Here is a 144,179-nt window from a genome sequence, read left to right as displayed (position 1 = left end):
ACATAAGTAGAAATCAGCACAGGTGACCAAAAGCTTTTGTCAAAGAGGTATATCTTAAAGAGCGTCTTGAAGGAGGAAAAAGAGATAGAGAGGCAGAGAGGTTGAGGCAGGGAGTTCCAGAGCTTGGGGCCGAGGCAACAGAAGGCACCACCATCAATGGTTGAGCGATTACGATCAGTGATGTTCAAGATGGCAGAATTAGAGGAGCGCAGACATCTCGGGGGGTTGTGAGGCTGGAAGAGATTACAGAGATAGGGAAGGGCGAGGCCATGGATGGTTCTGAAAATAAAGATGAGAATTTTAAAATTGAGGCATTGCTTAACCAGAAGCCAATGTAGGTCAGCGAGCACAGGGGTGATGGGAGAGCGGGACTTGGTGAGAGTTAGGACACGGACAGCCGAGTTTTGGGTCACCTCTAGTTTATGTAGGGTAGAATGTGCAAGGCTAGCCAGGAGTGCATTGGAATAGTCAAGTCTAGAGTTAACAAAGGCGCTTCAGCAGCGGATGAGCTGAGGCAAGGGCAGAGATGGGCGATGTTACAGAGATGGAAATAGGCGGTCTTAGTTATGCTGCGGAAATGTGGTCAAAAGCTCATTTCAGGGTCAAATATTATACCAAGATTGCGAACAGTCTGGTTCAGCCTCAGACAGAGGTTGGGGAGAGGGATGGAATCAATGGCTAGGGAACAGAGTTTGTGGCGGGGACCGAAAACAATGGCTTCGGTCTACCCAATATTCAATTGGAGAAAATTTCTGCTCAGCCAGAACTGGATGTTGGACAAGCAGTCTGACAATTTAGAGACCGTGGAGGGATCCAGAAAAGTAGTAGTGAGGTAGAGCTGCGTGTCATCAGCGTACATGTGGAAACTGATGCTGTGTTTTCTGATGATGTCATCAAGGGGCAACATGTAGATGAGAAATTAGAGGGCAGAAGGCATAACATAGAAACATAGAAAATAGGTGCAGGAGCAGGCCATTCGGCCTTCGAGCCTGCACAACCATTCAATATGATCATGGCTGATCATGCAACTTCAGTACCCCACTCCTGCTTTCTCCCCATACCCGCTGATCCCTTTAGCCATAAGGGCCACACCTAACTCCCTTTTGAGTATATGCAACAAACTGGACTCAACAACTTTCTGTGGTAGAGAATTCCATAATTTCACAAATCTCTGGGTGAAAAAGTTTCTCCTTATCTTGGTCCTAAATGGCTTACCCCTTATTCATAGACTGTGACCCCTGGTTCTGGACTTCCCCAACATCGGGAATATTCTTCCTGCATCTAACCTGTCCAATCCTGTCAGAATTTTATATATTTCTTTGAGATCCCCTCTCATTTTTCTAAATTCCAATGAATATAAGCCTAGTCGATCCAGTCTTTCATCATATGTCAGTCCTGCCATCCCGGGAATCAGTCTGGTGAACCTTCGCTGAACTCCCTCAATAGCAAGAATTTCCTTCCTTAGATTAGGAGATGAAAACTGCACACAATATTCAAGGTGTGGTCTCACCAAGACCCTGTACAACTGCAGTAAGACCTCCCTGCTCTTCTACTCAAATCCCCTCGCTATGAAGGCCAACATGCCATTTGCTTTCTTTACTGCCTGCTGTACCTGCAAGCCAACTTTCAATGACTAATGCACCATGACACCCAGGTCTTGTTGTACCTCCCCTTTTACTAATCTGTCACCATTCAGATAATAATCTGCCTTCCTGTTTTTGCCACCAAAGTGGTGCCAAGAAGTTCTTTAAAACCTACCTCTTTGACCAAGCTTTTTGTCACCTGCCCAAATGTGGCCAGAGGTCATATCTTGTTTGATAATCATTCCTGTGAAGCACCTCGGGATGTTTTACTATGTTAAAGGCGCTATAGAAATAAAAGTTGTTGGATGCCATAAACTTCAAATTTGAAAAAATTACGGCTACCTAAAATCTAGCATTCAGTGTTGGAGGAACAGAAATTATTGAAGACAGAATTGAAAACTCTAAACATTTTATTGTAATAAGGGCAATTATAAAGGTGATTATAATTAAGAATTGTATTAACGCTCCTAATTAATTTAGTTTCACATAAACAAAGCCAAATCATGAGAGAATGATTCTCAACCACATGCTTGTGTTAACAATGTAAATTCAGAAGATATTTGGATTGTTGAGATTTTGGAGAGTGATGTTCTGGAGGATATATTCTAAAGACTCATGAAATAAGAGGTCTGACCTAATAAAATATGAGTGATGACGTCAGTTTTATAATATGTGCAAAAACAATGATAAAAAGCATTTTAGTTGTAATTATTTTACTAGATATGTTCAATGGTCCATTATATTCCTTGTGGGTTGCAGATTTGTTCCAGAGACGTGTTGATCTGTCACTCTGATTTAGAATGTAAATGCGTTGAACATTCTTTTGCATCATTGTGTTTATGAACTTTAGAAAAGTTACAAGTATAAAAACATAATAAATAAGAGGAGTATGCCATATGGCCACTCGAGCCTGGTCTGCCATTCAACATGACCTTGGCTGATCTTCTACCTCAACTCCACTATCTGGCCCATCCGCACATCCCTTGCTTTCTTTAGGCCTACAAATTTACCTCATTTGCGCCTCCTGTTGGTGCCTCCGGGGAGGGGGGGGGGCGATATGGGGGCACTACCAGCTCTGCGAACGGGCACGGTAAGTGTACTGATGCCCACAAAATTCCCATTGAGGTGGTAACCCTCAGCACCAGGATCTCGTCCGCCAGGAGATCGTGATGTCTTCATGCTGCCTATTGCACCGGTAGTGCCCCGGACCCGAATTTCGGTTCCGCCCCCTACGGCCTCGCCGGACGACAACACTGACAGTTGCAGGAGGCATTGTCAGGGAAGCCGGCTGCTTAGGGAGCCGTATTTAAAGGTGATAATGGTTGCGTAAAAAAATAAATTCCTAATGCCTTACGTCCCTTTTTAAGCATTTTCTTCGCCCACGATCGATCAGATTTGCACTCTGCTAGAGTGCCGAGGACTGATCATCGCAGATTGTGGCTGCTGTCGGCGATGAGGAGCCTCGATTCAATGCAGAACCTACAGTGATTGCCCTTCCCTTTCAGTGAGGGAAGGAGCCTCTGTTCCCTGCAGTGCTGCCCGCGACATTAGGCAGCGCTGCACTGCTACCGCCCCTCCTGCCAGCCTTGGCGCTCTAAGGGAAGTGGTAGTGTCTGATTTAGTGCTCCACTTCCTTCCTAGAGTACTAAATCAGGAATTTCGCATCAGAGTCCCTCGCGCAGCACCCAGCGAAACTTTTGCATTGCTGGCAGCTGACAGTGCGGTGCCGCAGGGCTCAGTGCTGGGCACCCAGCTATTTACAATATACATTAATGATTTAGATGAAGGAATTGAATGTAATACCTCCAAGTTCGCAGATGACACTAAGCTGGGTGGCGGTGTGAGTTGTGAGGAGGATGCTAAGAGGCTGCAGGGTGACTTGGACAGGTTAGGTGAGTGGCCAAACGCATGGCAGATGCAGTATAATGTAGATAGATGTGAGATTATCCACTTTGTTGGCAAAAACAGGAAGGCAGAATATTATCTGAATGGTGGCAGACTAGGAAAAGGGGAGGTGCAACGAGACCGGATCGGTCCAAGTCAGCATGGATTTGTGAAAGGGAAATCATGCTTGACAAATCTTCTAGAATTTTTTGAGGATGTAATGAGTAGAGTGGACAAGGGAGAACCAGTTGATGTGGTGTATTTGGAATTTCAAAAGGCCTTTGACAAGGTCCCACATAAGGGATTAATGTGCAAAATCAAAGCACATGGTATTGGGGGTAATGTACTGACGTGGATAGAGAATTGGTTGGCAGACAGAAAGCAGAGAGTCGGGATAAACGGGTCCTTTTCGGAATGGGAGGCAGTGACTAGTGGAGTGCCGCAGGGCTCTGTGCTGGGTCCCCAACTCTTTACAATATACATTAACGATTTGGATAAAGGAATTGCGTGTAATATCTCCAAGTTTGCAGATGACACTAAACTGGGTGGCGATGTGAGCTGTGAGGAGGATGCTAAGAGGCTGCAGGGTGATTTGGACAGGTTAGGTGAGTGGGCAAATGCATGGCAGATGCAGTATAATGTGGATAAATGTGAAGTTATCCACTTTGGGGGCAAAAACACGAAGGCAGAATATTATCTGAATGGTGGCAGATTAGGAAAAGGGGAGGTGCAACGAGACCTGGGTGTGATGGTTCATCAGTCATTGAAAGTTGGCATGCAGGTACAGCAGGCGGTGCAGAAGGCAAATGGCATGTTGGCCTTCATAGCTAGGGGATTTGAGTATAGGAGCAGGGAGGTCTTACTGCAATTGTACAGGGCCTTGGTGAGGCCTCACCTGAAATATTGTGTTCAGTTTTGGTCTCCTAATCTGAGGAAGGACATTCTTGCTATTTAGGGAGTGCAGCGAAGGTTCACCAGACTGATTCCAGGGATGGCTGGACTGACATATGAGAGGAGACTGGATCAACTGGGCTTTTATACACTGGAGTTTAGAAGGATGAGAGGGGATCTCATAAAAACGTATAAGATTCTGACGGGACGGGACAGGTTAGATGCGGGAAGAATGTTCCCGATGTTGGGGAAGTCTAGAACCAGGGGACACAGTCTTAGGATAGGACTGAGATGAGGAGAAACTTCTTCACTCAGAGAGTTGTTAACCTGTGGAATTCCCTGCCGCAGAGAGTCGTTGTTGCCAGTTCATTGGTGATCTTCAAGAGGGAGTTAGATATGGCCCTTACGGCCAAAGAGATCAAGGGGTATGGAGAGAGAGCGGGAAAGGAGTACTGAGGTGAATGATCAGCCATGATCATGTTGAATGGTGGTGCAGGCTCGAAGGGCCGAATGGCCTACTCCTGCACCTATTTTCTGTGTTTCTATGACCTGGGTGTCATGGTACATCAGTCATTGAAAGTTGGCATGCAGGTACAGCAGGCGGTGAAGAAGGCAGATAGTATGTTGGCCTTCATAGCTAGGGGATTTGAGTATAGGAGCATGGAGGTCTTACTGCAGTTGTACAGGGCCTTCATGAGGCCTCACCTGGAATATTGTGTTGAGTTTTGGTCTCCTAATCTGAGAAAGGATGTTCTTGATATTGAGGGAATGCAGCGAAGGTTCACCAGACTGATTCCCGGGATGGTAGGACTAACATATGAGGAGAGACTGGATCGACTGGGCCTGTATTCACTGGAGTTTAGAAGGATGAACGGGGATCTCATAGAAACATATAAAATTCTGACGGGACTGGACAGCTTAGATGCAGGAAGAATGTACCCGATGTTGGGGAAGTCCAGAACCAGGGGACATAGTCTAAGGATAAGGGGTAAGCCATTTAGGACTGAGATGAGGAGAAACCTCTTCACTCAGAGAATTGTTAACCTGTGGAATTCCCTACCACAGAGAGTTGTTGATGCCAGTTCATTGGATATATTCAAGAGAGGGTTAGATATGGCCCTTATGGCTAAAGGGATAAAGGGGTATGGAGAGAAACCAGGAAATGGGTACTGAGGGAATGATCAGCCTTGATCTTATTGAATGGTTTTGCAGGCTCGAAAGGCCGAATGGCCTACTCCTGCACCTATATTTCTATGTTTCTATATTTCTGAACGGGGTGCGAGGCAATTTCTCCCGTTAGTGTTCAAAAATCTATGAATCTCATTTTTGAATATACTCAGTGACTGAGCATTCATAGCCATCTGGGATAGAGAATTCCAAATAACCACAACCCTTTGAGTGAACAAATTTCTCCTTATCTCAGTCCTAAATGGGCTGACCCCTTATTCTGAGACTGTGACCCCTAGTTCTCGACTTTCCAACCAAGCTAAATAGCCTCTCAACATGTACCCTGCCAAGCCCTCTAAGAATTTTACATGTTGCAATGAGATCAGCTCATATTCTTCTAAACTCCAGAGAATAAAGGTCCATTCTTCTCAATTTCTCTTCATATGAAAATCTTCTCATCTCAGGAATCAATCTCGTGAACCTTCATTGCACCACCTGCAAGGCAAGTTTATCCTTCTTTAAATAAGGAGACCAAAACAGTGCACAGTACTCCAGATGTGGTCTCACCAAGGCCCTGTACACTTGTAGCAAGACTTCCTTACTCTTATACTCCAACCCTCTTGCAATAAAGGACAACATGCCATTTGCCTTTCTTGTTGCTTGCTGTATCTGCATACTGCATATATTCAAAAAGGAGTTAGATGTAGTCGTTACTACTAGGGGGATCAAGGGGTATGGCGAGAAAGCAGGAATGGGGTACTGAAGTTGTATGTTCAGCCATGAACTCATTGAATGGCGGTGCAGGCTCGAAGGGCCGAATGGCCTACTCCTGCACCTATTTTCTATGTTTCTATGCTAGCTTTCTGTGTTTCTTGCACATGGACACCCAAATCTCACTGAACACCAACATTTAAAAGTTTGTTACCATTTAAAAAATATTTTGTTTTTCTATTTATCCTATCAAAGTGAATAACCTCACATTTCCCTGCATTATACTTCATCTGCCATCTTACTGCCCACTCACTTAGTCTATCTATAATATCCCTCTGCAGATGCTTTGTGTTGTCCTCACAGCTTACTGTCCCACTTAGCTTTGTATCGTCAGCAAACTTATGTACTTCTACACTTGGTCTCATCATCTAGGTCATTAATATAGATGGTAAATAGCTGAGGCCCCAGCACTGATCCTTGCGGCACCCCACTAGTTGCAGCCTGCCAACATGAAAAAGACCCGTTTATCCCTACTCTCTGTTTTCTGTCCATTAACCAATCCTCTATCCATACTAATACATTACCTCCAATTCCATGAGCCCTTATCTTATGTAATAACCTTTTATGTGGCATCTTATCGAATGTCTTTTGTAAATTCAAATATACTACATCCATTGGTTCCCCTTTATCTACCCTGCTGGTTACATCCTCAAAAAACTCTAATAATTTTCAAACATGATTTCCCTTTCATAAAACCATGTTGACTCTGCCTAATCATGTTATGATTTTCTAAGTGCCCTAAGTGCTCGCTTCATTAACAATAGATTTCAGCACTTTCCCAACGACTGATGTCAGGCTAACTGGCCTGTAGTTCCCTGTTTTCTCTCTCTCTTCTTTCTTGAATAGCGATGTTACATTTGCTACCCTCCAATCTAATGGGATTGTTCTAGAATCGAGCGAATTTTGAAAGATCAAAACCAAAGCATCCACCATCTCTGCAACCACCTCTTTTTGAACTCTAGGATAAAGGCCTTCAGGTCCAGGAGATTTGTTGGCTTTTAGTCCGATTAGTTTCTCTAGTACATTTTCTCTATTTATATGAATTACATTAAGTTTCTCACCTACATTAGACCCTTGGTTCCCCATTTTAGGTATGCTATTTTCATCTTCTATTGTGAAGACAGATACAAGATATTTGTTTAACGTTTCTGCCATTTCCTTATTCCCAATAATAATTTCACCTGCCTCAGCCTCTAAGTGACCAATGTATACTTTTGCTACTCTTTTCCTTTTTACATATTTGTCGAAGCTCTTACAATCTGTTTTTATATTTCTTTCTAATTTTCTCTCATAGTCTATTTTTTCCCTTTTCATCAATTTCTTGGTCATCCTTTGCTGATTTCTGAAACTCTCCCAATCCTCAGGCTTACTACTATGCTTCACAACATTATAAGCTTCCTATTTCAATCTAATATGATCCTTAATTTCTTTAGTTAGCCACGGATGGATCACTTTTCCAGTGTAGTTTTTGTTTCTGAATGGAATGTATTTTTGTTGAGAATTATGAAATATTTCTTTAAATGCTAGCCCTACCTTTTAATCTATTTTTCCAATTCACCTTGGCCAACTCGCCGTTCATACCTATGTAATTGGCTTTATTTAAGTTTATGACTCTAGTTTCGGACTTAGGCAAGTCACTCTCAAACTTAACGTGAAATTCTATAGTATTATGATCACTCTGCCCCAAAGGATCCTTCAGTTTGAGATTGCTAATTAACCCTGTCTCATTACACAATACAAGATCTAAAATAACCTTTTCCCTGGTTGGTTCCGTGATTTATTGTTCTATGAACTCGTCCTCCAGACGACCTTTGTCAATTTGATTTGTCCAGTCTATATGAAGATTAAAGTCCCCCACGATTATTGCATTACCTTTGTTACAAGCTCCTATTTCTTCATTAATATTCTGTTCAATGCTATAGCTCCTGTTAGGGGGCCTATATATTACTCCCACTAGTGTTTTCTGCCCCTTGTTATTCCTTATCTCCACCCATACCGATTCTACTTCCTGATCTTCCGAGCCATGATCCTTTCTCTCTAATGTACTCATGTCTTCCTTTATTATCAGGGCTACTACCCGTCCTTTTCTATTCTGCCTATCTTTTCAAAACATCAAGTACGCTGGAACATTTAGTTCCCAACCTTGGTCACCTTGCAACTACGACTCTGTAATGGCATTTATCTCTATTTGTGCCATTAGTTCATCTATCTTGTTACGAATACTCCATGCAATCAAATAAAGAGCCTTTAGTTTAATTATTTTTTACCATTTTTCTCTGCTTTGACATTATTCTTTGCTGGACTGCTACCATTATACTGTCTGTCCCTTCCTGTCACACTCTGCTTATTTTTACCAAAATTGCTACACTGCTTTATTGCATTGACCTTTCTCTTTAGATATCTAAGTTTCCCCTCACCTGGCCCCTCCTCCTCCCCCTGTTGCCATTTCCTTTTTTCACCTGCAGGATTCTGCAGGCAGGAGCTCGTGTATTTATGGAAATCTTAGGTACATTTACATCAATAGTTCCCCTGACCTTCTGAGTGTTTCCAGCATTTCTGTTTTTGCTTCCGATTCTGGTATCCCGTTGGAGGATAAGCCACACCCCGAATTTCCTCTGGACTGTGTAACTGGAACTGCCCAGCCCAAGTTCTGAGTGAATTTCCAATTTGTAATTCAATCCATTTTGACTTCAGAAGCCACAGAGGATGGATCTCCCCAAAAGCCACCAAGTTCCAGCTGAAGACCATTACCCCAGCGTAAGTGCATCCCTCCACCAGCTGAAGACTCTTACCCCAGCACATGTGCTGCCTCCTACAGCTGAAGTGCATTACCCCAACATAAGTGCATCTCTCCCATAGCCAAAGTCTATTACCCCAACGTAAGTGCATCCCTCCACCAACTGAAGACCCTTTCCCCAGCAATCCCTCCGCCAGCTGAAGTCCCTTACTCAAATGCAAGACCTTACCCGCCACCCCCCCGCCACCCCCACCACCATAGATGGGGCATTGTGTGCAGCTTGTTCACATCTTTATTGGGTATGAAGTGACTAATTACAGCGTCGTGACATCTGGATTTCATCCACCCCAACGATGTCCCTTTTAACACACACACTGAGCTTGTACGCACCAGGTTTAGGAAGAACGTGATCTGTCTTTTCTGAGTTCCCTCTCTCCTCTCCGATCCCCTCCCAAGGCTTTCTCTCTCTCTCTCTCCCTCGTCCAAACTCGCTCGTTCTCTCCCCCCCAAGGGTTAGTAGGATTTGCACTGGGGGGTGGGGGGGGGGCAGAGTTGGTGATATTTGTCCTAACTCTTGCTTCTGCGCATGTGTCAGGAGACACATGCGCAGAAGGGAGACTTAGTACAAATAGTTACTCCATTTCTTTTACACAGTGCGTTGTTACGATCTGGAATGCACTGTCTGAAAGGGTGTTGGAAGCAGATTCAGTAGTAACTTTCAAAAGAGAATTGTATATATAAATAAAAAGGAAAAAAATGCAGGGTTATATAGAAAGCGCAGGGGGAAGTAGGACTAATTGGAGAGCTCTTTCAAAGAGCCGGCACAGGCACATGGGACCAAATGGTCTCCTTTATGATTTTGCTGTATGGTTCTGTACTTGAGGTTGCTCTTTAAGGTCTTGAAATAAATTTCCCATAGATGCCAATGTGCTTAAAGTACCTGGAAATCATTTTAAAACCTGTTTCTGAGCAATGTGTATAGATCATTATGCCTGTCACTTGCACACTACACACCATGCAAATGCTGACACAGCTATGTGTGTCGTCTGAGTGTCATATGGGAGCTGTACTCAATTTGTACTGGTGATATACATCGTTTGTCCAGGAGCTATTTCCATTGACACATCTGCTGTGCCTATCACAAATGTCAGATAAATGAATACGGGCTTGTCTGTTTGCAAATCCGTTCATCCTCTCCTTAAGCATTGGCCGCTGTGTTATGGTGGGCATACAGTTTTATCAGTCTGCAGCGACCATGCACAGGAGTCACGTACAAGCCATATGGTGGCAGACATAAATAAAGTGCCAATGCCTAGAGTACTGAACTGGAAAAAAAAATCAAAATTCTGCTCATGTCATAGCTTCTGCAGAACAGGACTTAACCTTTAATAAATTAAGGGTGACCGAGTAGATTCTGCCCCTTCCAATGCTGAGATGCAACAGTCATGAGGCGACCTCCTTGTTTGTGCTATGCAATGGATGAACAGCATGACAAAACAGCAGCCAGACTTAGTGCTGCTAATCTTGTACTGTGGAAATATGTCACATCAGTGCAGTTGAATAGGCTAACATGCTTTCAATTTGACTTTGGCTTGCCTTATGACCCATATGCACCTAAATAATAAGAGATGGCATTGGTCAGTTAGCATATCAGAGACTATGTTAGTCGCTAATTCTATTGTCTGTTGCAGACTAATCCGCCAATGTCAATTAAATTAGAATTACTACATGTCAAAAATGGTAGTAAAATATGTAGAGGGCTAATACCAGCACCAACAGCTGCTACAATAAACCCCCAAGGAAAAACAGCAAAATATATTATGAAAAGGTACAAGGGAGTGATCTAATCTCAGGATTCAGATTCTGGTCATAAACTACGTAGGTATTACTCCCTCTGATTATATTACTATCCTATCATCACTCCCAGCTATTTGTTAGTTTCTATTTAACTCCGTGCGTGCTGAAGCAGAAATTCAACATGAAAGAAAGAAGAACTTGCATTTCTATACAGCGCCTTTCACGACCACTGGAAATCCCAAAGCGTTTTACAGCCAATTATGTACATTTGACGTGTAGTCACTGTGGTAATCATCATCATAGGCAGTCCCTCGGAATCGAGGAAGACTTGTTTCCACTCCTGAAGTGAGTTCTTTGGTGGCTGAACAGTCCAATACGAGAGCCACAGACTCTGTCACAGTGGGACAGATAGTCGTTGAGGGAAGGGATGGGTGGGACTGGTTTGTCACATGCTGTTTCCACTGCCTGCGCTTGATTTCTGCGTGCTCTAGGCTTTGTGAGTCGAGGTGTTCAGTGCCCTCCCGGATGCACTTCCTCCAAATGGGAATATGGAAAACGCAGCAGCCAATATACACACAGCAAGCTCCCACTAACAGCAATGTGATAATGACCAGAGCATGTTTTTGTTATGTTGATTGAGAGATAAATATTGGCCCAGGATACCAGGGATAACTCCCCTGCTCTTCTTTCAAATAGTGCCATGGGATCTTTTACATCCACCTAAGAGAGCAGGGCTTTGGTTTAACGTCTCATCTGAAAGGTGGCACCTCCGACAGTGCAGCATTCCCTCAGCATTGCACTGGAGTGTCAGCCTGGATTTTGAAGACTCTGAAGTGGACTTGACCCCAAAACCTGTTAACTCAGAGGCAAGGGTGCTACCCACTGAGCTACTGGCTGTCAATGAATGGCAAATTACAATTGTAGTTAATTCATAGAACATTGTGACAGAGAATGGGACCAACCACTGGAATGCAAAACTTTTGTTGGCATGATTTTTGTTCCAAGAATCATAATACAGAGAAGATTGGCACAGAAGAAGCCCATTAGGCCCATCATGCCTGTGCTGACTCTCTGAATGAGCCACCAAAATCAGTCCCAACTCCTGCTCTTTTCCTATAGCCCTGCAATTTTTTTTCCTTTTTAAGTGGATATCCAATTCCCTTTTGAAAGTTACTATTGAATTTGCTTCCACCATCCTTTCAGACAGTGCGTTCCAGTTCATAACAGCTTGCTGAGTAAAAACATATCTCCTTATCTCCCCCTGGCTTTTTTGACAATTATTTTAAAGCTGAGTCCTCTGTTTGCCGATCCTTCTGCCAGTGGAAACAGTTTCTCCCTATTTACTCTCGCAAAACCCCTCATAATTTTGAACACCTCTATTGAATCTCCTTTTAACCTTCTTTGCTCTAAGGAGAAAAAGTCCAGCTTCTCTACTCCCTCCAGATAATTGAAGCCCCTCATCTCTGCTACCATTCTTGTAAATCTGTTATGGACTATGTTCTCGAACAAAGAAGTAAATGGGATTTTATTTTGGTGGTGTAGGGAGTTACAGCAAATTAATTTCTGTATTCACTCAGGTTAAATTATAGAAGCCTTGGGATAGTTCATTACTGTTATCAAGAAACCAGCATTGAAAGGTAGCAAAAGGAAAGACTACGGGCCGGATTATTGAGAGTTTTGCGACCGGGTTTTTGCTGCGATTTGACCCTCCAAGGTGAAAACACGGTCGCAAAGCCTGGGCGGGATTCTCGGGTACCTGTTTGTGGCGGCGCTTCAAAGTACCACCGAGGAGAGATGCGCCGACATGCAACGACTCGGATTGTGTTTGCGTCCACGTTTCGGCTCTCTCCCGAACCGAATGCCGTGCCCAGAATAGCGATAGGTCAAACCGGTCGGTGCAGCCCTGACAGCAGCGGTAAGTATGAAAACCTGCAAAAAAGGTAAGTTAAAGTTTTTTATTTTGCAGCAATTAGATAGTCAAGAGGCTTGTAAATATTCTTTGGAATGTTTTTTGGAATTTCTTTTTCCCACCTGCCAAGGCCTCTCTCGCAGTGTCTTGGACCCTGGACTAAAGTTGCCGATATTCACGTTTTGCTTGTGCAACGGCCCCCTTACCAATGCGCCTCTGGTGCAGACATAAAGGCCGAAAGTTCAGCCTGAAGACGGTAGCACAGCGAAAATGGTAAGTTTTATGTATTGCTACCGTTTTCACCGAAAAACCCCGAAAGCTGAAAATCCGAAAGCTTGGGCTAGAAATTTGGTGGGATACCACCCCTTGCAAGGGTCGGAACAGGGACGCTAAAGGGTTTTCAGCTGCGAGCGCTAGCATTCGCACTGCTCGGCAAATTCACTGTTCCGGTACTGGCGGCGCAGAGGAGTATTGCCTGGGAGCATCGCGCCCAGTGTACAATGGCCCCAGTTTCGATTCTCAATCAAAATTTGTTTTGCGCTGCACCCGTAGCGCCCTGTAGTGACCCCGCTAGAGAAAGCTGGCGTGCAGAGCTATCCTGGCGATGGTAAGTGCATGAGGTAAGTGTGATTGATTTTATTTCTCATTTTTTTACAGTTTACCTTTATCTGGGGTGAGTTATGTATGGGCAATGTTTTTTGTGCCTTTTGTTCTGATTAATTTTTTTCCAGGGAGGCCTCTCTTAGGGCGCTATGGAGCCGACTCTTTAGCTTCAGATTTTCAGTTGCTCACCTGCCCTAGCGCCCTATGATAAGCGTGAAATGCGTCACTTCGTGCTCCACTCAACCACTGAATTTGTTGGCGGCCGACACAAACCATTTCCCGGCACTAAATTTATCCACCGCCCAAGATTACGCCTTGAGAAACCTTCAACATAATTTCCAGCCCAAAAGGTGATGTGCTTGGAAACTCGTCGCTGAGGTGGAGGGGATGAGGGGAGGAGGGCTGTGAGGAAATGCTATCTACTGCAGCACTCTAATGCTGGCAATGGCCTAAAGGAGCAGGAACAATATGGAGCCTCCGGAAGAATCTTGGAGGAATAAAGGTGTCACTGTGGATGAGTGGCCTCTGTGGGCATTTCAATTTCCACCTCTCTTAGCAACATTGGACACCTGTTGAATGTTGCTGTTCCTAATGTCCAGCATTAATATCCAAGGTGATAATGCCAAATTATTTCCTTATTTAAATTGGTCTTCCCATATTTGGGCAAGTATTTCTGGCATCCAGCAGAACTGACACTGGAAAATTTGACGCATGCCAAAATGGATGGGGATTTGACTTAATGGATCCCTGGCCAATTTCCCACTGTCAATCTGACACAGTCGCACTAAAATACAGAGGAACCTCCAGCTGTACGGAAATCCTGGTGAAAATACAGTACGCATGAGGTAAAGAGGCAAAATGGACAAGAGTACACGGCTAAAGAAGAAGTCAGAAGATTCAGTACTGAGAAAAAGATGGTGTAAGGGAAGGATAACGAAGGAGAGAAAGGGGTGCGGAAAGTGAGTGCATTAGATAGAAATCAGGGAGAGAGAGGTTTGGGAGGATGAGGGACATAGGGAGGAGAGTAGAGGAAGGGTGACAGGTAGTGAAATGGCAAAGGAGGATGTGGTGATGAGAGATCAGATAGAGAATGTAGAAAAAAAACAGAGTCAGGAAAGAGAATAGAAAGGAGACAGAAAACAATGGGAGACAATGGCCAGCATGGACTGGTTGGGCTGATTGGCCTGTTTCTGTGTCATATATCCTATGTAATTTTGGGAAATGCACAGATAATAATAGTTGGAAAGAAAGAGTCAGAGGGAGGGATTGGAGAAGGGTGGATGATGATGAGGGTCACGCAAAAATTCAATAGAGACACAGATTAAAATACATTGAATGAGGGATGAATATAAAGAAAATGAATTGCTAAAATGTAATTAAATTCAATAATTGTTAATCCAATTCTGACTGGAAATGAATGTACTGAACTGGAAATGTTAAAAATAAAAGTACCTGTTGCATTTCAATTGATTAATCATGTTACTTGGAACACACTTACACTCATTGCATTACGGCAGCCAAATATATACGAGAAGCAGAAAATATTCCTGTAGATGATATATGATAATATTCCTGCAAAACTTTGATGGTTGAATTTGCTATAATTTATTGCAGACAGCCAAAAATATAAAAGACAATAAATTCTCTTCTCCCTTACAAGATGAGAAGAAAGCTATTTCACTTTAATTCCTGTATTTTTTATGTCTTCGTCTCTGGGTTTATCGTGAGGCAAAATGCAGCCGTGGCTTCGTTAATATTTTGCTGGTTGCTTCAAACATTTGTATTTTACCTTCAATGGCAGGCAGTGCTCCTTTATATTTTGTTTCATGTTGATTCCCTTAATTACCCCTCTGAATGGAGATTTCACTGTTTTTCTCTAATTTCATATATGTTGATAGTTAACATCTTTACTGTTTTCCTTTAGTCGTATTACTTTATTTTTTAATAACATTCCAAGTTAGTGTAGTTCTTAAGAAATTTGGGTTGTTTGCGCTTCCCATTAGCGCCACCGGGCGTCGGTAGCGGGACCTCCATCAAATTCTGCGGGAGGTAGCGGCGGCGCGAACCGGTAGTGCCCGCTCCTGCTGGTAGCGCTCTGATGATGATGTCATCACCGTGTGCAGCAACCTATTGTCGCCCCGGAGCAAACATTCTGCGATGACCGCGCCAGCTTCACCGGACACAAACTAGGCCTCAGTCCGCTCATGGGGACGAAAATTAAAGGGGAGGTGCGGCGCTGACATTTTTTTTAAATGGCCGACTTACCGGTCGAGGCCTTGCCATCTTCAAATCACAGGGTCCGTGCCGCAATGTCGCAGCCCGGCACTCCGCTTCTGTGCCAGGCTGCTGCCATGGACCCGAGCTCCCCAGTGGTGTCGTGGAAGCCCCTTCTCCCAGTGCAGAGCCTGCAGCGTGCCCGCTCCTTTAACAGAAGGGGAGGTCCCTGTGCTCCCACCAGCGCTACTCACCTCTGCACCAAACGCTGAACAATTCCTGCGGTTAGCGCCCCAGTCCCGTCACCGAGAGGAAGTGGAGTGCGCGATAGTCCTCTTGGCGGCAGTAAACCCAATTTAGCTGCTGGGGCGGGACTGCTGCTCCTCGCAACTGATATCACCTCCGAATGGGACGGTACTAAATTTTGCCCCCCCCCCCACCCCCAACCTTGTCTTTTGGGATAGTCCTGTAACCAGTGGGTTCTTTTTCTGTTTCCCCCTTTCCTTATTCTTTTTCGATCTTTAGATAACATTTAATTATATACCAGTGAAGTACTGTTTTATATCTCCCTTCCTGATAACATGTAATAATCTGTTAGGGAATAAGAACAATTATATCAAGAACCCTTCACCATGTCTTTGTTACCTCTAAACTCGATTGTTCCAGTGCTCTGCTGGCCGATCTCCCATCTTGCATCCTCTGTAAACTTGGGCTCATCCTAAACTCTGCTGCTCGTATCCTAATTCGCATCAAGTCCCCTTCAGCTATCACCCCTTTGTCAGCTGTGTCAGCTGTGGCTCAGTGCAGAAGTTTGTGGGTTCAAATCCTTCTCCAGAGACTTGGGCATATAAATCCATGCTGACACTCCAGTGCAGTGCTGATGGAGTGACGCACTGTCGGAGGCGCCATCTTTCGAACGAGACGTTAAACCGAGGCCCGGTCTGCTCTCTCAGATGGATATAAAAGATCCATGGCACTGTTTCAAAGAAGAGCAAGAGAATTACCCCGGTGTCCTGGCCAATATTTATCCCTCAATCAACATAAAAACAGATTATCTGGTCATTATCACATTGCTGTTTGTGGGAGCTTGGTGTGCGCAAATTGGCTGCCGTGTTTCCCACACGACAATAGCGGCTACACTTCTAAAAGTACTCCATTGGCTGTAAAGCAATTTGCGATGTTTGGTGGCTGTGAAATAGAAGTCTTTCTTTCATATCCTTCTTCTATAGATATGGCCCTGACAGCTAAAGGGATCAAGAGCGATGGAGAAAAAGCAGGAAAGGGGTACGGAGGTGAATGATCAGCCATGATCTTATTGAATGGTGGTGCAGGCTCGAAGGGCCGAATGGCCTACTCCTGCACCTATTTTCTATCTTTTCTATGTATTCTCCTTTCTCCCTCAGGCACCTATCTGGCTTTCCCTTAAATGCATCAATGCTATGCACCCCAACTACTACATGTGATAGCAAGTATCATATTCTCACCCCTCTCTGGGCAAAGAAGATTCTCCTAAATTCCTTGTGGGACTTACGAGTGAATGTTTGGTTAAAGTCCGGAATTTTAAACCAGTCTGTGACTTAGAACCAGTGAAAAGACCAATTTCCCCATTTTGACTGTTAGAATAGATATGATGAAGGATTAAAGATAATGGAGTAGAGTTTCCGCTTTGGGTGCAATCCAGAATCCAGGCGCAAATTGCGGCTGGTTTGAGAAGTGTTTTTTTTTTCTTGAGTTTCGGCTCAAACTAATTTGCATATTGCCATATACAAAATTTTCCGTGATCCAGTACAATCAGGCAGCTTTTTAAAACTTTAAAAAAGATTCCTTGATATACTTAAGAGTGGTAACTTGGGTGTGGTTTGATTAATACAGCTGAAAATGGGTTTATCCCCAAAAATAAGCACTTTTAATCACAGTGCCAATCCACCGCCTGTGAGTAACCCGATTTTACTGAAAATGACTTTTAAAACAATACTGTATATTGAGGTACAGTAGTCAGTTTCTTAGTAAGATAAAATAATACATTCCAAAGTTTGTAAATCATGCCTATTTGTGACTTGCGCCTAAAAGAACCAACTCAATTTTTAAAGCCTCCTCAAAGGCCCGCAAACGAGCGCAATTAGCAGAAACTCCCAATGGTGATTAATTCGAGCTTGGGGCGTGGTCAGTTTTGTGGGCGGGGTCGGCTTCGAGCGCGATGTTTTTTAAGCTAGCAGAAAAGATCGCGGAAACTCGATTTGCGCTAAATGGAAAACGCGTTTAAAATTCTGTGATCTTTAGCGTGGGTTTTGCCGAAAAAAATCAAAGCAACCGAGCAGGAAATTCTCCGCCAATATAATTATAAACCTTGGTCAGAGGCGTATTGGGAGATTTCACAATGTGTGGTGTGTTAAAAGAGATGCGGAAGGGAAAGTGCCAACAGGACTACAAAGGTCGGAAGACTAGCTATGGTGTCAGCAGTGGCTCAGTGATAGCACTTGCACTTCAGAACTTAGTGGGTTCATAGTCCCATTCCAGGGATTATAAACACATAATCCAAGCAGTATAGAGCAAGTGCCACATTGTCAAAGGTGCCATCTTTCGTATGAGACGTGAAGCCGAGGCTAATCTGCCCCCTTCGGTGGGCGCAAAAGGTCCCATGTCACTATTTGAAGAAGAGAAGGGGAATTGGCCTCGGTGTCCTGGCCAACATTAATCCCTCAACCAACATCGCTAAAACAGTTATCTGTTCTTTTATCTCATTAATGCTCGTGGGAGCTTGCTGTGCACAAATTGGCTGCTGCATTGGCTACATTACAACAGTATCTACACTTCAGAAAGTACTTCATTAGCTGTAAAGTGCTTATGGACATCCTGAGATCATGAAAGGTGCTATATAAAGTTCTTTCCTTCAGCAATCAAAAATAAATAGAGAACAAGTCAGACTGAAAAAGAAACATTAGGGGTGGGCGTAGAAATAATGCTAGAGTGGTTGTGTGACTAAAAGAAACCAATAGTGGGAGTGGAATTTAAAAGTAAACAGCAGGGATGTAATTAAATAGAGAAACACAGGAGTGATACTTAAAATGCACAGAATGTACTGGGAGAGAAACATCAGGACTTGCAAAAAAGCAGCAGGAGTGAGAGGAAAAGTGGTTACATGGCAAGGTGTGGTAGGTTTGAACTGTGTCGCAAACAAGATTTGGGGTTGTGGGAGGGATTTGAGCACATCTTGGGGGAGGCTATTGGCAGAACATAGGAAGCAATATAGAAACAGGAAAGGCCATTCAGCCTCTCAAGGTGGTTCTGACATTCGCTTAGATCATGGCTGATCTGTATCTTCACTCCATTTACCCGCCTTTGTTCCCTATCCCTTGATACTCTTGTTGGACATCGTGAATCGTTAAAGGATTAACAGTCGTACATCTTTGTATCATGGAGCAATAGACTTTCCAATATAAACAGATGGCTTTGAAGTATTGTGAGAGGAAAGCGTAGTTTGCCTTCTGATAGGTTAAATGCTTGTGCAAACAAATACAGGACACTACATCATCCACAAATGATTAAAGTGTAACTTCAGGGGCTAGGGTAATAAACATAGGTAACGATACCTATTAGGTATAGTATACCAAGATATCTGTTGATAAAGCATGTTCCTCAAAGATTTTGGAGACAGTTAGGTCAAGAAGTCTTGTTTAAGGGAAGTAGCTTTGCAGTAAACAACTACAACTGTTTACATGAATAGACTGTCTCCAAAGGATTTGGTACAAGATACATCATGAGGTCTTATCTGTGACATGTACCTTTGATGAAGGCAGAATATGGTCCATGGAGGAGCATGGTTTTCAATAGTAATTCAGAGAGCTCAAAAGATAGAATTGAAGCCCTCTTTTGTCTGGTTAAGCTGATCATTCAAGCCAGTCATGACTAAAGTCTTTTCCGTACACTACACTACAAAGTGCCTTGTGCTTACTCACAGCATGTTGTTCCGAACTATAGAAGGAAGGAGGTTGAATGCTAACAAATCTTACCTAACAAAAATCTGTCAGTCTCAGAAAGCTTTGGCTACAGTGCAGGTAGGTTGCCAGAATATGTCCTTGACTGCTTTAAACAACCTTTTAAAAATAGTGTATCCAAACTGGCTTTTATAGCTGTATTGTGCTTGTTCGACAGACTATGTCACATTATGCTTTTATTTCTGTGTGTCACACTCCCTCGTCTTCTGTTTCCTCCTGCTTTACTACTCTTACATCACCTCGTTTATTGCCACCCACTCCCTCCCCTTTCTAGTTTATCCTCGCTGCCATTGTGTTCCCTTTGCATTTCATCTGATTACTTCTTCCACAATCCTATCATTCCACTTAAGTCACATGGAATTATTTTAACCTAAAGAAATGGGCGGGTTTGGAGCGTGGGGGTAGTTAAATTGTTAAATTAGGATTCCCGATCTGATCCCACCACTTCCGATTTTAATGGAGACGGGAAGGGGACGGGGCAGGGGCGACCAATGCACTCCCAGGTGGCAGAACGTCAATTTAAATATTATAATAAGTCTGGAACCCTCATTTTTAACCTACATTTTATTTTTAACTGTGGACGGGTTTCACACAATTCATGAAATCCGGCAGTTAAACCAAAGCGAGGACTGCTGGATCCAGGAGGTAAGTGGCTTTATCCCTAACTCCTGGATCCAGGGTCCCGACCAAACCCAGCCCCCATGGTTGGCGACCCCATCATGAGGCTTCCAATCACCTCCCTAGGCCTCCCCACCCCACAGACCTCCATCCCCTAATGAGGCTGGCCATGATCCTCCGGTTACCGGCCCCGATCATCTCTTCACCCAGTCCGATCAACCGGCCCCAATCTTTGTCCAATTACCCCCTGCCCCATTCATTTTAATGGCATGGCCCGACACCCAATTGCTGGCCGACCCCTCCATAATCTTTTCCTCGGCCTGATGCCTGACCTTCTCTTCCCTCTCCAACTGACTGTCTTCCTGGCCCAATCCCCTCTCCGCTCCTCCTCTCCATCGTCTGCTCAGCCAGCCCCCGATCCGATCCATTCTTCCCCTGCCAATTGTCTGCCCAGCCCCCGATCCCCGGTTGTCTAACCGCCCCCGATCTTCTGCGGCCCCCGATCCTCTCTCCCCCTGCTAATCATCTGCCTGGCCCCCGATCCCCAGTCATTTACTCCGCCCGCCCAATTGTCTGCCTGGTCCCTGATCCACTCTCCCTCCAACACCCCAATCCATTTAATGGCCCGGCCCTCATACGAACTATCCCTTCCTCCTCTCAATCTGGCTGGGTGCGGGAGGGAAAGCGAGGCCTCGCATGCAAATCAGGCCCTGCCATTAAAGTCGACAGGGCCTGCGGGAAACCCAGCCTCCAGGGGTTTCCCAACCACCTAGGAGGCCCCCCTCCACACCCCAATCCACCTTCCTCCACAAAATTCCAGCCTAGTCATGGCTCAGACGGTAGCGCTCTCGCTTCTAAGTTTTGGGTTCAAGTCCCACTCCAGGTACTTAAGCACAAAGATCTAGACAGACACTCCAGTGCAGTGCCGAGGGAGTGCTGCACCGTCAGAGGTGCCGTCTTTCGGATGAGACTTTAAACCATCTGCTCTCTCAAGTGGACGTAAAAGATCCTGTCGCACTATTTCTAAGAAGTGCAGGAAAGTTATCCCCGGTGTCCTGGCCAATATTGATCCCTCAATCAACATCACTAAATAACTGATTATCTGGTCATTGCTGTTCATGGGAGCTTGCTGTGCGCATTTAGTCAACAGTGACTATACTTCAAAATTGCTTTATTTGCTGTAATGTACCTTGGCAAATCCTGAGGTTGTTAAAGGCGCTATATAAAGAGCAAGTCTTTCTTTCTTGCCCCATAGTCCGGCTGTCTACATGATGCTTTTTCACTGCTGTATCTTCTATATCCATTCTCTCCGATTGAACCCTCTATCTGCTGATCTCTGGCTGCCCTTGAACGCCCCAGTCTGGCTGAGCTGCCTATGTTCCCTTCTTTGCTACACCCACATATCCTCCCCTGTGAACCTCTGGAACAGGCTGGATCTGTTTCTGGCTGGGCTGGAGATCACGTCATGCAGCAGGTAGGTAGTGCAAGAAGTTATCAGGGCCTGAGTGATCTCAGGCACTACTTTCAATTGCCAAAGGGGATCAAAGAGGAATTTCCTAGATTCTTTGTCCCTAGAATGTTTTTTAAGCTGATTTTTCGCCTCTCCTGGGAGATCACATGGTCTCGCTTGGGCTGGAGTGTATATATATTGTGATGCAAAATGTATCACAAATTGTGTGGGACAGGCTGGTTGCACCAGAGGGTCCTTTCCTGCTGCCTTTGTTCGCAAGTTGAGCTGAATGTGTCTTTTCAATGAATCACTGTCCCACCCACTCTCTGCTTCAGCTCCTTTCTCCCAGGAGGTTAATCTCAAAGTGTTTAATTCGTTCCTTGAAGTATTTAGTATGGTACAAGGCCATATTCTTTAGTGGCCAGATCTCAGCTCCAGAATTCAGAAAGCTTCTTTCGCAAGTCTGGTCCTCGTTGCTGGTTTCACGATATTTTCAAGAGCGAGGGCATCCTGGCAGTAACCAGCAACTGAAATCTCCACTATGCGTACCATGCACATTCAATTGAAAGAAAGGGCCAAATCGTGGCGGCTGACTCGTTTTAGGAACACACAGGGGCTGGTTTTCAGTGAGCAATGTGCAGTCGGCGGGCATAAAGCGACTATGACCCGCCCATTGGAGCTAGCCGTGAGGCCCAAGCCATTTTGAGGCCTGGGCCTCAATTACAAACAAGCTCCAGATTGGTGCTCCGGGGCAGCGCCCTGGATGGGGAGGGTGAGAAATTGACCTGTTCTTACGTAGGGTGGGAGATGGGAGGCGGGGGAGGAAGAGAAGATCCCAGGGGCGGGTGGCTGCAGACCGTTGCTGGTCATTGCCTGGAGTATTTTAAAAGCCGATGGTTAGGCTGCTCAATACTGGTACAAATGGGTCGAGTTGCACAGTGCACACACTGCCCATTTATACATCAAAATTGTAATTGTTCAAGATAAGCACTGATTTTCATTTTAAAGGTGGACTCCCGCCTGAATCAAGAGGCGCCTCTGCCATCCCAGCACCTTTCAGGACCCAACCCAAATGTCACTGACTGGATGGCCAGCGAAAATGGACAGATGCCATTTTGGCAAGCCAATACTGCCTCATTGTGTCAGCTGTGGCTCAATGGGTAGCAGTCTCACCTCTGAGTCAAAATGTTGTGGGTTCAAGTACCACTCCAGGGACTTGAGCACAAAAAAAATCGAGGCTGATGGTCCAGTGCAGGACTGAGGGAGTGCTGCACTGTCGTAGGTGCAATCTTACAGATGAGACATTAAACCTCGCCTGCTCTCAAGTGGATGAAAATTAACCCATGGCACTATTTTGAAGAAGGGCATGGGAGTTATCCCCGGTGCCCTGGCCAATATTTATCCCTCGATCAACATAACAAAAAAAACAGATTATCTGGTCATTATCACATTGCTGATTGTGGGAGCTTGCTGTGCACAAATTGGCTGCCTCGTTTCCTACATTACTACAGTGACTACACTCCAAAAGAACTTCATTGCTATAAACGTTTTGAGTCGTCCGATGGTCATGAAAGGCGCAATATAAATCCAAGTCTTTCTTTTCTTTCTTTCATTTATGCCAGGCAGAGGTAGTTAAAATTAACTGCGTAATCCCTGCACTGAAAGATGGGGAGAAGCATCAGGAAAAGCTCCACAAACAGATAGTAAGAAAGAAGCGGAGATTGACAGAGGGGTCAGGATAGCCTGAGGCCCAATGATAATGAAAACCAGAAGCAAGATGGCAATAATAGTAAATGGTGAGGTCCGAAGACCCCTGGACATTGGGCCTGGGACATGGTAACAAAGTAGAGGGCGGTGCAGACGATTCTGGTCAAATAAGTGCTTGAAGTTTGCAACTGATGGGTTTGGGTTGGCTTGGTGGACTTGGGGTGATCGGGGGAGGGATCAGGGGGCTCAGAGATGGATGCATCAGGGGCCATGATGGGAGAGATATGGGGGCCGAAATTGCCCTCCACCTGAAACGGGTCGCACCTACCATGTTCCAAGTGCTCCGTCCGCCCCAATACATGGGGCGAACAATCCGGAGAAATTCAGCTCTTTGGCTTTTGTTTCCGGTCGGAGTGGTGTTGGTGAGGGGACAGGGTCGGAAGTGGGGTCGGGTCGGAGTAGCCGCCACCAGTGGGGGGCGGAGGTGGGGCGGGTCGACAATAAAAAATAAAATGGAGTTGCTGACAGGGCCACCTCCCCATACCATGGCCGCGCTGCCCACAGAGAAAGCTGTCGGGGGCAACAACCGGCGACAGCGTCGCTCCCGCAGGACAATTTCCGAAAGGGCAATTTCCCCCGGGGTAATTCCGGAAATGGGTCACCGCCGGTCGGGAAGGGGTCAGCGCGTGCACACCACAGTGGGAAAGTGGTCGGGGCGGTCCCCGACATTGCTCCAAAACTAAAAGAGGGCAATATCCTAAATGGCTGCCCTTTCACGGCGACTCTGCAGCCAGTCCACACCGACCCGTTGCCGTCACTTTCAGGCCGCCTCGGGCCTTATAGAAAGGGACAAGTTCGGCCCCCTGGTGTCGGGCTGGGATCAGGGGGCAGATCCACATTGGTGATCGTGGGTAGGGAGATCAGAGGTTGGGGTGCCTGTAGGTCGAGTCAGGGTGCGGTGGGGCGTCACATGCCAGAGCCAGGGCCTGAAGATCAGAGGCCTAGGACCGGCAACTTTTACAGTCCCTTGTGGTACTTGTTTACCTTTTTTTTAATTATGCAATGTTTAGGGTCGGTTTTCCCCGGGCTGGTTGCCTTGGGGCAAACCAATGTTGAAGTGGGGATCTGAGTCAGGGATTAGACCTCTTATTTGCATATGCAAATGTATTAACACCTGTTTCAGGTGTGAGTAAAGGGCTCCTCTTGTTTCTCCTTTCCCAATATGGAGGGTGGTTTACTTTTGGTCAGAAATGTGTGCTCGCTTCCTGACCGTCATTTTGAAGCTTTAGAAGGATGCATAGTGCCTGAAAAATGGGCCATTGTAGCCCACATTATGTTGTAATGAGAACCTCCCACTAGTGGTGACGCATTAGTTTCCATTATAAATATGGATTTAGAAACTTACAATGGGGAAAGTGCATGCGGATGTAAGAATTTTGCTGTATATATATTATAGAATCTTGTTTGGAAGAGGAGATTTTCTTTTTGCTATTCCTACAGAAATATAAAAGAATGTAAAGTAAATTGTTTCCGTGATTTTTCGAAGAGTGGCGATCAGAAGCTATTTTTTTATGACATTAATAGACATCAACCAGAGCAAATCTTCTCCCATGGTTTCCAATTGTTGGGCTGGAATGTGTAGTGGGATAGTGGGTAACAACAGCGAGTGTAACCGCAACTTCAGGATGGAGTATATTTCCACCTCCCCCGCCGCCCCCTGCCCCCATAGCCGTCAATCAGTGAAATCAGTGAAAGTGGCGAAAATGTGAGCTTTTCTGAGGTAATATCGCTGTTAAATTGCTCAGTAAAAGTTAAGCCTTGTTGGATTAATTGCAGTTTAGCAGTGTATTGACTGCGAAACAAATGTCATGGCCCTGAAAAATAATTTTAAATGTCTGGAGTGTCAAATTAATCCATTATAATTAAAATTAAAAATTTTAAGAAGATTTAAAAACATTTTAAAATATTTTTTTAAAGTTTGTTCATGTTTATTTCAGGTTTACCTTTTCCCCATGTGAGAACCCCAATCTTTGTTTTACTCTGTGCAACATTTTTTAAAAGTCTGCTTCCCTGGCTGTGAGAAATTCTGCATTTTGGTTGGCTGCTTAGACAGCTTGTTGACATCATAGCAGCTATGGGATTCCCACTACACTACATGGATCTCAATTGCAGGCCAACCTCTCGCCATTTCTCGCCACAAAAATCGCAAGATCTTTATGGGCAGCTTGGTGCAAGGGTCAAGGATGTCTCGGAGCGGGTGCAGGACATTCTGAAAAGGGAGGGTGAACAGCCAGTTGTCGTGGTGCACATTGGTACCAACAATATAGATAAAAAAAAGGGATGAGGTCCTACGAGACGAAATTAAGAAGCTCGGAGCTAAATTAAAAAGTAGGACCTCAAAAGTAGTAATCTCGGGATTGCTACCAATGCCATGTGTTAGTCAGAGAAGGAATCGCAGGATAGCTCAGATGAATACGTGGCTTGAGCAGTGGTGCAGCAGGGAGGGATTCAAATTCCTGGGGCATTGGAACCGGTTCTGGGGGAGGTGGGACCAGTACAAACCGGACGGTCTGCACCTAGGCAGGACTGGAACCAATGTCCGAGGAGGAGTGTTTGCTGGTGCTGTTGGGGAGGAGTTAAACTAATATGGCAGGGGGATGGGTACCAATGCAGGGAGACAGAGAGAGACAAAATGGAGACAGAAGCAATAGACAGAAAGGAGATGAGTAAAAGTGGAGGGCAGAGAAACCCAAGGCAAAAAACAAAAAGGGCCACTGTACTGCAAAATTCTAAAGGGTCAAAGTGTAATAAAAAGGCAAGCCTGAAAGCTCGGTGCCTCAATGCGAGGAGTATTCGGAACCCAGGAGAGAGCTCTGAGCTAGTTAGAGTGCGTGAGAGCTCAGATGAACAGGACCCCAAGAAAGAATGCAAAAGGCAGGAGGCAACAGAGCAGAGTAGCACTGGGGTAAGTGTAAACCACAAGGTGATAGGAAGGGACAATATGTATGAATATAAAGGGGCTGCAGGAGGGGTCAAAACGAAAAATCATGGTTTAAAAACTAGTATTAAAACACTCTACCTAAACGCACGCAGCATTCAAAATAAAGTAAATGAGTTGACGGCACAAATCATTACAAAAGGGTATGATTTGGTGGCCAATACAGAAACATGGTTGCAGGGTGGCCAAGACTGGGAATTAAACATACAGGGGTGTCTGACAATTCGGAAAGATAGACAAGATGGGAAAGGAGGTGGGGTAGCTCTGTTAATAAAGGATGATATCAGGGCAGTTGTGAGAGACGATATTGGCTCTAATCAACAAAATGTTGAATCATTGTGGGTGGAGATTAGAGATAGTAAGGGGAAAAAGTCACTTGTGGGCGTAGTTTATAGGCCCCCAAATAATAACTTCATGGTGGGGTGGACAATAATCAAGGGAATAATGGAGGCATGTGAAAAAGGAATGGCAATAATCATGGGGGATTTTAACCTACATATCGATTGGTCAAATCAAATCGCACGGGGTAGCATTGAGGAGGAATTCATAGAATGCATACGGGATTGTTTCTTAGAACAGTATGTAACAGAACCTATAAGAGAGCAAGCTATCTTAGATCTGGTCCTGTGTAATGAGACAGGAATAATAAACGATCTCCTAGTTAAAGATCCTCTCGGAATGAGTGATCACAGTATGGTTGAATTTGTAATACAGATTGAGGGTGAGGAAGTAGTGTCTCAAACGAGCGTACTATGTTTAAACAAAGGGGACTGCAGCAGGATGAGAGCAGAGTTGGCTAAAGTAGACTGGGAACACAGACTAAATGGTGGCACAATTGAGGAACAGTGGAGGACTTTTAAGGAGCTCTTTCATGGTGCTCAACAAAAATATATTCCAGTGAAAAAGAAGGGCGGTAAGAGAAGGGATAACCAGCCGTGGATAACCAAGAAATAAAGGAGAGTATCAAATTAAAAACCAATGCGTATAAGGTGGCCAAGGTTAGTGGGACACTAGAAGATTGGGAAAATTTTAAACGACAGCAAAGAATGACTAAGAAAGCAATAAAGAAAGGAAAGATAGATTATGAAAGTAAACTTGCGCAAAACGTAAAAACAGATAGTAAAAGCTTTTACCGATATATAAAACGGAAAAGAGTGACTAAAGTAAATGTTGGTCCCTTAGAAGATGAGAAGGGGGATTTAATAATGGGAAATGTGGAAATGGCTGAGACCTTAAACAACACAGTGGAAGACACAAAAACCATGCCAAAAATTGCTGGTGACGGGAATGTGGGAAGGGAGGACCTTGAGATAATCACTATCACTTGGGGGGTAGTGCTGGACAGGCTAATGGGACTGAAGGTAGACAAGTCCTCTGGCTCTGATGAAATGCATCCCAGGGTATTAAAAGAGATGGCGGAAGTTATAGATGATGCATTCGTTATAATCTAGCAAAATTCTCTGGACTCTGGGGAGGTGCCATCGGATTGGAAAGCAGCTAATGTAATGCCTTTGTTTAAAAAAGGGGGCGGGCAAAAGGCAGGTAACTATAGGCCAGTTAGTTTAACATCTGTAGTGGGGAAAATGCTTGAAGCTATCATTAAGGAAGAAATAGCGGGACATCTAGATAGGAATAGTGCAATCAAGCAGACGCTACATGGAGTCATGAAAGGGAAATCATGTTTAACTAATTTACTGGAATTCTTTGAGGATATAACGAGCAAGGTGGATAGAGGTGTACTGATGGATGTGGTGTATTTAGATTTCCAAAAGGCATTCGATAAGGTGCCACACAAAAGGTTACTGCAGAAGATAAAGGTACGCGGAGTCAGAGGAAATGTATTAGCATGGATCAAGAATTGGCTGGCGAACAGAAAGCAGAGAGTCGGGATAAATGGGCCCTTTTCGGGTTGGAAATCGGTGGTTAGTGGTGTGCCACAGGGATCGGTGCAGGGACCACAACTGTTTACAATATACATAGATGACCTGGAAGAGGGGACAGAGCGTAGTGTAACAAAATTTGCAGATGACACAAAGATTAGTGGGAAAGCGGGTTGTGTAGAGGATACAGAGAGGCTGCAAAGAGATTTAGATAGGTTAAGCGAATGGGCTAAGATTTGGCAGATGGAATACAATGTCGGAAAATGTGAGGTCATCTACCATGGGGAAAAAAAACAGCAAAAGGGAATATTATTTGAATGGGGAGAAATTACAACATGCTGCGGTGCAGAGGGACCTGAGGGTCCTTGTGCACGAATCCCAAAAAGTTAGTTTGCAGGTGCAGCAGGTAATCAGGAAGGCGAATGGAATGTTGGCCTTCATTGCGTGAGGGATGGAGTACAAAAGTAGGGAGGTCCTGCTGCAACTGTACAGGGTATTGGTGAGGCCGCACCTGGAGTACTGCGTGCAGTTTTGGTCACCTTACTTAAGGAAGGATATACTGGCTTTGGAGGGGGTACAGAGACGATTCACTCAGCTGATACCGGAGATGAGGGGGTTACCTTATGATGATAGATTGAGTAGGCTGGGTCTTTACTCGTTGGAATTCAGAAGGATGAGGGGTGATCTTATCGAAACATTTAAAATAATGAAAGGGATCGACAAGATAGAGGCAGAGAAGTTGTTTCCACTGGTTGGGGAGACTAGAACTAGGGGCACAGCCTCAAAATACGGGGGAGCCAATTTAAAACCGACTTGAGAAGGAATTTCTTCTCCCAGAGGGTTGTGAATCTGTGGAATTCTCTGTCCAAGGAAGCAGTTGAGGCTAGCTCATTGAATGTATTCAAATCACAGGTAAATAGATTTTTAATCAATAAGGGAATTAAGGGTTATGGGGAACGGGTGGGTAAGTGGAACTGAGTCCACGGCCAGATCAGTCATGATCTTGTTGAATGGCGGAGCAGGCTCGGGGGGCTAGATGGCCTACTCCTGTTCCTAATTCTTATGTTCTTATGTTCTTTCTTTGGGGCCAACGGCAAACGTCTTTGCTTCGCCGCTGACCATAAGTTACAGGCAATTATTTGCGTAAATAGAACCTGTTTCAGATGGCCGATGGATACAATATTTACCCAATAAAGTCATATTGTACTCATGCCTTTGCTGCTTATTTGTCTTCAAATAATATATTCAGTCGGTAACCAACATGCATCCTCAAGTATCACAGAAACGTTGCAGCCAGCTAATAGTTAGTGTCATGCCATAATCTATAATTTTTTGCACTTAGTGGAAGTGCTCAGGTTTTTTTCTTGCAGTCTGTGCGCGTTCAGGTGATAAGATAGTCAAACAGTAGCTGGCATTAGGGTTTGCCAGATGATTCTGATCCTAACTGTATAGCAGGTGGGTAATAAACACAATTAATGTTGCTCACTGCCGCATAAAGCAAATATTAAGTGACAGAAATTAAAACTGAACACCATTCGGAATAGTTGCAATGGTGACATAAGAACATAAAAACGTAAGAATTCGGAACAGGAGTAGGCCATTCGGCCCCTCGAACCTGCTCCGCCATTCCATAAGATCATAGCTGATCTTCTACCTCAACTCCACTTTCATGTACTATCCCCACATCCCATGATCCTTTAATATTCAAAAGTCTATGGATCTCTGTCTTGTATATAGAAAATCGAAACATAGAAACATAGAAAATAGGTGCAGGAGTAGGCCATTCAGCCCTTCGAGCCCGCACCGCCATTCAACGAGTTCATGGCTGAAAATGCAACTTCAGTACCCCATTCCTGCTTTCTCGCCATACCCCTTGATCCCCCTAGTAGTAAGGACTACATCTAACTCCTTTTTGAATATATTTAGTGAATTGGCCTCAACAACTTTCTGTGGTAGAGAATTCCACAGGTTCATCACTCTCTGGGTGAAGAAGTTTCTCCTCATCTCGGTCCTAAATGGCTTACCCCTTATCCTCAGACTGCAACCCCTGGTTCTGGACTTCCCCAACATTGGGAACATTCTTCCTGCATCTAATCTGTCTAAACCCATCAGAATTTTAAACGTTTCTATGAGATCCCCTCTCATTCTTCTGAACTCCAGTGAATACAAGCCCAGCTGATCCAATCTTTCTTGATATGTCAGTCCCACCATCCCGGGAATCAGTCTGGTGAACCTTCGCTGCACTCCCTCAATAGCAAGAATGTCCTTCCTCAAGTTCGGAGACTAAAACTGTACACAATACTCCAGGTGTGGCCTCACCAAGGCTCTGTACAACTGTAGTAACACCTCCCTGCCCCTGTACTGAAATCCCCTTGCTATGAAGGCCAACATGCCATTTTATTTCTTAGCCGCCTGCTCTACCTGCATGCCAACCTTCAATGACTGATGTACCATGACATCCAGGTAACGTTGCACCTCCCCTTTTCCTAATCTGTCACCATTCAGATAGTAGCCTGTCTCTCTCTTTTTAACCCTAAAGTGGATAACCTCACATTTATCCACATTTTACTTCATCTGCCATGCATTTGGCCACTCACCTAACCTATCCAAGTCACTCTGCAGCCTCATAGCATCCTCCTCGCAGCTCACACTGCCACCCAACTTAGTGACATCTGCAAATTAGGAGATACTACATTTAATGCCCTCGTCTAAATCATTAATGTACAGTGTAAACAGCTGGGGCCCCAGCACAGAACCTTGCGGTACCCCACTAGTCACTGTCATCCATTCTGAAAAGTACCCATTTACTCCTACTCTTTGCTTCCTGTCTGCCAACCAGTTTTCAATCCATGTCAGCACACTACCCCCAATCCCATGTGCTTTAACTTTGCACATTAATCTTTTGTGTGGGACCTTGTCGAAAGCCTTCTGAAAGTCCAAATACACCACATCAACTGGTTCTCCCTTGTCCACTTTACTGGAAACATCCTCAAAAAATTCCAGAAGATTTGTCAAGCATGATTTCCCTTTCACAAATCCATGTTGACTTGGACCTATCATGTCACCTCTTTCCAAATGCGCTGCTATGACATCCTTAATAATTGATTCCATCATTTTACCCACTACCGATGTCAGGCTGACCGGTGTATAATTCCTTGTTTTCTCTCTCCCTCCTTTTTTAAAAAGTGGGGTTATATTGGCTACCCTCCACTCCATAGGAACGTTATGACTTCCCCTGATTCTGACTGCAGGGGACCTACGTTTATCATTACTAACCTTTTTCTCTTTACATATCTATAGAAGCTTTTGCAGTCCGTCTTAATGTTCCCTGCAAGCCTGCTCTCGTACTCTATTTTCCCTGCCCGAATCAAACCTTTTATCCTCCTCTGCTGAGTTCTAAATTTCTCCCAGTCCCCGGGTTCACTGCTATTTCTGGCCAATTTGTATGCCACTCCTTGGCTTTAATACTATCCCTGATTTCCCTTGATAGCCATGGTTGAGCCACCTTCCCTTTTTTATTTTTACACCAGACAGGGATGTACAATTCTTGTAGTTCATCCATGCGGTCTCTAAATGTCTGCCATTGCTCATCCACTGTCAACCCCTTAAGTATCATTCGCCAATCTATCCTAGCCAATTCATGCCTCATAACTACAAAGTTAACCTTCTTTAAGTTCTGGACCATGGTCTCTGAATTAACTGTTTCATTCTCCATCCTAATGTCGACTTCCACCATATTATGGTCACTCTTCCCCAATACTCAATGACTGAGTCTCCACAGCCCTCTGGGGTAGAGAATTCCAAAGAGTCACCACCCTCAGAGTGAAGAACTTTCTCCTCAACTCAGTCCTAAATGACCGATCCCTTATTCTGAGACTGTGAACCCTAGTTCGAAACACCCTTACCAGAGGAATCATCCTCCCCACATCTATCCTGTCAAGCCCTGTAAGAATTATGTATGTTTCATAGAAACATAGAAACATAGAAAATAGGTGCAGGAGTAGGCCATTCAGCCCATCGAGCCTGCACTGCCATTCAATGAGTTCATGGCTGAACATGCAACTTCAGTACCCCATTCATGCTTTCTCACCATACCCCTTGATCCCCCTAGTAGTAAGGACTACATCTAACTCCTTTTTGAATATATTCAGTGAATTGGCCTCAACAACATTCTGTGGTAGAGAATTCCACAGGTTCACCACTCTCTGGGTGAAGAGGTTTCTCCTCATCTCGGTCCTAAATGGCTTACCCCTTATCCTTAGACTGTGACCCCTGGTTCTGGACTTCCCCAACATTAATAAGAACATAAGAACATAAGAATTAGGAACAGGAGTAGGCCATCTAGCCCCTCGAGCCTGCTCCGCCACCAAACAAGATCACGGCTGATCTGGCCGTGGACTCACCTCCACTTATCCGCCCGCTCCCCATAACCCTTAATTCCCTTATTGGTTAAAAATCTAGCTATCTGTGATTTGAATACATTCAATGAGCTAGCCTCAACTGCTTCCTTGGGCAGAGAATTCCACTGATTCACAACCCTCTGGGAGAAGAAATTCCTTCTCAAGTTGGTTTTAAATTGGCTCCCCCGTATTTTGAGGCTGTGCCACCTAGTTCTAGTCTCCCCGACCAGTGAAAACAACCTCTCTGCCTCTATCCTGTCTATCCCCTTCATTATTTTAAATGTTTCTACAAGATCACCCCTCATCCTTCTGAACTCCAATGAGTAAAGACCCAGTCTACTCAATCTATCATCATAAGGTAACCCCCTCATCTCCGGAATCAGCCTAGTGAATCATCTCTGTACCCCTTCCAAAGCTAGTATATCCTTCCTGAAGGAAGGTGACCAAAACTGCAAGCAGTACTCCAGGTTCGTCCTCACCAATACAGTTGCATCAGGACCTCCCTGCTTTTGTACTCCATCCCTCTCGCAATGAAGGCCAACATTCCATTTGCTTTGCTGATTACCTGCTGCACCTGCAAACTAACTTTTTGGGATTCATACACAAGGACCCCCAGGTCCCTCTGCACCACAACATGTTGTAATTTCTCCCCATTCAAATAATATTCCCTTTTACTGTTTCTTTTTTCCCAAGGTGGATGACCTCACATTTGCCGAAATTGTATCCCATCTGTCAAACCTTAGCTCATTCGCTTAACCTATCTAAATCTCTTTGCAGCCTCTCTGTGTCCTCTACACAACCTGCTTTCCCACTAATCTTTGTGTCATCTGCAAATTTTTTACACTACACTCTGTCCCCTCTTCCAGGTCATCTATGTATATTGTAAACAGTTGTGGTCCCTGCACCGATCCCTGTGGCACACCACTAACCACCGATTTCCAACCGGAAAAGGGCCCATTTATCCCGACTCTCTGCTTTCTGTTCGCCAGCCAATTCTCGATCCATGCTAATACATTTCCTCTGACTCCGCGTACCTTTATCTTCTGCAGTAACCTTTTGTGTGGCACCTTATCGAATGCCTTTTGGAAATCTAAATACACCACATCCATCGGTACACCTCTAACAACCATGCTCGTTATATCCTCAAAGAATTCCAGTAAATTAGTTACACATGATTTCCCCTTCATGAATCCATGTTGCGTCTGCTTGATTGCACTATTCCTATCTAGATGTCCCGCTATTTCTTCTTTAATGATAGCTTCAAGCATTTTCCCCACTACAGATGTTAAACTAACCGGCCTATGGTTACCTGCCTTTTGTCTGCCCCCTTTTTTAAACAGAGGCGTTACATTAGCTGCTTTCCAATCCGATGGCATCTCCCCAGAGTCCAGAGAATGTTGGTAGATTATAACGAATGCATCATCTATAACTTCCGCCATCTCATTTAATACCCTGGGATTCATTTCATTAGGACCAGGGGACTTGTCTACCTTGAGTCCCATTAGCCAGTCCAGCACTAGCCCCCTAGTGATCGTGATTGTCTCAAGGTCCTCCCTTCCCACATTCCTGTGACCAGTAATTTTTGGCATGGTTTTTGTGTCTTCCACTGTGAAGACCAAAGCAAAATAATTGTTTAAGGTCTCAGCCATTTCCACATTTCCCATTGTTAAATCCCCTTTCTCGTCTTCTAAGGGACCAACATTTACTTTAGTCACTCTTTTCCATTTTATATATCGGTAAAAGCCTTTACTATCTGTTTTTGTATTTTGCGCAAGTTTACATTCGTAATTTATCTTCCCCTTCTTTATTACTTTCTCAGTCATTCTTTGCTGTCGTTTAAAATTTTCCCAATCTTCTAGTTTCCCACTAACCTTGGCCACCTTATACGCATTGGTTTTTAATTTGATACTCTCCTTTATTTCCTTGGTTATCCACAGCTGGTCATCCCTTCTCTTACCGCCCTTCTTTTTCACTGGAATATATTTTTGTTGAGCACCATGAAAGAGCTCCTTAAAAGTCCTCCACTGTTCTTCAATTGTGCCACCATTCAGTCTGTATTCCCAGTCTACTTTAGCCAACTCTGCCCTCATCCCACTGTAGTACCCTTTGTTTAAGCATTGTACACTCGTTTGAGACACTACTTCCTCACCCTCAATCTGTATTACAAATTTAACCATACTGTGACCACTCATTCCGAGAGGATCTTTTACTAGGAGATTGTTTATTATTCCTGTCTCATTACACAGGACCAGATCTAAGATAGCTTGCTCCCTTGTAGGTTCTGTTACATACTGTTTTAAGAAACAATCCCGTATGCATTTATGAATTCCTCTTCAAGGCTACCCCGTGCGATTTGATTTGAGAAATCGATATGTAGGTTAAAATCCCCCCTGTTTGCTGCCATTCCTTTTTCACATGCCTCCATTATTCCCTTGATTATTGTCCGCTCCACCGTAAAGCTCCTCCTACAGCCCCTTTATATTTATACATATTGTCCCTTCCTACTACCTTGTGGTTTACACTTACCCCAGTGCTACTCTGCTCTGTTGCCTCCTGCCTTTTGCATTCTTTCTTGGGGTTCTGTTCATCTGAGCTCTGACCCACTCTAACTAGCTCAGAGCCCTCTCCTGGGTTCCCATCCCTCTGCCAAGCTAGTTTAAAGCCCTCCCAACCGTATTATCAAAACCACCCGCGAGAACATTGGTCCCGTCTCTGTTGAGGTGTAATCTGTTCGACTTGTACAGGTCCCACCTTCCCCAGAAGTGGTCCCAATTGTTCAGGAAACTAAAGCCCTCCCTCCTACACCAACGGGAGAATGGAGAGCACCAGTTCCAACTGTCACAGGACGGGAGAGTGGAGAGCACCAGTTCCAACTGTCGCAGGACGGGAGAGTGGAGAGCACCAGTTCCAACTGTCCCAGGACGGGAGAGTGGAGAGCACCAGTTCCAACTGTCACAGGACAGAGAGTGGAGAGCACCAGCTCCAACTGTCACAGGACGGGAGAGTGGAGAGCACCAGCTCCAACTGTCACAGGACAGGCAGTGGAGAGCACCAGTTCCAACTGTCACAGGACGGGAGAGTGGAGAGCACCATTTCCAACTGTCTTAGGAGAGAGAGTGGAGAGCACCAGCTCCAACTGTCACAGGACGGGAGAGTGGAGAGCACCAGTTCCAAAAGTCACAGGACGGGAGAGTGGAGAGCACCAGTTCCAACTGTCTTAGGAGAGAGAGTGGAGAGCACCAGTTCCAACTGTCACAGGACGGGAGAGTGGAGAGCACCAGCTCCAACTGTCACAGGACAGAGAGTGGAGAGCACCAGTTCAAACTGTCACAGGACGGGAGAGTGGAGAGCACCAGCTCCAACTGTCACAGGACGGGAGAGTGGAGAGCACCAGCTCCAACTGTCACAGGACGGGAGAGTGGAGAGCACCAGTTCCAACTGTCACAGGACGGGAGAGTGGAGAGCACCAGCTCCAACTGTCACAGGACGAGAGAGTGGAGAGCACCAGTTCCAACTGTCACAGGACGGGAGAGTGGAGAGCACCAGCTCCAACTGTCACAGGACGGGAGAGTGGAGAGCACCAGTTCCCACTGTCACAGGACGGGAGAGTGGAGAGCACCAGCTCCAACTGTCACAGGACGGGAGAGTGGAGAGCACCAGTTCCAACTGTCTTAGGAGAGAGAGTGGAGAGCACCAGCTCCAACTGTCACAGGACGAGAGAGTGGAGAGCACCAGTTCCCACTGTCACAGGACAGAGAGTGGAGAGCACCAGTTCCAACTGTCACAGGATGGGAGAGTGGCGAGCACCAGTTCCAACTGTCTTAGGAGAGAGAGTGGAGAGCACCAGTTCCAACTGTCACAGGACAGAGTGGAGAGCACCAGTTCCAACTGTCGCAGGACGGGAGAATGGAGAGCACCAGCTCCAACTGTCACAGGACAGAGAGTGGAGAGCACCAGCTCCAACTGTCACAGGACGGGAGAGTGGAGAGCACCAGTTCCCACTGTCACAGGACGGGAGAGTGGAGAGCACCAGCTCCAACTGTCACAGGACGGGAGAGTGGAGAGCACCAGTTCCAACTGTCTTAGGAGAGAGAGTGGAGAGCACCAGCTCCAACTGTCACAGGACGGGAGAGTGGAGAGCACCAGTTCCAACTGTCTTAGGAGAGAGAGTGGAGAGCACCAGCTCCAACTGTCACAGGACGAGAGAGTGGAGAGCACCAGTTCCCACTGTCACAGGACAGAGAGTGGAGAGCACCAGTTCCAACTGTCACAGGATGGGAGAGTGGCGAGCACCAGTTCCAACTGTCTTAGGAGAGAGAGTGGAGAGCACCAGTTCCAACTGTCACAGGACAGAGTGGAGAGCACCAGTTCCAACTGTCGCAGGACGGGAGAATGGAGAGCACCAGCTCCAACTGTCACAGGACGGGAGAGTGGAGAGCACCAGCTCCAACTGTCGCAGGAGAGAGAGTGGAGAGCACCAGTTCCCACTGTCACAGGAAGGCAGTGGAGAGCACCAGTTCCAACTGTCGCAGGACAGAGAGTGGAGAGCACCAGCTCCAACTGTCGCAGGACGGGAGAGTGGAGAGCACCAGTTCCAACTGTCTTAGGAGAGAGAGTGGAGAGCACCAGTTCCAACTGTCACAGGACAGGCAGTGGAGAGCACCAGTTCCAACTGTCGCAGGACGGGAGAGTGGAGAGCACCAGTTCCAACTGTCACAGGACGGGAGAGTGGAGAGCACCAGCTCCAACTGTCACAGGAGAGAGAGTGGAGAGCACCAGTTCCAACTGTCACAGGACGGGAGAGTGGAGAGCACCAGTTCCAACTGTCACAGGACGGGAGAGTGGAGAGCACCAGCTCCAACTGTCACCGGACGGGAGAGTGGAGAGCACCAGCTCCAACTGTCACAGGAGAGAGAGTGGAGAGCACCAGCTCCAACTGTCACAGGACAGAGTGGAGATCACCAGTTCCCACTGTCACAGGACAGAGAGTGGAGAGCACCAGCTCCAACTGTCACAGGAGAGAGAGTGGAGAGCACCAGCTCCAACTGTCACAGGAGAGAGAGTGGAGAGCACCAGTTCCCACTGTCACAGGACAGAGAGTGGAGAGCACCAGCTCCAACTGTCACAGGACGGGAGAGTGGAGAGCACCAGCTCCAACTATCACAGGACGGGAGAGTGGAGAGCACCAGTTCCCACTGTCACAGGACGGGAGAGTGGAGAGCACCAGTTCCATCTGTCACAGGAGAGAGAGTGGAGAGCACCAGCTCCAACTGTCGCAGGAGAGAGAGTGGAGAGCACCAGTTCCAACTGTCACAGGAGAGAGAGTGGAGAGCACCAGTTCCAAATTTCACAGGACGAGAGAGTGGAGATCACCAGTTCCAACTGTCACAGGACGAGAGAGTGGAGAGCACCAGTTCCAACTGTCACAGGAGAGAGAGTGGAGAGCACCAGCTCCAACTGTCGCAGGAGAGAGAGTGGAGAGCACCAGTTCCAACTGTCACAGGACGAGAGAGTGGAGATCACCAGTTCCAACTGTCACAGGACGAGAGAGTGGAGAGCACCAGTTCCAACTGTCGCAGGACGGGAGAGTGGAGAGCACCAGTTCCAACTGTCCCAGGACGGGAGAGTGGAGAGCACCAGTTCCAACTGTCACAGGACGGGAGAGTGGAGAGCACCAGCTCCAACTGTCACAGGACGGGAGAGTGGAGAGCACCAGCTCCAACTGTCACAGGACAGGCAGTGGAGAGCACCAGTTCCAACTGTCACAGGACGGGAGAATGGAGAGCACCAGTTCCAACTGTCACAGGACGGGAGAGTGGAGAGCACCAGTTCCAACTGTCTTAGGAGAGAGAGTGGAGAGCACCAGCTCCAACTGTCACAGGACGGGAGAGTGGAGAGCACCAGTTCCAAAAGTCACAGGACGGGAGAGTGGAGAGCACCAGTTCCAACTGTCTTAGGAGAGAGAGTGGAGAGCACCAGTTCCAACTGTCACAGGACGGGAGAGTGGAGAGCACCAGCTCCAACTGTCACAGGACAGAGAGTGGAGAGCACCAGTTCAAACTGTCACAGGACGGGAGAGTGGAGAGCACCAGCTCCAACTGTCACAGGACGGGAGAGTGGAGAGCACCAGCTCCAACTGTCACAGGACGGGAGAGTGGAGAGCACCAGTTCCAACTGTCACAGGACGGGAGAGTGGAGAGCACCAGCTCCAACTGTCACAGGACGAGAGAGTGGAGAGCACCAGTTCCAACTGTCACAGGACGGGAGAGTGGAGAGCACCAGCTCCAACTGTCACAGGACGCGAGAGTGGAGAGCACCAGTGCCCACTGTCACAGGACGGGAGAGTGGAGAGCACCAGTTCCAACTGTCTTAGGAGAGAGAGTGGAGAGCACCAGCTCCAACTGTCACAGGACGGGAGAGTGGAGAGCACCAGTTCCAACTGTCTTAGGAGAGAGAGTGGAGAGCACCAGCTCCAACTGTCACAGGACGAGAGAGTGGAGAGCACCAGTTCCCACTGTCACAGGACAGAGAGTGGAGAGCACCAGTTCCAACTGTCACAGGATGGGAGAGTGGCGAGCACCAGTTCCAACTGTCTTAGGAGAGAGAGTGGAGAGCACCAGTTCCAACTGTCACAGGACAGAGTGGAGAGCACCAGTTCCAACTGTCGCAGGACGGGAGAATGGAGAGCACCAGCTCCAACTGTCACAGGACAGAGAGTGGAGAGCACCAGCTCCAACTGTCACAGGACGGGAGAGTGGAGAGCACCAGTTCCCACTGTCACAGGACGGGAGAGTGGAGAGCACCAGCTCCAACTGTCACAGGACGGGAGAGTGGAGAGCACCAGTTCCAACTGTCTTAGGAGAGAGAGTGGAGAGCACCAGCTCCAACTGTCACAGGACGGGAGAGTGGAGAGCACCAGTTCCAACTGTCTTAGGAGAGAGAGTGGAGAGCACCAGCTCCAACTGTCACAGGACGAGAGAGTGGAGAGCACCAGTTCCAACTGTCACAGGACAGAGTGGAGAGCACCAGTTCCAACTGTCGCAGGACGGGAGAGTGGAGAGCACCAGCTCCAACTGTCACAGGACGGGAGAGTGGAGAGCACCAGCTCCAACTGTCGCAGGAGAGAGAGTGGAGAGCACCAGTTCCCACTGTCACAGGAAGGCAGTGGAGAGCACCAGTTCCAACTGTCGCAGGACAGAGAGTGGAGAGCACCAGCTCCAACTGTCGCAGGACGGGAGAGTGGAGAGCACCAGTTCCAACTGTCTTAGGAGAGAGAGTGGAGAGCACCAGTTCCAACTGTCACAGGACAGGCAGTGGAGAGCACCAGTTCCAACTGTCGCAGGACGGGAGAGTGGAGAGCACCAGTTCCAACTGTCACAGGACGGGAGAGTGGAGAGCACCAGCTCCAACTGTCACAGGAGAGAGAGTGGAGAGCACCAGTTCCAACTGTCACAGGACGGGAGAGTGGAGAGCACCAGTTCCAACTGTCACAGGACGGGAGAGTGGAGAGCACCAGCTCCAACTGTCACCGGACGGGAGAGTGGAGAGCACCAGCTCCAACTGTCACAGGAGAGTGAGTGGAGAGCACCAGCTCCAACTGTCACAGGACAGAGAGTGGAGATCACCAGTTCCCACTGTCACAGGACAGAGAGTGGAGAGCACCAGCTCCAACTGTCACAGGAGAGAGAGTGGAGAGCACCAGCTCCAACTGTCACAGGAGAGAGAGTGGAGAGCACCAGTTCCCACTGTCACAGGACAGAGAGTGGAGAGCACCAGCTCCAACTGTCACAGGACGGGAGAGTGGAGAGCACCAGCTCCAACAATCACAGGACGGGAGAGTGGAGAGCACCAGTTCCCACTGTCACAGGACGGGAGAGTGGAGAGCACCAGTTCCATCTGTCACAGGAGAGAGAGTGGAGAGCACCAGCTCCAACTGTCGCAGGTGAGAGAGTGGAGAGCACCAGTTCCAACTGTCACAGGAGAGAGAGTGGAGAGCACCAGTTCCAAATTTCACAGGACGAAAGAGTGGAGATCACCAGTTCCAACTGTCACAGGACGAGAGAGTGGAGATCACCAGTTCCAACTGTCGCAGGACGAGAGAGTGGAGAGCACCAGTTCCAACTGTCACAGGAGAGAGAGTGGAGAGCACCAGCTCCAACTGTCGCAGGAGAGAGAGTGGAGAGCACCAGTTCCAACTGTCACAGGAGAGAGAGTGGAGAGCACCAGTTCCAACTGTCACAGGACGAGAGAGTGGAGATCACCAGTTCCAACTGTCACAGGACGAGAGAGTGGAGATCACCAGTTCCAACTGTCACAGGAAGAGAGAGTGGAGATCACCAGTTCCAAATGTCGCAGGACGAGAGAATGGAGAGCACCAGCTCCAACTGTCACAGGACGAGAGAGTGGAGAGCACCAGTTGAAACTGTCACAGGACGGGAGAGTGGAGAGCACCAGTTCCAACTGTCACAGGACGGGAGAGTGGAGAGCACCAGCTCCAACTGTCACAGGACGAGAGAGTGGAGAGCACCAGTTCAAACTGTCACAGGACGGGAGAGTGGAGAGCACCAGCTCCAACTGTCACAGGACGAGAGAGTGGAGAGCACCAGTTCCAACTGTCACAGGACGGGAGAGTGGAGAGCACCAGCTCCAACTGTCACAGGACGAGAGAGTGGAGAGCACCAGCTCCAACTGTCACAGGACGAGAGAGTGGAGAGCACCAGTTCCAACTGTCACAGGACGGGAGAGTGGAGAGCACCAGCTCCAACTGTCACAGGACAGGCAGTGGAGAGCACCAGTTCCCACTGTCACAGGACAGGAGAGTGGAGAGCACCAGTTCCAACTGTCACAGGACGGGAGAGTGGAGAGCACCAGTTCCAACTGTCACAGGACGGGAGAGTGGAGAGCACCAGTTCCAACTGTCTTAGGAGAGAGAGTGGAGAGCACCAGCTCCAACTGTCACAGGACGGGAGAGTGGAGAGCACCAGCTCCAACTGTCTTAGGAGAGAGAGTGGAGAGCACCAGCTCCAACTGTCACAGGACGGGAGAGTGGAGAGCACCAGCTCCAACTGTCACAGGACGGGAGAGTGGAGAGCACCAGTTCCAACTGTCTTAGGAGAGAGAGTGGAGAGCACTAGTTCCCACTGTCACAGGACGGGAGAGTGGAGAGCACCAGCTCCAACTGTCACAGGACGGGAGAGTGGAGAGAACCAGTTCCAACTGTCTTAGGAGAGAGAGTGGAGAGCACCAGCTCCAACTGTCACAGGACAGAGAGTGGAGAGCACCAGTTCCAACTGTCACAGGAGAGAGAGTGGAGAGCACCAGTTACAACTGTCACAGGAGAGAGAGTGGAGAGCACCAGTTCCAACTGTCACAGGACGGGAGAGTGGAGAGCACCAGTTCCAACTGTCTTAGGAGAGAGAGTGGAGAGCACCAGTTCCAACTGTCACAGGACAGAGAGTGGAGAGCACCAGTTCCAACTGTCGCAGGACGGGAGAATGGAGAGCACCAGCTCCAACTGTCACAGGACGGGAGAGTGGAGAGCACCAGCTCCAACTGTCGCAGGAGAGAGAGTGGAGAGCACCAGTTCCAACTGTCACAGGACAGGCAGTGGAGAGCACCAGTTCCAACTGTCGCAGGATGGGAGAGTGGAGAGCACCAGCTCCAACTGTCACAGGACAGAGAGTGGAGAGCACCAGCTCCAACTATCACAGGACGGGAGAGTGGAGAGCACCAGTTCCAACTGTCACAGGACGAGAGAGTGGAGATCACCAGTTCCAACTGTCGCAGGACGAGAGAGTGGAGAGCACCAGCTCCAACTGTCACAGGAGAGAGAGTGGAGAGCACCAGTTCCAACTGTCACAGGAGAGAGAGTGGAGAGCACCAGTTCCAACTGTCACAGGAGAGAGAGTGGAGAGCACCAGTTCCAACTGTCACAGGACGAGAGAGTGGAGATCACCAGTTCCAACTGTCACAGGACGAGAGAGTGGAGATCACCAGTTCCAACTGTCGCAGGACGAGAGAGTGGAGAGCACCAGTTCCAACTGTCACAGGAGAGAGAGTGGAGAGCACCAGTTCCAACTGTCACAGGACGGGAGAGTGGAGAGCACCAGTTCCAACTGTCACAGGACTGGAGAGTGGAGAGCACCAGTTCCAACTGTCACAGGACGAGAGAGTGGAGAGCACCAATTCCAACTATCTTAGGAGAGAGAGTGGAGAGCACCAGCTCCAACTGTCACAGGACGGGAGAGTGGAGAGCACCAGCTCCAACTGTCACAGGACGAGAGAGTGGAGAGCACCAGTTCCCACTGTCACAGGACAGAGAGTGGAGAGCACCAGTTCCCACTGTCACAGGACAGAGAGTGGAGAGCACCAGTTCCAACTGTCACAGGACGGGAGAGTGGAGAGCACCAGTTCCAACTGTCACAGGACGGGAGAGTGGAGAGCACCAGTTCCAACTGTCACAGGACGAGAGAGTGGAGAGCACCAATTCCAACTATCTTAGGAGAGAGAGTGGAGAGCACCAGCTCCAACTGTCACAGGACGGGAGAGTGGAGAGCACCAGCTCCAACTGTCACAGGACGAGAGAGTGGAGAGCACCAGTTCCCACTGTCACAGGACAGAGAGTGGAGAGCACCAGTTCCAACTGTCACAGGATGGGAGAGTGGCGAGCACCAGTTCCAACTGTCTTAGGAGAGAGAGTGGAGAGCACCAGTTCCAACTGTCACAGGACAGAGTGGAGAGCACCAGTTCCAACTGTCGCAGGACGGGAGAGTGGAGAGCACCAGCTCCAACTGTCGCAGGAGAGAGAGTGGAGAGCACCAGTTCTCACTGTCACAGGAAGGCAGTGGAGAGCACCAGTTCCAACTGTCGCAGGACAGAGAGTGGAGAGCACCAGCTCCAACTGTCGCAGGACGGGAGAGTGGAGAGCACCAGTTCCAACTGTCTTAGGAGAGAGAGTGGAGAGCACCAGTTCCAACTGTCACAGGACAGGCAGTGGAGAGCACCAGTTCCAACTGTCACAGGACGGGAGAGTGGAGAGCACCAGCTCCAACTGTCACCGGACGGGAGAGTGGAGAGCACCAGCTCCAACTGTCACAGGAGAGAGAGTGGAGAGCACCAGCTCCAACTGTCACAGGACAGAGAGTGGAGATCACCAGTTCCCACTGTCACAGGACAGAGAGTGGAGAGCACCAGCTCCAACTGTCACAGGAGAGAGAGTGGAGAGCACCAGCTCCAACTGTCACAGGAGAGAGAGTGGAGAGCACCAGTTCCCACTGTCACAGGACAGAGAGTGGAGAGCACCAGCTCCAACTGTCACAGGACGGGAGAGTGGAGAGCACCAGCTCCAACTATCACAGGACGGGAGAGTGGAGAGCACCAGTTCCCACTGTCACAGGACGGGAGAGTGGAGAGCACCAGTTCCATCTGTCACAGGAGAGAGAGTGGAGAGCACCAGCTCCAACTGTCGCAGGAGAGAGAGTGGAGAGCACCAGTTCCAACTGTCACAGGAGAGAGAGTGGAGAGCACCAGTTCCAAATTTCACAGGACGAGAGAGTGGAGATCACCAGTTCCAACTGTCACAGGACGAGAGAGTGGAGATCACCAGTTCCAACTGTCGCAGGACGAGAGAGTGGAGAGCACCAGTTCCAACTGTCACAGGAGAGAGAGTGGAGAGCACCAGCTCCAACTGTCGCAGGAGAGAGAGTGGAGAGCACCAGTTCCAACTGTCACAGGAGAGAGAGTGGAGAGCACCAGTTCCAACTGTCACAGGACGAGAGAGTGGAGATCACCAGTTCCAACTGTCACAGGACGAGAGAGTGGAGATCACCAGTTCCAACTGTCACAGGACGAGAGAGTGGAGATCACCAGTTCCAAATGTCGCAGGACGAGAGAATGGAGAGCACCAGCTCCAACTGTCACAGGACGAGAGAGTGGAGAGCACCAGCTCCAACTGTCACAGGACGAGAGAGTGGAGAGCACCAGTTCAAACTGTCACAGGACGGGAGAGTGGAGAGCACCAGTTCCAACTGTCACAAGACGGGAGAGTGGAGAGCACCAGCTCCAACTGTCACAGGACGGGAGAGTGGAGAGCACCAGTTCAAACTGTCACAGGACGGGAGAGTGGAGAGCACCAGTTCCAACTGTCACAAGACGGGAGAGTGGAGAGCACCAGCTCCAACTGTCACAGGACGGGAGAGTGGAGAGCACCAGCTCCAACTGTCACAGGACGGGAGAGTGGAGAGCACCAGTTCCAACTGTCACAGGACGGGAGAGTGGAGAGCACCAGCTCCAACTGTCACAGGACGAGAGAGTGGAGAGCACCAGTTCCAACTGTCACAGGACGGGAGAGTGGAGAGCACCAGCTCCAACTGTCACAGGACAGGCAGTGGAGAGCACCAGTTCCAACTGTCACAGGACAGAGAGTGGAGAGCACCAGTTCCAACTGTCACAGGACAGGAGAGTGGAGAGCACTAGTTCCCACTGTCACAGGACGGGAGAGTGGAGAGCACCAGCTCCAACTGTCACAGGACGGGAGAGTGGAGAGCACCAGCTCCAACTGTCACAGGACGGGAGAGTGGAGAGAACCAGTTCCAACTGTATTAGGAGAGAGAGTGGAGAGCACCAGCTCCAACTGTCACAGGACAGAGAGTGGAGAGCACCAGTTCCAACTGTCACAGGAGAGAGAGTGGAGAGCACCAGTTCCAACTGTCACAGGACGGGAGAGTGGAGAGCACCAGTTCCAACTGTCTTAGGAGAGAGAGTGGAGAGCACCAGTTCCAACTGTCACAGGACAGAGAGTGGAGAGCACCAGTTCCAACTGTCGCAGGACGGGAGAATGGAGAGCACCAGCTCCAACTGTCACAGGAGAGAGAGTGGAGAGCACCAGTTCCAACTGTCACAGGACAGGCAGTGGAGAGCACCAGTTCCAACTGTCGCAGGATGGGAGAGTGGAGAGCACCAGCTCCAACTGTCACAGGACAGAGAGTGGAGAGCACCAGCTCCAACTGTCACAGGACGGGAGAGTGGAGAGCACCAGTTCCAACTGTCTTAGGAGAGAGAGTGGAGAGCACCAGCTCCAACTGTCACAGGAGAGAGAGTGGAGAGCACCAGCTCCAACTCTCACAGGAGAGAGAGTGGAGAGTACCAGCTCCAACTGTCACAGGACAGAGAGTGGAGAGCACCAGCTCCAACTATCACAGGACGGGAGAGTGGAGAGCACCAGTTCCCACTGTCACAGGACGGGAGAGTGGAGAGCACCAGTTCCAACTGTCACAGGAGAGAGAGTGGAGAGCACCAGCTCCAACTGTCACAGGAGAGAGAGTGGAGAGCACCAGTTCCAACTGTCACAGGAGAGAGAGTGGAGAGCACCAGTTCCAACTGTCACAGGACGAGAGAGTGGAGATCACCAGTTCCAACTGTCACAGGACGAGAGAGTGGAGATCACCAGTTCCAACTGTCGCAGGACGAGAGAGTGGAGAGCACCAGTTCCAACTGTCACAGGAGAGAGAGTGGAGAGCACCAGTTCCAACTGTCACAGGACGGGAGAGTGGAGAGCACCAGTTCCAACTGTCACAGGACGAGAGAGTGGAGAGCACCAATTCCAACTATCTTAGGAGAGAGATTGGAGAGCACCAGTTCCAACTGTCACAGGACAGGAGAGTGGAGAGCACCAGTTCCAACTGTCACAGGAGAGAGAGTGGAGAGCACCAGTTCCAACTGTCACAGGACGAGAGAGTGGAGATCACCAGTTCCAACTGTCACAGGACGAGAGAGTGGAGATCACCAGTTCCAACTGTCGCAGGACGAGAGAGTGGAGAGCACCAGTTCCAACTGTCGCAGGACGAGAGAGTGGAGATCACCAGTTCCAACTGTCACAGGAGAGAGAGTGGAGAGCACCAGTTCCAACTGTCACAGGAGAGAGAGTGGAGAGCACCAGTTCCAAATTTCACAGGACGAGAGAGTGGAGATCACCAGTTCCAACTGTCACAGGACGAGAGAGTGGAGATCACCAGTTCCAACTGTCGCAGGACGAGAGAGTGGAGAGCACCAGTTCCAACTGTCACAGGAGAGAGAGTGGAGAGCACCAGCTCCAACTGTCGCAGGAGAGAGAGTGGAGAGCACCAGTTCCAACTGTCACAGGAGAGAGAGTGGAGAGCACCAGTTCCAACTGTCACAGGACGAGAGAGTGGAGATCACCAGTTCCAACTGTCACAGGACGAGAGAGTGGAGATCACCAGTTCCAACTGTCACAGGACGAGAGAGTGGAGATCACCAGTTCCAAATGTCGCAGGACGAGAGCATGGAGAGCACCAGCTCCAACTGTCACAGGACGAGAGAGTGGAGAGCACCAGTTGAAACTGTCACAGGAGAGAGAGTGGAGAGTACCAGCTCCAACTGTCACAGGACGGGAGAGTGGAGAGCACCAGTTCCAACTGTCACAGGACGGGAGAGTGGAGAGCACCAGCTCCAACTGTCACAGGACGAGAGAGTGGAGAGCACCAGTTCAAACTGTCACAGGACGGGAGAGTGGAGAGCACCAGTTCCAACTGTCACAAGACGGGAGAGTGGAGAGCACCAGCTCCAACTGTCACAGGACGGGAGAGTGGAGAGCACCAGCTCCAACTGTCACAGGACGGGAGAGTGGAGAGCACCAGTTCCAACTGTCACAGGACGGGAGAGTGGAGAGCACCAGCTCCAACTGTCACAGGACGAGAGAGTGGAGAGCACCAGTTCCAACTGTCACAGGACGGGAGAGTGGAGAGCACCAGCTCCAACTGTCACAGGACAGGCAGTGGAGAGCACCAGTTCCCACTGTCACAGGACAGGAGAGTGGAGAGCACCAGTTCCAACTGTCACAGGACGGGAGAGTGGAGAGCACCAGTTCCAACTGTCACAGGACGGGAGAGTGGAGAGCACCAGTTCCAACTGTCTTAGGAGAGAGAGTGGAGAGCACCAGCTCCAACTGTCACAGGACGGGAGAGTGGAGAGCACCAGCTCCAACTGTCTTAGGAGAGAGAGTGGAGAGCACCAGCTCCAACTGTCACAGGACGGGAGAGTGGAGAGCACCAGCTCCAAATGTCACAGGACGGGAGAGTGGAGAGCACCAGTTCCAACTGTCTTAGGAGAGAGAGTGGAGAGCACTAGTTCCCACTGTCACAGGACGGGAGAGTGGAGAGCACCAGCTCCAACTGTCACAGGACGGGAGAGTGGAGAGCACCAGTTCCAACTGTCTTAGGAGAGAGAGTGGAGAGCACCAGCTCCAACTGTCACAGGACGGGAGAGTGGAGAGCACCAGCTCCAACTGTCACAGGACGGGAGAGTGGAGAGAACCAGTTCCAACTGTCTTAGGAGAGAGAGTGGAGAGCACCAGCTCCAACTGTCACAGGACAGAGAGTGGAGAGCACCAGTTCCAACTGTCACAGGAGAGAGAGTGGAGAGCACCAGTTACAACTGTCACAGGAGAGAGAGTGGAGAGCACCAGTTCCAACTGTCACAGGACGGGAGAGTGGAGAGCACCAGTTCCAACTGTCTTAGGAGAGAGAGTGGAGAGCACCAGTTCCCACTGTCACAGGACGGGAGAGTGGAGAGCACCAGTTCCAACTGTCACAGGAGAGAGAGTGGAGAGCACCAGCTCCAACTGTCACAGGAGAGAGAGTGGAGAGCACCAGTTCCAACTGTCACAGGAGAGAGAGTGGAGAGCACCAGTTCCAACTGTCACAGGACGAGAGAGTGGAGATCACCAGTTCCAACTGTCACAGGACGAGAGAGTGGAGATCACCAGTTCCAACTGTCGCAGGACGAGAGAGTGGAGAGCACCAGTTCCAACTGTCACAGGAGAGAGAGTGGAGAGCACCAGTTCCAACTGTCACAGGACGGGAGAGTGGAGAGCACCAGTTCCAACTGTCACAGGACGAGAGAGTGGAGAGCACCAATTCCAACTATCTTAGGAGAGAGATTGGAGAGCACCAGTTCCAACTGTCACAGGACAGGAGAGTGGAGAGCACCAGTTCCAACTGTCACAGGAGAGAGAGTGGAGAGCACCAGTTCCAACTGTCACAGGACGAGAGAGTGGAGATCACCAGTTCCAACTGTCACAGGACGAGAGAGTGGAGATCACCAGTTCCAACTGTCGCAGGACGAGAGAGTGGAGAGCACCAGTTCCAACTGTCGCAGGACGAGAGAGTGGAGATCACCAGTTCCAACTGTCACAGGAGAGAGAGTGGAGAGCACCAGTTCCAACTGTCACAGGAGAGAGAGTGGAGAGCACCAGTTCCAAATTTCACAGGACGAGAGAGTGGAGATCACCAGTTCCAACTGTCACAGGACGAGAGAGTGGAGATCACCAGTTCCAACTGTCGCAGGACGAGAGAGTGGAGAGCACCAGTTCCAACTGTCACAGGAGAGAGAGTGGAGAGCATCAGCTCCAACTGTCGCAGGAGAGAGAGTGGAGAGCACCAGTTCCAACTGTCACAGGAGAGAGAGTGGAGAGCACCAGTTCCAACTGTCACAGGACGAGAGAGTGGAGATCACCAGTTCCAACTGTCACAGGACGAGAGAGTGGAGATCACCAGTTCCAACTGTCACAGGACGAGAGAGTGGAGATCACCAGTTCCAAATGTCGCAGGACGAGAGAATGGAGAGCACCAGCTCCAACTGTCACAGGACGAGAGAGTGGAGAGCACCAGTTGAAACTGTCACAGGAGAGAGAGTGGAGAGTACCAGCTCCAACTGTCACAGGACGGGAGAGTGGAGAGCACCAGTTCCAACTGTCACAGGACGGGAGAGTGGAGAGCACCAGCTCCAACTGTCACAGGACGAGAGAGTGGAGAGCACCAGTTCAAACTGTCACAGGACGGGAGAGTGGAGAGCACCAGTTCCAACTGTCACAAGACGGGAGAGTGGAGAGCACCAGCTCCAACTGTCACAGGACGGGAGAGTGGAGAGCACCAGCTCCAACTGTCACAGGACGGGAGAGTGGAGAGCACCAGTTCCAACTGTCACAGGACGGGAGAGTGGAGAGCACCAGCTCCAACTGTCACAGGACGAGAGAGTGGAGAGCACCAGTTCCAACTGTCACAGGACGGGAGAGTGGAGAGCACCAGCTCCAACTGTCACAGGACAGGCAGTGGAGAGCACCAGTTCCCACTGTCACAGGACAGGAGAGTGGAGAGCACCAGTTCCAACTGTCACAGGACGGGAGAGTGGAGAGCACCAGTTCCAACTGTCACAGGACGGGAGAGTGGAGAGCACCAGTTCCAACTGTCTTAGGAGAGAGAGTGGAGAGCACCAGCTCCAACTGTCACAGGACGGGAGAGTGGAGAGCACCAGCTCCAACTGTCTTAGGAGAGAGAGTGGAGAGCACCAGCTCCAACTGTCACAGGACGGGAGAGTGGAGAGCACCAGCTCCAAATGTCACAGGACGGGAGAGTGGAGAGCACCAGTTCCAACTGTCTTAGGAGAGAGAGTGGAGAGCACTAGTTCCCACTGTCACAGGACGGGAGAGTGGAGAGCACCAGCTCCAACTGTCACAGGACGGGAGAGTGGAGAGCACCAGTTCCAACTGTCTTAGGAGAGAGAGTGGAGAGCACCAGCTCCAACTGTCACAGGACGGGAGAGTGGAGAGCACCAGCTCCAACTGTCACAGGACGGGAGAGTGGAGAGAACCAGTTCCAACTGTCTTAGGAGAGAGAGTGGAGAGCACCAGCTCCAACTGTCACAGGACAGAGAGTGGAGAGCACCAGTTCCAACTGTCACAGGAGAGAGAGTGGAGAGCACCAGTTACAACTGTCACAGGAGAGAGAGTGGAGAGCACCAGTTCCAACTGTCACAGGACGGGAGAGTGGAGAGCACCAGTTCCAACTGTCTTAGGAGAGAGAGTGGAGAGCACCAGTTCCAACTGTCACAGGACAGAGAGTGGAGAGCACCAGTTCCAACTGTCGCAGGACGGGAGAATGGAGAGCACCAGCTCCAACTGTCACAGGACGGGAGAGTGGAGAGCACCAGCTCCAACTGTCGCAGGAGAGAGAGTGGAGAGCACCAGTTCCAACTGTCACAGGACAGGCAGTGGAGAGCACCAGTTCCAACTGTCGCAGGATGGGAGAGTGGAGAGCACCAGCTCCAACTGTCACAGGACAGAGAGTGGAGAGCACCAGCTCCAACTATCACAGGACGGGAGAGTGGAGAGCACCAGTTCCAACTGTCACAGGACGAGAGAGTGGAGATCACCAGTTCCAACTGTCGCAGGACGAGAGAGTGGAGAGCACCAGCTCCAACTGTCACAGGAGAGAGAGTGGAGAGCACCAGTTCCAACTGTCACAGGAGAGAGAGTGGAGAGCACCAGTTCCAACTGTCACAGGAGAGAGAGTGGAGAGCACCAGTTCCAACTGTCACAGGACGAGAGAGTGGAGATCACCAGTTCCAACTGTCACAGGACGAGAGAGTGGAGATCACCAGTTCCAACTGTCGCAGGACGAGAGAGTGGAGAGCACCAGTTCCAACTGTCACAGGAGAGAGAGTGGAGAGCACCAGTTCCAACTGTCACAGGACGGGAGAGTGGAGAGCACCAGTTCCAACTGTCACAGGACGGGAGAGTGGAGAGCACCAGTTCCAACTGTCACAGGACGAGAGAGTGGAGAGCACCAATTCCAACTATCTTAGGAGAGAGAGTGGAGAGCACCAGCTCCAACTGTCACAGGACGGGAGAGTGGAGAGCACCAGCTCCAACTGTCACAGGACGAGAGAGTGGAGAGCACCAGTTCCCACTGTCACAGGACAGAGAGTGGAGAGCACCAGTTCCAACTGTCACAGGATGGGAGAGTGGCGAGCACCAGTTCCAACTGTCTTAGGAGAGAGAGTGGAGAGCACCAGTTCCAACTGTCACAGGACAGAGTGGAGAGCACCAGTTCCAACTGTCGCAGGACGGGAGAGTGGAGAGCACCAGCTCCAACTGTCGCAGGAGAGAGAGTGGAGAGCACCAGTTCTCACTGTCACAGGAAGGCAGTGGAGAGCACCAGTTCCAACTGTCGCAGGACAGAGAGTGGAGAGCACCAGCTCCAACTGTCGCAGGACGGGAGAGTGGAGAGCACCAGTTCCAACTCTCTTAGGAGAGAGAGTGGAGAGCACCAGTTCCAACTGTCACAGGACAGGCAGTGGAGAGCACCAGTTCCAACTGTCACAGGACGGGAGAGTGGAGAGCACCAGCTCCAACTGTCACCGGACGGGAGAGTGGAGAGCACCAGCTCCAACTGTCACAGGAGAGAGAGTGGAGAGCACCAGCTCCAACTGTCACAGGACAGAGAGTGGAGATCACCAGTTCCCACTGTCACAGGACAGAGAGTGGAGAGCACCAGCTCCAACTGTCACAGGAGAGAGAGTGGAGAGCACCAGCTCCAACTGTCACAGGAGAGAGAGTGGAGAGCACCAGTTCCCACTGTCACAGGACAGAGAGTGGAGAGCACCAGCTCCAACTGTCACAGGACGGGAGAGTGGAGAGCACCAGCTCCAACTATCACAGGACGGGAGAGTGGAGAGCACCAGTTCCCACTGTCACAGGACGGGAGAGTGGAGAGCACCAGTTCCATCTGTCACAGGAGAGAGAGTGGAGAGCACCAGCTCCAACTGTCGCAGGAGAGAGAGTGGAGAGCACCAGTTCCAACTGTCACAGGAGAGAGAGTGGAGAGCACCAGTTCCAAATTTCACAGGACGAGAGAGTGGAGATCACCAGTTCCAACTGTCACAGGACGAGAGAGTGGAGATCACCAGTTCCAACTGTCGCAGGACGAGAGAGTGGAGAGCACCAGTTCCAACTGTCACAGGAGAGAGAGTGGAGAGCACCAGCTCCAACTGTCGCAGGAGAGAGAGTGGAGAGCACCAGTTCCAACTGTCACAGGAGAGAGAGTGGAGAGCACCAGTTCCAACTGTCACAGGACGAGAGAGTGGAGATCACCAGTTCCAACTGTCACAGGACGAGAGAGTGGAGATCACCAGTTCCAACTGTCACAGGACGAGAGAGTGGAGATCACCAGTTCCAAATGTCGCAGGACGAGAGAATGGAGAGCACCAGCTCCAACTGTCACAGGACGAGAGAGTGGAGAGCACCAGTTGAAACTGTCACAGGACGGGAGAGTGGAGAGCACCAGTTCCAACTGTCACAGGACGGGAGAGTGGAGAGCACCAGCTCCAACTGTCACAGGACGAGAGAGTGGAGAGCACCAGTTCAAACTGTCACAGGACGGGAGAGTGGAGAGCACCAGTTCCAACTGTCACAAGACGGGAGAGTGGAGAGCACCAGCTCCAACTGTCACAGGACGGGAGAGTGGAGAGCACCAGCTCCAACTGTCACAGGACGGGAGAGTGGAGAGCACCAGTTCCAACTGTCACAGGACGGGAGAGTGGAGAGCACCAGCTCCAACTGTCACAGGACGAGAGAGTGGAGAGCACCAGTTCCAACTGTCACAGGACGGGAGAGTGGAGAGCACCAGCTCCAACTGTCACAGGACAGGCAGTGGAGAGCACCAGTTCCAACTGTCACAGGACAGAGAGTGGAGAGCACCAGTTCCCACTGTCACAGGACAGGAGAGTGGAGAGCACTAGTTCCCACTGTCACAGGACGGGAGAGTGGAGAGCACCAGCTCCAACTGTCACAGGACGGGAGAGTGGAGAGCACCAGTTCCAACTGTCTTAGGAGAGAGAGTGGAGAGCACCAGCTCCAACTGTCACAGGACGGGAGAGTGGAGAGCACCAGCTCCAACTGTCACAGGACGGGAGAGTGGAGAGAACCAGTTCCAACTGTCTTAGGAGAGAGAGTGGAGAGCACCAGCTCCAACTGTCACAGGACAGAGAGTGGAGAGCACCAGTTCCAACTGTCACAGGAGAGAGAGTGGAGAGCACCAGTTCCAACTGTCACAGGACGGGAGAGTGGAGAGCACCAGTTCCAACTGTCTTAGGAGAGAGAGTGGAGAGCACCAGTTCCAACTGTCACAGGACAGAGAGTGGAGAGCACCAGTTCCAACTGTCGCAGGACGGGAGAATGGAGAGCACCAGCTCCAACTGTCACAGGACGGGAGAGTGGAGAGCACCAGTTCCAACTGTCACAGGACAGGCAGTGGAGAGCACCAGTTCCAACTGTCGCAGGATGGGAGAGTGGAGAGCACCAGCTCCAACTGTCACAGGACAGAGAGTGGAGAGCACCAGCTCCAACTCTCACAGGACGGGAGAGTGGAGAGCACCAGTTCCAACTGTCTTAGGAGAGAGAGTGGAGAGCACCAGCTCCAACTGTCACAGGAGAGAGAGTGGAGAGCACCAGCTCCAACTCTCACAGGAGAGAGAGTGGAGAGTACCAGCTCCAACTGTCACAGGACAGAGAGTGGAGAGCACCAGCTCCAACTATCACAGGACGGGAGAGTGGAGAGCACCAGTTCCCACTGTCACAGGACGGGAGAGTGGAGAGCACCAGTTCCAACTGTCACAGGAGAGAGAGTGGAGAGCACCAGCTCCAACTGTCACAGGAGAGAGAGTGGAGAGCACCAGTTCCAACTATCTTAGGAGAGAGAGTGGAGAGCACCAGTTCCAACTGTCACAGGACAGGAGAGTGGAGAGCACCAGTTCCAACTGTCACAGGAGAGAGAGTGGAGAGCACCAGTTCCAACTGTCACAGGACGAGAGAGTGGAGAGCACCAATTCCAACTATCTTAGGAGAGAGAGTGGAGAGCACCAGTTCCAACTGTCACAGGACAGGAGAGTGGAGAGCACCAGTTCCAACTGTCACAGGAGAGAGAGTGGAGAGCACCAGTTCCAACTGTCACAGGACGAGAGAGTGGAGATCACCAGTTCCAACTGTCACAGGACGAGAGAGTGGAGATCACCAGTTCCAACTGTCGCAGGACGAGAGAGTGGAGAGCACCAGTTCCAACTGTCGCAGGACAGAGAGTGGAGAGCACCAGTTCCAACTGTCACAGGAGAGAGAGTGGAGAGCACCAGTTCCAACTGTCACAGGACGGGAGAGTGGAGAGCACCAGTTGCAACTGTCACAGGACGAGAGAGTGGAGAGCACCAATTCCAACTGTCTTAGGAGAGAGAGTGGAGAGCACCAGTTCCAACTGTCGCAGGACGGGAGAGTGGAGAGCACCAGCTCCAACTGTCGCAGGAGAGAGAGTGGAGAGCACCAGTTCTCACTGTCACAGGAAGGCAGTGGAGAGCACCAGTTCCAACTGTCGCAGGACAGAGAGTGGAGAGCACCAGCTCCAACTGTCGCAGGACGGGAGAGTGGAGAGCACCAGTTCCAACTCTCTTAGGAGAGAGAGTGGAGAGCACCAGTTCCAACTGTCACAGGACAGGCAGTGGAGAGCACCAGTTCCAACTGTCACAGGACGGGAGAGTGGAGAGCACCAGCTCCAACTGTCACCGGACGGGAGAGTGGAGAGCACCAGCTCCAACTGTCACAGGAGAGAGAGTGGAGAGCACCAGCTCCAACTGTCACAGGACAGAGAGTGGAGATCACCAGTTCCCACTGTCACAGGACAGAGAGTGGAGAGCACCAGCTCCAACTGTCACAGGAGAGAGAGTGGAGAGCACCAGCTCCAACTGTCACAGGAGAGAGAGTGGAGAGCACCAGTTCCCACTGTCACAGGACAGAGAGTGGAGAGCACCAGCTCCAACTGTCACAGGACGGGAGAGTGGAGAGCACCAGCTCCAACTATCACAGGACGGGAGAGTGGAGAGCACCAGTTCCCACTGTCACAGGACGGGAGAGTGGAGAGCACCAGTTCCATCTGTCACAGGAGAGAGAGTGGAGAGCACCAGCTCCAACTGTCGCAGGAGAGAGAGTGGAGAGCACCAGTTCCAACTGTCACAGGAGAGAGAGTGGAGAGCACCAGTTCCAAATTTCACAGGACGAGAGAGTGGAGATCACCAGTTCCAACTGTCACAGGACGAGAGAGTGGAGATCACCAGTTCCAACTGTCGCAGGACGAGAGAGTGGAGAGCACCAGTTCCAACTGTCACAGGAGAGAGAGTGGAGAGCACCAGCTCCAACTGTCGCAGGAGAGAGAGTGGAGAGCACCATTTCCAACTGTCACAGGAGAGAGAGTGGAGAGCACCAGTTCCAACTGTCACAGGACGAGAGAGTGGAGATCACCAGTTCCAACTGTCACAGGACGAGAGAGTGGAGATCACCAGTTCCAACTGTCACAGGACGAGAGAGTGGAGATCACCAGTTCCAAATGTCGCAGGACGAGAGAATGGAGAGCACCAGCTCCAACTGTCACAGGACGAGAGAGTGGAGAGCACCAGTTGAAACTGTCACAGGACGGGAGAGTGGAGAGCACCAGTTCCAACTGTCACAGGACGGGAGAGTGGAGAGCACCAGCTCCAACTGTCACAGGACGAGAGAGTGGAGAGCACCAGTTCAAACTGTCACAGGACGGGAGAGTGGAGAGCACCAGTTCCAACTGTCACAAGACGGGAGAGTGGAGAGCACCAGCTCCAACTGTCACAGGACGGGAGAGTGGAGAGCACCAGCTCCAACTGTCACAGGACGGGAGAGTGGAGAGCACCAGTTCCAACTGTCACAGGACGGGAGAGTGGAGAGCACCAGCTCCAACTGTCACAGGACGAGAGAGTGGAGAGCACCAGTTCCAACTGTCACAGGACGGGAGAGTGGAGAGCACCAGCTCCAACTGTCACAGGACAGGCAGTGGAGAGCACCAGTTCCAACTGTCACAGGACAGAGAGTGGAGAGCACCAGTTCCCACTGTCACAGGACAGGAGAGTGGAGAGCACTAGTTCCCACTGTCACAGGACGGGAGAGTGGAGAGCACCAGCTCCAACTGTCACAGGACGGGAGAGTGGAGAGCACCAGTTCCAACTGTCTTAGGAGAGAGAGTGGAGAGCACCAGCTCCAACTGTCACAGGACGGGAGAGTGGAGAGCACCAGCTCCAACTGTCACAGGACGGGAGAGTGGAGAGAACCAGTTCCAACTGTCTTAGGAGAGAGAGTGGAGAGCACCAGCTCCAACTGTCACAGGACAGAGAGTGGAGAGCACCAGTTCCAACTGTCACAGGAGAGAGAGTGGAGAGCACCAGTTCCAACTGTCACAGGACGGGAGAGTGGAGAGCACCAGTTCCAACTGTCTTAGGAGAGAGAGTGGAGAGCACCAGTTCCAACTGTCACAGGACAGAGAGTGGAGAGCACCAGTTCCAACTGTCGCAGGACGGGAGAATGGAGAGCACCAGCTCCAACTGTCACAGGAGAGAGAGTGGAGAGCACCAGTTCCAACTGTCACAGGACAGGCAGTGGAGAGCACCAGTTCCAACTGTCGCAGGATGGGAGAGTGGAGAGCACCAGCTCCAACTGTCACAGGACAGAGAGTGGAGAGCACCAGCTCCAACTCTCACAGGACGGGAGAGTGGAGAGCACCAGTTCCAACTGTCTTAGGAGAGAGAGTGGAGAGCACCAGCTCCAACTGTCACAGGAGAGAGAGTGGAGAGCACCAGCTCCAACTCTCACAGGAGAGAGAGTGGAGAGTACCAGCTCCAACTGTCACAGGACAGAGAGTGGAGAGCACCAGCTCCAACTATCACAGGACGGGAGAGTGGAGAGCACCAGTTCCCACTGTCACAGGACGGGAGAGTGGAGAGCACCAGTTCCAACTGTCACAGGAGAGAGAGTGGAGAGCACCAGCTCCAACTGTCACAGGAGAGAGAGTGGAGAGCACCAGTTCCAACTATCTTAGGAGAGAGAGTGGAGAGCACCAGTTCCAACTGTCACAGGACAGGAGAGTGGAGAGCACCAGTTCCAACTGTCACAGGAGAGAGAGTGGAGAGCACCAGTTCCAACTGTCACAGGACGAGAGAGTGGAGAGCACCAATTCCAACTATCTTAGGAGAGAGAGTGGAGAGCACCAGTTCCAACTGTCACAGGACAGGAGAGTGGAGAGCACCAGTTCCAACTGTCACAGGAGAGAGAGTGGAGAGCACCAGTTCCAACTGTCACAGGACGAGAGAGTGGAGATCACCAGTTCCAACTGTCACAGGACGAGAGAGTGGAGATCACCAGTTCCAACTGTCGCAGGACGAGAGAGTGGAGAGCACCAGTTCCAACTGTCGCAGGACAGAGAGTGGAGAGCACCAGTTCCAACTGTCACAGGAGAGAGAGTGGAGAGCACCAGTTCCAACTGTCACAGGACGGGAGAGTGGAGAGCACCAGTTGCAACTGTCACAGGACGAGAGAGTGGAGAGCACCAATTCCAACTGTCTTAGGAGAGAGAGTGGAGAGCACCAGTTCCAACTGTCACAGGACAGGAGAGTGGAGAGCACCAGTTCCAACTGTCACAGGACGAGAGAGTGGAGAGCACCAATTCCAACTGTCTTAGGAGAGAGAGTGGAGAGCACCAGCTCCAACTGTCACAGGACGGGAGAGTGGAGAGCACCAGTTCCAACTGTCACAGGACGGGAGAGTGGAGAGCACCAGTTCCAACTGTCTTAGGAGAGAGAGTGGAGAGCACCAGTTCCAACTGTCATAGGAGAGGGAGTGGAGAGCACCATGTCCAACTGTCACAGGACAGGCAGTGGAGAGCACCAGTTCCAAATGTCACAGGACGGGAGAGTGGAGAGCACCAGCTCCAACTGTCACAGGACGAGAGAGTGGAGAGCACCAATTCCAACTGTCTTAGGAGAGAGAGTGGAGAGCACCAGCTCCAACTGTCACAGGACGGGAGAGTGGAGAGCACCAGTTCCAACTGTCACAGGACGGGAGAGTGGAGAGCACCAGTTCCAACTGTCTTAGGAGAGAGAGTGGAGAGCACCAGTTCAAACTGTCACAGGAGAGAGAGTGGAGAGCACCAGCTCCAACTGTCACAGGACAGAGAGTGGAGAGCACCAGTTCCCACTCTCACAGGACAGAGAGTGGAGAGCACCAGCTCCAACTGTCACAGGAGAGAGAGTGGAGAGCACCAGCTCAACTGTCACAGGACGGGAGAGTGGAGAGCACCAGTTCCAACTGTCACAGGACGGGAGAGTGGAGAGCACCAGTTCCAACTGTCACAGGACGGGAGAGTGGAGAGCACCAGTTCCCACTGTCACAGGACGGGAGAGTGGAGAGCACCAGCTCCAACTGTCACAGGACGGGAGAGTGGAGAGCACCAGTTCCAACTGTCTTAGGAGAGAGAGTGGAGAGCACCAGCTCCAACTGCCACAGGACAGAGAGTGGAGAGCACCAGTTCCAACTGTCACAGGACGAGAGAGTGGAGAGCACCAGCTCCAACTGTCACAGGACGAGAGAGTGGAGAGCACCAGTTCCCACTGTCACAGGACAGAGAGTGGAGAGCACCAGTTCCAACTGTCACAGGAGAGAGAGTGGAGAGCACCAGTTACAACTGTCACAGGAGAGAGAGTGGAGAGCACCAGTTCCAACTGTCACAGGACGGGAGAGTGGAGAGCACCAGTTCCAACTGTCTTAGGAGAGAGAGTGGAGAGCACCAGTTCCAACTGTCTCAGGACAGAGTGGAGAGCACCAGTTCCAACTGTCGCAGGACGGGAGAATGGAGAGCACCAGCTCCAACTGTCACAGGACGGGAGAGTGGAGAGCACCAGCTCCAACTGTCACAGGACAGAGAGTGGAGAGCACCAGTTCCCACTGTCACAGGACAGGCAGTGGAGAGCACCAGTTCCAACTGTCGCAGGACAGAGATTGGAGAGCACCAGCTCCAACTGTCACAGGACGGGAGAGTGGAGAGCACCAGTTCCAACTGTCTTAGGAGAGAGAGTGGAGAGCACCAGTTCCAACTGTCACAGGACAGGCAGTGGAGAGCACCAGTTCCAACTGTCACAGGACGGGAGAGTGGAGAGCACCAGCTCCAACTGTCACCGGACGGGAGAGTGGAGAGCACCAGCTCCAACTGTCACAGGAGAGAGAGTGGAGATCACCAGTTCCCACTGTCACAGGACAGAGAGTGGAGATCACCAGTTCCCACTGTCACAGGACAGAGAGTGGAGAGCACCAGCTCCAACTGTCACAGGAGAGAGAGTGGAGAGCACCAGCTCCAACTGTCACAGGACGGGAGAGTGGAGAGCACCAGCTCCAACTATCACAGGACGGGAGAGTGGAGAGCACCAGTTCCCACTGTCACAGGACGGGAGAGTGGAGAGCACCAGTTCCATCTGTCACAGGAGAGAGAGTGGAGAGCACCAGCTCCAACTGTCGCAGGAGAGAGAGTGGAGAGCACCAGTTCCAACTGTCACAGGAGAGAGAGTGGAGAGCACCAGTTCCAACTGTCACAGGACGAGAGAGTGGAGATCACCAGTTCCAACTGTCACAGGACGAGAGAGTGGAGAGCACCAGTTCCAACTGTCACAGGACGAGAGAGTGGAGATCACCAGTTCCAACTGTCACAGGACGAGAGGTTGGAGAGCACCAGTTCCAACTGTCACAGGACGGGAGAGTGGAGAGCACTAGTTCAAACTGTCACAGGACGGGAGAGTGGAGAGCACCAGTTCCAACTGTCACAGGACGGGAGAGTGGAGAGCACCAGTTCCAACTGTCACAGGACGAGAGAGTGGAGAGCACCAGTTCAAACTGTCACAGGACGGGAGAGTGGAGAGCACCAGCTCCAACTGTCACAAGACGGGAGAGTAGAGAGCACCAGCTCCAACTGTCACAGGACGGGAGAGTGGAGAGCACCAGGTCCAACTGTCACAGGACGGGAGAGTGGGGAGCACCAGCTCCAACTGTCACAGGACGAGAGAGTGGAGAGCACCAGTTCCCACTGTCACAGGACGGGAGAGTGGAGAGCACCAGTTCCAACTGTCACAGGACGGGAGAGTGGAGAGCACCAGCTCCAACTGTCACAGGACAGGCAGTGGAGAGCACCAGTTCCAACTGTCACAGGACAGAGAGTGGAGAGCACCATTTCCCACTGTCACAGGACAGAGAGTGGAGAGCACCAGCTCCAACTGTCACAGGACAGAGAGTGGAGAGCACCAGTTCCAACTGTCACAGGAGAGAGAGTGGAGAGCACCAGTTACAACTGTCACAGGAGAGAGAGTGGAGAGCACCAGTTCCAACTGTCACAGGACGGGAGAGTGGAGAGCACCAGTTCCAACTGTCTTAGGAGAGAGAGTGGAGAGCACCAGCTCCAACTGTCACAGGACGGGAGAGTGGAGAGCACCAGTTCCAACTGTCACAGGACAGAGAGTGGAGAGCACCAGTTCCAACTGTCGCAGGACGGGAGAATGGAGAGCACCAGCTCCAACTGTCACAGGACGGGAGAGTGGAGAGCACCAGCTCCAACTGTCGCAGGAGAGAGAGTGGAGAGCACCAGTTCCAACTGTCACAGGACAGGCAGTGGAGAGCACCAGTTCCAACTGTCGCAGGATGGGAGAGTGGAGAGCACCAGCTCCAACTGTCACAGGACAGAGAGTGGAGAGCACCAGCTCCAACTGTCACAGGACGGGAGAGTGGAGAGCACCAGTTCCAACTGTCTTAGGAGAGAGAGTGGAGAGCACCAGTTCCAACTGTCACAGGACAGGCAGTGGGGAGCACCAGTTCCAACTGTCACAGGACGGGAGAGTGGAGAGCATCAGCTCCAACTGTCACAGGACGGGAGAGTGGAGAGCACCAGCTCCAACTGTCACCGGACGGGAGAGTGGAGAGCACCAGTTCCAACTGTCACAGGAGAGAGAATGGAGAGCACCAGCTCCAACTGTCACAGGAGAGAGAGTGGAGAGCACCAGCTCCAACTGTCACAGGAGAGAGAGTGGAGAGCACCAGTTCCCACTGTCACAGGACAGAGAGTGGAGAGCACCAGCTCCAACTATCACAGGACGCGAGAGTGGAGAGCACCAGTTCCCACTGTCACAGGACGGGAGAGTGGAGAGCACCAGTTCCAACTGTCACAGGAGAGAGAGTGGAGAGCACCAGCTCCAACTGTCACAGGAGAGAGAGTGGAGAGCACCAGTTCCAACTGTCACAGGAGAGAGAGTGGAGAGCACCAGTTCCAACTGTCACAGGACGAGAGAGTGGAGATCACCAGTTCCAACTGTCACAGGACGAGAGAGTGGAGATCACCAGTTCCAACTGTCGCAGGACGAGAGAGTGGAGAGCACCATTTCCAACTGTCACAGGAGAGAGAGTGGAGAGCACCAGTTCCAACTGTCACAGGACGAGAGAGTGGAGATCACCAGTTCCAACTGTCACAGGACGGGAGAGTGGAGTTCACCAGTTCCAACTGTCGCAGGACGGGAGATTGGAGAGCACCAGTTCCAACTGTCACAGGACGAGAGAGTGGAGAGCACTAATTCCAACTGTCTTAGGAGAGAGAGTGGAGAGCACCAGCTCCAACTGTCACAGGACGGGAGAGTGGAGAGCACCAGTTCCAACTGTCACAGGACGAGAGAGTGGAGAGCACCAATTCCAACTGTCTTAGGAGAGAGAGTGGAGAGCACCAGCTCCAACTGTCACAGGACGGGAGAGTGGAGAGCACCAGTTCCAACTGTCACAGGACGGGAGAGTGGAGAGCACCAGTTCCAACTGTCGCAGGACGGGAGAGTGGAGAGCACCAGTTCCCACTGTCACAGGACTGGAGAGTGGAGAGCACCAGCTCCAACTGTTACAGGACGGGAGAGTGGAGAGCACCAGTTCCAACTGTCTTAGGAGAGAGAGTGGAGAGCACCAGCTCCAACTGTCTTAGGAGAGAGAGTGGAGAGCACCAGCTCCAACTGTCACAGGACAGAGAATGGAGAGCACCAGTTCCAACTGTCACAGGACGAGAGAGTGGAGAGCACCAGTTCCAACTGTCACAGGAGAGAGAGTGGAGAGCACCAGTTCCAACTGTCACAGGACAGGCAGTGGAGAGCACCAGTTCCAACTGTCGCAGGACGGGAGAGTGGAGAGCACCAGCTCCAACTGTCGCAGGAGAGAGAGTGGAGAGCACCAGTTCCAACTGTCACAGGACGAGAGAGTGGAGATCACCAGTTCCAACTGTCGCAGGACGAGAGAGTGGAGAGCACCAGTTCCAACTGTCACAGGACGAGAGAGTGGAGATCACCAGTTCCAACTGTCACAGGAGAGAGAGTGGAGAGCACCAGTTCCAACTGTCACAGGAGAGAGAGTGGAGAGCACCAGTTTCAATGAGATCACCTCCCATTCTTCTAAAGTCTCGAGAATATAGGCCCCTTCTCCTCAATTTCTCCTCATAGGACAATCCCTATCAGACATGGGAATCAAGTTAATGTAGTACTTGTCTTTGCCATTCTGACAGGCTGAAGTGAGTATGTTATTACTGTTGGAGATAAGTTACCAAATTACACGAAAGGTAATTATACATACACCAAATCATATTTTTCACAATTTCCTGCAGGAGAAGATAAAATCTTAGAATGCTGTAGTACCAGTTCCATGATGCCATATACCTGCAGACGTTACAGCATTATTATTCTTCTTACTCTTTAAGACTTTAAGGTTATGAAAGGGTTTGATAGGATAGATGTAGAAAAGATGTTTCTATTTGTGGTACTACCGGTAACTAGGGGTCATAAATAGATGATAACTAACAATTCCAACAGGAAACTCAGGAGCAGCTTCTTTACCCAGAGAGTGGAACTTGCTACCAGAAGGAGTAGTTGAGGCGAATAACATAGATGATATGCTGATAGGATGAGATGAAGAAGGGTGGGAGGAGGCTGGTGTGCAGCACAAATGCAGGCATGGACCAATTGGGCTGAATATTCCTTATTTCTATGCTGTATATTCCATGTAATTCTTTCACTATTTTCTAAGCTTTTACTCCGGCACCACAATACCATTTGTCACATCTAACCGTCGCAAAGTAATGTGCCGAAAATTCCAGCCTCGCCAAGTCCGGCGAGTCCTCGCAAGAGCTAGTTTTCGGGGCGAGATGTGTATGTGCCGAAAATTGGCTTTTCCAATCTGTCAAAATTTCTCTTGACAGATCGTCCGCATCCCCAGGAGAAGGACAGTCGCACGGGAAAGTTTGGGCTATTTGCCCAACTCATGCCCAGAAAATGTCTTTCAGAATCTTACAGCCTACTTTTACCAGCATAACACTTCTAAAACATAAAAATAAATTTTATTTTTAACCCTATTAAAAAACATTTTTTTTAAATTATTTTTTTTCTAAAACATTTAATTTCAATTAATTTTAAATATGTGAGGTGTATTTTTTATTTATTATGCTGAGTTTATTGTTTTAGGAGTGTTTTCTCATTGATGGTAATGGGGTCCATACAAACGGAGATCCCATTTTTATCAATGAGAATACTACCTAGTGATTGGTGGTCCAGGCTCAAGTGATTCCAGCATTTCCGTACGTACGGGGAGGTCATCTCCCCGCACACTGCGCATCGAATGAAGGCCTCCGACCGGAATCGAAGGCGCCGCCGTGTCCACCAGGTATTTTCGTAATTTATTTTCGGGGCGGAGGCGTTCGTCCAAAGGAAGCCTCCGACCGCAATTTTCCCCCCAATATGTTTTTTTAAAGCCACACATGACATTAAAAGAAATAATTAAATAAGTGACAGTTGGGATGAGTCAGTAATTCAGTCGCATATGAGCTAATGTTGTTGTTTATCACCAGTGCCACTCAAATGAATTTCTGTTTGCAACTCTGTGTCAGTGACTGTGTTATGTATCTAAGGTGTGCTGTTTAGTTTCAGTGAGTTAACATGGATCTGACAACACAGTGTCACAGTGAAATATTTATACGCATGGTGAATGAGTAGTCAAACGGTATAGTAAGTGAATGTACAGTGTGATAAGAAGTGTACCCTGCTCCTGGAAGTGATGGATAACTGGCTCATACATTTGTCCCGGAATATATGGTAAGGTAACGAGAAAGATACATTTTATAACCCCTGGGAACCTATTATATATATATACAACTATCTGAACGTTAGCTTCAGTATGTCTGCCTATTTGAAAAGCAGGTACTCCAAGTAATTACACACCAGCACCAGTGACTGTGCTACTTAGATAAGATTTTAAAGAGATGTTGTTTTCTCCTTCCAGCTCATATGCCATAAACTACACAACACATCTAAGTGGCTGATCATGGTTGACAAGTAGTAGCAGCCACAGAAAAACAAATACATAGTGATTCCAGAAAGCCATCATTCCTGGTTTGGAATGACAGGCAGCTCATGTGCTTCTCAGTTATGACAAATGTAAACATTTTCCCACATCCCACCATTTAATTGATTAACAGAGGCTAGTTCCATTAGTGAAGGAGCTCTTGTATATTTACTCATTGGTGATAGAGACCTCCTTGATAAGTAGAATGCACTTAACAAATTCAGCATTTAATTTATATGATGTACGTGTTTGACTTTTATTCGGTAAAGCTATAAATTAAGTGCATTTATATATTGTGGAGTGAAGCAGGGCGGAGTGTTGTTCTGTTGTGCAATTAACTTTATGCTACATTTATATCCAAACATCTCAGTGATGTTTGTGTAACAATTGAAACTTTGCAGTTGAAATTTTGCATTACTTGCTTATTTTGCAGCATGTTTGCAGTGATTGGAGGTGTTTGAATCTCTCTCATTCATAAACACCTGTGTGTATATTAGAGGGAGAACACAAAAATGAGAACAGCAGAGAAAAGATTAATGTAAAGGAACGATATCCTGGATAGGTAGTACCATTGTTCAACTAAGGAAGGGAGGTCTGTGCAAGTAGTTTTGCATTTAGATATGCTATTTAACAACAACAACAACTTATAGTTATATAGCATCTTTAACTTAGTAAAACATCCCTAGGCGCGTCACAGAAGTAATATCAGATAATAAAATTAACACTGAGCCATGTAGGGAGAAATTAGGGCAGATGACCAATAGCTTGGTCAAAGATGTGGGTTTTAAGGAGCGGCTTAAAGAAGGAAAGAGTGGTAGAGAGGCAGGGAGGTTTAGGCAGTGAATTCCAGAGCCTAGGCAACAGAAGGCCCGGCCACCAATGGTTGAGTGATTATAATCAGGGATGCTCAAGAGGACATAATTAGAGGAGCGCAACATCTCGGCTGGTTATGGGGCTGGAGGAGATTACAGAGATAGGGAGGGGCGAGGCCATGGAGGGTTTTGAAAACAAGGATGAGAATTTTAAAATCGAGGCGTTGCTTAACCGAAAATCAATGTAGGTCATCGAGCCCAGGGGTAATGGGTGAGTTGGACTTGATGCGAGTTAGGACACGCGCAGCCAAATTGTGGATCAACTCTAGTTTACGTAGGGTAGAATGTCGGAGACCAGCCTTAAACAGAAGCGTGGTGCAGAACCCTGTACCCTGCAGTTTCAGCAGCATAGGAGGGGGAGAAGACTACCAGGCTGTTGGGTCATCAGAAAGCCACAACTCCAAGTTAAAGAAGACATACCGGCCTACCTACCAGTGGATGTGGAGCCCACCTAGGGGTATAGGCCTGGGAGGTGCCCTGAACCCATAAAGATAGAAAAAATTATATGTTTTGCGTTCTTAGTCAGTGCAACATAGGACCGTATTATAGAATAGAATCTTAGAATCATAGAAAATTACAGCACGAAAGGAGGCCATTTTGACCCATCATGTCCACGCTGGCCGACCAAGAGCTATCCAGCCGAATCCCACTTTCCAGCTCATGGTCCGTGGTCCTGTAGGTTACGGCACTTTAAGTATCTTTTAAATGTGGTGAGGGTTTCTGCCTCTACCACTCTTTCAGGCAATGAGTTCCAGACCCCCACTACCTTCTGGGAGAAGACATTTCCCCTCATATCTCCTCTAAACCTCCCCCCAATTACTTTAAATATATGCTCCCTGGTTGTTGACCCCTCTGCAAAGAGAAACAGGTCCTTCCTATTCACTCTGTGCAGGCCCCTCATAATTTTATACACCTCAATCAGGATTCCTCTTAGTCTCCTCTGTTCCAAAGAAAACAGACCCAGCATTTCCAATATTTCCTCATAGCCAAAATTCTCCAGTCCAGGCAGCATTCGTGTCAATCTCCTCTGCACCCTTTCCAGTGCAATCATATCATTCCTATAATGCGGTGACCATAACTGCATACAGTACTCCAGCTGCGGCCTAACTAATGTTTTATTCAAACATGATCTCCATGCTTGTTGTCTATGCAATAACTGTTAGACTGAGTACTGTTTAAGTCCTAGAGGTATGACCTTGGCTCTGCTTTATTAAGGCCCAAAGTGACTAATATACAAAATGGCTGGCCTTTTATACTTGGGCTGCACACACGTGCCTCCAATAGTGACGCCATCTAGTGGCCAGTGATTTAAAAAGTATATACATGACAATACCCACCTCTGAGATTTTAACACAATCTTTTACAAATTGAGACGGTCGGTGTTTTACGTTCCCGGCTTGACAGTCTCAGTTCAACTCCAGCCTTGGGTGAGTGTTCAGAGTCTGTTGTGACTGGTGGCTGGGTGGCTGACCTGGTGGGAGTGGCAATGACTATGTCAGGGATTGAAAGTCTATTTTCATTGAACATGTCAGTGATTGAGAGTCCCAATTCACTGATGACCACTGAGTCCTCTGATGACTGGGGGTAGGTTGGTTGGTCGTCGATTGTCTCTTCCTCCGACTGTGTGCCACAGCTTTGTCTGATCCATATGTTTCCTGCATGTTTGTCCATTTTTGAGCTTGATGATAAATACTCTGTTGCCCTCCTTAGCCATGACAGTACCAGCGATCCACTTGGGACCCTGACCATAATTCAGAACATATACAAGATCACTTACAGAAATATCGCGTGACACAGCTGCATGATCATGATACCCTTGCTGACTTTGTCTTCAATTTTCAATATGATTATTCAAGTCAGGGTGTACAAGAGATAGCTTGGTCTTAAGACCTCTCTTCATCATTAGTTCAGCAGGCGAGACCCCGATAAGCGTGTGTAGTCTTGTCCTGTAACTCAGCAGTATGCATGACAAGCGGGTCTGCAGTGACCCTTGGGTTACTTGCTTCATACTCTGCTTTATGATTTGGGCAGCACTTTCTGCTTGCCCATTGGATGCAGGTTTGAACGATGCTGACCTTACATGTTTGATACCATTGAGTTTCACAAACTCTTGAAACTCCTGACTGGTGAAGCACGATCCGTTGTCACTAACAACGATGTCAGGCAGACCATGTGTCGCGAACATGACACTGAGATTCTCAATGGTAGCTGTGGACATGCTGGAATACATGATTATACACTCTATCAACTTCGAATATGCATTCATCACAACTAAAAACATCTTCCCCAGGAAGGGACCTGCAAAGTCTATGTGGATCCTGGACCATGGTTTGACGGCCACGATCACAGACTCAGCGGCGATTCCGCTGGTGCTTTGCTGAGCTGCATGTAAGTGTTGCACTGATGCACACATGATTCCAGCTCAGAGTCAATTCCCGGCCACCATAGATGAGACCTGGTGATGGCGTTCATCATTACAATGCCGGGGTGTGTGCTATGTAGCTCACATGCAAATTTCTCTCTCTCTTTCTTGGGCATAACAACACGATTGCCTCATTGTATACAATCCGACTGAATAGACAGTTCGTCTTTGCGACGAATGTAAGGTTTGGTCTTCTCGCACATTTGCTTGGTTATGGCAGACCAATCACCTTTGAGGATGCAACTCTTCACCACCGATAAAATCGGGTCCTGGCTGGGCCAGGTCTTAACTTGTTGAGCCGTGACAGGAATTCCTTCACTCTCAAAAGCATCCATAACTAACAATAGGTCCGCTGGTTGTGGCGTTTCCACCTCCGGTGTGGGCAACGGCAGACGATTCAAAGCATCGGCACAATTCTCGGTGCCAGGTCTATAGCGAATGACATAATCATAAGCGGATAATGTCAGCACCGACCTCTGGAAGCGGGATGAAGCTTTGATATTGATACCTTTGTTTTCAGAGAACAGTGAAATAAGTGGTTTGTGATCTGTCTCCAGTTCAAACTGAAGACCAAACAGGTACTGATGAATCTTTTTAACCCCGTACACACAGGTGAGTGCTTCTTTCTCTACCAGGCTGTAAACTCTTTCCGCTTTAGACAAACTTTTTGAAGCATACGCGACTGGTTGAAGTTTACCCGACTCATTAGCTTGTTGGAGTACGCAACCAATTCCATATGACGAAGCATCACAGGCCAATACTAAACGTTTACATGGGTCATAATGTACCAGCAGCTTGTTAGAGCAAAGCAGATTAGTGGTTTCCTCAAAAGCTCTGTCTTGAGACATACTCCACACCAGTTGTCGCCTATTCTTAGCAGCATGTGCAGTGGTTCTAATAAGGCGCTCAATTTAGGTAGGAAGTTACCGAAGTAGTTGAGTAGACCCAGGAACAAACACAGCTCCATCACATTCTGCAGCTTGGGTGCATTCTTGATAGCCTTGGTTTTCGCATCCGTGGGCATGTTGCCGTCAGCAGCAATTTTCCTCCCCAGGAATTCGACCTCTGGTGCCATGAAGACGCATTTTGAGTATTTCAGTCTGAGTCCCATTTTGTCCAGACGATGTAGAACCTCTTCCAGGTTGTTCAGATGTTCCTGTAAGGTTGCAAAATTCGTGGGAATGCCCCACTGCCACCCCCCCCACCCCACCCCCACCAGTTTTGGACTCATTGGACAGGAAATTTAATTTGGAACTATCAGCCAGAAAGTTCGAGATCCTGAAGTGCACATGGAAGAAACTACGAGTTTTAATTGAATTTGGGATTTTACAAGTCAGATTGGGTCCGTGTGGGAAGGGCTAAGAACTAAAGAATAACTATCCTTCAAAAGAAACCAGTTTTGAGTATTGAAACTGTCTGGGGTATTGAAGCTAAACAAATTGTCTGGGGAATTGTATAAACTCGAAAACTCTCCACCCCAGGAGGCATTAACATAACAACAATGGCACATCCAGCCCGCATGGAAAACTCAGACCTAGGCAGACATTGTAAATACCAAAGCTAATTTTTCCTCATCAAGAAACAAATTTAAAAGACCGACACATCCGAGACAGGTTAACAGTAATGGGCCTGCCAAAATATGACAAAGAGATATCAAGCCCGCCAAAAATTAAACAAAGAATCGGGCAGATTTGGCGCGAAGATTAGAACCGCTCCCAAAATATAACTGGGGCCCTGTTTTAAACAAGATACAGCATCCACGTGCATAGCATCATAGAGCATCAAGAAGGGACGAGAGCGAGACCACTGCAGCAGTTCTAACAAGTCTCTCCAGCCTCGGCGACACTACTGGGGCCACAGTGCCCTGCAATCGAGAAGGAAGGAAAACATCGCCACGGCAGAGAAAGCAGCCCCAGAACCTCGGACATCACCATCGCGGCAGCAACCGACCACAGCCAACGTGGTATCATCGAAAACACCGCGATCGACCAACTCACAGACAAAACGCCTCAAAGAAGAAACCGAAGATTCAAAAGGTTCCACTCTACAATCTGGTCCTGACTACCAACAGGTGAAACATTATCTAAAGAGACTTTTGAAACCTTTTTCTAACGAAAGAAAGTGGGTACTCATCCCATAAGTCCAACATGTGCCCTACTGTATCAGCAGACACCACCCAACTGAAGACTACACAGTCAGAAGTCTTCTACGATGTTCGGGGTATGGCAAGCAGAACCTACAGAGTCCAGCGAACCCCAAAATCGTGAACCACCGCCAACTGACAAAAAAGAATTGGTGAGTATTGTCTCTGTTTGCCCTGGAGTTTAACCTAGTCGGAGTTAGGCATTGGGAGGTGGGAAGTGTATTATTTCTGTAACCCCTTTGAATGTGTGATATAGTGTTCTTTATTTGAATGATTATAAGTTTGACATTGTATTTTCTTGTCCTTAATAAAATCAAAGTTTTTTGCACCAAACCAGTTGTCTCTTTCACTTTGTCACATCCCCCAAATAAATCCAAAGTCTAGAACCCAAGGAGTGGGAGTGATTCGAACCGCTCACAAGGTCAGAGGTGAACCTGACCCCACACACCACTCCCTACAGTATGGCGACCGCGGCAGGACTTTGGTATAAGGGATGTGATACAGAGAATGCTGTTTTAGAAGAAAAAACCAAGATGTAAGAGAGGATTTCCTCCTATCTGTATAAGAAAGTAAATGTCACTAAGGAATGAGTGCTTGGTCTATCACGCACTGAGCATCTAGGAGACACTGCAGCCCAGTGGACAGCAAGCAAAGACCATAAAGAATCAGTAGAAAAGGCAATTTTATTGGTCTGTCGACAGCGACAGGTCCATCTCTGAAACAAAACTATCGAGTCACTGCAGGCAAAACTATGGGAATGTGCAGAGACATCACATGAAAGGGCTATGGCAGGAGAAAGGTTATGGGGAGAACTCCATAAGCTGAAGCACGAGGAGGCGCAACTAATGGAGAGGTTCAAGAACTGCCAGGACTATTTTCAGTGTCAGGTTACCGAGGTTAGGAATTATGAAAAGATACTGCGAGAGGAAAATACTCGTCTTACCCTTCAAGTAAAAGAGCTGGAGGAGAAGTTAAGAGACGTACAGGCAGTTTATAAAGTAGCCAGCACTGATGGGTTTGAGTCACGAGAACACGGTCCCATCCAGCAACAAATCAAGAGTTTAACCCTTGCTCTGTCCAAGGCAAAAGGCATGGTATGCCTAATAACCCCGGGTACGGCCCAGGTAAACCTGGACGAGAAGGAGGAAACTGTTCAACCACCACCTGTGGTACTGGTGACCATACTGGTTCAGCAGCAGGAGGGGTGGATAGGTTGCGGGGCGGACAGGGATAACGGACCACCAGCTGTGGCGTCGAGGTTCAGCTTGGTTTGGCAGCAGGGAGGGGTGGGTGAGCTAGAGCAGGAAGAGCCAGAGCCGAGGCTGATGTGCCCAGTCCGGCAGCAGAAGTTTGACCCGCCCACTGGTGCTGGGGTCATGGGCCCCTGGAAAGTCAATTTGTGGTTCGCCACACTACCCAACAGCTTAGGGCTATGATAAGTCACCTGGGAAAGCTCACTCCAAAGGGAGACCCCTCGGTTCACTTTATGGAAGTGGAACAGGCAGGGGATATAAACGGGTGCGATGATGCCGAGATAGCAAAAATGCTCCTCCTCTCCCTGGATGGCAAGCTGTACCAGACCCTCTCTGCCAAGAGCAAAAGGGGGCAGAGGTCATGTGACGCTGTCCAGAAAGACATTCTAGAAGCCATGGGCTGTAATGACGGGAGTCCCTTCTCCAGAGTGGAGCAGACAGTGCAGCTCACAGGGGAAACCCTGCAGGCTTTCGCAGACAGACTGTGGCCTGTGCACCAGAGCAACTGTGGTGGGGACCTCAACCGGGGTCACCTAAACCGGGATGAGAGAGTCCACTGGCTCTGAAGCCTGGTGGCAAACAGTTCACCATGAATAAGAGCAAAGGCCGAGGACTGGTTTGACCGAAGAGATCCCCAGGCCACCGAGCAGGGAGTAGTCAGGCAACTGACTCTAGCCTACCGGAACGGAGGGGGACGGAAGAGCACCCACCCATGGGATGGGTCCATAAAATCAGACCTAGTCAGGATAAGAGGGAATGGCACCAGGAGCGGGGCAACCCCTCCGATACAAAACGTACCTGTTTTGGTTGCGGAAAATGCGGGCACTGGAGAAAGGATTGTAGAAACCCATGGAAGAGTAACGCAGTGAAGAATTCTCCAGGCCCTGCCCAAAGGACTGAGACCGAGAAACCAGTTGCCCCGCACACGTTTGACACATTCATGACTGCGCTCCGAATAATGCTAGATGGCCCTGGGAGGGTAGCCGCCACCATTGGTACCGAAATCCCATCTGTCCCATCCCGGCCAAAACAGTGTCTAGGACAGGCACAGCCTGTTCACCTGTGTTCCCTCGAGTACAGTGCATGGGGGAGACCGACCATTGAGATGGAAGTGGAAAAGGTGAAAGGGACTTATCTGCTGGATACCGGTGCATCAAGCACCCTTGTCTACGCAACTAACCCCGCCACCTCACCTCTGTCTAATGAGGTCCCCGACAACTTGGTGGGTTTCACAGGCGCCAAGCAGACTGGCTCGTTCTCCATTCCACTCTCCAGGCAGTATGTACGGGACAGGAGAGTGCGGTAGTGGTTATTCAAGAAAAACGGGGAAAAGGGACGGTGTGCACCATGAAGCCAAAGGAGGGTTACAACCTTGAATCACTGGTCAGTAACACTCCAATGGAGTACCAAGAGTATGTGAGGGCAAACCTTACAGCTTTTGCCATTCACAAACATGCCTGTGGAAGGATAAACGGGGTCGAGGTTAGCATAGATGGAGACCACATGACCCGACCACTGAAACAGTATAACTTCCCCAGGGAGGCGGAGGCAGGCATGGAAACTATTGTGTTCCTAACACAGATGAGGCTGCACACAGGGAGGTTAAAGTAACAGCGACCTCAGTCTTTAATAAGACACTCCAGAGTGAGGAACAGGCGTTAGGGGCCGGCTTATATACAGTGCTCCCAAGGGATGCTGGGATCCCTTGGGACTTCAGGGGATGAGCTCCCTGGTGGCGGAACATGGGAGTGCATGCTTTACAGATACACAACATCACTCCCCCCACAAAGTCAAAGGGAAAACTATTTACAGGGTGAGGCGGTCGGGAGCCTTTCTTTCCCTGGTGGACTGCCTCGGTACAAATGTCTGTTCTGGTGTGTTGGCTGTGCCTTCGCTGGGCTGGCATGTTGTTGGCCCTGCAGGGCTGCTAGGTGAGCCTGGCCTTGCTGGGCGGTTGGGCGTGATGGGTTCGATTTCCTGGTCCGGCGTGGTGTCGTTGATCCTTTGGGTGTGTGTTGTTGGCTCGAAAAAGGTGGTGTCTGCTGTGGGTTGTTCAGGGCAGTCTGTGAACTGCAGCCTCGTTTGGTCCAGGTGCTTTCTGCAAATTTGTCCATTGTCTAGTTTGACTACAAACACCCGATTCCCTTCTTTAGCTATCACTGTGCTCGTGATCCACTTGGGACCATGTCCATAGTTTAGCACATACACAGGGTCATTCAGTTCAATTTCCCGTGACACAGTGGCGCGACCATCGTTTACATTTTGTTGCTGCCGCTTGCTCTCTACCTGATCATGTAGATTGGGGTGAACCAGCGAGAGTCTGGTTTTAAGTGTCCTTTTCATGAGTAGCTCAGCCGGTGGCACCCCTGTGAGCGAGTGGGGTCTCGTGCGGTAGCTGAGCAGTACTCAGGACAGGCGGGTTTGGAGTGAGCCTTGTGTGACTCTTTTAAGGCTGTGTTTGATGGTTTGTACTGCTCGCTCTGCCTGCCCATTGGAGGCTGGTTTAAACGGGGCCGAGGTGACATGTTTGATCCCATTGCGGGTCATGAATTCTTTAAATTCGGCACTGGTGAAACATGACCCGTTGTCACTGACCAGTATGTCAGGTAGGCCGTGGGTGGCAAACATGGCCCTCAGGCTTTCAGTGGTGGTGGTGGCGGTGCTTCCCGACATTATTTCACTTTCAATCCATTTTGAAAAAGCATCCACCACCACCAGGAACATTTTACCGAGAAACGGGCCCGTATAGTCAACATAGATCCTCGACCATGGTCTGGAGGGCCAGGACCACAAACTTAGTGGTGCCTCTCTGGGCACGTTGCTCAACTCAGCACATACGCTGCATTGCCGTACACGGGACTCGAAGTCAGAGTCGATACCGGGCCACCACACGTGGGATCTGGCTATCGCTTTCATCATTACTATACCCGGGTGTGTGCTGTGGAGATCCGAGATGAACCTCTCCCTGCCCTTTTTTGGTAGCATTCCACGGTTACCCCACAACAGGCAGTCTGCCTGAATGGACAGCTCGTCCTTTCGCCACTGGAACGGCTTGATTGGCTCTTGCATTTCAACAGGGATGCTGGCCCAGCTCCCATGCAGTACACAGTTTTTTTTACTAGGGATGGCAGAGGATCTTGGCTGGTCCAAGTCCTAATCTGGCGGGCCGTGACAGGTGATTTATAATTTTCAAATGTTTCCATGACCATCAACAAGTCTGCGGGCTGCGCCATTGCCACCCCCGTGGTGGGCAATGGTAGCCGACTGAGAGCATCCGCACAGTTCTCGGTGCCTGGCCTGTGGCGGATGGTATTATTATATGCTGATAGCGCGAGTGCCCACCTTTGTATGCGGGCTGAGGCATTAGTATTTACCCCTTCTTTTCAGCAAACAGGGATGTGAGGGGCTTGTGATCGGTTCCCTGCTCAAATTTGCGGCCCAACAGGTACTGATGCATTTTCTTTACCCCGAACACACACGCTAATGCCTCTTTCTCAATCGTGCTGTCGGCCCTCTCGGCCTTAGACAAGCTCCTGGAAGCATAGGCGACAGGTTGCAACTTCCCCGTAACGTTAGTTTGTTGTAATATACACCCGACTCCGTACGATGACGCATCACATGCTAGCACAAGTCTTTTACACGGGTTATACAATACAAGCAGCTTGTTGGAGCATAAAATGTTTCTGGCTTTGTCAAAAGCAATTACTTGTTTTTTTTTCCCCATACACAGTTCTCACCTTTGCGCAATAACACATGTAGGGGCTCGAAAAGGGTAGTTAACCCCGGTAGGAAGTTACCAAAATAGTTGAGGAGTCCCAGGAACGACCGCAGCTCCGTGATGTTCTGTGGCCTGGGCACATTCCTGATAGCCTCTGACTTGGCGTCTATGGGTCGAATGCAGTCAGCCGCGATCTTTCTCCCCAAAAACTCCACTTCTGTTGCCATGAAGACGCATTTCGACCTCTTCAGCCGCAGCCCTACGCGATCCATTCGCTGGATGACCTCCTCCAGGTTTTGTAGGTGCTCGGCAGTGTCCCGACCATGACCAATATATCGTCCTGAAAGACCACCATGTGTGGTAGTGACTTGAGTAGGCTCTCCATGTTGCTCTGGAAGATCGCTGCAGCTGACCGAATTCCAAACAGGCATCTGTTGTAGATGAACAGTCCCTTATGCGTGTTGATGCAGGTGAGTCCCTTCGAAGACTCCTCCAGCTCCTACGTCATGTAGGCCAAAGTCAGGTCAAGCTTGGTGAACGTCTTGCCTCCTGCCAGCATCGCAAATAGGTCGTCTGCCTTAGGTAGCGCGTATTGGTCCTGTAGCGAGAAACAATTAATAGTTACTTTATAATCGCCGCACATCCTGACCGTGCCATCACTTTTGAGTACTGAAACAATCGGGCTGGCCCACTCGCTGAATTCCACTGGGGAGATGATGCCCTCGCGTTGCAGCCTGTCCAGCTCAATTTCCACTCTCTCCCTCATCATGTGAGGTACCGCTCGCGCCTTGTGGTGAATGGGTCACGCCTCTGGGACCAAGTGGATACGCACCTTCGCCCCAGAAAAGTTTCCAATGCCTGGCTCAAAAAGGGAAGGAAATTTGTTAAGAACCTGGGTGCATGAGGCCTCATCGACATGTGATAGCGCTCGGATGTCATCCCAGTTCCAGCGGATTTTGCTCAGCCAGCTCCTTCCAAGCAGTGTTGGGCCATCGCCCGGGACAATCCAGAGTGGCAGGCAGTTCATGCACCACGCCCTCATAGGTGACCTTGGTCATGGCGCTGCCCAGGACAGTGATACGCTCTTTGGTCTAAGTTCTCAGTTTTGTGCGGTTGGGGCTGAGGGCTGGGCTGAATGCCTTGTTGCACCACAGTCTCTCAAACATATTTTTACTCATGATGGATTGGCTAGCACCAGTGTCCAGTTCCATGGCTACGGATAAGCCATTCAATTTTATGTTTAGCATTATAGGTGGACATTTCGTCGAAAATGTGTGCACCCCATGTACTTCAGCATCTGCCTCCTCTCTCTGAGGCTCGAAATTGCTTTGATCCACCATGGACCGATATTCCTCTGCCACGTAGTGGTTAGTAAGTTTTGCAGAGCTTGCAGCTCATTTGCAAGCTCGTTGGAGGTGCCCCATTGTTCCACAGCTCTTGCAAACATAACCTTTGAAGCGGCATGAATAGGCTGAATGGAAGCCTCCACAACGCCAACAAGGTGTGAATTGCCTTGCTTTCATCCTTTGTTGGGGACTCTGAATCATCTGGGTCAACTGAGGCCTTCTGGCAGTTGCAGACTCGTGGTTTCTGCCCTGTACATTTCTGCTCACAAGCACAATCCAGTTAATTTATGAACATTGCTTGCACTTGTGTGTTGAGAGATTTGTTTGGTGTAATCACTGGTGGACATAAATGCCTGTGCTATCGCAATGGCCTTACTGAGGGTCGGTGTCTCTGCAGTCAAATGTTTTCGTAGGATGGTCTCATGGCCAATGCCCAGTACAAAAAAGTCTCTGAGCATTTGTTCCAGGTAGCCATCAACCTCACATTGTCCTGCAAGTCGACTTAACTCGGCGATGTAGCTCGCCACTTCCTGACCTTCAGATCGCTGGCACGTGTAGAACCGATACCTCGTCATCAGCACGCATTCCCTTGAGTTAAGATGCTCCCGAACCAGTGTACACAGCTCCTCATACGACTTATCTGTGGGTTTCATTGGAGCCAGAAGATTCTTCATGAGACTGTAGGTCAGTGCCCCGTAGACTGTGAGGAGGACCGCTCTCCATTTTGCAGCGCTTCCTTCTCCGTCCAGCTCGTTGGCTAAAAAGTACTGGTCTAGCCATTCGACATAGGCTTCCCAGTCCTCACCCTCCGAGAACTTCTCCAGGATGCCCACAGTTTGCTGCATCTTTGCGTTGGATTCGTATTCTCGTCGCCAGTTATTGTGTTCCTAACACAGATGAGGCTGCACACAGGGAGGTTAAAGTAACTGTGACCTCAGTCTTTAATAAGACACTCCAGAGTGAGGAACAGGCCTTCAGGGCAGGCTTATATACAGTGGTCCCAAGGGATGTTGGGATCCCTTGGGACTTCAGGGGATGAGCTCCCTGGTGGCGGAACATGGGAGTGCGTGCTTTACAGATACATGGCAAAAACAGCCTTGGGTTCTTTGGTTAAACAGCGGGTATTGAGACCAATAACTATCCATGTGAACTCTCCATTGTGGCCGGTTAAGAAACCGGACAACTCCTGGAGAGCCATGGTGGACTATCGAGTACTCAACCGTAACATCCTCGCCTGTGCACTCACGGTTGCTGCCGTCGCCGACCTCATTGGAAGAATACCAACCTCCGCGACCATCTTCACGGTGCTGAATATTTCCAACGGGTTCTGGTCTATCCCTATACGAAGAGAAGACCAGTACAAATTTGCTTTTATCTTTAAAGGACAGCAATACACTTGGAACTGTCTCCCTCAGGGCTTCCACAACAGCCCTAGCATTTTCCACCAATGTATGGCCAACTGTTTGAAGACGTTCAGCAGATCACAGTAGCTGGTATAGTATGTGGACGACCTGTTCCTATTCACTGAGGAGGGGAGGAGCATGGCCCACTGTTGGCTGAGCTGCTGGAGCTGCTGAAAGGAGAAGGGTTTAAAGTTAATCCCAAGAATGCACAGATCGACCAGAAGGAAGTAAAGTTCCTGGAACTGGCTGTGCGCGCTGGGGAAAGAGCCATTGACAAAGCTAGAAGGGAAGTAGTGCAGAAGTTACCAGCCCCAACACAGTAACAGGAGTAAGATCTTTTCTAGGGCTAACAGGGTACTGCAGAGATTTCATTGAGGATTATGCAGCCACAGCAGCCCCTCTGCTCCGACTCCTACACAAGGGAGTGGAGTGGAATTGGGACAAAGGTTGCGAGGCAGCATTTATCCAACTCAAGAAAGAGCTGCAGACCGCGCCAGCTCTAGGGGCTGTTGACAGGAGAAAAGAGCTCTTCCTGGAGGTAGCAGCCAGTGGAGACAGCCTGAGCGCAGTACTGCTCCAGCAGCGACAGGGCCGGCTGAGGCCAGTGGTCTACTCCTCCAGGATACTCACGGATGTAGAAAAGGGATACTCCAACTGTGAGCGGCACCTCCTAGCTACTCACTGGGCTGTGAAAAGTTCACTGATCTTCACAGGGGGGGTCCCCTATCACACTCCGTACCCACCAGACACCCAACCAAATGCTCCTGGATGGGAGAATCAAGGATGGGACGGTGAGCATTGCCCGCATTGCTCGCTGGACCCTACTCCTCTCTCAGATGGACCTAAGGGTAAAGGATCTCTGCGAGCCAAAGCTCGCAGCCAACATGATCTATCCAGGGACAACCCACCGGTGTTCCGTAGAAGGGGTATGGGAAATTAACATAGGCTTTCGGGCCGGGTTACACCCCACAGTCCGAGAGATCTATGTGGACGGTTCAAGCACGGTATCTGCGGGTGAACGACTCACAGGCTGCGGAGTGTATGACCCAAAGGCAGGCATTGCCCTGGCGATTAAACACCCCAGTACTATGAGTGTCCAGCATGTTGAACTGTCAGCGGTGGTGTACATGGTCACACACCCCAAAGAATTCCCTACCCCATACACGATTTGCTTGGACAGTATGTTCACATGCAATTCGTGAACAGAATACCTGGCTATCTGGTCCCGTCGCGGATACACATCTGCAGATGGGAGACCCCGGCAATTAAGCCTTTACTGGAAAAGATCATGACAGCTGTGGGGGAGGAAGGGAAGGTTTATATGCATAAAGTGAAGGCACATTCCACCACTGAACCCCATAGCGAGGGATACCAGCAGGCAGACATGTTGGCCAAGCAAGGTGCCCACACGGCAAGCTCTGGGATCTGTACAACCCAGGCCCCATCGCAGCAGTCAGAGGCAGGATTGGGATGGCAGGGAAGGCAGGGCTAACATTGCCCCCGGACCTGAAAACCATTCAGACCCAAGACCCCATCCTCAAAACAGTCCTGAACATGCTAGCTAAAGGGGAAAAGATAGGCGGCCCGTACGGCACTGCAGCGATTGTCATTAGAGAAGGCATGCTGTTCAGGGGGGAGCAATGGGTGGTACCGCAACAACACCGGAGAGAATTCCTCCAGTTGGCCCATGAGGGTCCAGGAGCAGGACACCCCGGACCTGAGACCACTTGGTAATGGGTGGAACAGACAGGGTGGTAGCCGGGACTCGGAGGATGTCCGCGAGTTCTGCGCCAGCTGCCTGGTGTGTGCTGCCAACAACCCTGACCCCCAGAAAAGGAAGGTGTCTATGGGACATATCAGGAGGGTAGAGGGACACTGGCAGTCGAACCAGGTCGATTACATCGGGCCTTTACCCACTGCCCAGGGAGGCTACAATTACTGCCTGGTATTGGATGTATTCACCAAATGGGTGGAAGCCTTCCCATGCCGAACAGCCACAGCATTAGCGACAGCTAGGATCCTGGTAAGAGAGGTGTTCTCCCGATGGGGACTACCCCAGTAGGTGGAGTCCGACCAAGGCAGTCACTTCACCAGGCAGGTGATGAAGGAGACCCTTAAGGTGCTCGGCATCAAGGGGAAATGTCATGTCGCCCGCAAACCGCAGTCATCCGGGTCTGTGGAGCGTATAAACTGCGCTATAAAGGAAAGGTTACATAAGGAGACGGGGGACTCACCCAAGAAGTGCTACCACTGGTCCTTATGGGGATCTGGGCCAGCCAGTCAAAGATCACGGGGTACTCCTCGTACGAGTTCATGACCGGCAGAGCCATGCAAACCACTAGCCATGTATTAGCCCCGGTACTCACGGAAGGTCAGCTCAGGGAAGCAAACCGGGACAGCTTTGTCACGAATCTGTTTGAACACCTTAAACAGATCCAATGGCAGGCTGCTAACAACATGGGAAAACAGCATCGGAGCAACCGACTGCTGCTAGAACCCCGCAAGTACCACGAATGGGAGATAGGGGATCAGTTCATGGTAAGGATCTACGCTTGAGTAGGAATTTTTGAAGCACTATTCATGGGGCTGTACCACATTGTCGACAAGGCAAGCCTCATAGTCTATGTGGTAAAGATGCCCCGCTGTACAAAGTGGTTCCACATAAACCAGTGCAAACTTTTCAACCCCGGGATAGCAGCTAAGCGCAAGGGACAGCCAGAAACAGTGAACTGTACCAAAGGCAGGGACCCTCAGCCAGCAGCCCCTGACTGTGGAAATCCTACAGGGGACATGGCAGACTCACAGACTGTACCTAGAGGTGCAGTGGACTGTGTTACTGGAGGAGCTATCCCCCCAATCATTTGGGACTCGGACGCACCACCAATAGTCAGAACCCTGAGAAGGACTCTCCGCACGCCACGGCCTAAGACACCGTGGTCACCAGTGCCCCAATTTAAGTGGTTCAGCCCCAGGAGAGGGACCAGCCGCAAAGAGGTACCTAGGATCAGGGACCAGCCTGCGAGCAGGGACCCCCAGCCGGTAGTCTTGGACGATGAGCGACCCCCGGAAGAGATAGTGGTGGGCCAGCCCCCCATTGGGCATCCCCAACCCACAGCCCTCGACTATGTCGAACCCTCGGGTGATGAAATGAACCATGCAGCCACCCCCAAAGGGGCAGTGTTCTGCAGCACCGGAGGGGACGTTCCCCCAATAGTGTGGGACTCGAACCTACCTCCGGTCAGGACACTATGGGTCTTGCGGTACAGGCCAACATGCTACCGGCCCCGCTGGAAACCCAGAGGCCAGAGAAGAAAGGAGAAGAACAGGAGTTAACCTGGCCACCGGAGACGGGTGGCAGATGTACATAATTAGGATGATAAGAATCGAGCGCAGCGTAGGATTATGAGGGTAAGGTTTTTTTTAGGGTCACCACAACCGAAAGTAAACCATGCGTATGGAAGTTGTGAAACGAGTAATATAGGATAAAAGCATTTGCATAAATATGTAATGGAAGAGCTCCAGATGCCAGCCAGTGCCAAATTAGTGACATAGACCTAGTAGTATTTGAAGGAAGCACCGGTAATAGTTTCTTGGGGAAAGGAAAAGACCTCATCTTGTAGGCAGTAAAAGAGGCACTACAAGAATGATAAGAGTAAGATGAGACAAAAGTTGATACAGACATCAGTTCCTATGGGAACTGGAAAAGACAGCCAGTCGATTAAAGACGTAATTTGTTCTCCGAGAAGAAATGAGCCCAAATTGGAACTTGATCACCTTTTATCAAGCCAGAGAGCTTTTCTCAGGGCTGGACAATCTGTTTTGTGTGCCCCTACAGGAAGGAGAACAACATGAACAGCTATACCAGGCCCTACTCAGAGAAATGTTCAAGAAGTTTTATGAGTTAGACTTTCGGAACGTAGACAAAGCAGATCTATACACCCTACATGCTAGGAACACCGTGGGCATGGGGAGACCTAGAAGGGGAACCCTGAACGACATTTTTACTGCATATAATACAGGATCCTCTGTGATAAATAGCCTAGATGATATCGAACTGCAAACGCAGATAAATGGTCTAAAGAATCAACTGAGAAAGATCCTAAAAGAGGAAAACACAGTAGTAGGCTCAGAGCTACACGAGGACCAGGCTATGACAGTTCATTTAAAGGAGATTGTGGCTGAGCTGGAAAAGCTTGCACAGACAGTGAATGCACTCATACGGGAGGATAGAAACGCTACGGACCAGGCTGCACAGAAGAGGTGTGTGTGCTGTATGGGGCATGGTTGTTGGGCGAGGGCCGCAACAACCTGAAGGATTTAAAACAAGGTTTAGTCCCCTCCTGGATCAGTAACAAGCACCTCGCAGCCCTCCACCCGTACAGTAATTCACTAAGCCCGTGCCAGCTCCACCTAGCTGCTGAAGCCTACCTTGTCCCAGTAGATTGTGGGCATTCTAATCACACCATCATGGGGATAGTATTAAGGATGCCGGTCATGGGTGGGACTGCCCGACCCACACCAGTATACAGGCTGGAGAACATTGGAGTCATTCAAGGAGGTGCACACGTTTGTTTCACAGCGGTCCCACCGTATGTCATAAAGTGGGAGCATGCTATGACAGGTACTGACCTCTCCGGGTGCCGGAGCCTGGGTGCACACATAATACTGTGTCCCCAGCACTTGAATACCTATTCTAAACCACAGTGTGGGTTTAATGCTGCTGGCACACAGCCTGTCAGCTGTAGTATGGAAGTAATGGCACACGACCATGTTCCTCCACAGGTAGCATACATGGGGACTGGGATATATTGTGCCACCACCAGTGCACCCCACTACCAGCATGGGCAACACTTCTGGTGTCCAGTCAGTGACAGCAGTTTTTTGCTTTAAACCCGAGGTAGAAGTTCAAATGGCCCAGGAATGGATTGTCCCCATTCCCGAACCCTCCACTGTTCACCTCACTGTGAGAGAAAACATCACAAACCTGCATTTTGGCTATGAAATTCCCCCTCTATCCAAACATCTTACCGCTCTGCTGGAAGCTGTAGTAATCTCACAAAAACATTTCTATACTCTAGAACAGCAAACAATTGAGATAGGGAGAAAAATGCTAGAGATCACAATTCCACCTTGGTGGGACATTTTCAGGAATATAGAAGGTCCTGCCGGGATCAGGATAGCTTCCCACGTTTTGGTTGTCTGTCAACTCGTGATTATTCTTTACTTATGGTGTCTCACTTGTCAAGTGAAAGGCAGAGGCCGTCAGGTCAGGCACCAAAGGGTGCTGTACGCTCCCTGGCCAAACTTGGGGATTGCACAGGGAGGGGTAACATCATATTACCATGTTTGATTTGTTTTAATTTTCACCAGCTGTAAAAACGCAGAGATCGAGTGTTGTAAGAATATTACATAAAATGTGTTTGACTATGTACCTTTATTTTCTGTAAAACAGGTAAAGAGGGGCCTCGGACCCCTTCTATGCTGTAACACAATTGAAATGACTGTATCCACCTGTAAATTGCATTACATTTCAAAGGGGGATGCACGTTTAAGTTTTAGCTAGGTAAATACAGGGGAAGGTTGACACTCAGAAAGCAGGAATTTTGCTCACCTAGCATGACACTCTCGCATGTAGAATGTCACGGGGGGACTGTAAGGTTGCAAAATTCGTGGGAACCTCCCCCACAGTGTTGGGACTCATTGGAAAGGAAATTTAACTTGGAACTATCAGCCAGAAAGGTCGAGATCCTGAAGAAACTCATGGAAGAAACAATGAGTTTTATTCGAATTTGGGATTTTACAAGGCAGATTGGGTCCTTGTGGGAAGGACTAAGAACTAAAGGATAACTGTCCTTCAAAAGAAACCAGTTTTGAGTATTGAAACTGTCTTGGGTATTGAAACAAAACAAATTGTCTGGGGAATTGTGCAAACTCGAAAACCCTTCTCCCCAGGAAACATTAACATAGCAACAATCAACCCAGAGATAGCCAGCCATCACCCTGACCTGGAAACCCATTCCAGCATATACATAATGACAATGGCACATCCAACCCGCATGGAAAACCCAGGCCTAGGCAGATCTTGCAAATACCAAAGCTAATTTTTCCCCATCAAGAAACAAATTTAAAAGATCGACACATCCGAGACAGGTTAACAGTAATGGGCCTGCCAAAATATGACAAAGAGATATCAAGCCCACCAAAAATTAAACAAAGAATCGGGGCAGATTTGGTGCGAAGATGAGAACAGCTCCAACAGTATAACTGTGGCCCTCTTTTAAACGAGATATAGCATCCACGTGCATAGCATCATAGAGCATCAAGAAGGGAGGAGAGCGAGACCACTGCAGCAGTTTTAACAAGCCTCTCCAGCCTCAGCGACACTACCGGGGCCACACTGCCCTGCTATCGAGAAGGAAGGAAAACATCGCCATGGCAGAGAAAGCAGCCCCAGAACCTCGGACATCACCATCGCGGCAGCAACTGACCAGAGCCAACGTGGTATTATCGAAAACACCGCGATCAACCAACTCCGAGACAAAACTTCTCAAAGAAGAAACCGAAGATTCGAAAGTTTCCACTCAACAATCTAGTCCTGAATACCAACAGGTGAAGCATTATTTAAAGAGACTTTTGAAAACTATTTTTAACGAAAGAAAGTGGGTACTTACCCCATAAGTCCAATACGCGCCCTACCGCATTAGCGGACACCACCCAACTGACGACTACGCAGTCAGAAGTCTTCTACGACGTTCGGGGTATGGCAAGAAGAACCTACAGAGTCCAGCGAACCCCTAAATGGTGAACCACTGCCAACTGACAATAAAGGATTGGTGAGTATAGTCCCTGTTTGCCGTGGAGTTTAACCTAGTCAGAGTTAGGCATTGGGAGGTGGGAAGTGTATTATTTCTGTAACCCCTTTGAACCTGTGGAATTCCCTACTGCAGAGAGTTATTGATGCCAGTTCATTGGATATATTCAAGAGGGAGCTCGATATGGCCCTTATGGCTAAAGGGATCAAGGGGTATGGAGAAAAAGCAGGAAAGGGGTACTGAGGTGAATGATCAGCCATGAGCTTATTGAATGGTGGTGCAGGCCCGAAGGGCCGAATGGCCTACTCCTGCACCTATTTTCTATGTTTCTATGAATGTGTGATGTAGTGTTCTTTATTTGAATGATTACAAGTTTGACATTGTATTTTCTTGTCCTTAATAAAATCGAAGTTCTTTGCACCAAACCAGTTGTCTCTTGCACTTTATCACATCCCCCAAATAAATCCAAGGTCTAGAACCCAAGGAATGGGAGCAATTCGAACTGCTCACAAGGTCAGTGGTGAACCTGACCCCACACACCGCCCCTTACATTCCTTGGAGTCATGACCTGTGATCAGGATGTCATCTTGGAACACGACGGTTCTGGGATCGGACTTCAGTAGACTCTCCATGTTCATCTGAAATATTGCTGCAGTCTAGTGAATTCCAAAAGGGCACCTGTGATAAATAAATAGTCTTTTATGTGTGTTAATGCACGTAAGTCCCTCGACGTCGCGACCAGCTCCTGTGTCATGTCGGCCAACATCAAGTCCAGTTTGGTGAACAACTCCCCGCTGGCTAGCATTGCAAACAAGTCATCAGCTTTCGGTAATGGGTACTGATCCTGTTTCAAAACCCTGTTGATCGTAACCTTGTCGTCTCCACAAATTCTGACTGTGCCATCACTTTTCAGCACAGGAAAAATAGGGCTGGCCCATTCATTAAATTCAACCGGTGATATGATCCCTTCAGACTGGAATATGTCCAGTTCGATTTCGACCTTCTCCCTCATCATATACGGAATTGCCCGAGCTTTATGATGGATGGGTCTTGCATCCGAGTCCAGGAGGTTCTGCACCTTGGTTCCCGTAAAGTTGCCGATGCCTGGTTCAAACAGCGAGGGGAACTTGCTCAGTACTTGGGCACATATATCTTTCTTCAACGACAACGCCTTGATGTCGTTCCAATCGCATCTGATTGTTTCAATCCAGTTCCTGCCGAACAGCATTGGGCCATTGCCTGGGACAACCCTAGCGGTAACTCGTGAACTGCACCTTCATACGACACTTTAATTGTGGCACTGCCAGTCACCGTTATGAGTTCTTTTATGTACGTGCGCAACTTGGCATTGACTAGTCTTAGCCTGGGCCTCACTGCCTTCGTATCCCACAACTTGTCGAATGCCCTCTGGTTCATTATCGATTGACTCGCCCCCATGTCCAGTTCCATCGATACCAGCATTCCATTAAATTTCATGTTGATCATTATCGGTTTGCTCTTAGTTAGCAACGAGTACCGTCCATACACTTCCTCCTCTAGTATCTTGGATTGCGTATCCGGATCCGCGCTAGTCTGACCATCATCCTCCACGTGGTGAGTTGCAGCACGCTTGCTCATCTGCGGACACTTGCGCTGGAGAATCCCCACTCTCAGACAGCCTTTGCAACTCTATTGCTTAAATCGGCACTGCTCGTGCCGGCGATTTCTCCAACGCCAACACGGAGAAATCGGATGCATTCGAGCTGGCGGACTTTGAGCAGCCACAGGTTTCACGTACGCAGTTGGGTAGGCCCTACCATGTGCCACTCTGCCAAACGCCGAATCAATCATATTTACAGTACTTGCTGAGTTTCGATTTTTCACTGATATCTGCTTTAGACTTCCATCCGTCGTCATGCATGACTGAGCAATTGTGATGGCCCTGTTCAAGTCCAACACCTCCACTGCCAATAGTTTACGCAGGATCACCTCGTGGTTAATGCCGATTACAAAGAAGTCCTGCAGCATGTCTGCCAACACAGTCCCGAACTTACAAGGTCCCGCGAGACGTCTCAGATCGGCAATGAATTCCGCTGCATTCTGGTCCTCTGACCGAACGTGCGTGTAAAATCTGTACCTTGGGCTGATGATGCCTTCATCTGGCTTAAGGTGGTCCTGTACCAGTGTACACAATTCTTCATATGACTTCTTTGTTGGACTCACAGGCAGGAGTAGATTCTTTATCAGACCATAAATTTTTGACCGCAAACCGTGAGGAACACCGCCCGGCGCCAATCTGCGTCGTCGAACTCCTCCATTTTGTTGGCCACGAAGAACTGGCTCAAAGTCTGCCCAATCTTCTCCTTCCACAAATCGCTCCAACAATCCAAACGTGCTCATTTTTGCATGCAAAAGTTCTTGTTGCCTCGTCACCAAATGTTGTGTATGCAATAACTGTTAGACAGAGTACTGTTTAACTCCGAGAGGTATGACCTTGGCTCTGCTTTAATAAGGCTCAAAGTGACTAATATACAAAATGGCTGGCCTTGTATACTTGGGCTGCACACATGTGCGTGCAGCCCAATGATCTCCAATAGTGACGCCATCTAGTGGCTAGTGATCCCAAAAGTACATACATGACATTGCTCTTATATTCCATGCCTTGACTAATAAAGGCAAGAATTCCATATGCCTTCTTAACCACCTTATCTACCTGGCCTGCTACCTTCAGGGATCTGTGGACCTGCACACCAAGATTCCTTTTTTCCTCTACACTTTTCAGTGTCATACCATGTAATGTTTATTCCCTTGCCGTGTTAGACTTCCCCAAATGCATTACCTCACACTTATCTGGATTGAATTTCATTTGCCACTGTTCTGCCCACCTGACCAGTACATTGATAGCTTCTTGCAGTCCGTAGCCTTCTTCTTCATTATCAATCACACAAACTATTTTAGAGTCAGCTGCAAATTTCTTAATCACACCCCAAACATTTAAATCCAAGTCTTTGATATACCACAAAAAGCAAGGGACCCAGCCTGAGCCCTGCAGAAAACCACTGGATACAGCCTTCCAGTCACAAAAACCATCCATCAACCATTTCTCTTTGCTTCCTGCCTCCAAGCCAATTTTGGATCCAACTTATCACTTTGCCCTGCATCCCATGGGCCATTATTTTTGTGACAAGTCTGCCATGTGGGACCTTATCAAAAGCTTTGGTAAAATTCATATACACTACATCATACTTACTGCCCTCATCGACCCTCCTCGTTCCCTGTTCGAAAAATTCAATCAAGTTAGTCAGACACGACCTTCCCTTCACAAATCCATGCTGACTGTCCTTGATTAATCAATAGGCTAGAAACTGCACTTTTTTGCATGCCATTTAACGCCCATTTTACCACTGAAATGACGTATAACGCCCATATATCGCCCATTTTGGCACAAAATGGAAACTGACGGGCATTTTTCAGAAACTTATGGCCGAGCGTTACATTCCCCATGTACGTAATACCGGGAAAAATAATACCGCCCGCCCACTTTTTTTTGTCGTAAAGAGCACATCTGGCGAAACTAACGCCCAAGAGATTCGACCACCGTCACTTTCACCACCTCGCATACATATCGCCCACAATATCACTCGCCCAAAAAACCGCCCAGAAAAAGTGGAACTGTTCTGAACAAATGCCAGCAGTGTGGCTGGCATTTTTAACATCGCACTCTTACGTGAGGAGCTGATATCTGAACGATTTGCCTGTAAGAGCATCGATGTGAGTGACAACGCTGACACACTGCTGTGTGTATGCAGTTCGGACATCAATGGTGCCCATCACCTTGGTGCCAGTTAAAGTTTACGTTCATTCATGTTAAGTTGTATTTAAACTTTTCATGTTAAGGAATCACTAGTGTGTAATGGTGCAGCTTTCTGAGACAATGTGCAACAAGGTTATGTTCAAGCATAAAAAATTTATACCAGCATTGGTCTGAAATCATAAGTATCACAGCCAATAACACCCAACCCCCTCCTACACCCCACTTTTTCCATCATTGACATCAATCACATGTTCAACATGTCCTGCAACACAGAATACAAAGGCAAAGCAGGAGCGTGGTCCCCAGCCCCCATACATTACAATAAATTGCATACACCCAGATGGAGATATAACACAGCCATCACCTGTGGACATGAACCTCACTTTCCTTCCCCCATCCCCTTCTTCTCCCCACCTCTACTTCTTCCCCTCCTCCCTCCATGGTGCCTGGCCGAGGAGATCCTTAGGTGATGCATCATTGGGGGGGATGAAGGCAGATGTGATCATTTCATGGGTACGGGGGGATGCCAACAGGGCAACATTCTCTGATGCTGAAGTAGGATCTTGGTCCTTGCTCTCATTTGTCGTTCGCAGTGGTGGTGCTGAACCTAGGGTTGGAGTGCTGCACTCGGGGACCACTGGGAGACCTGTGGCAGCAGTGTTCCTGGCTATCGCATCCAGAGCTTCTGCCATCTGCGGAACGTACTCAGTCACGTTGGCCAGCTGTCGGGATATGCCCCCCAGAGCTTTGATGAGCTGGTCACCAATGTTTACAGTCCTCCTGGACAACTGTAGCATCTCTCCGCTGTCATTTAGCGCTCGTGGAACAGACCTGCCACATCCACGAGACCTCCGCGGGCTCGGCACAGTCCTGGTGACAAATGGGGTGCCATGTGGCGAGGTGCTTGGGGCCGGTACCTCCAGAGTGGAGGCGGGAATGACCGGATGACCACTAGTTGGTCTTGGGGTGGAATGGGTTCTGGAGCATGGCGATGCAGGTTCCTCGAAGTCCGTGCTCTCATCCGTGGAAAACAGACCCAGCGGATTGACGGGCAAGAATCAGAGCTCCTCAGCACCAGATGTTGGATCATCCGGAGAGTCGGGCCCCACGCCCCCGTCTTCTGGCCTCTGTGGTCTTGCCTTGGGACGCGCTACTGGCTGAGCTGCAAAACACAAATTAAGTTATTAGAGGCGAAGAGGGTGCTCGGGTCACAAGGTGAATCCAGCGCTACACACAGCATTTGCACAACAAAAGCACCATCGCTCTCAAAATCATCGCAGACATCACATTTCATGATCATCAACACATTTGCATTCCAATGATTTTCATTAGGCCATCATTATTTCTATGACAATTTTAGAAATGATTCATCATATATGATTGTTCGGATATGAGTGGGTGTGGCATGTATAGACTTTACATCATGCGATGGAGTAAGCTTTACTCACGTGGCTTCACTTCAGGTTCCACAGATGTGTCCGTGGCTGCCCGGGGGTGCTTCCCCACGAGTGCGAGCACCAGCTCCTCCATGTCAGTGATGTCACTGGGGACTGGTGGCCCCCCCCACCCGTTCACCTCTGCACGGACCTCATCGTCGATAGCTTCTTCTGTAAAAGGTGACAGGATGACATGGCATGAGATCATTGCATGATAGCATTGCTAGGTACTGTCACAGACACTGATACAACACATAACCGACAGATATAATCATGATTATTATGAAAATGATCATTCTTTATCTAAAGACATGCACCGTGACTGCAGGCTTTGAGTAAAACATTCTCAGTAAAAGTGAAAAACCTCACATCTGCTGAAAATCACTCATGACTGTTACAAATCAAATTATATAAATACATAAGTACATGTAAATCTATATAATATTTACTCTTGCAGATCCCACAAAGTCGTTCTATCATTTGTGGCATTGATTTCCCTCACGCACCTCTTTGGTCGCTGACGAGACCACCTTTGCTACCTCGGTCCATATCCTCTGGTATGCATTTGGAGTGAGCTTCCCACGCACTCCCTGTGTCAAATCACCTCAGCGTGACTCGACCTCCTACAGGAGGAAGGCATTTGCCTTGTCCAAGAACCTCCTGGCTCTTTTGCACTCTCAAATGTGCTCCTCTCCCACCTCAATGCTCTCTCCAGAGTCAGTCTCCACAGCGTGCTGTGATGCCTCCTCCTCTCGCTCAATTATAGGCCAAATTCAGGCAAATATGTGGCTGGTAACAGCTAATTTTTATTTGCCTACTTGCTGTGAAGCTCTAAAGTCTCCGTCCTGCCCACAAAGCAGCCACACCACACCCAGACACGCCTTCAGTCCCTCTGAGCTCCCTCTCTCTCTGTCTCCTCTTCTGCGCATGTCATGATTACCCTTGACCTCCTGAATCGCGTGAATCGAGCGTTGCCATGCCATTGCTAAGGACGGCGACACTTTACGGCAGAAGATCAAAAGAATTTAACACTACCGCCCATTTTATATCGCTTGCGGTAACGCCAAAATTGGAGACTAGGTTTTTTGAGAATGGGCGAGAAGCCGGCGATCTGAAAACCCTTTTCTTAAAGCCCACAGCGGAAATGTCGCTCATTTTTCGGCGATAACCACAAAAGTGGAGGTTCGAGCACATAGTCTTTCCAAATGTTGATTTTTCCTGCCCCACAGGATTTTTTCCAATAATTTTCCCACTACAGTCATGCAGCTTGTTTATTGATTATTCAATCAGGGAGAAAACGTTGGTGTTTTAACAGTGAAATATACAAGAGTTTATTGGATATCTGCCATTAAAATACTAGGCAAGAATCTTGGAAAACTCTGCAATTTTTACCCATCTGGTCTGTATGTAAACTTGTATTTATCTGTACAGCCACCAGAGGGCTCATCCCCTGGAGTCGCAAGGGATCCCATAATCCCTTGGGAGCACAGGTATTTAAGTAGGCCTCACAGGTTGGCGAGGCACTCTGGAGACCTAATGTCACACTTTACTTTGAGCTCACAGTGTTCAGTCTGATTCTTTCTCCATACACAACAACTGGCAATGAGATACAGATAGCGAACCCAAAGATGCAGGGAACAGTGGGCATCCTGGAGAAATTCTCGGAGGGAGATGATTGGGAAACTTTTGTGGAGCGACTCGACCAATACTTTGTGGCCAACGAGGTAGCTGGAAAAGAGAATGCTGCTAAACGAAAAGTGATCTTCCTCACCATCTGTGGGGCAACAACATATGGCCTCATGAAAAATCTGCTTACTCCAGCAAAACCCACGAAAATCAAAAATCATACGATGATTTGTGCACATTGGTCCGAGAGCATTTGAATCCGAAGGAAAGCGTTCTGCTGGCGAGATATCGGTTCTACACCTATAAATGGTCTGAAGGCCAGGAAGTGGCGAGTTATGTAGCCGAGCTAAGACGCCTTGCAGGGCATTGCGAATTTGAAGGACATGCTCAGAGACTTTTTCGTACTTGGCATTGGCCACGAAACCATACTTCGCAAACTTTTGACTGTAGAGACCCCAACCTTGAGTAAAGCCATAGCGATAGCCCAGACATTCATTTCCACCAGTGACAATACGAAGCAAATGTCTCAGCACAAGTGCTGTTACAAGTACTGTGAAAAAAGTGATGCTGTTTTCAAATCGCAATGTGCAGGGAAGGTCACACATGCCTGCAGCTGCCCGTTCACAGATGTCTCAGAGTCCACCATCAAGGCTGATGAATCAAGGCCATTAACACCTTGTTGGCGCTGCAAGGGTGATCATCGTTTCCATTCATGTTGATTCAAAGGGTATGTTTGCAAGGGCTGTGGAACAATGGGACACCTTCAATGTATGTGCAGGTGAGCTGCAAATCCTGTTAAACCTGCAAACCACCATGTTACAGAGGAGGACAGATCCACGGAGGATCACAATGAACCAGAGCCTCAAACCGAGGAGGCAGAGGTACATGGGTGCACACATTCACCACAAATTGTCCCCCGATAATGCTGAATGTTGAACTAAATGGACACGGGTGCAAGCCAGTCCATCATGGGCAAAAATACTTTCGAGAAATTGTGGTGCAGCAAGGCCTCTAGGTTAGTCTTTACTCCAATTCGCACAAAACTTACAGATCTTACACAACGGAACTGATTCCCGTAATGCTACTGTAGTGCTACCGTAAACGTCTCCTACTCTGGGTGATACCGGGCGATGGTCCCACGCTGCTCGGCAGGAGCTGGCTGGGAAAGATGGAACTGGTTGATGTCCGAGCCCACGGATGACACTTCGTGTGCCCAGATCTTAAACAAGTTCCCTTCGCTTTTCGAACCAGGCAACTGGGAAATTCCAAGGAGCAAAAGTGCAGATCCATCAATTCCGGGGGCAGGACCCAGCCATCACAAGGCGAAAGCAGTACCATACATGATGAGAGAAAGCGTAGAGATTGAGCTAGACTGGTTACAAAGAGAGGGCATCATCTCACTGATCAAATTCAACGAGTGGGCCAGTCCTATTGTCCCAGTCCTGAAGGGAGACGGCATCGTCAGAATCTGTGGCGATTCCAAAGTAACTATCAATCGTTTCTCCCTGCACGACCAATACCTACTGCCAAAGACTGCCAACCTCTTTGCAATGCTGGCGGGAGGAATGACGTTCACGAAGCTGGATCTGACTTCAGCCTACATGACGCAGGAACTGGAGGAATCATCGAAGGGCCTCACCTGCATCTTCACGCATAAAGGTCTTTTCATTTATAACAGATGCTCGTTTGGAATTCGATCAGTGGCGGCGATATTCCAGAGAAACATGGAAAGCTTACTAAAGTTGGTCCCGCACACCGTGGTCTTCCACAACGACATCTTGGTTACAGGTCTGGACACAGTCGAGCATCTGCAGAACCTGGAGGAGGTTCTTAGTCGACTCAACCACGTGGGACTCAGGTTAAAATGCTCGAAGTGCATTTTCCTGGCGCCTGAAGTTGAGTTCCTGGGGAGGAGGAACGCGGCAGACGGCATCAGGCCCACCGATTCGAAGACAGAGGCAACCGAGAATGCACCAAGGCCACAGAACGTGACGGAGCTGCGGTAGTTTCAAGGAATCCTAAACTACTTTGGTAACTTCTTACCGGGTCTCAGCACATTGTTAGAACCACTGCAGCTCTTACTGAGTAAAGGGTCGAATGGTCATGGGGCAAAAGCAAAGAAAATGTCTTTCTAAAAGCTAGAAAATTGTTATGCTTAAACAAATTTCTTGTGTTGTATGATCCATGTAAGCGTTTGTTACTAGCATGTGATGCGTCGTCATATGGCGTCGAGTGTGTTTGCAACAAGGTAATGATTTTGGGAAACTGCAACCAGTTGCTTATGCATCCAGGAGTCTGTCTAAGGCTGAGAGAGCCAACAGCATGATTGAAAAAGAAGCATTAGCGTGTGTCTATGGAGTGAAGAAAATGCATCAATATCTGTTTGGGATAAAATTCGAATTGGAAACTGACCATAAGCCACTCATATCCCTGTTTTCCGAGAGTAAGAGGATAAATACTAATGCATCGGCCCGCATCCAGAAATGGGCGCTCATGTTGTCTGCATTCAACTATGCCATCCGCCACAGGCCAGTCACAGAAAACTGCGCCGATGCTCTCAGTAGGCTGCCATTGCCCACCACGGGGGTGGAAATGAGGCATCCCACAGATCTAGCCATGGTTATGGAAGCATTTGAGAGTGAGCAATCACCCATCACAGCCCGTCAGATCAAAACCTGGATGAGCGAGGACCCCTTATTGTCCCTTGTCAAAAACTGTGTGCTTCATGGTAGCTGGTCCAGGGTCCCAGTGGAAGTGCAGGAAGAGATAAAGCTGTTTCAGCAGCGCAAAGATGAAATGTCTATACAGGCAGATTACCTTCTGTAGAGCAATTGGGTAGTGGTTCCCAAGAAGGGCAGAGACACCTTCATCGGTGACCTCCACAGTACCCACCCAGGCATCGTAATGATGAAAGCGATAGCCATATCGCACATGTGGTGGCCCAGTATCGATGCGGAATTAGAATCCTGCGTGCACAGATGTGATACATGCTCGCAGTTAAGCAATGCACCCAGGGAGGCGCCGCTAAGTTTATAATCTTGGCCCTCCAAACTGTTGTCTAGGGTACATGTCGCGTATGCAGGCCTGTTCTTGGGTAAAATGTTCCTTGTGGTTGTAGATGCGTACTCCAAATGGATTGAATGTGATATAATGTTGACTAGCACATCCGCTGCCACTACTGAAAGCCTGCGGGCCATGTTTGCCACACACGGCCTACCCGATATCCTGGTGAGCGACAATGGGCCATGTTTTACCAGTGCTGAGTTCAAAGAGTTCATGACCCGCAATGGGATCAAACATGTCACATCTGCCCCGTTTAAACCAGCGTCCAATGATCAGGCAGAGAGAGCAGTGCAAACTTGCCTATCCCAAGTCCTGCTTAGCTACCGCACGAGACCCCATTCGCTCACTGGGATCCCACCTGCTGAATTGGACATGAAAAGAGCACTTAAGACAAGGCTCTCGTTAGTTCACTCTGATCGACATGAACAGGTAGAGAGCAGGCGGCTTCAACAAAGTACATAACATGGTAGCGCAAATCTACCATGCGAGATTGAAATCAATGATCCTGTATTTGTATTGAATTATGGACAAGGTCCCAAGTGGCCTTCCGGCACTGTCATGGCCAAAGAGAGAAGCAGGGTGCTTCGGGTCAAACTTTCAAATGGACTCATTCACCGGAAACACTTGGACCAAATGAAACTCAGATTCATGGACTATCTGAGCAACCTACTTTGAACCCTACCTTCTTTGACCCCACAACATACACACCAGTGGCAACCGGCACTGAAGTTGGCCACGAAGCAGAACCCATCATCCACAGCAGCCCAGCAGGACCAACTGCATCAGGCAGCCCAGCAAGGCCAGCTGCACAGCAGCCAATGAGGGCCCAACATTTAATTCACTAATACCAGCTTTCACACCAAGACGATCAACCAGGGCCAAATCGACTCACCTTTCAAATAGTTACACTGTTGACTTTGAGGGGGAGTGTTGTTGTGTATGTAAACTTGTATTTACTCTGTACAGCCACCAGAGGACTCATCCTCTGGAGTCCCAAGGGATCCCATAATCCCTTGGGAGCACAGGTATTTAAGGAGGCCTCACAGATTGGAGAGGCACTCTGGAGACCTACAATAAAAGACTATGGTCACACTTTACTTTAAGCTCACAGTGTTCAGCCTGACTCTTTCTCCATACATAAAAATATGGAAGGAATTTTTAGTTTCATTTCTGGGATAAATTCAAGTTACAAGTTCTGGTAATTCACAAAATTCCAATATATGTTTCTGACTTGATTGAAAAAGTCCGGGAGACATTGTCAATTTTTTTTTGTCTTATAATACTGCGAAGCTCCTTGGGATGTTTTACTACATTAAAGGCAATATTTAAATATAGGTTGAACCTTCGTTATCCGGAACCCTCAGGACCTAGCCTGTTCTGGATAAGGGATTTTTCCGGGCGAGGGGTAGTCACATTTAATTGGATGGTACAGGTAGAGAGCAAGGGGATATCGGGGCTGGCTGGCTTGGGGCTGGGAGTGCAGCAGAGAGATCATGGGGTGGAGGCTGGTGGCGGTGAATCGCAGGATCAGGTCAGTGATTGTGAGAGTCGGCAGCGAGGAAGGACTTCAATTTGTTCAATTTGTTCATGTCAGAGTGCTACGCATCCAGCATCCGATGGTGAGGAATGGTTCTGGACAAAGGGTGGTTCCGGATAAGGAAGTTCTGGATAAGGGAACTTTAACCTGTACAAGTTGTTGTTGTTGAATCAAAGTGTGACTAGGAATTTAGATTAGCTGTCCCAAAGGTTAATGGGTTATCCATCGAATCTGGTATCCAAATTGGTTATGAGACAATGGGTGTGTGGGATGGGGGTTAACACCTTTCAAAGAGGTTTACACTTGGGGTTACATTCTGAGGCATCAGCAGGGGGCTCAGCTAAACAGATGAAGGAGACTTATCATTCAAGGTAATAGCTTTGAGTAAAGCTTGGCGAAGCAATTCTCAGCACACACAGCTGAGAGAAGAGCAGAAGTAAAGCTTTTGTCTTCTTTCTTACCAAGTCAACCTGTAGCAGATGTGAGTCTGGAACAGTCAGAGTGAAATACTTTCGAAGGTTAGTGAGTCAGTTCAGAGATTGAAGTCTTGTAAATCCATGCTAAAAAGTGAAACCGTGCAATTTATTATTTTGATGTCAGGAAATGATTGATTGAATATGAACATAAGAAATAGGAGCAGGAGAAGACCATACGGCCCCTCGAGCCTGCTCCGCCACTTAATACGAACATCGCTGATCCGATCATGGACTCAGGCCCACTTCCCTGCCCACTCTCCATAACCCCTTATTCCCTTATCGTTTAAGAAACTGTCTATTTCTGTCTTAAATTTATTCAATGTCCCAGCTTCCACAGCTCTCTGAGGCAGTTAATTCCACAGATCCACAACCCTCTGAGAGAAGAAATCTCTCTTCATCTCAGTTTTAAATGGGCAGCCCCTTATTCTAAGATTATGCCCTCAAGTTCTAGTCTCCCCTATCAGTGGAAACATCCTCTCTGCATCCACCTTGTCAAGCCCCCTTACAATCTTGTATGTTTCGATAAGATCACCTCTCATTCTTCTGAATTCCAATGAGTAGAGGCCCAGCCTACTCAACCTTTCCTCATAAGTCAACCCCCTCATCTCGACAATCAACCTTGTGAACCTTCTCTGAAATGCCTCCAAAGCAAGTATATCCTTTCGTAAATATGGAAACCAAAACTGCATGCAGTATTCCAGGTGTGGCCTCACCAATACCCTGTACAACTGTAGCAAGACTTCCCTGCTTTTATACTCCATCCCCTTTGCAATAAAAGCCAAGATTGCATTGGTCTTCCTGATCACTTGCTGCACCTGCATACTAACCTTTTGGTGTTTCATGCACAAGTACCCTCAGGTCCTGCTGTATTGCAGTACTTTGCAATCTTTCTCCATTTAAATAATAACTTGCTCTATGATTTTTCTGCCAAAGTTCATGACCTCACACTTGCCAAATATTTGCCCACTCACTTAGCCTGTCTATGTCCTTTTTCTGATTTTGTGTGTCCTCCTCACACACTGCTTTGCCTCCTATCTTTGGATCAACGGCAAACTTGGCTACATTACACTCGATCCCTTCCTCCAAGTCGTTGATATAGATTGTAAATAGTTGGGGTCCCAGCACTGAACCCTGCGGCATCCCACTGGTTACTGATTGCCAACCCGAGAATGAACCATTTATCCCTACTCTCTGTTTTCTGTTCGTTAGCCAATCCTCTATCCATGCTAATATATTACCTCCAACTCCGTGATCTTTTATCTTGTGCAGTAACCTTTTATGTGGCACCTTGTCAAATGCCTTCTAGAAGTCCAAATACACTACATCCAATTGTTCCCCTTTATCCACCCTGTTCGTTACATCCTCAAAGAATTCAAGCAAATTTGTCAAACATGACTTCACCTTCATAAATCCATGTCCAATATCTTCCCAACCACAGATGTTTGGCTAACTGGTCTATAGTTTCCTGCTTTTTGTCTGCCTCCTTTTTTAAATAGGGGAGTTACATTTGCAGTTTTCCAATCTGCTGGGACCTCCCCAGAATCCAGGGAATTTTGGTAAGTACAACCAATTCATCCACTATCCCTGCTGCTACTTCTCTTAAGACCTTAGGATGCAAGCCATCAGGTGCAGGGGATTTATCTGCCTTTAGTCCCATTATCTTACTGAGTACCACCTTCTTAGTGATTGTGATTGTGTTAAGTTCCTCCCCCGCTATAGCCCCTTGATTATCCACTGCTGGACTATTATTAATGTCCTCTACTGTAAAGACTGATACAAAATATTTGTTCAGAGTTTCTGCCATCTCCATGTTCCCCATTACTAGTTCCCCGGTCTCATCCTCCAAGGGACCAACATTTACTCTAGCCACATTTTTCCTTTTTATATACCTATAGAAACACTTGCTATCTGTTTTTATATTTTGTGCTAGTTTACTTTCATAGTCTATCATCCCTTTCTCAATCATTTTTTAGTCATTCTTTGTTGGCTTTTAAATGCTTCCCAATCTTCTGTCCTCCCACTAGTTTTGGCCACTTTGTATGCCCTTGTTTTTAATTGGATACCGTCCTTTATTTCTTTAATTAACCATGGATGGCTTTCTTTCCTCTTACGCCCTTTCCTCCTCACTGGAATATATTTTTCTTGAGAGTTGTGAAATATCTCCTTAAATGTACACCACTGTTCATCAACCAACCTACATTTTAATCTATTTTCCCAGTCCACTTCAGCCAACTCAGCCCTCATACCTTCATAGTCTCTTTTATTTAAGCTTAGTACACTGTTTAGAGATCCAACTTTCTGACCTGAATTTGAAATTCAATCATGCTATGATCACTGATTCCAAGGGGATCCTTTACTAAGATATTGTTTATTAATCATGTCTCATTATACAGGACCAGAGCTAAGATAGCCTGCCCTCTGATTGGTTCCGTTAAATACTGCTCAAGGAACACGTCCCTTATGCACTCTATGAACTCTTCCTCTAGGCTACCCCAACCAATTTGACTTGTCCAATCAATATGGAGGTTAAAATCACCTATGGTTATTGCTGTTCCCTTTTTACAAGCCCTCACTATTTCCTGGTTTATGCTCCAGCCAAGAAAGTTGCTACTGTTAGAGGGCCTATAGACTACACGCAGCAGTGACTTTACCCTTATTTATTCATTACCTCGACCCAAACTGTTTCAACATCCCGGTAATTTGAGCCAATACAGTTTCTCACTATTGCAGAGATTCCATCCTTTATCAATCGAGCTACCCAACCCCCTTTTCCTTTCTGTCTGTCCTTCCGGATTGTCAAATACCACTGAATATTTAATTCCCAGTCCTGGTCACCTTGCAACCACGTCTCTGTAAAATAAATCAGTTTGTTGGTTTACAATTGGCCTAATTTCACTCAATGCTTTCAGTTGCCTTTGGGAAGATGGGATTAACATATATGACAGCATGTGTGAGATTACAGTGCCCAGTGCATGTAACAAGGGATGTTACAGCCCCAGGATGTATTATCCCTTAGCAAGATATTGGGCAGTAAAGGTGCTCTCTATAACATATGGGACATGGGGTCCACTTATAGGAGTGCTGAACGGAAAATATATTGTGCAGACCTGAAACTTGTAATGATTTTTTTCAAGGCCTTGTATAAAAAAATATATATATAAATCCACTTTATTAACTGTAATTTACTGAATTATTTAATAATATTTACATTATATCAAAGTACGTATCTGACCTCAGTGCCCACCTGATTATACTTGGTGATGCATTATGCAAAAATTAATTTATTGTTACATGATAGCAACTGGTATGTCACTGCTCATATTCTCTATGTGATCTATATTCTGAAGTCACAGTTTTACGAGACATTGTTAGAAGTCTTGCAAATGTAATGTACCTATTTAAAAAAGGAGGCAGGCAAAAAGCAGAAAATTATAGACCAGTTACGAAAATGTTGGAGTCCACTATTAAAGAAGCAGTAGCAGAACATTTGGAACAGCATAATTTGGTCAGGCAGTCAGCATGGATTTATGAAGGGGAAGTCATGTTTGACAAATTTGCTGGAATTCTTTGAGGATGTAACGAACGGTGAATAAAGGGGAACCAGTGGATGTGGTGTATTTGGACTTCCAGAAGGCATTTGACAAGGTGCCACATAAAAGGTTACTGCACAAGATAAAGGTTCACGGGGTTAGGGGTAATATATTAGCATGGAGCGAAGATTGGCTAACTAACAAAAAACAGAGGGTCAGGATAAATGGTTCATAAGATCATAAGAACATAAGAATTAGGAACAGAAGTAGGTCATCTAGCCCCTCGAGCCTGCTCCGCCATTCAATAAGATCATGGCTGATCTGGTCGTGGACTCAGCTCCACTTACCCGCCCTCTCCCCGTAATCCTTAATTCCCTTATTGCTTAAAAATCTATCTATCTTTGGCTTGAAAACATTCAATGAGCCAGCCTCAACTGCTTCCTTGAGCAGAGAATTCCACAGATTCACAACCCTCTGGGAGAAGAAATTCCTTCTCAAGTCGGTTTTAAATTGGCTCCTCCGTATTTTGAGGCTGTGCCCCCTAGTTCTAGTCTCCCCCACCAATGGAAACAACCTCTCTGCCTCTATCTTGTCTATCCCTTTCATGATTTTAAATGTTTTTATAAGATCACCCCTCATCCTTCTGAACTCCAACGAGTAAAGACCCAGTCTACTCAATCTATCATCATAAGGTCACCCCCTCATTTCTCGAATCAGCCTAGTGAATCATCTCTGTACCCCTTCCAAAGCTAGTATATCCTTCCTTAAGTAAGGTGACCAAAACTGCACGCAGTACTCCAGGTGCGGCCTTACCAATACCTTATACAGTTGCAGCAACACCTCCCTGCTTTTGTACTCCATCCCTTTCGCAATGAAGGCCAACATTCCATTTGCCTTCCTGATTACCTGCTGCACCTACAAACTAACCTTTTGGGATTCATGCACAAGGACCCCCAGGTCCCTCTGCACCACAGCATGTTGTAATTTCTCCCCATTCAAATAATATTCCCTTTTACTGTTTTTTTTCCCAAGGTGGATGACCTCACACTTTCCGACATTGTATTCCATCTGCCAAACCTTAGCCCATTCGCTTAACCTATCCAAATCTCCTTGCAGCCTCTCTGAGTCATCTACACAACCGGCTTTCCCACTAATCTTAGTGTCATCTGCAAATTTTGTTGCACTACACTCTGTCCCCTCCTCTAGGTCATCTATGTATATTGTAAACAGTTGTGGTCCCATTACTGATTCCTGTGGCACACCACTAACCACTGATTTCCAACCGGAAAAGGACCCATTTATCCCGACTCTCTGCTTTCTGTTCGCCAGCCAATACTCTATCCATGCTAATACATTTCCTCTGACTCCACGTACCTTTATCTTCTGCAGTAACCTTTTGTGTGGCACCTTATCGAATGCCTTTTGGAAATCTAAATACACCACATCCATCGGTACACCTCTATCCACCATGCTCGTATATCCTCAAAGAATTCCAGTAAGTTAGTTAAACGTGATTTCCCTTTCATGAATCCATGCTGCGTCTGCTTGATTGCACTATTCCGATCCAGATGTCCCGCTATTTCTTCCTTAATGATAGTTTCAAGCATTTTCCCCACTACAGATGTTAAACTAACCGGCCTATGGTTACCTGTCTTTTGTCTGCCCCCTTTTTTAAACAGAGGCGTTACATTAGCCGCTCTCCAGTCCGCTGGTACCTCCCCAGAGTCCAGAGAATTTTGGTAGATTATAACAAATGCATCTGCTATAACTTCCGCCATCTCTTTTAATACCCTGGGATGCATTTCATCAGGACCAGGGGACTTGTCTACCTTCAGTCCCATTAGTCTGTCCAGCACTACCTCCCTCGTGATAGTGATCATCTCAAGGTCCTCCCTTCCCACATTCCTATGACCAGCAATTTCTGGCATGGTTTTTGTGTCTTCCACTGTGAAGACGGAAGCAAAATAATTGTTTAAGGTCTCAGCCATTTCCACATTTTCCATTATTAAATCCCCCTTTTCATCTTCTAAGGGACCAACATTTACTTTAGTCACTCTTTTCCGTTTTATATATCTGTAAAAGCTTTTACTATCTGTTTTTATGTTTTGCGCAAGTTTACCTTCGGAATCTATCTTCCCTTTCTTTATTGCTTTTTTAGTCATTATTTGCTGTTGCTTAAAATTTTTCCCAATCCTCTAGTTTCCCACTAACCTTGGCCACCTTATACGCATTGGTCTTTGATTTGATACTTTCCTTTATTCCTTGGTTATCCACGGCTGGTTATCTCTTCTCTTGCCGCCCTTCTTTTTCACTGGAATATATTTTTGTTGCGCATTATGAAAGAGCTCCTTAAAAGTCCTCCACTGTTCCTCAATTGTGACACGGTTTAGTCCTTGTTTCCAGTCTACTTTAGCCAACTCTCTGGTTGGCAATCAGTATCTCGTGGGGTGCCGCAGGGATCAGTGCTGGAAGCCCAACTATTTACAATCTATATTAATGATTTGGAAGAAGGGACCGAATGTAATGTAGCAAAGTTTGCTGACGATATAAAGATGGGAGGAAAAGCAATGTGTGAGGAGGACACAAAAAATCTGCAAAAGGATATAGACAGGCTAAGTGAGTGGACAAAAATTTGGCAGATGGAGTATAATGTTGGAAAGTGTGAGGTTATGCACTTTGGCAGAAAAAAAATCGAAGAGCAAGTTATTATTTAAATGGAGAAAGATTGCAAAGTGCCGCAGTACAGCGGGACCTGAGGGTACTTGTGCATGAAACACAAAAGGATAGTATGCAGGTACAGCAAGTGATCAGGAAGGCCAATGGAATCTTGGCCTTTATTGCAAAGGGGATGGAGTATAAAAGTAGGGAAGTCTTGCTACAGTTGTACAGGTTATTGGTGAGGCCACACCTGGAATACTGCACGTTTTGGTTTCCATATTTACGAAAGGATATATTTGCTTTGGAGGCAGTTCAGAGAAGGTTCACTAGGTTGATTGCGGAGATGAGGGGGTTGACATATGGGGAAAGGTTGAATAGGTTGGGCCTATACTAATTGGAATTCAGAAGAATGAGAAGTGATCTTATTGAAACATATAAGATTGTGAGGGGCTTGACAAGTTGGATGCAGAGAGGATGTTTCCACTGATAGGGAAGACTAGAACTAGAGGGCATAACCTTAGAAAGGGGCCGCCCATTTAAAACTGAGATGAGGAGAAGTTTCTTCTCTTAGAGGGTTGCATTCTGTGGAATTCACTGCCTCAGAGAGCTGTGGAAGCTGGGTCATTGAATAAATTTAAGACAGCAACAGACAGTTTCTTAAACGATAAGGGGATAAGGGGTTATGGGGAACGGGCAGCGAAGTGGACCCGAGTCCATGATCAAATCAGCCATGATCATATTAAATGGCGGAGCAGGCTCAAGGGGCCGTATGGCCTACTCCTGCTCCTATTTCTTATGTTCTTATGTTTAAAACTTCAGAAAAATTTAATTTTTTAATACATATCTTTGTTGTATAACTGGATTCTGTAATATTTCTGATCAAATAGTTCAAAAGCAAAGGAGAAGTAGCATAAGCTGGATACAGCCTACGAAACAAATTCAAGTATCATGTTATGCTAAATAATTGGCAAAAACACCGGGCATGAAAATCTTTACAATTGACTCTTCAAATTATTACTGTCACTTGAGGTAAATGTGCTGGCACTAGGTGGACAATTTGAGTTACATCCTCGACTCTATGTTCCAAATGCTGTGGAAAAGTCGAGAAAGCTTTTCCTCACTTGACTTTTTTATTTATTTATTCATTTACGGGATGTGGTTTTTACTGGCAAGGCCGGCATTTACTGCCCATTCCTAACTGCCCTTGAGAAGGTGGTGGTGAGCCACCTTCTTTAACCGCTGCAGTCTGTGTGGTGAAGGTACTCCCACAGCGCTGACTTTGTCGTAGCGGTTTGGTGTCACTGAAAGGCTTGCTAGAAACATAGAAACATAGAAAATAGGTGCAGGAATAGGCCATTCGGCCGTTTGAGCCTGCACCACCATTTAATATGATCATGGCTGATCATTTTTGCAACTTTAGTAAATCATTCCTGCTTTCTCTCCATACCCGTTGATCCCTTTAGCCGTAAGGGCAGGATCTAACTCCCTTTTGAAAATATCTAACGAACTAGCCTCAACAACTTTCTGTGGTAGAGAATTCCACAGGTTCACAATTCTCTGAGTGAAGAAGTTTCTCCTCATCTCGGTCCTAAATGGCTTACCCGTTACCCTTAGACTGTGACCCCTGGTTCTGGACTTCCCCAACATCGGGAATATTCTTCCTGCATCTAATCTGTCCAATGCAAAAACATTTTATATGTTTCTATGAGATCCCCTCTCATTCTTCTCAATTCCAGTGAATATAAGCCGAGTCGATCCAGTCTTTCTTCATATGTCAGTCCTGCCATCCTGGGAATCAGTCTGGTGAACCTTCGCTGCACTCCCTCAATAGCAAGAACGCCCTTCCTCAGATTAGGAGACCAAAACTGTACTCAGTATTCAAGGTGTGGCCTCACCAAGGCCCTGTACAACTGCAGTAAGACCTCCCTGCTCTTATACTCAAATCCTATCGCTATGAAGGACAACTTGCAATTTGCCTTCTTCAAAGCCTGCTGTACCTGCATGCCAACTTTAAATGACTGATGTACCATGATACCCAGATCTCGTTGCACCTCCCCTTTTCCTAATCTGTCAGCATTCAGATAATATTCTGCCTTCCTTTTTTGCCACCAATGTGGATAACCTCACAATTATTTACATTATACTGCATCTGCCATTCATTTGCCCACTCACCTAACCTGTCCAAGTCACTCTGCAGCCTCTTAGCATCCTCCTCACAGCTCACACTGCCACCCAGTTTAGTGTCATCTGTAAACTTGGAGATGTTACATTCACTTCGTTCGTCTAAATCATTAATGTATATTGTAAATAGCTGAGGTCCCAGCATTGAATCTTGCGGTACCCCACTAGACACTTGCCATTCTGAAAAGGACCCATTATTCCTACTCTTTGCGTCCTGTCTGCAACCAGTTCTCCATCCACGTCAATACATTATCCCCAATTACATGTGCCTTAATTTTGCACACTAGTCAAAAGCCAATTGAAAGTCCAAATACACCACAGCCACGTGTTCTTCCTTGTCCATTCTCCTAGTTACATCCTCAAAAAATTCTAGAAGATTTGTCAAGCTTGATTTCTCTTTCATAAATGCATGCCGATCCTGTCACTGCTTTCTAAGTGCGCTGCTATTACATCTTTAATAATTGATTGCAACATTTTCCCACTACCAATGTCAGGCTAACTGGTCTATAATTCCCTGTTTTCTCTCTCCCTTCTTTTTTAAAAAGTGGGGTTACATTAGCTACCCTCCAATCCATAGGAACTGATACAGAGTCTATAGAATGTTGGAAAATGACCACCAATGCATCCACTATTTCTAGGGCCACTTCCTTAAGTACTCTGGGATGCAGACTATCAGGCCCTGGGGATTTATCGACCTTCAGTCCCATCAATTTCCCGAACACAGTTTCCTGACTAATAAGGATTTCCTTCAGTTCCTCCTTCTCGTTAGACCCTCGGTCCCCTAGTATTTCCGGAAGGTTATTTGTGTTTTCATTAGTGAAGACAGAACCAAGGTATTTGTTCAATTGGTCTGCCATTTCTTTGTGCCCCATTATAAATTCACCTGATTCTGACTGCAAGGGACCTACATTTGTCTTCACTAGGTCATTTCAGAGGGCTGTTAAGAGTCAACCACATTGCTGTGTGCCTGAAGTCACATATAGGCCAGACCGGGTAAGGACAACAGATGTCCTTCCCTAAAGAACATTAGTGAACCAGTTGAGCTTTTATGACAATCCAGTAGTTTCATGTGGCCCAATTTTCCCCAATCCCTTTTTTCGGCACATTTACCCTAAATGCGCCGACTTTGCGTGCTGGAAACGGAGCCAAAAAAAAGTGACCCCAGCCTGCCCGCTCTGCCGAGTCTCCGGTGTCCCAGCATGGTGTACATAGTGCAGTGCGGGGGGCGGATCAACAGCCCACCGCAGGAAATACTGCCGGCAGCTGCGCGCATGCGCAGTGGAGTCTGCGTGCATGCTCCTCGCCCTCTCAGCATGTCCTGCAGGCTGTGAGCAGGACCCGATGTTCGCAGCCCCTATCCCCGGCCGAAGGGACGCCCCGATCTCGCCGCACCTGATCCCCGGCCGAGTGGCTTCCCGCACCGGCCGGCCGGCCTGCTGACTTCCCGGGCCGAGGTAGGACTTGAGTTTTATTTTTTATTTATTGATGGTTGTGCTTTGTTTAATGAGGAGAGTTTTGATTGAGGGGTGGGGAGGAGGAGAGTTTTGATGTGCGGCAGGGGAGGAGGGGCTAACTTTAAAAAAAAATTGTTTCTGGCGTAAAGGTAGAACTTCTATTTTTTATTTGTTATTGATTGATTGCTTATTACTTTTTGTGGTTTGTTTAGTGTTTTGTAAGTCTTGGTGCAGGTCCTCTCAGCTTCTTTGTATTTTTTATTTGTTATTGAATGCTTATTTTTGTGCTATGTTTAGTGCTTTGTAAGTCTTGGTGCTTTAAATGTACTAACCTGCGTCGAATTCTTAACAGCCCGCAATGTTTTTCAGAGCTGGCCACATATGCTGACCTAAGTTGATTTGGAGTAAGTTTTAGCTGGCCAAAGTGGCACAAATGGCCAAAACGCCCCCATTTGAAAAAAAAAACTCAACTGAAAAATCGTACCTAATTGAGTTACTCTGGAGCAAGTTTATTGGGGAAAATGGCGTTTTTTAACTTATGCCAGAAAAACCAACTTACTCCAAAAAAAATTGGAGCAAGTCATGGCCATAATTTGACCTATGCTCACCATTACTGTTACTCGTTTTTTAATTCTAGATTTATTTAATTAACTGAATTTAAATTTGAATTCAAGTCTCTGGATTATTAGTCAAGGCCTCTGGGTTACTAGTCCAGTAACATAACCAATATGGCACCTGTGAATAAATGCAAGTGTTTGTGTCAGGGCATCTCCAATGCATTATGTGTGTATACTGTAGGGTCATCACTCTCCTAAGACTGGGAAGGGCGAATCTCAGCTGCCAGTTCTACTCTTCACATTAAAAGGTAGCTGGAGATATGAGAGAAAAGTGTAAGAAAGGCAGGAGGTCTTATATTCCACTTATATACATATATAAATGACTGTTTGCATAGACAAAGCTTGTAATCCCTTGAGTATAGAAGGTTAAGGGGTGATCTAATTCAGGTGTTTAAGATTATTAAAGGATTTGATCGGATCGATAGAGAGAAACAATTTTGTCTGCTGGGGAGTTCCGAACAAACGGGCATAATCTTAAAATTAGAGCTAGCCCATCCAGAGGTGATGAAATAGAATTTACAGCACGAAAACAGACCATTCGGCCCAACAGGTCCATGCCAGTGTTTATGTTCCACACGAGCCTCCTCCCATCCTTCTTCATCTAACCCCATCAACATATCCTTCTGTTCCTTTCTCCCTCATGTGATTTTCTAGCTTCCCCTTAAATGATTTATGACAGTCGTTTCAATTATTCCCTGTGGTAGAGAGTTCCGCATTCTCTCCACTCTCTGGTTAGTGAAGTTTCTCCTGAATTCTTCATTGAATTTATTAGTGACTATCTTATATTTATAGCCACTAGTTCTAGTCTTCCCCACATGTGGAAACACCTTCTCTGCATCTACCCTATTAAACCCTTTCATAATCATAAAGACCTCTATCAGGTCACCCCACAGGCTTCATTTTTCTGTAAAAAAGAGCCCTATTTTGTTCAATTTTTCCTGATAGGTATAACCTCACATTTATGACATCAATCTAGTATACCTTTTTTTCACCTTCTCCGGTGCCTCTATATCCTTTTTATAATAAGGAAACCAGAAGTGTTTACAGTACAGGGGCTGAATTTGCCCCTTCCCTTAAGGCCTGTTACTGCCAGAAATCGGTGGCCATGCTGCAGAGTGCAATGACCGCCGATTTTTCGTGGATTGGCCACCATTTTGGAAATTCCTCTCCTGTGGTATCCCGGCAGTGACCCGCTCCCGCCACTACCACTCCGCTGCTGCCGATCCATCCTAAGTGCGTCTTCAGAGCGCGCACCACCAATGTTCCCCCGATGGCAAAATTTCGCCAAGAAAACCTTGCTGCCGCCGCTCAGTGCCACCAGCAACTTTTTCTGCCAGTGCACTGTGTTTGCAGTATTTCTAAAGTGATGGTGTGGCTGCCATTAAAGGGGAGGACCTTCTGCCATGGCTGGCATGTTTTTTTTTTCTTTCAGCCGAATGCCATGTCGGGCCGACCAATGCGCCCACAGCTTCAGCTAGGCCATGGCCCAGTGGACTGAGCTTTAGAAATTATGCTGATCTCCCCTTTAAGTGAAAGAGAGAGATGTGGTGACGCGGCACCGTGATGACTTCATCAGCGCCACGCTGATGCCTGACAGCGGCGGACACTACACCCGTCCGCAACTTCCGGCCCCCTAGTGTGCAAACTTCCGCTCACTACTGCACATCCGCCCCCATTATGTCTGACTTCCGGTCTGCTGAAAAAAAGCCAAAGAGAGGAATTTCGCTCAAGACGCCACCGCATAAACCGCACCGATAAAAACAGATGAGACACAGTAGATGCGCTCCATTTCCAGCGTTGGGCAATTTCGGCCTCCAAGTGTGGTCTAATCAAGGTTCTATATAGTTTAACATAACTTCCCTGCTTTTCAAATATATCGCTCTAGAAATGAACCCAAGTGCTTTGTTTGCTTTTTTATGGCCTTATTAAGCTGAGTTCCACTTTTAGTGATTTGTGTATTTGTACTCCCAGATCCTCTTTGCCTCTATCCATTTAGACACTTATTTTCCAAGGAATCCTTATTATTCCTCCAAAAATGTTCCACCTCACACTTATTTATATTGAAGTTCATTTGCCAATAACACACCCATTCTGCAAGTTTATTAATGATTTCCTGTACTTTGTCGCAGTCATCCTCTGTATTGACTAATTCTGTCAATTTGGCGTCGTCCGCACATTTTACAATTGCACTTCCAATTCCAGAGTCCAAATGGATTATGTAAATGGTGAACTACAGTGGTCCCAGCACCAATTCTTGTAGAAAACCACTTCCTACCTTTTGCCAGTCTGAGTAACTATCTTTAACCCACGACTCTCTGTTGTCTGTTTTGTAGCCAGTGTACTATCAATTTAAAGAATCATAGAAATTTACAGCATGGAAGGAGGCCATTTCAGCCCATCATGTCCGCGCCGGCCAACCAAGAGCAATCCAGCCTAATCCCACTTTCTTGTTCCGTAGCCCTGTAAGTTACTGCACTTTAAGTGCACATCCAAGTATTTTTTAAATGTGCTGAGGGTTTCTACCTCTACCACTCTTTCAGACAATGAGTTCTAGACCCCCACCACCCTCTGGGCGAAGACTTTTCCCCTTATATCTCCTCTAAACCTCCCCCAATTACTTTAAATCTATGCCCCCTGGTTGTTGACCCTTATGCCAAAGGAAACAGGTCCTTCCTATTCACTCTATCCAGGCCCCTCATAATTTTACACACCTCAATCAGGACTCCCCTCAGCCTCCTCTGTTCCAAAGAAAACAGACCCAACATCTCCAATCTTTCCTCGTATCAAAATTCTCCAGTTCAGGCAACATTCTTGTAAATCTCCTCTGCACCCATTCCAGTGCAATCACATATTTCCTGGAATGTGGTGACCAGAACTGCACACAGTATTCGAGCTGCAGCCAAACCAATGTTTTATACAGTTCAAGCATAACCTCCTTGCTCTTGTATTCCATGCTTCGACTAATAAAGGCAAGTATTCCTTATGCTTTCTTAACCATCTTATTTAACTGGCCTGCTACCTTCAGGGATTTGTGGACCTGTACTCCAAGGTCCCTTTGTTCCTCTACACATTTCAGTGCCATACCATTTAATGTGTATTCCCTTGTCTTGTTAGACCTCCCCAAATACATTTCCTCTGGATTAAATTACATTTGCCACTGTTCTGCCCATTTGACCAGTACATTAATATTTTCCTGCAATCTGCAGCTTTCTTCTTCATTATCAACCACACAGCCTATTTTAGTGTCATCTGCAAACTTCTTAATCACACCCCCAACATTCAAGTCCAGGTCATTTGAAATATATCACAAAAAACAGGGGACCCAGCACTGAGCCCTGCAGAACCCCTCTGCCTTTGAGTCAATTTTGGATCCAACTTGCCACTTTACCCTGGATCCCATGGACTATTACTTTCATGACCAGTCTGTCATGTGGAATCTTATCAAAAGCTTTGCTAAAATCCATATACACTACATCTTCCCACTACCCTCATCGACTCTCCTGGTTACCTCCTCGAAAAGTTCAATCAAGTTAGTCAGACACAATCTTCCTTTAACAAATCCATGCTGACTGTCCTTGATTAATCTGTGTCTTTTGAAATGAAGATTTATCCTGTCCCTCGGGATTTTTGTCAATAATTTTCCCACCTCTGAGGTTAGGCTGACTGGCCTGTAATAACTTGGTCTATCCCTTTCTCTCTTTTCAAATAAAGGAACACCATTAGCAGTCCTCTGGCACCACGTCTGTAGCCAGAGAGGATTGGAAAATGATAGTCAGAGGTTCTGCTATTTCCTCTTTTGCTTTTCTTAACAGCCTGGGATACATTTCACCTGGGCTTTGGGATTTATCCACTTTCAAAGCTGCCAAACCCCTTAATACTTCCTCTCTCGCTATGTTTATCTCATCTAATATTTCACACTCCTTCTCCCTCATTGCAAAGTCTGCATCGCCCCTCTCTTTTGTGAAAACACATGCAAAGTATTCATTAAGAATCATACCCACGTCTTCTGCCTCCACACACAGATTTCCTTTATGTGTTCCTCAATTCTGCTACTTGTCCCCTGAAACCCCATATTCTGACCTTAGTCATCGGTCTACTATGCAATATTTATCAAAGGCTTTTTGGATATCCAAATATAACACATCTACTGCATTACCTTTGTCTACTCTTCCTGTTACTTCTTCAAAGAATTCAATAAGGTTGGTCAAGCATGACCTTCCCTTTGGAAAACTGTGCTGACTATTCTTTATTATATTTTCAGTTTCCAGGGGCCCGAAATTGGTGAAAGCTAAGTTCTGCCCAAGTACCGTCCAAAGGACCGCTGAGATCCTGACGCTATTTTGGACGAAAGTTTCATGGAAAAATCTGGGAAAGACCGCCCGGTGGCAAAAATGGGACTTATGTGCCGATTCTGGGCAGCAGCGGGCAGTAGCTCCCATTCTCGGCAGCAAATGTAATCCTCGGCAAAGAGCACGCCGAGGATTGAGTCGGGCCCAGGGAGGGAAGAACTGATCAAATAAAAAATGTTCAAAATATTTTTTTAAATCCACTAGAACTCCTTCAGGGAACCCCATCCACCGAAATACCTGCAAAAAAAAAAAATAAAGTAAAGAAGTGGGCTAACCTTTTTTTTGCAGGTTTTCACACTTACCATTGAAGTTAGACCTGCCTCCACGCGGCAGTCCTTCCCCCTGCTGCAGCAGAGGACCGCCCGGACCAAACTGACAGCTCGGCGGGCAGGAGGACACTTCTGAGCAGCGCATGTTGCCGCATGTCAGCGGACGTCAGCGGATGGTACCTGGCGGTCTTCTCTCCCCGCCGGCGAGAGGACTCCACCAAACTCGCTCAGATGGGAGACTGCCCAGAAACCAGGGAGACCGCCGAGAAAACCCAGCGGCAGCAGACGGTAAGCCCACTAATTTCAGGCCCTAGATGTTTTTCTATTACACCTTTGAGTAAGGATTCCATTATCTTTCTTACCACCAACATCAAACTAATTGGTCTATAGTTCCCTGGACTTATTCTATCTCTATTTTTAAGAATCACTATGGATGTTTATATATATATGTGATAGTGGCTCTGCCATCTCTTCCCTAACTTATTTTAATATACATGGACACAATTTATCTGGACATAGGGTTTTATCCTCTCTTAGTTTGGTTAGTTTATCAATTATCTTCCTGTTTATTTCTTGCATGTCTTTCTATCTTTTTTGATGTCATGAAGCACTCTTTTACACAAAGGATAGTGGAAACCTAGAACTCTCTCCCCCGAAAAGCTTTTGACAATAGGTCAATTGAAAATTTCAAAACTGAGATAGATTTTTTAATGCTATTAAGAGTCATGGAAACAAGGCGGGCAGATGGTGCTGAGATACAGATCAGCCATGAACGAATTCAGGCTCGAAGGGCTGAATGTCCCACTCCTGTTCGTATGTTCTTATGAATGTTTCTTTCTAGCCAGGAACTGTTATCTCACAGACGGGACTATGTTTAAATAGCTTGCACTTTGTTGTTGAAATACTTCAGATTTGGAATATTTGAAATTGGTTCTGCTTTGCAAATTTTGCTTTTTAATAATTCAGAAGCAATAATTGCTTTAATTCAAGAATAAAGAGACACAAGTTCTTCTGTCGATTCCACACTGAAATGCTGTTTCCAGGCATCAATAGATATTCCTAAACCAATTCCCTTGATAAAATTTGACGACATTTTAAAAAGCTGAACATGGGGGGTGCTTATTTAAGATTTGCACATATCACTGGTGTGCCTCTCATACCCATTGATGGCTGATTGAACTAAAAACTGAAGCAATGTTTGAAAAAGATCTACCAAGGTGAACATTATTTATGGAGTTAATTCTTTTTATTGTCGGCAGTCCATTATATAATTGCTTACTTCAAGGCCATAGCATGACCTTTTACTCATTGTGATGTGGTTGTGCTAGAAGTGCTTTATCCCATCACAGATTTACTGCAATCCACTTGCATGCTGTATCAGGGAAAATAAAACAGAATGACTCAAAGGGGGCAATTTACTGGATGTGATTGCATCAGAGGTTATTGGACAGAGATGTGGGGGAGGGGAGCTTAAATTCAAAGACCCTCATTTTCTTTTGTGCTGTCACTATTATATGAATAGTAGGTTCCTGGCTTCTCATGCAGTCCATTATGAACAGCAAATTGAACATTTACAGGAAGATCTCCAGATCGTATGTTTGTGCCGTAACAAAAAAAACAAGGCTGCAGTCAGATGGAATTTTTGCAATGCAGTAAAAAACAAAAGGGCCAAAAAAAATTGTTATTGATAACAGCTTAATCCCAGAGGATTGCTGGGATGACTGTGATGCAGGAAAGTTAAGTCCTTTTAGATTTCAATCTGTATTACAGAATTTTAAAGAAAGATGTGGTTAGTCACAAGAAGTGAATGGTGTAATTTATCAGCAAAGTGCTGACAGCCTACAAGTCCCACAGGTTGTGGCTCAGGAAACGGGCAAAAGTTATGGAATGAAAAGTCCATTTGGAAAATGGCCATAGCTCACAATAATGTGGAAATTGACTAAATTGTGGAAATTGACAAAATCCTGGAATTATAATGAAAAGAAAGGAACTTCCTTTTAACTTCATTGGAATGACGTATCTACGCCATTGGGTCAGTTCTCCAGTGTAAAATGTCCGAGGAAATTATGGTGCAGATGAGCTTTGCCACTATTCAGGCTATGCTATAATTTCCTGGGACTTTTGCTCCGCTCTGCTGAAACCCTCACCGAAACCCTTGCCACATAAAAGGTTACTGCACAAGAGCTCACGTGGTTGGGGTTAATATATTAGCATGGATAGAGGATTGGCTAACTAACAGAAAACAGAGTCAGGATAAATGGGTCATTTTTAGGTTGGTAAACTGTATCTAGTGGGTTGCCACAGGGATCTGTGCTGGGGCTTTAACTATTTACAATCTATATTAATGACTTGGATGAAGGGTCTGAGTGTAATGTAGACAAATTTGCTGATGATACAAAGATAGAAGCGAAAGCAAGTTGTGAAGAAGACACAAAGAATCTGCAAAGGGATAGAGACAGGCTAAGTAAGTAGGTAAAAATTTGGCAGATGGAGTATAATGTGGGAAAATGTGAGGTTATCCACTTTGGTTGGAAAAATAAAAAAAGCACATTATTATTTAAATGGAGAGAATTACAAAATGCTGCAGCACAAAGGGATCTGGGCTCCTTGTACATGAAACACAAAAAGTTAGTATGTAGGTACAGCAGGTAATTAGGAAGGCAAATTTATTGCAAGGGGGATGGAGTATAAAAGTAGGGAAGTCCTGCTACAACTGTGCAGGACATTCCTGAAACTACACCTGGAGTACTGCGTATAATTTTGGTCTCCTTATTTAAGGAGGGATATACTTGCATTGGAGGCCGTTCAGAGAATGTTCACTAGGTTGATTCCTGAAATGAAGGGGTTGTCTTATGAAGAAAGGTTGAGCAGGTTGGGCCTGTATTCATTGGAGTTTAGAAGAATAAGAGGTGATCTTATTGAAACATGAGGGGGCTTGACAGGGTAGATGCAGAATGGATGTTTCCCCTTTTGGGGGAATCTAGAACTAGGGGGCATAGTTTCAGAATAAGGAGTCATCCATTTAAAACGGAGATGAGGAGGAATTTCTTCTCTTAGTGGGTCATGAATCTGAGGAATTTTCTACACCAGAGAGCTGTGGAAGCTGGGTCATTAAATATATTTGTGGAGATAGACAGATTTTTGAACGATAGGGGAGTCAAGGGTTCTGGGAAGTGAACGGGGAAGTGGAGTTGAGGCCAAGATCGGATCAGCCATGATCTTATTGAATGGCGGAGCAGGCTCAAGGGGCCAAATGGCCTAATCCTGCTCCTATTTCTTACGTTCTTTGTTCTAAATCCTCAATGGTTGATTAACATAGCTCAATTGCAAATTTCCTGGATTTAAACTGTTTTTCTTGCCACAAGATGCAGATGGACTCTTGGTCACATGGTAGTGACTTGATTCATGGCTCTCACATGAGTCACAGCCTTGGATGATCATGAAAGCTTTGGAGCTTCCTGTCTGCAGTCTAGAATTGATCTTGTAGCTCCCACAAACAGCAATGTGATAATGACCAGCTAATCTGTTTTTGTTTCGTTGAGGGATTAATATTGGGGATAACTCCCCTGCCCTTCTTCAAAATAGTGCCATGCATCTGAGAGACAAGACGGGGTCTCGGTTTAATGTCTCTTCTGAAAGATGGCACCTCCGACAGTGCTTCCTCAGCCCTGCATGGGAGTGTCAGCCTAGATTTTTGTGCTTAAGTCTCTTGAGTGAGACTTGAACCCACAACCTTCTGACTCAGAGGCGACACGACACTCTGCGACATGACATTTTCCGTAACAGTAATGAATGTCTCTCTGAAGGCCAAATTAATGCAGAGTGACTTCAAAAAGTCTGAAAGACAAAACATTAAGGGCTAGATAGTCATTTGCTTAGCACCACCCATTAGCGCCCGAGAGGGGTGCTAACGAGCCGTTAATTGCTTACCGCCTGAGCGCTGCATTGTTAGTGCCTCCCGGGGACTGCCAGCAAAAGTACAGTTCACAGATTTGGCCTCCAGCTATATTAGTGTCATCAACCCGACAGAGAGAACTCCCATTGTGGGTCAGTCAGCCAGAGGCCGGTCAACAAAGGACTCACTCAGTTGGACAATGTGTTGCTGTTTCTTCTGTTCCTCCACTTCAAATCTGTGCTGGTCATCCCCCTGCAAAACAGATACACCGCTTTGAGTACTGTTGGGGGGGATGACTCATCAGGGGAGGGCAGCAGCAGCCAAGTTCATGGCACCGTGGCTGGCTATGCTGCACAGGAGGGCAGGAAAAAGAGTGGGAGTGCGATAGTGATAGGGGATTCAATGGTGAGGGGAATAGATAGGCGTTTCTGCGGCCGCAACCGAGACTCCAGGATGGTATGTTGCCTCCCTGGTGCAAGGGTCAAGGATGTCTCGGAGCGGGTGCAGGACATTCTGAAATGGGAGGGAGAACAGCCAGTTGTCGTGGTGCACATTGGTACCAACGACATAGGTAAAAAAAGGGATGAGGTCCTACGAAACGAATTTAAGGAGCTAGGAGCTAAATTAAAAAGTAGGACCTCAAAAGTAGTAATCTCGGGATTTCTACCAGTGCCACGTGCTAGTCAGAGTAGGAATTGTAGGATAGCGCAGATGAATACGTGGCTTGAGCAGTGGTGCAGCAGGGAGGGATTCAAATTCCTGGGGCATTGGAACCGGTTCTGGGGGAGGTGGGACCAGTACAAACGGACGGTCTGCACCTGGGCAGGACCGGAACCAATGTCCTAGGGGGAGTGTTTGCTAGTGCTGTTGGGGAGGAGTTAAACTAATATGGCAGGGGGATGGGAACCAATGCAGAGAGACAGAGGGAGACAAAAAGGAGGCAAAAGCAAAAGACAGAAAGGAGATGAGGAAAAGTGGAGGGCAGAGAAACCCAAGGCAAAGAACAAAAAGGGGCAATGTTCAGCAACATTCTAAAAGGACAAAGGGTGTTAAAAAAACAAACCTGAAGGCTTTGTGTCTTAATGCAAGGAGTATCCGCAATAAGGTGGCTGAATTAACTGTGCAAATAGATGTTAACAAATTTGATGTGATTGGGATTGCGGAGATGTGGCTCCGGGATGGTCAGGGCTGGGAACTCAACATCCAGGGGTATTCAACATTCAGGAAGGATAGAATAAAAGGAAAAGGAGGTGGGGTAGCATTGCTGGTTAAAGAGGAGATTAATGCAATAGTTAGGAAAGACATTAGCTTGGATGATGTGGAATCTATATGGGTAGAGCTGCAGAACACCAAAGGGCAAAAAATGTTAGTGGGAGTTGTGTACAGACCTCCAAACAGTAGTAGTGATGTTGGGGAGGGCATCAAACAGGAAATTAGGGGTTCATGCAATAAAGGTGCAGCAGTTATAATGGGTGACTTTAATATGCACATAGATTGGGCTAGCCAAACTGGAAGCAATACGGTGGAGGAGGATTTCCTGGAGTGAATAAGGGATGGTTTTCTAGACCAATATGTCGAGGAACCAATTAGGGGGGAGGCCATCTTAGACTGGGTGTTGTGTAATGAGAGAGGACTAATTAGCAATCTCATTGTGCGAGGCCCCTTGGGGAAGAGTGACCATAATATGGTGGAATTCTGCATTAGGATGGAGAATGAAACAGTTAATTCAGAGACCATGGTCCAGAACTTAAAGAAGGGTAACTTTGAAGGTATGAGGCGTGAATTGGCTAGGATAGATTGGCGAATGATACTTAAGGGGTTGACTGTGGATGGGCAATGGCAGACATTTAGAGACCGCATGGATGAATGACAACAATTGTACATTCCTGTCTGGCGTAAAAATAAAAAAGGGAAGGTGGCTCAACCGTGGCTATCAAGGGAAATCAGGGATAGTATTAAAGCCAAGGAAGTGGCATACAAATTGGCCAGAAATAGCAGCGAACCTGGGGACTGGGAGAAATTTAGAACTCAGCAGAGGAGGACAAAGCGTTTGATTAGGGCAGGGAAAATGGAATACGAGAAAAAGCTTGCAGGGAACATTAAGGCGGATTGCAAAAGTTTCTATAGGTATGTAAAGAGAAAAAGGTTAGTAAAGACAAATGTAGGTCCCCTGCAGTCAGAATCAGGGGAAGTCATAACGGGGAACAAAGAAATGGCAGACCAATTGAACAAGTACTTTGGTTCAGTATTCACTAAGGAGGACACAAACAACCTTCCGGATATAAAAGGGGTCAGAGGGTCTAGTAAGGAGGAGGAACTGAGGGAAATCTTTATTAGTCGGGAAATTGTTTTGGGGAAATTGATGGGATTGAAGGCAGATAAATCCCTAGGGCCTGATGGACTGCATCCCAGAATACTTAAGGAGGTGGCCTTGGAAATAGCGGATGCATTGACAGTCATTTTCCAACATTCCATTGACTCTGGATCAGTTCCTATGGAGTGGAGGGTAGCCAATGTAACCCCACTTTTTAAAAAAGGAGGGAGAGAGAAAACAGGGAATTATAGACCGGTCAGCCTGACCTCAGTAGTGGGTAAAATGATGGAATCAATTATTAAGGATGTCATAGCAGTGCATTTGGAAAATGGTGACATGATAGGTCCAAGTCAGCATGGATTTGTGAAAGGGAAATCATGCTTGACAAATCTTCTGGAATTTTTTGAGGATGTTTCCAGTAAAGTGGACAAAGGAGAACCAATTGATGTGGTATATTTGGACTTTCAGAAGGCTTTCGACAAGTCCCACACAAGAGATTAATGTGCAAAGTTAAAGCACATGGGATTGGGGATAGTGTGCTGACGTGGATTCAGAACTGGTTGTCAGACAGGAAGCAAAGAGTAGGAGTAAATGGGTACTTTTCAGAATGGCAGGCAGTGACTAGTGGGGTACCGCAAGGTTCTGTGCTGGGGCCCCAGCTGTTCACATTGTACATTAATAATTTAGACGAGGTGATTCAATTTAGTATCTCCAAATTTGCGGATGACACTAAGTTGGGTGGCAGTGTGAGCTGCGAGGAGGATGCTATGAGGCTACAGAGTGACTTGGATAGGTTAGGTGAGTGGGCAAATGCATGGCAGATGAAGTATAATGTGGATAAATGTGAGGTTATCCACTTTGGTGGTAAAAACAGAGAGACAGACTGTTATCTGAATGATGACAGATTAGGAAAAGGGAAGGTGCAATGAGACCTGGGTGTCATGGTACATCAGTCATTGAAGGTTGGCATGCAGGTACAGCAGGCGGTTAAGAAAGCAAATGGCATGTTGGCCTTCATAGTGAGGGGATTTGAGTACAGGGGCAGGGAGGTGTTGCTACAGTTGTACAGGGCCTTGGTGAGGCCACACCTGGAGTATTGTGTACAGTTTTGGTCTCCTAACTTGAGGAAGGACATTCTTGCTATTGAGGGAGTGCAGCGAAGATTCACCAGACTGATTCCCGGGATGGTGGGACTGACCTATCAAGAAAGACTGGATCAACTGGGCTTGTATTCAGTGGAGTTCAGAAGAATGAGAGGGGACCTCATAGAAACGTTTACAATTCTGACGGGTTTAGACAGGTTAGATGCAGGAAGAATGTTCCTAATGTTGGGGAAGTCCAGAACCAGGGGTCACAGTCTAAGGATAAGGGGTAAGCCATTTAGGACCGAGATGAGGAGAAACTTCTTCACCCAGAGAGTGGTGAACCTGTAGAATTCTCTACCACAGAAAGTAGTTGAGGCCAATTCACTAAATATATTCAAAAGGGAGTTAGATGAAGTCCTTACTACTCGGGGGATCAAGGGGTATGGCGAGAAAGCAGGAAGCGGGTACTGAAGTTGCATGTTCAGCCATGAACTCATTGAATGGCGGTGCAGGCTAGAAGGGCTGAATGGCCTGATCCTGCACCTATTTTCTATGTTGCTATGTTGCTATGGTCTTCCGTCTCCTCAGTGTACAGCATTACTTTTGGTTTCTTGAGTTGGTGACCTTCCTTCTGTTGTTTCAGCCCTTCCAACTGATTTACCTAGTCCTTGTCTTTATTTCTTGTCTGCTGCCAATCAGAGCTTTTCTGTCTAAGTCTTTCTGAGTCCTTGTAGACATTTAAAAAATATTGCTCTCTGCTACGGTTCAATGTACTTCAAATTTAATACCTTTGGATAGTCTTTGGTCTATGAGCAATATCCAATTCTAACTTTTGCTGCCACCGCCCTTAGGTTTCTTTTTATACACTGAGTATTTCCTTGGCTTCAGCATCACAGAGCTTTCCTGTATTTGAGTTGTTGTTTGCTTTTATTTGCCCAATATCGAGATAAATGTGGTGAGCTTGGAGAACTCTTGTCATGGCATTTTTGTTTGCCAGAGATATCACATGTCCTTATGTGTGTTCTTCATCCTCAGTACATGAAATCATAAACTTTTGATTCGACTGTGCTTTCGGCTAAAATGTACTAAAAGAATGACTTACATTTAAACAGCGGCGTTTATGACCTCAGCACATACCAAAGCACTTTACAGCCAATGGAGTAACTTTGAAATGTAGTCTCTGAGGCTGCAGTTGGACTGAGGGAGGGGGATAAACTTTAAAAAAATGTCACTTAAAAAAAAATCAAAGTTAAAAAACATTCCCACGACAGTTTTAAAGCTAATCGCCATTTTACAATTAAAAAAAATAAATAAAGAACCTTTAACTTACCTTTCTTTGCAGAGTACTCACCTACTACCCTGTTTAAGCAGCTTTCACAGGGCGGTTCCCTCGGCGATCTGGATGGGCTTCCGTTGAGGCCAAAGCTTACGCCCTGGCGATTTTCTCGGCGGTGCATGTTGGCGATTTGCTCCCGGCGGGCGTTTCGAGATTTGGGCGGTACCATTCAGAAAGCAATTAGGGGGAAACTTTCACCGGGCGGTTTCTCTCCCAGAAACAGGTGTACCGCTGAGAAAAACACCGAAAATGAAGGTGAAAGCCTAGCCCAAAGATTCTCTGTCTGTCCCGTGCAACACCTCTGCAAAAAAAATGTAAACACCAGGGAAATGGGACATTTTGAATTCCATGTGTGCTCTTCAGTGACTTTTCAAGTGTATAAAAGTGTATCAAGACTGCAACAATTGTGGAGGTTAAGAGATTGTTCCAAGACCCTAGGCAATTGAACTTTTCACAGTGGACAGAAACCTTTTAAAATGATCTTCAGGTCACCTGCAATATTATCAACATGGGATTCTTTGAAGAATAAGTTAAATTGTAAAGTTTTTTTTTCATTAAAGTGCTGATATTGGTGGCTGTGCTTTCAGCTGCCTGGGCCCTAAGCTCTGGAATTCCCTCCCTAAACCTCTCCACTTCTCTACCTCTCTCTCTTCCTTTAAGATGCTCCTAAAAACCTACCTCTTTGACCAAACTTTTAGTCACCTGTCTTAATATGTGGTTCAGTGTCAAATTCTGTTTGATTATGCTCTGTGAAGCAGCTTTGGACATTTTATCACTTTCAAGGCACCTTATTATTGCAACTTGTTGCTGTTGATAAACCCGAGAAAGAACTACCAATATATTTTTGCTTGGCTTGAAAATAATGTTTTTGTAGTGTCTCTGCACCTTGTTACAAACTCACATGAGGCATGTATATATCAGACACGGTCACTCTGTGACTTTCACTTTATTCCCAGGACCAAGGAGTGCTGATCTTGGGTGGGACCTCCCCTTTCATACCTGGAAACCCAGGTGAGGAGTGTCTCCCGCAAGCTCACCCCATGTGGTCAGGGTGTGCATTTCAAGGGTACAGGTACAGTATGCATGAGTTACAGTTACATACTTTTCATCATTGCAAGATGGTGAAATACATGACATCACCTCCCCCTTAAGTCTTTTAGTTTCAGAGGTTAAGTCTATCGGGTGGTCGACGCTCTCTCGTGGAGCGCCGCAGGTGTGGCTCTGGTGGCTGAGCCTTGGCACGCATCCCTGTCACTTGAGGCGATTCCGACCAGTCCAGGCTGGCCGCAGGGACTGTGCATGCTGAGGGCAGTCTTTGTTGCTCATGCGCTGGCAGTGGTGTGGGTGCTATCTCATCATGATCTTCTTCCGGTTCCTCCGTGTCTATGCTGAACCTTGTCTTTACTTGGTCCAAGTGTTTGCGGCATATCTGCCCATTGTTTAGTCTGACCACCATGACCCTGTTTCCTTCTTTGCCAATTACTGTGCCCTCAAGCCACTTAGGTCCCAAAGCATGGTTAAGAACAAATACCGGGTCATCTATTTCTATACACTTCCCCCTTGAGCCTCGATCATGGAGCTCGGTTTGGGACTGGCGCTTGCCCTCAACAATGTCTGCCAGGTCTGGGTGAATGAGGGACAGCCGCGTCTTGAGCGTGCGTTTCATGAGGAGTTCCGCTGGCGGGACTCCCGTGAGCGAGTGTGGGCGGGACCTGTAGGCCAGCAGGAGGCGCGATAGGCAGTACTGAAGGAAGGGTCCTTGGATGCGTAGCATGCCCTGCTTTATGACTTGGATCGCCCGTTCTGCCTGGCCATAGGAAGCTGGCTTGAACGGCGCTGTCCGGACGTGCTTGATTCCATTGCCCAACATAAACTCCTGGAATTCATGGCTGGTAAAACACGAGCCATTGTCGCTGACCAGGATATCCGGCAAGCCGTGGGTCGCGAAAACCGTACACAGACTCTCCACAGTGATGGATGTCGTGCACGAGTTCAATATGATGCACTTGATCCACTTCGAGTATGCATCAACAACGATCAGGAACATTTTCCCCATGAATGGGCCCGCATAGTCTACATGAATACGTGACCATGGCCTGGTAGGCCAGGGCCACGGGCTGAGTGGATCCTCCCTGGGGGCATTGCCCAGCTGGGCACATGTCGTGCACCTGCGAACCCAGTGTTCCAGGTCTGAGTCAATCCCCGGCACCGTACATGTGACCGGGCAATGGCCTTCATTAACACGATGCCAGGCTGCTCACTGTGGAGTTCCCTGATGAACGCTTCCCTTCCTTTCTGGGGCATGACTACCCAGCTGCCCCATAACAGGCAGTCGGCTTGGATGGAGAGTTCATCCATCCATCTCTGAAACGGCCTGACTTCCACGGGGCACGCCCTGTGTGCGGGCGCCCAATTCCCAGTCAGGACATATTTCTTTATCATGGATAGGAGGGGGTCCCTGTTGGTCCAGAGTTTGATCTGTCAGGCTGTGATGGGGGATTCCGCAGTGTCAAAAGCCTCAACGGCCATGACCATCTCGGCGCTCTGCTCCGATGCCCCCTCGGTGGTGGTCAGTGGGAGCCTGCTGAGTGCATCAGCGCAATTTTCGGTGCCTGGCCTGTGCCTTATGGTGTAGTCATACGCAGCCAGCATGAGAGCCCATCGCTGTATGTGAGCTGATGCGTTAGCATTGACAGCCTTGCTGTCGGACAACAGGGATGTTCACGGCTTGTGGTCTGTCTCTAGCTCGAACTGTCTACCGAAAAGGTACTGGTACATCATTTTCATACCGTACACACACACACACACACACACACACGAGTGCCTCCTTCTCGACCATGCTGTATCCACGCTCTGCCTGGGAGAGTGACCTGGAGGCGTAAGCCACCGGTTGGAGTCAGCCGTCATCGTTACCCTGCTGCAACACACACCCAACCCCGTAGGATGACACATCGCATGTTAAAACCAGTTTTTTACAGGGGTCATACAAAGTCAACAGTTTGTTAGAACACAGCAGGTTCCTCGCCTTATTGAAAGCCCGTTCTTGACAATCCCCCCAAAACCATTCATACCCTTTACGGAGGAGCATATGTAAAGGCTCCAACAATGTGCTTAAGTTCGACAGAAAGTTCCCAAAATAGTTCAAAAGTCCCAGGAATGATCGCAACTCCGACGTGGTGCCAGGCCTGGGCGCCCGGCGAACCGCCTCCATTTTTGATTCAGTGGGCTGGATCCCGTCTGCGGCAACCCTCCTGCCCAGGAACTCGACCTCTGGGGCCAAAAATTTGGCCTTTTTCAGCCGCAAGCCTACCCGATCCAGGTTGCGGAGGTGTTCCTCGGTGTCTCGACCCGTTATAAGGATGTCGTCTTGGAATACAACCGTTCCAGGGATGGACTTGAGCAAGCTTTCCATGTTTCGCTGAAAGATAGCCACTGCCGAACAAATGCCAAACGGGCACCTGTTGTAGACAAATAATCCCTTGTGCGTCGTGATGGTGGTCAGAAGCTTGGATTCTTCAGCCAGTTCCTGAGTCATGTAGGCCGAAGTGAGGTCCAGCTACGTGAACAGCTTTCCACCTGCCAGTGTGGCAAAGAGGTCCTCCGCTCTCGGAAGCGGGTATTGGTCTTGCAGCAACACTCGGTTGATGGTGGCTTTGTAGTCGCCACAAATCCTAACCGAGCCATCTGCTTTGAGGACGGGAACGATGGGACTTGCCCAGTCACTGAATTCAATGGCCGAAATTATGCCCTCTCTGAGCAGCCTGTCCAGTTCACTTTCAATTTTCTCATGCATCATGTACGGCACCGCTCTGGCTTTGTGGTGCACTGGTCTGGCGTCCGGAGTGATGCGTGTCACTACTTTAGTTCCCTTGTCCTTGGTCTTTATGAGCTTCCTGAAAATGCCGGCATGATTAATGCCCTCGATGAAAAAGTCCCTTAACATCTCCCCCCTGCAGGCATCGGAGAACTTACAGAGACTGGCCAAACATCGCAGTTCCGCCACGAAATCCGAGACGTTTTGACCCTCCCGACGCCGGTAAGAGTAGAACCGGTGCCGGGCTGTGTGTCGGCTACTTGCCGGCTTGAGATGCTCACTGATCAGCTGGCTGAGCTCTTCGAAGGACTTGTCCACCAGCTTTTGGAGTGCGAGCAGGTCTTTCATCAGCGCATACGTCTGTGGACCACAGCTGGTCAGTAGATGCGCCCTCCGCTTGTCAGCCACTGTCTCTTCCAGCCAGTCCTTTGTGACAAAGCTCTGCTGGAATCTTTCCGCAAAGTCGACCCAGTCCTCACCCATACAGTAGCATTCCTCTGTGCCACCGGTGGCCATCCTCGTGGTTTGGTGATTCCCGTTTCTCGTAGCCATATGTAGTGTCTCTGCACCTTGTTACAAACTCACACGAGGCATGTATATGTCAGACACGGTCACTCTGTGACCTCCACTTTATTCCCAGGACCAAGGAATGCAGACCTTGGGTGGGACCTCCCCTTCTATACCTGGAAACCCAGTTGAGGAGTGTCTCCTGCAAGTTCACCCCCTGTGGTCAGTGTGTGCATTTCAAGGGTATAGGTACAGTATGCATGAGTTACAGTTACATAACTATTGTCATTGCAAGATGGTGAAATACATGACAGTTTTGATATAAGATGCTTAACTAAAGCAATTATCATTAGTTGCTGATCTTAAATGTGAAACTCTAATTAGTATCAACATATTTTTCTGCCCATTACAGGAAGGGATTGTAAACTAAAATTGTTTCAGTTTTTCATGCAGTGATATTATCTCAACCTCAACCGCAACCTCCTAAGAATTTGCCTGCTACGTTGAAAAGATGCATTTTCCATCTCACACTCAATGGGCTAGAAATTTGTTACAGCATTGTCAGTAGAAAAGTTGGAGAATTAGCCATGTACAAATACTTTAGACTGCATGAAAAATTCATCCTCACTGCTCAATAAAATGATTGGAGTCATAAAAAGTAAAAATCAAAAGGATCGACCATGATGCATATGGAAAGAGAAACTTTCTCTCTTTTTCCCTTCATGCACACTTGGATTATAAGGAGGTAACACAACTATTTTCCGGATTATCATCTTGCAGTACTGCACAGAACAAACCTTTTCTATGATGTCAAGAGGGAACTGTTGTATCTGCTGACTTTGGATGTTCTCTATGTGTACTCACTGTGAGATTGTATAAAATGAAGACTTGTTTACCTGGTGCACTCACAATAAGGTTCACACCATGTACATACATGCTGGCACCACTAGAGGGTGCAACTGGTGGAGGCCGGGGGGTTTCCTGCCCAGGTGGCAGGGCCCTGTATAAAAGGCTGCACATCATGCTTGCACAGCATCTTGGCGTTTGGAATAAAGGACAAAGGTCACTACAGTTCAAGTACAACACATTGCCTTGTGGAGTCATTCATAAGTACACTATAGACATAACAGGAACGAAGTCTGCATTCATTGAATTCAAGATGAAAATTGCAAAGAATTAATTTCTAAAAATCCTTCAAAATAGATGTTCATCGTTATTCTTGAGCCATCGAATCCATTTATTCTAAAAATAAACCCTGTTGAATTCACTGGTGAAAGTATAATGCCTAAGGAGCCAGACTAATTTGCAATAATTTAGCTAAGAGCTCCAGATATCTTTAAACGCACACATAAGCCGTTTATTGCTGCACTTTGCCATTTCACATTTAACTCAATACAATGGGGAACTGCTGCTTTCTGATGCTTAAACTATTATTCTTTTCAGAAGTTTAAAAAAATAAAGCAAAATGTCTGGGTTTCTTTAATCATCATCATAGGCAGTCCCTCGGAATCGAGGAAGACTTGATTCCACTTAAAATGAGTCCTGAGATGGCTCAACAATCCAATACGAGAGCCACAGTCCCTATCACAGGTGGGACAGATCGTCGTTGTGGGAAGGGGTGGGTGGGAATGGTCGGTTGGTGGGTGGGACAGGTTTGCTGCACACTCTTTCTGCTGCCTGCGCTTGATTTCTGCAAGTTCTTGGCGACAAGACTCGAGGAGATCAGTGCCCTTCCTCCACTTAGGGTGTTCTCTGGCCAGGGACTCCCAGGTGTCGGTGGGGATGTTTCACTTTTTCAGGGAGACTTTCAGGGTGTCCCTGAAATGTTTCCTCTGCCCACCTTTGGCTCATTTACCGTGAAGGAGTTACGAGTAGAGCGCTTGCTTTGGGAGTCTCGTGTCTGACATGCGAACGATGTGGCCTGCCCAGCGGAGCTGATCAAGTGTGGTCAGTGCTTCAATGATGGGGATGCTAGCCTGGTCGAGGACGCGAATGTTGGTGCGTCTGTTCTCCCAGGGGATTTGTAGGATTTTGCGGAAGCATCGCTGGTGGTATTTCTCCAGTGACTTGAGGTGTCTACTGTACATGGTCCATGTCTCTGAGCCATATAGGAGGGCGGCTATTAATACAGCCCTGTAGACCAAGAACTTGGTGGCAGTTTTGAGGGCTTGATCTTCAAACACTATTTTCCTCAGGTGGCCGAAGGCTACACTGGCGCACTGGAGGCGGTGTGGAATCTCGTTGTCAATGTCTGCTCTTGTTGATAAGAGGCTCCCGAGGTATGGGAAATGGTCCACGTTGTCCAGGGCCGCGCCATGGATATTGATGACTGGGAGGCAGTGCTGTGCAGCGAGGACAGGTTGGTGGAGGACCTTTGTCTTACGGATGTTTAGTGTGAGGTCCATGCTTTCGTATACCTCAATAAATACGTCGACTATGTCCTGGAGTTTAGCCTCTGTATGTGCGCAGATGCAGGCGTCGTCTACTACTGTAGCTCGACGACAGAGATTGGGGTGGTCTTGGACCTGGCCTGGAGACGACGATGGTTGAACAATTTCACACTGGTTCTGTAGTTTAGTTCCACTCCAGCGGGGAGCTTGTTGACTGTGAAGTGGAGCATGGCAGTGTTTCATTCGTAAGAAGTTTATCAAAAGACCCTCTTGCTTGGAAATTTGTGGGTTGAAGTCCCAATCCAGGGACTTGAGCACAAAACAATCTACCCTGACACTCCAGTACAGTGCTAAGGAAGCACTGCACTGTTGGAGGTGTCATCTTTCAGATGAGACGTAAAACCGAGGCCTCGTCTGCTCTCTCAGGAGGATGTAAAAGATCCCATGGCACTATTTCAAAGACGAACTGGGCTGTTATCCTTGGTGTCCTGGCTAATATTTATCCATCAATCAACATTATCACATTGCTGTTTGTGCGGGCTTCATTGTGTGCAAATTGGCTGCTGCGTTTCCTGCATTACAACAATGACTACACCTCAAAAGTACTTCATTGACTGTAAAGCGCATTGAGACATCCAGAGGTCATGAAAGGCGCTATATAACTCCAATTATTTCTTTCGTTCATTAAACTCGCCTGGCAAATGGTGTTTCTCTGGTAGCTCAATCCAAGTGAGCACACATGGCAAGTGTCAGCTGACTGATCGAGCACATGAAGCATCTCAGCAGAGCTTGATGCTGTTGTTGCCCAATGTTCATACACATGCCCGCAGGCATTTTTTAGCAGGGCTCATGGGATATCAAACAGAAGCTGGATTTCTGTCACTCATCTTCTAAGCACGGGGTTCTGAGGCCAAGTGTAGCATCCCAATTGCAGCCCAAACTGCGATCAGGTATTTCACCACAGACCGTGAATTTAATCAGGACTGATCTGGTATGAAAGACTAAATGATGCACCAAGTAGTTCCTAGTTCCTTTGAGGCAACAGATTAATATTTAAAATCACTAAATAAAAAGTAAGCAAAATTCTTCTGTAATTTAGAAGGTCTTATGATATGAGAAAAACATTAGATGTCAGTATGCTCACATAAAAAAAAACATAAGGAATAGGAGCATGTCTGCTCCGGCCATTCTGTAGGATTATGGATAATCTTCAACCTCAACTACACTTTCCCGCCTGATCCCCACGTCCCTTGATTCCCCTAGAGTCCACAAATCTATCTATCTCAGACTTAAATATACTCAGCGACTCAGCATCCACAGCCCTTTGGGGTAGAGAATTCCAAAGATTCAGGCCTCCTGAGTGAAGAAATTCCTCCTCATCTCAGTCCTAAATGGCCGACGGTCTGCACCTGGGCTGGACCGGAACCAATGTCATAGGGGGAGTGTTTGCTAGTGCTATTGGGGAGGGTTTAAACTAATATGGCAGGGGGATGGGAATTTATGCAGGGAGACAGAGGGAAGTAAAATGGGGGCAGAAGCAAAAGGTAGAAGGGAGATAAGGAAAAGTGGAGGGCAGAGAAAAGCAAGGCAAAAATCAAAAAGAGCCACATTACAACATAATTCTAAAAGGACAAAGAATGTTAAAAAAAACAAACCTGAAGGCTCTGTGTCTCAATGCGAGGAGCATTTGTAATAAGGTGGATGAATTAACTATGCAGATAGCTGTTAACGGATATGATGCAATTGAGATTACGGAGACATGGCTCCATGATGACCAAGGCCGGGAACTCAACATCCAAGGGTATTCAATATTCAGGAAGGATAGACAGAAAGGAAAAGGAGGTGGGGTAGCATTGCTGGTTAAAGAGGAGATTAACACAATAATAAGGAACGTCATTAGCTGGGATGATGTGGATACTGTATGGGTAGAGCTGCGGAACACCAAAGGGCAGAAAACGTTAGTGGGAGTTGTGTACAGACGACCAAACAGTAGCAGTCAGGTTGGGGATGGCATCAAACAGGAAATTAGGGATGCGTGCAATAAAGGTACAGCAGTTATCATGGGTGACTTTAATCTACATGTAGATTGGACTAACCAAACTGGCAGCAATACGGTGGAAGAGGATTTCCTGGAGTGTATAAGGGATGGTTTTCTACACCAATATGTCGAGGGACCAACTAGAGAGCTGGCCATCCTCGACTGGGTGTTGTGTAATGAGAGAGGATTAATTAGCAATCTTGTTGTGCAAGGCCCCTTGGGGAAGATTGACCGTAATATGGTAGAATTCTTCATTAAGATGTGACACAGTTAATTCAGAGACTAGGGTCCTGAACTTAAAAAACGTAACTTCGATGGCATCAGCCGTGAATTGGCTAGGATAAACTGGCAAATGATACTTAAAGGATTGACGGTGGATAGGCAATGGCAGGCATTTAAAGATCACATGGATGAACTTCAACAATTGTACATCCCTCTCTGGCGTAAAAATAAAACGGGGAAGGTGGATCAACTGTGGTTTACAAGGGAAATTAGGGATAGTGTTAAATCCAAGAAAGAGGCATATAAATTGTCCAAAAAAAGCAGAAAACCTGAGGACTGGGAGAAATTTAGAATTCAGCAGAGGAGGACAAATGGTTTAATTAGGAGGGGGAACATAGAATATGAGAATAAGCTTGCAGGGGACATAATACTGACTGCAAAAGCTTCTATAGATATGTGAAAAGAAAAAGATTAATGATGACAAATGTAGGTCCCTTGCAGTCAGAATCGGGTGAATTTCTAATGGGGAACAAAGAAATGGCAGATCAATTGAACAACTACTTTGGTTCTGTATTCACTAAGGAAGACACAAATAACCTTCCTGAAATACAAGGGGACTGAGGGTCGAGTGAGAAGGAGGAACTGAAGGAAGTCCTTATTAATCAGGAAATTGTGTTCGGGAAATTGATGGGTTAGAAGGCCAATAAATCCCCAGGCATAGTCTGATAGTCTGCATCCCAGAGTACTTAAGGAAGTGGCCCTAGAAATAGTGGATGCATTGGTGGTCATTTTCCAACATTCTATAGACTCTGGAACTGTTCCTATTGATTGGAGCTTAGCTAATGCAACCCCACTTTTTAAAAAGGAGGGAATGATAAAACAGGGGATTATAGACCAGTTAGCCTGACATCGGTAGTGGGGAAGTAGTTGCAATCAATTATTAAAGATGTAAAAGCAGTGCATTTGGAAAGCAGTGACAGGATCAGTCCAAGTCAGCATGGATTTATGAAAGAGAAATCATGCTTGACAAATCTTCTAGAATTTTTTGAAGATGTAACAAGTAGAGTGGACAAGGGAGAACCAGTGGATGTGGTGTATTTGGATTTCAAAAGGCTTTTGACAAGGTCTCGCACAAGAGATTAGTGTGCAAAATTAAAGCATATGGTATTGGGGGTAATGTATTGACATGGATAGAGAATTAGTTGGCAGATAGGAATAAACGGGTCCTTTTCAGAATGGCAAACAGTGACTAGTGGGGTAGGTCACAGGACGGGAGAGTGGAGAGCACCGGTTCAAACTGTCACAGGACAGAGAGTGGAGAGCACCAGTTCAAACTGTCACAGGATGGGAGAGTGGAGAGCACCAGTTCAAACTGTCACAGGAGCATCCAGTCGTGCCCCGGTAACTGCCCCCAAAGGAAGTGGAGTGTGGGAAATTGCACTCCGCTTCCATTGAGGGGTGGTAAGGCCAATTCTGCGGCGGGAGCAGGACTTTCACGCTGGGGACTAAAATTCCCTGCCCCAGAAGGTTACCGCCCCCAAGATGGGAGCCTGTGCGGGGAGGCAGAGGGAAGTTGAGGGGAGACGGGGACGGGGGATGGAGGGGAGAGTGGTGGAGGTGGGGGGGTGGAGAAACCCAGGCGGGGGACAGGAGGAGCCACATTGCAGCGGAGGTCTGGGGGGGCGAAATGTGTTGGAGGGGCGGGCCTGGGGGCGCTGTGCCTCGGTGCGGGGAGTGTTCAGAGTGGGGTGGACAGGTTAACTGCGCAGATGGCGGTTGGTGGATGTGGTGTGGTTGGAGTCGCGGGGGCATGGCCGGGGCTGGGGGCTCGACATCCGGGGGTGTTCGGCATTTGGGAAGGATTCTGACGGGACGGGGCGGGTTGGGTGCGGGGAGAGTGTTCCCGGTGTTGGGTAGGTCCGGAGCCGGTGGGGGGGGGGGGGAGAACGCTCTTGGGATGGGGGGTTGGCTGTTTGGGGCTGTGATTGGGAGAGACTTCTTCACTCGGAGAGTTGTTGGCCTGTGGGGTTCCCTGCCGCGGAGAGTTGTTGATGCCAGTTCATTGGATGTGTTCGGGAGGGAGTTGGATGTGGTCCTTGCGGCTGGGGGGGTCGGGGGTGTGGAGGGGGCGTGGGGGGGAGGTGCTGGGGTGGGTGATCAGCCATGATCTTGTTGAATGGCGGTGCAGGCTTGAAAGGCCGAATGGCCTACTCCTGCACCTATTTTCTATGCTTCTATGTTTCTATGGGTACCGCAGGGTTCAGTGCTGGGACCGAGCTATTTACAATATACATTAATGATTTAGACGAAGGAATTGAATGTAATATCTCCATGTTTGCAGATGACACTAAGCTGGGTGGCAGTGTGAGCTGTGAGGAGGAAGCTAAGAGGTTGCAGGGTGACTTGAACAGGTTAGGTGAGTGGGCAAATGCATGGCAGATGCAGTATAATGTGGATGAATGTGAGGTTATCCACTTTGGTGACAAAAACAGAAGGCAGAATATTATCTGAATGGTGACAGATTAGGAATAGGGGAGGTACAACAAGAACTGGGTGCATCAGTCATGGTACATCAGTCATTGAAAGTTGGTATGCAGGTACAGCAGGCAGTGATGAAGGCAAATAGCATGTTGGCCTTCGTAGCGAGAGGATTTGAGTATAGGAGCAGGGAGGTCTTACTCCAGTTGTACAGGGCCTTGGTGAGGCCACATCTGGTATATTGTGTACAGTTTGGTCTCCTAATCTGAGGAAGGACATTCTTGCTATTGAGGGAGTGCAGCGAAGCTTCACCAGACTGATTCCCGGGATGGTAGGACTTACATATAAATTAAGACTGGATCGAGTCAGCTTATATTCACTGGAATTTGAAGAATGAGAGGGGACCTCATATAAACATATAAAATTCTGACGGGACTGGACAGGTTAGATGCAGGAAGAATGTTCCCGATGTTGGGGAAGTCCAGAACCAGGGGTCACAGTCTAAGGATAAGGGGTAAGCCATTTAGGACCAAGATGAGGAGAAACTTCTTCACTCAGAGAATTGTGAACCTGTGGAATTCTCTACCACAGAAAGTTGTTGAGGCCAGTTTGTTAGATATATTCAAAAGGGAGTTAGATGTGGTCCTTACGGCTAAAGGGATCAAGGGATATGGAGAGAAAACGGAATGGGGTACTAAAGTTGCATGATCAGCCATGATCATATTGAATGGTGGTGCAGGCTTGAAGGGCCGAATGGCCTACTCCTGCATCTATTTTCTATGTTTCTGTGTTTCTATGATACCGTATCCTTACATAGAGCTACCAATCACGAACTGCATCGCATTAGAATCAGCAACGGCTAGCTCTATGAAAGCAGAGTGGCATACAGTTATATTTATAAACAGTTTTAGAAATTGTAAGTGTTCTAATTGCTCTCCTGGACAAACTCAGTCTAATCTAAACTATAGGATTACCACCGAGCTAAATTAATATCAGAGCCTAAATTGGCCTCCTGAATCCTGCTGTAGGTTGATAAAACCAAATAATACTGCTGAAATATTGGCTGAAATTTTCCCGCTGCCGTGCCTGCAGGGTTGGAGGTGTGTCGGGAATAAAAGTTGCAATTATGGGAGTGCATCGGGAACCTTCCATCACCCTGCCTCCTTGTACCTTTAACTTGGGCGCATTTGCATGTGAGGTACGGACCCGAACATCAGAGGTGGGTAATCTAATTTAACTTATTAATACCTTGTTGTCAGACCCTTAGCAGTGTTGTTAACCAGACCTTTTGCATTTCGTTGGATGACCACGGGAATCATGCAGCTCGGTAACCACGTCTGTCAAGCTGAGGTGGAAGTTCAATGGCCATTGATCGAGGCCATTGCTGTAGAGCATCGAAAGCACCATATATAGTTCCACATGCTTACTTGTCTAAGGGACAGGCTCTTGCTGAGTGCATTTTGAGCACAGATTTAGCTGTCTACAGTTTGCAAATCTATTCTGCAACTTTGGAAGCCACTCTCACCTCATTGCTACTAATTATCGTACCACTGACAGGTTGATTCTCTGAATTCGAATTGACCGCCATCTATTACGGCAGCCTGCATGCCGTTCATATTGTCTCAACTTTATCCTCAGAATCGGACCAAGATGAGCTTCAACACCAGGAGCAGACACACCAGCAGCAGTAGGCACACCAGCAGCAGCAACAAAAAAATCAACAACCTTCTCCTCAGCGACTTGATGCTCTACAGGACAGAGGTCATCAGGCAGGGCTGCACAGTGCTGTAATGCTGTGCCAGGTTCTGCCCCCCAACAACACCATAAAGCATCCCTACAATGACCAAGCCATTCTTTTCACACTGACCTCCCATTGCTGCAGATAACATTGTGTCTGACAATTCACTTCAACTCACTAAGCCACTTCCAAAGTCGCAGACAAAATTGGCCATGACCGGAAAGTGGTGAACAAAGTAGTTTTATATGTGGCATAACAGTAACGGAATCTTAATAAAAACACTTCTTTAAACACCCATGTGCCTAGCCTTGTGCATCTGCTTCTGCGTCATTTTCCATTTACACGTGCTTATAGGAGGTGTTACCCCTGTGGCTTCAGAAAAGGTAGAGGCAGCCTGCTAACTTCCCTGCTGGGACTGCTTAGACACTTTAGGTGGATGTCTTCTGGGTCTTGGAGCCTCTGATGGCCCTGCCAAAGTCTTCTCCTAAGAACATAACATAAGAAATGGGAGCAGGAGTAGGCCATACGGCCCCTCGAGCCTGCTCTGCCATTCAATAAGATCATGGCTGATCTGATCTTGGCCTCAACTCCACTTTCCTGTCTGTTCCCCACAGCCCTTGACTCTATAGTTCAAGAATCTCTCTATCTAAGCCTTGAATACACACTCCTCCTGCAACTGTGCAGGGGAAGACTTGGCCACCACTGACCGAGTAGCCATCTGGATTTCTGACTGAGGAAGGGGCAACAGAGAAAATGTGTGAGCGCTTTGAGAGGAGCCCCCAATTAATAAGAACATAAGAAATCGGAACAGGAGTAGGCCATATGGCCCCTCGAGCCTGCTCCGCCATTCAATAAGATCATGGCTGATCTAATAATGGACTCAGCTCCACTTCCCCGCCCATTCTCCATAACCCCTTATCCCCTTATCACTCAAGAAACTGTCTATTTTTGTCTTCACTTTATTCACAGCTTCCACAGCTCTCTGAGGCAGCAAATTCCATAGATTTACAACCCTCTGAGAGAAGAAATTCCTCCTCATCTCAGTTTTCAATGGGCGGCCCCTTATTCTAAGATCATGCCCTCTAGTTCTAGTCTCCCCCATCAGTGGAAACATCCTCTCTGTATCCACCTTATCAAGCCCCCTCATAATTCTATGTCCCCTCTCACCATCAGCCCTCTCATGGACCACCTACACTTCCCTGCTAGCAAGGAGCTGGCGAGCACCTTGCTGCACAACAGTGGAGCCATGAGGACCCACATCTACATTGACATCCCTCCTAGAGAGGAGGTCTATGAGCATCTGCCATCTATTTTCCACAGAGACCAGGTGCCCCTGTGAGTGGCACATTAGCTGCTCGATGTTGGTGGCCATCGTTTCCATGGGTGAGCATATCATCCCCATCACCCGCAACTTGGTGATGCTCATGTTGGAGATGGACTCCTCCATTCTCTGAACATTTGCAGACATCACGGTCGCAAAACCTGTCAAAGCCACCTGCACTTCTTGTTGCACCTCCAGGATCGCCCTCTTATTTGATGGTCTCCGAGGCTCAGCGTCTGCATGCACCTAAGCAGAGCTGGGAGCCTGTTGCGCCCTCCAGCGAGGAGTCTTCACTGCTGTCCCTATCTCCACCATCTGCTCTCGCTCACTTGTGAGTTGTGCGACACTAGGTGACAACACTACTATGTGTCACGTAGGACACACCGAAGTATGTGTATCTGCGCTGGTGCTGGGTGTGTTCATATCTGGTGACGGTGCGCCCTCAGAGGCTAGAGGCTCCTCTGTGGAGTCATCTTCCTCCTCCAGCTAGAATGCTGGGGGACTCTTGATGTGGGAAAGTAACGAGATGATTTAGAAATGTTATATTAAAAATGGGTAACGATACCATTATGCACATGATGAACATCCACTGGCTGTTGATATCAGTCACCATATGAGTGGCGGCTGTATGCCATGTGGATGTATGAGATGTAATTCTATCACCAGTTTGCTGAGATGTCCCCCTCTCTTCGTCTCCCACCTCCAGCTGCTCTGAAACTCATGAGACCTCCAGGGCCACCTCCTCTGCTGCTGTCAAAGTGGCGCAGGATGGAGGGCCATCTCCGGTTCGCTCTCTCTCCCTGTTATTGTGCGCTCGTTCCTCCTGCAAGGCGGAAAAGAAGAGAAGTTTGAGTGAGACTGATGACATGAGTGTAAGTAATCTGGGGGTTACAACTTTAGAGGGTGACTCTGAGGGAGTGGGGTGTCAATGCCAAAGTGCCAATGCCAAATGGCTCTCTTGTGTGGTTTGCTTGCATTAGGATGAGGTTGAGTGTGAGGGGAGGTTATTCAGAGGAGGATGTGAGTATGTATATGGAGAGAGAGGGATGGATGGACGTGCAAGATATGAGTAATGGTGTGCAGGAGTAGGCTTGGGAAGGCAGAGTGATGGGATGTGATGACAGGTACAGCAGGATGAAGTTGAATGTGGTTTTGCACTCACCTTTTCTGATCTCATGAGGTCATTGAAGCACCACCAGCACTGCACCCAGGACCTCCTCACCACATCCCTGCTGTTCACCTCCTCTGCAATTTGGAGCCATGCTCTTTTTGGCTTCTGGGGACGTCTCTTGCACACATCAGCAGGGAAAAGGACCTCCCTGCGTGCTCTGACTCCCTCCTCAAGAATATATAGGGATTCATCTGAGAACGTGGGTCTAGCCCTCTGTCTTTGTGAAGCTATCTCTGCAAGGCTTAGCACTAACCAATTGGTGATATATCCTCCCTGTACATTCCTAGATGAACCTTCAAATGCGATGTCGCCAAGGTTGCTTTAAATATCACCGCTGGAAATTAGTCATCGAAGATATCATCAGACCCGCACCATTTAATAGGAGTGGGAAAGACACAGGCCTACCTTAATAGGAGCCATTATTGCTCTGAGGAGTGGGATATTTCAAAGGTCGCGGTTCTGACCTACCACACAGACCGCTCGCACATGACCTACTCAAGTACTGAAAATTTGGGCCAAATTGTTCTTCCTAGAAATTGGTTATCTAACTGCTACCATCCAATTTTAATGTAGTTGAGTGCAAACATGGTGGAATAACATCTCCTAACTCAAGATATTAAAAAAGCAATTCACATTTTACAAACCCCAAAATATACCCAGACAGTCTCCGAAAAAAATAAGTCTCCAAATATTGACAGTTCCCATCCCTCCATGCTTGACATTCACTAACCACATTGATAACTGGATTACACAGTATCAGTGCATTTAAAAATCAAAAAGAATATCAGGTTGGACATACCCGAACTATGATTGTTTAGTATTGATCACTGAGTAATCCTGCTGGCTTCTTAGAAGGGGTCTGAACAGAATCTGAATCAAGTATATTATTCGCTTAACAAGTACCAAGTGCTCCCTAAGTTCTCTTCATACCAGAGACAAGGTCCAGCATCGAACCAGCTTAATAGGTGCATTGGAAAGAACAAATTCATAATTTTTCCCCCTTCTGAACAGTGCCTGGAGTTCTTATCTGTCCAGGCCACAAAGGAAAAGAAAGTGAATTTTCTGCTATTTCAAGTAGAAATTAAGCAGGGATCTGGCCACCAACCTGTGCTATTATAATTGTTGTGTATTTATGTTTAGGGATACCAGACACCAGGGGGCGCCACTATCGGAGGCCATCGGGTTGTACGCACGCGTGCGCGGTCACTGGTATATAAGCGCGGGTACCATGTTACGTGCGTTAATTTGGGCGCGAATAAAGTTGGATCAGGTTTACACCTGAGGCAGTTTACAATAACAAATCTTTTGAGTCATTACATTCATTACATTTGGCGACGAGGTAACTTAAGAACCTTCGCATGTACTATGGGCACTATTGGAATTCTGGAGAGATTCACAGATGGCGAGGATTGGGCAGAGTTTATCGACCGCCTGGATCAGTATTTTGTGGCTAACAAAATGGAGGGAGAGTCTGACACAGTTCAGCGCAGGGCGGTTTTCTTCACCTTTTGTGGTCCAAAAATTTATGGCCTCATGAAGAATCTTCTCTCGCCTTTACGTTCAACGGACAAAGAATACGGGGATTTGTGTACTTTGCTGTATGACCATCTTAAGCCAAAAGAGGGGATCATCATCTCACGCTATTGCTTCTACATGCATGTCCGTGCTGAGGGCCAGGTTGTGTCGGGATTTGTCGCCGACCTGCGATGTCTTGCTGAGCCGTGTACGTTTGGGAACGTTTTGGAAGACATGCCGTGAGATTTCTTCCATGATTGATGTGATTCTTCTGAAGTTATTGGACGAAGAGAAGCTGGATTTGAGCTTCATACTCATTGGCAGTCCCTCAGAATAGAGGAAGACTTGCTTCCACTCCTTTGGTGGCTGAACAGTCCAATGCGAGAGCCACAGACCCTGTCACAGGTGGGACAGACATTCGTCAGAGTTCCGCATAGAGCAATTGCTTAGGGAGCCTCATGTCCGGCATGCGAACTGTGTGGCCTGCCCAGCGAAGCTGATCGAGTGTGGTCAGTTCATCAATGCTGGTGATGTTAGCCTGGGCGAGGACACTGATGTTGGTGCACCTGTCTTCCCAGAGGATTTGCAGGATCTTGCGGAAACATCGTTGGTGATATATCTCCAGCGACTTGAGGTGTCTTCTGTACATCGTCCATGTCTCTGATCCATACAGGAGGGCGGGTATTACTACAGTCCTGTAGACCATGAGCTTGGTCGTAGATTTGAGGACCTGGTCTTCGAACAATCTTTTCCTCACACAGCCAAAGGCTGCACTGGTGCACTGGAGGCGATATTGAATCTCCGCATCAATGTCTGCCTTTGTTGATAAGAGGCTCCCGAGGTATGGGAAGTGGGCCACGTTGTCGAGGGCCGCGCCATGAACCTTGATGACTGGGGGGCAGTGCTGTGCGGCGAGGACAGACTGATGGAGGACCTTTGTCTAACAGATGTTAAGCGTAAAGCCCATGCTTTCATATGCCTCGGTGAATATATCGACTATATCCTGGAGTTCAGCCTCAGAATGTGCACAGACGCAGGCATCGTCCGCATACTGCAGCTCAATGACAAAGGTTGGGGTGATCTTGGACCTGGCCTGGAGGCGACGTAGGTTAAACAGCTTCCCACTGGTTCTGTGGTTTATTTCCACTCCAGCGGGGAGCTTATTGACTGAGGTGGAGCATGGCGGCGAGGAAGATTGAGAAGAGTGTTGGAGCAATGACGCAGCCATGTTTGACCCCGGTCCTGATGTGGATTGGGTCTGTAAAGGATCTGTTGGTAAGGATCACGGTCTGCATGTCATCGTGGAGCAGGCGAAGGATGTTGACAAACTTTTGGGGGCATCCAAAACGGAGGAGGATGCTCCATAGACCTTCACGGTTGTGATTCCGGGAGGAGCTCCTCGGCCACGGGAAGAAGATGGTTGAGGAGAACTCTAGTGACAACCTTCCCAGTGGCTGATAGCAGGGAGATTCCCCTGTAGTTGCCGCAATCGGACTTGTCCCCTTTTTAAAGATGGTCACGATCACTGCATCTCTGAGATCTCCCAGTATGTTCTCCTCCCTCCAAATGACAGAGATGAGGTCATGTATCCACGCCAACAGCGCCTCTCCGCCATACTTTAGTGCCTCAGCAGGAATTCCATCCACACCCGTAGCCTTGTTATTCTTGAGCTGTTTTGTGGCTTTGCCTACTTCATGCAGCGTTGGGGTTTCACTGAGGTGTGGCGGATTGCATGCTGCGGGATGGAGTTGAGAACACTCGAGTCAAAGGCAGAGTCTCGATTGAGGAGATCTTCGAAGTGCTCCTTCTAGCGGGCCCTGACAGCCTCGGTGTCCTTGATGAGTGTTTCCCCGTTCTTGGCCAGGAGTGTGGTGGGGCCTTGGGAGTTTGGCCCGTAGGTGGTCTTGACTGCAATGAGAATCCTCGCATATCGTGGCTGTCGACCAGTCGTTGTATCTCCTGTGCTTTCTCCATCCACCACCTCTTCTTTAGGTCCCGGGTTTTTTGTTGGATCTCAGCCTTGAGCCGTCTGTAACGTTGCTTTGCAGCTCCCGAGTTGGGTTGTTGCTTGAAGCTCAGAAATGCTCTGTGCTTGCGATCTATTAGTTCTTGGATCTCCTGATCATTTTCATCAAACCAGTCCTGGTGTTTTCTGGTTGAGTAACCAAGTGGCACTGGTTATGGAGACCTGAAGGGCAGACCAAGCGCTGTGGGCATTCAGCATCTCAGGGTCATCAAGGCACGCCAGATTAGCTGTGAGGCGCTGGCTATATAGGGCTCTCTTAGCTGGTCTTTAAGTGCCCCGGCATTAACTTTATTACGGCACTGCTTCTGCTGTCCCCTCTGCTTTGGGGCTATGTTTATATTTATGATGGATCGGATTAGGCGTTGGTCCGTCCAGCAGTCGTCAGCTCCTGTCATGGTGCTAGTGATGCGCACATCCTTGCGATCCCTCGCTCAGACGATGACGAAGTCGAGCAGGTGCCAGTGTTTGGAGTGAGGGTGTTGCCATGATGTCTTGTATTTGTCCCTCTGGTGGAACAGGGTGTTGGTGATGAGGAGTTCATGTTCTAGACATTTTGCCAGGAGTAGGGTACCGCTGGAGTTGGCTTTCCCTACCCCCTCTCTGCCAATCATGCCTCCCCAGAGGACTGTGATTTTGCCGACCCGGACATTAAAGTCACCTAGGAGGATCAATTTGTTGCCCGTGAGGACCCGGGACAGGGATGGCTCGAGGTTGGAATAAAAACCCTCTTTAGCTTCATCCGTTGCATCGAGTGTTGGGGCGTACGCACTGATGACTGTGGCACATTGGTTCTGGGATAGGGTAAGGCGAAGAGTTATGAGTCATGAGGCGTTCGTTAACCCCACAGGGGGAGACTTAGAGGCGGTCGACCAGTTCATTTTTGACAGCGATGCTGACTCCATGAAGGCGCCGTTCTTCCTCTGGTTTTCCTTTCCAGAAAAAGGTGTAACCTCCACCATGTTCCTTGCGCTGGCCTTCCCCTGCCCGCGCTTCACAGCTAATCTGGCGTGCCTTGGTGACCCTGAGATGCTGAATGCCCTCAGCGTTTGGTCTGCTCTCCAGGTCTCCATAACCAGTGCCACTTGGTTACTCAATCAGAAAACACCAGGACTGGTTTGATGAAAATGATCAGGAGATCCAAAAACTAATAGATCGTAAGCGCAGAGCATTTCTGAGCTTCAAGCAACAACCGAACTCGGGAACTGCAAAGCAACGTTACAGACGGCTCAAGGCTGAGATCCAACAAAAAACCCGGGACCTAAAGAAGAGGTGGTGGATGGAGAAAGCACAGGGTCTCGCTTAGGGTGGCAATGTCAATGTCAAAATGTCTAAGTTCCCGGGTAACTATGGCGGTGTGGCGTTCTGGCCTGTTGTTGTTGGCGTTATCTATGAGAGTCCTGACGTTCCAGATCCTGTACTTCATATTAGCGAAGTGGAAGATGCCTGTACGTGAGTTCTTTTAACATGGGGTGGCCCCTGCAACCACACAGGCAACCACACAGGCTTAGCTGAGCCAGGTCTTGGTCCAGTGGCAAGGGGGTCCAAGACGACTGGAGACCAGGTACTGCTGTATCAGCCTAATTGCCTATGGCGAGATGTTGGCTGCAAGCCCGGGGCCGAGTAGCGCCCTTGATGGTAGATGGCCCGAGGCTTGGTTGGGGGGCAGGCATTGGGAATGTCAGCTGTCTGCTGGTTAATTGTTTTAAAAGTTTAAGAGTTTAAAAGTATTTCCAAATTCTTTTTAAAAAAAAAGGTTACACAGGTTGATTGAAGGTTTAATAAATAGATCAGGAGTTGATTAAAAGTTACAGAAAAAAAAAAGAGTTTTCCAAGTTGATTAAAAATTTAAAAATTATCCCGAATTGTTTAAGAAGTTTAAAAGTTGATTAAAAGTTTAAAAATTGAATCCCTTCGGCCGGTTTGATGCCGGCCCCGGAGTCCCTTCGGCCAGTTTGATGCCGGCCCCGGAGTCCCTTCGGCCGGTTTGATGCCGGCCCTGGAGTCCCTTCGGCCAGTTGAACGCCGGCCCCGGAGTCCCTTCGGCCGGTTCGATGCCGGCCCCGGAGTCCCTTCGGCCAGTTGAACGCCGGCCCCGGAGTCCCTTCGGCCAGTTCGATGCCGGCCCCGGAGTCCCTTCAGCCGGTTCGATGCCGGCCCCGGAGTCCCTTCGGCCAGTTGAACGCCGGCCCCGGAGTCCCTTTGGCCAGTTGAATGCTGGCTCCGGGCAGAATGCTCCACAGCACCGCCGGAACACCCACCCCAGCACCTTCCCCGCAGCCGGCGAGCCAGCGGGCCTAGAAGAGCCGGTGGGCCTCGAAGATTCGGTGAGCCCAGAAGAGCTGGCGGGCCCCAAAGAGCCGGCAGGCCCCAGAAGAGTTGGCGGGCTCCGGCGGGCCTCGGAAGAGTCGGCAGGTCGCGGAAGAGTCGATGGGCCCCGGAAGAGTTGGCGGGCCTCCGAAGAGTCGGCAGGTCCCAGCAGGCCCCGAAGAGCCGGCGGGCCTCGAAGAGTCAACGGGCCCCAGAGTGTTGGCGGGCCCCAGAAGATTCGGCAGGGCCGGCAGGCCTCGGAAGAGCCCGTGGGCCCAGAATAGCCAGTGGGCCCCGAAGAGTCAGCTGGCTCCGGCGGGCCTCGGAAAAGTCGGCGGGCCCTGGAAGAGTCGGCGGACCCCGGAAGAGTCGGGGCCCGCGACTGCCCAGGTATGCATGACAACTGATGATAATTTGTGGCAGATATCATCAAAGATTCGGAGCTTCACAGTAAATAATGTAAACAAGATTGTGTCATCGTCTGGCAGAGCTGCTTATGGCAGGGCCTACTCGACTGCTTATGTGAGACCTGTAGCTGCACAAAGTCCGCCAACTGGTACGAATCCGATTTCACCCTGTTGGTATTGTGGAGGCAATCATCAGCCTCATCAGTGTCGGTTTAAACAGTACTCCTGCAATGGCTGTTCGAAAGTGGGGCATCTTCAGAGAAGGTGCCCACAACTGAGCAAGCGTGCTACTGCTCATCACATTGCTGATGATGACCAGTCCAGTGCTGGCCTGGATACACATCCCGAGGAGGAAGTGTATGGTCTGTATTCATTCTTGGGAAGGAGACAGCCGATAATCGTTAATGTGAAGCTGAATGGCGTGCCTGTATCAATGGAGCTGGACATGTGTGCGAGTCAGTCGATAATGAGCCAAAGGACATTCGACAAGCTGTGAGACACTGAGGCTGTGAAGTCTAAGCTGAGTCCAGTCAATGCCAAGTTGCGTACTTACACTAAGGAACTCATACCGGTGATTGGCAGTGCAGTAGTCAAGGTGTCATATGATGGTGTGGTTCATGATCTTCCATTATGCATCGTCCCAGGTAATGGTCTAATGCTGTTCGGCAGGAATTGGCTCGAGAAAATCAAATGGAATTGGAATGATATCAAAGCGTTGTCATTGGTGGATGACACTTTATTTCCTCAAGTGTTGAAGAAGTTTCATTCTTTGTTTGAACTGGGCATTGGTAATTTTACTGGTGCCAAGGTGCAGATTCACCTGGATTCTGTTACAAGGCAGGTCGATCATAAAGCTTGGTCTGTTCCCTACATGATGAGGGAGATGGTTGAATTTGAGCTTGACAGAATCCAACGTGAAGGGGTCATATCACGGGTCGAGTTTAACGAGTGAACCAATCCTATTGTTCCTGTGTTGAAGAGTGATGGTACTGTCAGGATTTGTGGAGACTACAAGGTTATGATTAACCGTTTTTTGAAACAGGATCAGTACCCGTTACCGAAGGCTGATGACCTGTTCGCCATGCTAGTTGGTGGAAAGTAATTCACTAAACTGGATCTGACGTTGGCCTATATGACACAGGAACTTGTCGACACTTCAAAGAAACTCACTTGCATCAACACCAATAAAGGACTGTTTGTCGACAACAGGTGTCCTTTTGGAATTCATTTGTCTGCAGCCATCTTTCAGAGGAATATGGAGAGTCTATTGAAGTCCGTTTCTAGAACTGTCGTGTTTCAAGATGACATTCTGGTCACAAGTCGCGACATTACTGAACATCTGAACATTCTTGAAGTAGTCCTACATTGTCTGGACAAAGTGGGACTTAGGCTGAAACATTCGAAGTGTATCTTCATGGCACCTGAAGTTGAATTTCTGGGGAGGAAGATGGCTGCTGATGGCATCAGGCCTACTGATTCGAAAACCAAGGCCATCAAAAATGCACCCAGGTCTCAGAATGTGAGGAAGCTGCGTTCATTCCTTGGTCTACTCAACTACTTTGGTAATGTCTTACCCAGATTGAGCACTTTGTTAGAGCCACTGCACGTGCTACTCAGAAAAAGCGACAACTGGGTCTGGGTTGTGTCTCAAGGTAGAGCCTTTGAGAAAGCTAAGAATCTGCTCTGTTCAAACAAGTTGCTTGTTCATTATAATCCGTGGAAGCATCTTGTATTGGCCTGTGATGTTTCATCATATAGGGTTGGCTGTGTACTCCAACAAGTAAATGAGTCGGGTAAGCTACAAATTGTTGCGTATGCTTTGAGAAGTTTGTCAAAGGCGGAAAGAGCATGGTGGAAAAAGAAGCTTTGGCCTGTGTGTATGGGGTCAAAAAGTACCTGTTTGGTCTTCGTTTTGAACTCGAAATGGATCACAAGCCACTCATTTCATTGTTTTCGGAAAACAAAGGTAT

The sequence above is a fragment of the Pristiophorus japonicus genome, chromosome 10, assembly GCF_044704955.1.
Source record: "Pristiophorus japonicus isolate sPriJap1 chromosome 10, sPriJap1.hap1, whole genome shotgun sequence".
Taxonomy (NCBI): Eukaryota; Metazoa; Chordata; class Chondrichthyes; family Pristiophoridae; genus Pristiophorus; species Pristiophorus japonicus.
This window is presented reverse-complemented; position numbering follows the sequence as displayed.